Source organism: Perca flavescens, chromosome 4, assembly GCF_004354835.1.
Source record: "Perca flavescens isolate YP-PL-M2 chromosome 4, PFLA_1.0, whole genome shotgun sequence".
NCBI classification, from domain to species: Eukaryota; Metazoa; Chordata; class Actinopteri; order Perciformes; family Percidae; genus Perca; species Perca flavescens.
The window spans coordinates 26,147,622-26,249,475 of NC_041334.1; the positions used below are offsets into that span (position 1 = coordinate 26,147,622).

General features: G+C 39.1%; 8 protein-coding genes and 2 long non-coding RNA genes across 17 annotated transcripts in view; 3 read left to right on the forward strand and 7 right to left on the reverse strand.

Moving 5' to 3' along the window:
• fgd5b (FYVE, RhoGEF and PH domain containing 5b) overlaps positions 1–20,972 on the reverse strand; it is a 21,598-nt gene extending 626 nt beyond the window's left edge. The window contains exons 1-21 of one of the 5 annotated variants that reach the window (XM_028577076.1): positions 20,664–20,972; positions 17,391–19,938; positions 13,450–13,603; positions 12,862–12,920; positions 12,718–12,748; positions 11,956–12,107; positions 11,691–11,847; positions 8,601–8,691; positions 8,439–8,489; positions 7,962–8,020; positions 6,732–6,803; positions 6,450–6,518; positions 4,877–4,960; positions 4,537–4,616; positions 4,288–4,384; positions 4,014–4,151; positions 3,770–3,872; positions 1,704–1,840; positions 1,442–1,567; positions 1,113–1,267; positions 562–613 (exon numbers count right to left, since the gene is read on the reverse strand). In XM_028577076.1, coding sequence (XP_028432877.1) covers positions 577–613; positions 1,113–1,267; positions 1,442–1,567; positions 1,704–1,840; positions 3,770–3,872; positions 4,014–4,151; positions 4,288–4,384; positions 4,537–4,616; positions 4,877–4,960; positions 6,450–6,518; positions 6,732–6,803; positions 7,962–8,020; positions 8,439–8,489; positions 8,601–8,691; positions 11,691–11,847; positions 11,956–12,107; positions 12,718–12,748; positions 12,862–12,920; positions 13,450–13,603; positions 17,391–19,938; positions 20,664–20,673 — 4,410 coding nt within the window. In that variant the 5' untranslated portion in view covers positions 20,674–20,972 and the 3' untranslated portion in view covers positions 562–576. Of the gene's footprint in view, positions 614–1,112; positions 1,268–1,441; positions 1,568–1,703; positions 1,841–3,769; positions 3,873–4,013; positions 4,152–4,287; positions 4,385–4,536; positions 4,617–4,876; positions 4,961–5,822; positions 6,287–6,449; positions 6,519–6,731; positions 6,804–7,961; positions 8,021–8,438; positions 8,490–8,600; positions 8,692–11,690; positions 11,848–11,955; positions 12,108–12,717; positions 12,749–12,861; positions 12,921–13,449; positions 13,604–17,390; positions 19,939–20,663 lie in introns of those variants that run through there. The other 4 variants (XM_028577077.1, XM_028577078.1, XM_028577075.1 and 1 more) reach the window with 4 other exon arrangements.
• Positions 20,973–39,693: 18,721 nt separating this feature from the next.
• On the reverse strand, positions 39,694–44,413 carry ccdc174 (coiled-coil domain containing 174). Its single transcript, XM_028576260.1, has 11 exons — positions 44,280–44,413; positions 43,961–44,068; positions 43,754–43,854; positions 43,605–43,663; positions 43,371–43,524; positions 42,992–43,087; positions 42,748–42,884; positions 42,556–42,650; positions 41,791–41,938; positions 41,490–41,648; positions 39,694–40,487 (listed from the first exon to the last, which is right to left on the reverse strand). Exons 1-11 carry the CDS (start codon positions 44,319–44,321, stop codon positions 39,847–39,849), a joined length of 1,740 nt encoding a protein of 579 aa, XP_028432061.1. The 5' UTR covers positions 44,322–44,413; the 3' UTR covers positions 39,694–39,846.
• A 1,598-nt stretch (positions 44,414–46,011) lies between these two features.
• Positions 46,012–47,306, forward strand: ghrl (ghrelin/obestatin prepropeptide). The gene is made up of 4 exons (XM_028574855.1): positions 46,012–46,125; positions 46,834–46,911; positions 46,995–47,109; positions 47,231–47,306. The coding sequence occupies exons 1-4, from the start codon at positions 46,012–46,014 to the stop codon at positions 47,248–47,250; spliced, it is 327 nt and encodes a 108-aa protein (XP_028430656.1). The 3' UTR covers positions 47,251–47,306.
• A 739-nt stretch (positions 47,307–48,045) lies between these two features.
• tatdn2 (TatD DNase domain containing 2) lies at positions 48,046–57,804 on the reverse strand. 2 transcript variants are annotated; one of them, XM_028574851.1, is made up of 7 exons: positions 57,531–57,804; positions 53,624–53,934; positions 52,858–53,283; positions 51,589–52,581; positions 51,312–51,439; positions 50,848–50,954; positions 48,046–48,606 (listed from the first exon to the last, which is right to left on the reverse strand). In XM_028574851.1, the coding sequence occupies exons 2-7, from the start codon at positions 53,921–53,923 to the stop codon at positions 48,446–48,448; spliced, it is 2,115 nt and encodes a 704-aa protein (XP_028430652.1). In that variant the 5' UTR covers positions 53,924–53,934; positions 57,531–57,804; the 3' UTR covers positions 48,046–48,445. The 2 variants fall into 2 exon arrangements, with proteins under 2 accessions (XP_028430652.1, XP_028430651.1); XM_028574850.1 differs by having other exon boundaries at positions 50,848–51,031.
• On the forward strand, positions 56,989–62,178 carry LOC114553608 (uncharacterized). 3 transcript variants are annotated; one of them, XR_003692351.1, is made up of 4 exons: positions 56,989–57,224; positions 59,046–59,114; positions 59,697–61,497; positions 61,605–62,178. It is a non-coding gene; the product is annotated as an uncharacterized LOC114553608 (long non-coding RNA). The 3 variants fall into 3 exon arrangements; XR_003692352.1 differs by having other exon boundaries at positions 59,046–59,320; positions 59,697–62,178; XR_003692350.1 differs by having other exon boundaries at positions 59,697–62,178.
• vhl (von Hippel-Lindau tumor suppressor) lies at positions 60,537–63,716 on the reverse strand. Its single transcript, XM_028574854.1, has 3 exons — positions 63,233–63,716; positions 62,355–62,468; positions 60,537–61,853 (listed from the first exon to the last, which is right to left on the reverse strand). The coding sequence occupies exons 1-3, from the start codon at positions 63,417–63,419 to the stop codon at positions 61,660–61,662; spliced, it is 495 nt and encodes a 164-aa protein (XP_028430655.1). The 5' UTR covers positions 63,420–63,716; the 3' UTR covers positions 60,537–61,659.
• An 876-nt stretch (positions 63,717–64,592) lies between these two features.
• LOC114553604 (oxytocin receptor) lies at positions 64,593–66,248 on the forward strand. Its single transcript, XM_028574852.1, has 3 exons — positions 64,593–64,674; positions 64,927–65,807; positions 66,034–66,248. The coding sequence occupies exons 2-3, from the start codon at positions 64,964–64,966 to the stop codon at positions 66,246–66,248; spliced, it is 1,059 nt and encodes a 352-aa protein (XP_028430653.1). The 5' UTR covers positions 64,593–64,674; positions 64,927–64,963.
• A 2,787-nt stretch (positions 66,249–69,035) lies between these two features.
• crbn (cereblon) lies at positions 69,036–83,892 on the reverse strand. The gene is made up of 11 exons (XM_028575778.1): positions 83,511–83,892; positions 83,109–83,221; positions 82,736–82,938; positions 81,698–81,850; positions 78,663–78,825; positions 77,916–77,978; positions 77,722–77,806; positions 77,472–77,587; positions 76,094–76,158; positions 74,826–74,957; positions 69,036–71,708 (listed from the first exon to the last, which is right to left on the reverse strand). Exons 1-11 carry the CDS (start codon positions 83,581–83,583, stop codon positions 71,525–71,527), a joined length of 1,350 nt encoding a protein of 449 aa, XP_028431579.1. The 5' UTR covers positions 83,584–83,892; the 3' UTR covers positions 69,036–71,524.
• A 1,262-nt stretch (positions 83,893–85,154) lies between these two features.
• Positions 85,155–87,114, reverse strand: LOC114554218 (uncharacterized). Its single transcript, XR_003692398.1, has 4 exons — positions 87,054–87,114; positions 86,927–86,953; positions 86,443–86,465; positions 85,155–85,483 (listed from the first exon to the last, which is right to left on the reverse strand). It is a non-coding gene; the product is annotated as an uncharacterized LOC114554218 (long non-coding RNA).
• A 1,483-nt stretch (positions 87,115–88,597) lies between these two features.
• Positions 88,598–96,722, reverse strand: pa2g4a (proliferation-associated 2G4, a). Its single transcript, XM_028575485.1, has 13 exons — positions 96,488–96,722; positions 95,532–95,660; positions 95,234–95,339; positions 94,316–94,385; positions 94,106–94,198; positions 92,903–92,966; positions 92,653–92,731; positions 91,959–92,037; positions 91,706–91,839; positions 91,500–91,594; positions 90,294–90,421; positions 90,136–90,189; positions 88,598–90,030 (listed from the first exon to the last, which is right to left on the reverse strand). The coding sequence occupies exons 1-13, from the start codon at positions 96,567–96,569 to the stop codon at positions 89,968–89,970; spliced, it is 1,176 nt and encodes a 391-aa protein (XP_028431286.1). The 5' UTR covers positions 96,570–96,722; the 3' UTR covers positions 88,598–89,967.
• Positions 96,723–101,854: the final 5,132 nt, after the last annotated feature.

A 101,854-nucleotide genomic window follows, 5' to 3' on the forward strand; every position in this document is an offset into this window, starting at 1 on the left:
AGAACACCTGTTGAAATAAAGGCATAACTAATTCATTTTCACTGAAGATCAGGGCATTCCAGATTTGGGCATTTTTAAGGGAGGTTGAAATGTGTTACTATTTTTTTTAGCCTCTCTGGAAACGACAGTACAGTGACTGTGGCTAAAATGTATGTTTGTTCAGTTTATTCTTTGTTGTTTTTGAAATATTTGAAATGTTAAAAAAATAGTTAAAATCATAGAATATCTTTCTTTTCCAAAAATCTATAATGTTCCCCATGCTTTGGAGCCGGTGCAGGAAATTCAGGTCACATGCTCCAAACTGGCAGGTATCTGTGCCAACGCCTCTCGTGGCTCTCAGCATCACACCTGCTGTAACAGCAGGCAGGGGACACTGGAGGTTGACAAAGTAGGTAATTGTGTCCCCTTTCAAAGAACACTTCTTCTTTTATTCAGTCCAGCCATACAAGTTACAACTTGCAGACATAAAATAAAATATTGTTTTTAATCCCCATCTTCCCCTTTTGGTTTCACAGTCTGTAGCAGAAAAAAGGCAGCTGACTTCTATTTTAGGCAACTCACCCAGAGTAGCTCATCCTATAAAACTGTGGCTTCCTCCATGGCATTTACCCACCTGTATGCAGAGAGGATTTTACATTAGGAGAAAAACAGAAAGAACTGCAGTTGTGCTAAAAGAGTAGATTTAGTCTGCTTTGCCTAAGCACTACCAACTCTGTGCCTGTCAGCATGACATATAGCTCAACTATTAACTGAGCAATTTTATAGTTCCTGAATTTGAAAAATGATTGTATTTTGTCCCATAGGAGTAACTTTTCTGTTTTCGTAAACTCCACATGCTGTTCAGAGAAAACACTTAAACTCCAAATTTGGTGTTGCTTATGTTTCCACTTGAGACCAGTCAAGTCAAGGACTACTTGGTCGTCTGTGGGTCAAGGAAAACTATCCAATCTTGGACCAATAAAAACCCCTTGGGACCCAATGAGTCCCAATTTTCTGTTTTTTTTACCAGTTGGCAATTTATCAGTAACAACTCTGCGATTCATCAGACTAATATCTAAATTGTCAATCTCTAAACATTTTGAAATTAGCTATCAACGAGGTATGCTTCTCACCTCTGGGCTGTGTAGTTGTCCTCAGCTTTAAAGGAGTAATACAAAGTGTTTTTGTGGTAAAGCTGGAAGATGTTGGGCTCCTCCTCTCCCAGCTGCTTGTCAGGTAGCTTCACTGTGAAGCCCAGCAGAGGTAAACTCTCAGATGCTACTTTCTCCTGCAGACAGAAAATTAATCAGGGGAACAGAAATGGATTGTAAGATACAGTGGTGTAACTGTAGGCATTTCAGCACTTTTAGTTATGATGGCTATAGACCTCTCACAGTGTCAAGTATGTTCAAGTGTGAATATGTGCTGTTCAGGTTAAAGGGGAGTGCCTGTTTCCCCTCACCTCTTGGGCTCGGTAGGTGTAAAGCACCTTGTCTCTTAGAAGGAACCACAGTCTCTTCCAGTTCCTCTTGCTCTTCTTGCTGCGCTGTAGAGTGCCACTAATGGAGCCCTCCTCTGACACTGTCACCTGCACAAAACGGAGGAAGGAGGGAACTGATAACTACCAATGTTACTAACAAAACATGGCATAGCTGTCATCTGTATCAAGTATTCAGTATTCTGCACTGTGCAGTGAACATGGCCCTCTCATGTCGCAGGCGTACCTGGGTGAAAGAAGCAGTGCCTTTCCGATGTCTCCAGATGTTGGGAGGATGAATGTTTTGGAACACAGCAGAGAGAGGACGACTGGAGCGGTTTGGACGAGGGCTACTCTTACCTGACAGTGAAGACACATCTGCCCCTGCAGAAAAATAGAATTTATTTTTAACCACAGGACAAGGATGATACTATGACACCTACACAGACAAACTAAGTAACATGACTTTTTGGTTAACTGGGCAACCTTGGTGCCTGAACAATACTGCAGCAGAGCCAGAGGCTATATACAGTATATGTCGAATCATAGTGAGGATATGCATGAGTAAAAATAAGAACCAATGTGCTGACTTTTCTAAACAATAAGGGGAAAGGTTTCTTTTACAATTGAACCTTAAAGGGAAACTTCACTGATTAGCATTAAGCTTTGTATCAGTAGAAACCTGGTAGTATTTTTGAATGACGATGCTTCCCTCCCTCATGTCCCCCTGAGAGGGGAGATCTCTGTATTGTGGGTCTGGAAAAAAACCTCAGATGACGCAAAATGACGATTTTTGCGTCATCTGAGGCTTTTTTGCCCATAGGCAAAAGTATGTTAGGAGCCACTTCCGCATAGCCCAAAGGGGTTTGGACTGTCGGCTTTTTTTACGGAAATTGCCGAGGAAAAAACGAGTGTCAGCCATCTTGAATCCTCGCTTAGCTTCTCAGCAGGAGCAGAAACTGTTAATCCCGACGAAAATTTTAGAACAACAATTATGTTCATTCAAACTACCACACACGTGTACCACCGGGATACATTGGAACACATCGGAGAATATGCAGGACACTTTATTACGGACGCAATACTCGACACACTACGCAAGCTTTGCCTGCACGGAGACCAGCGGTGGTGCTCGATTCCTGTGGCCGGTAAAGTGACCTCATCAGTGGGGAGCGTTGAACGAGTGTGCCGGTGGAAAGCTAACGCTAGCCAGCCATCTGTTCACCAATCGTGCTTGCAAGTGTCCGCTCATTAAACAAACTGGACTACATCCAACTTCAACGAAAGTCCCAACGCAAGTTCAGAGACGGCTGTGCTGTGTTTTTGTTGTTGTGGAAATATTGCTGTGGACAATCCAGCCTGCTGTCACCGGGTAAGACGACTAGTGGAGGTGGGCTGTGTTACCCCGGACTGCCTGTTGCAGAAATGGGGTGATTTGTATCCAGCTAACTGCTAACTGCTGGTGGAGTTTGTGACTGTAAAATGCCGACAATTCTAGCTACATCCCACGCAAATGTACGGCTGTGTTTATACTCGATGTTTATACCACAGCCCACCAAGAGCTAATGCTAGTAGCTATGTGTTAGCCTTCTTTTATTACATGGCTTGGTTGAATTCTAATGTAGAATGCGGTCTGTTATTTCTTGACAACAGACCGCTGCTAAGGATAACACACCGTTGCCATGCATAGCAGAGTGTTGCCATGGATACAGTTCTGTTCACTCTGGAGCTATCAATCAATCCGCTGAAAGAAGTGCGGATAATGTATCAGCTGTGGCCAAAAAAAAGCATGTTTTAAATGTGTAACACCACTTGAGCCACGGTGAAAAGTTTTTTCGTGTATATGGTTGAAATGACAATAAAACACACTTGTTGAGTTGATCGTCTCACTGTCTGTCTGTAAAGGGCAGGCGTGGCTTGGGAGTGGCCTCATCAGGGCCTCATACAGCAGCAAAGCAAGTGCATTCTGGGATTTGGTGTCTTTCATCCATATGAGCCAAAAACACATTTTCTGGCTTATCTCGGCCTAGAAGGCACCAATTTCAATTTTCTTTTCACATTTCTACTACATTAGTGAAACAATTTAAAGATATATTCAGCTTTCCAGTGGTGAAATTTCCCTTTAACTTCAGCTTTGCAGTTTCCTGTATATTACATGTATAGCACACAAACTGGAGTGTAATCTCACAGTGAATTCAGTCTATTGTAGGTGGGGCAGAAGAATGGTGATATTAAATGTATGGGCTGATAGGCAGACTGTCTATTAAAGTGATTGATGAATCCTAAAAATGTATTCAAGTAGAGATTCCCCACCTCTCTTCTTTAGCTCGTTGTAACAGTGATCACACACTTTGGCCATGCGGTCTTTCATGTATTTCAGTGGATATCTGTTCCTGGAGCAGCTCCGACAAACAATCTGTGTCAAACAACATACATTTACAACAGGCAGGCACACATTCAGCACACTCAACGCTCTGGTCAAAGACACAAGTTGTTGCATCCCCTAACATATATTAAAGTACTATAGAGCACTGCGTTTTATTTGTTTGTGACTTACTCTTCCGCAGCCATGGCAGTGGTGTCTGCGGAGAGTGAGGCTGAAATCTGAGGTGCAGTTCATGCACATCATCACTTGTGAGACTGGAACAAGTGTAGGGGCTTTCTCTCCTAGAGTCAGCCGCAGACGATCTCTGGCCTGGAACAAACACACAGAATCAGAAAAACATACTAAAACACTGTGGAGATTAATGACGATGACTTATAACATTAATCTCGTTCGGGTTGGGTGAGGATAAGCATGACTGAGGAAAATGTCATTAGAATTTGCTCACCTCTCCTGAGCAGCTGTTGAATGCTACAGATCCCCTGGCATGTTCAGTCACAGTGCGGCTTAGAGTGTAAAACCAGTCCTCTCTTTCAATAAAGGAACTGCAAATAATACACACAAAATCACAAAACTATTAAATAAATACAAAACAAATACTAAACACACTATTTTTACTAGTAAGTTTTAATCTTTTCATTATTGCCATTATTAGATATTAGCTATTATTCAAGCAGGACACCGTACAGTGACCCACCTTGCAGACAAAGTGATGGAGATGTCTGTTCCTTCAATCCTCAGTGCATTTTGGACATCTTCCATGATGGGTTTACTGACCTGGGAAATCAGTAACATCATAAATTAAACTGAAAGTTTAGGAACAACATATTTTTTTCCATTCTCACATTGTCTGTTAACTGCCAACAGGTAAATCATTTAATAAAAAAATACATAAATATACATTTTTTAATACTTTCATGGCTGTAGTTTTTACATGTGTACTTCCAGCTTTTATTGCACATCAACTCCTATGGGATTCTAAAGGGAAAACATGGTTAAAAATCAAAGAGATTTTGGCGACTTAATGAAAGACTGACCTTCAAGCCAGTGAGTGGCAGAGTATTCTTCAGTCTGTATTTCCCATCCTGCTGAGGGTAGGTGTACAGCAGCACGTCATTCATCTAACAACAGACAGAGATAACGCTCATAATTCACAGTAAATCTGCAGAACAGAGGACATGTTAAAAGGATCAAATAAAACAAGGTAGTATAGTCCAAATAGTCCGCACAGACTTTATCATTCATGTATATGCATCAATTCTCCACCAGATGGCACTCTACTACAAAACTTGACTTCACAGTTGATTCACATGATGGATAAAAATTCACAGCAAACTGTGTATTTTTTTTCTTATTTCTGATAAGATGGCATACAGTTACACCATTGTCCACTGCACAAAGCATAAATTTAAAGTCCATTCCATAAAAAAAAAAAAAAAAAACGGCTTATTGTTACTTCACGTGGATGTTTCCAAGCTTCACTGTGCAGAACAATATATATGCAAAGTTCGACACTAGAAGGCTGTTTTCACATTCATACACGGAAGGGGGTAAGTTTCTCTGTGGGGGGGATCTACAGTATAAATTTAAAACCCCTACCTTGAATTTCTATGATCATACATGAATGAGATACCTCCGTAAATAAAAACTAAGTAGTTGAAATCAAACTGGATTGTTAACCACTGTATCATTTGTCCAGTGTGTGTTTGAATACCTATGAGCTGGGCAGCTCCTGCAGACTTATTTTATTATGCTCTCTCCCACATTAATAATATAATAATAGCTGATAACATGTGATCAGCGTCTGGGTGGATAAACTGGCAGGATAAAAGTTATGCAGCGATGATTACCAACATTCCTCCAGAAGATACATTTACGAGCTTTTTTAGTGTCGAGCCCAGACCACAAATTTCAAAAACGCCACAGGAGGGAATAGCAATGATGATGCTCTATGGATAATTTGCGAAGGCGTTTAATTTTCTAATCTCTCTTGATTATAACATTTCAGGGCGACCTTAATCTAATGATTTTTACAAACTGAATGCCTGGTGCAGTGTTTCCTCTGCATCTTTGACTCTCTCTTTTTCAGCTGTCTATTTCTTGAAATAAATGACATTGTTAACCTGGCTGTGACATGTGGTGAAAAAGGACACAAATAACATTGTGACTTAGTTTATACATACAGCTTTATTGATTAGATCCTTCTCGCCTCTCTCTACATCCCTGTTTGCTTTAGCATGATCTTAGTCAGCTGAAAGCTACGTCTATATAAGGTGCTAAAGACACATAAAACTAATATTTAACTGACAGATTTAAAGTCATAGAAATTCCCAGGTGCACACGGATAGGGAGCTGGTGTTGACCTTCCCTGTGCTGTCAGTAAAAAACTGGTACAGGAAGTCAGCATTCAGAAACATCCTGCCAGGAAACCCTGTTCGTATAGTAGTCTGGACATAGAAACACAGCAGACAGAAAATGCATGACTCTACATTTTAACTTACTGTGGTTACGTGATGAAGCAAATATAACGATTATAAAACTTAACATAGTATGACTAACAGGCACATGTGTCTGCTAACTTAAAAACTACAAATAGGAAGCAGCGTTTACCAAAAACAGATGGCGGGGCTGTTGACTCTTCCTGCTGACCTTCATCAGGGTGCCCTCCTTCACAAAGACCTGATTAAAAAAAGCATTTACACCAGACCAAAGTGAATACTTCACAAGTCATCTGATCTTGACACCCAGAGGGCATCTGCGATAATTAATGTTGTTTTAAAACTGGGCCGGCTGGGGATTCCCAGCTGAATGATTGTGTAAAGGGCAACACAGGGCGGTGCAGGGCAGACAGGGTGGACTGGCAAAGAAACAATGCTGTTATCAGAGTCATACCCTGCCAGGCTGCAGCAGGTCCCGCTGGCCACGAACACTGTACTCTATGTTGACCAGACGCAACAAGTTCTCCTGAGACACAAAAGAGAGTCCATTACAAGTCATTTTCCGGTAAAACCCCAAACTATTATCTTCTGCTTGGCTAATTTCATGACTCCCTTTGTTTTAGACATAGTTATCACCTGGATCAGGCAGGCGTGTTTTTTTTAGAATGAGCCAAATTATTTAGATAATTTGGCATGCGGCTCTAGCTAGAACTACTGTACCCATAAAAAAGAGCCTCTATTTAAGTCTGTACAGCATTGCTTTGAGCTAAATGCTACGTCAGCATGCTAACAAGCTCACAATGACAATGCTAACATGCTGATGTATAGTCATCATCATCTCATGAATGTGTTAGCATGCTAACTAGCACTTGCTAGTTAGCACTAAGAACAAAGCAGAGCTGTGGCCAATGGGAATAATGTTATTGGTTTTTGGTCATAAATCAAAGTATTGAACAAATTAAGGTAATCCATCTATAGTTGTGGAGACATTTCACTCCAAACCACAAATGGGAACTTTGTGGTGACGCTCAAGCGTATACTGTAACAAAAGTCATTAGGATTCATTCTCTGGGGACCATGAATGTCTGTAGCACATTTCATGGCAATCCATCCAATAGTTGTTGAGATAGAAAGGTTGGGAACCACTGCTCAATGCCTTAGTAGTGTGAAACAATAAGAATGAAACATGTTTATAGGTGTCTTGACTTTTTGTGTGCCAGAGCTCAGTCTCCTGAAAGCAGATTCAACCTTAAGTAAAGATTATGATTTATATTTATATTCTTATATTAGAAACAGGAGAAAAGGTTTTAGTAATATCAATTTGATAACTTGTTGGAGTGAAAATGCTCTCATATTTCTCCCTCTGTATACATATAGTCAAACTTGTTCTGTGAAAAGTGACACTTCATTTACTCATGAAGCAGTTAACTCTCCTTCTTAAATTATCTGTTTAGGACCTAAACTTTAGGTAAATGACTGGGCAGAGATGATCTTAAAGTTATAAAGGGTCCAGTTTTTATCCTTTTACAGAAATAGAGACACAGAAACAAACCATATTGTGTGTTTTAATGTCTGTGTGTTCAGCCCTGACCAAGGTTTATGTTGAAAATAAGATATGTAATTCTGGATGCAAATCCGTGTTTGTTGGGATCAAGAGTTACATAAACCTCCACATGACACTTACCCCATGTTTTATGCTGTCATTTGCTTGATCTGCGATGTCAGATATGACAGCCACAGCAGCTGTAAAAGAAACAGATGTAAAAAAGTGAACAATGAATATTCATAACTGATTAGATGTACCTTTGTTATCTTCTCTACTTAGAGAGTCACCAAACTTAAAACCTGAAATGAGAGCCTGGATGTGTCTACAAGTCTGGACTGGAGTGGCTCCCTTATTGGAGATAAAAAATAGTGTTGCTGAAACTGGCATTCTCATGAATTACACATTACAGTCTTCACACAGAAGAGCGCTGAAATCACTGTTTGTGGTTTCCACTACAAACAAAGAAAATCTAAATTGGCTCTCTCATGGCCGTCTCTCCATGCCAAATGAAAGCAAATAAATTCCCTGTAAACACAGTCACAAACACAGGCCACTAAGTCTCTCCTCTGAGTAACTGCCTCTGTCCACTCTGGGTGTGCTGTTTGTTTACAGTACCTTGGGTGTCTTCATATTCCTTGGAATCGGGGGAGAGGTTGTTCAGGTAATCTGTAAGGAGTGAGGAAAAATGAATGCCCCCTCAGAGTCGAGAATGCAAACACTATGGGTGAAATATATATTTTTTAATCAGAAAAATCTTGTCCTTTACACAAGACCCACCAGTGAGGAGCATGCGGTACTGAGCCACACGCACAATGACCTGCAGGAGCTGATGTTTCAGAGACACTTTTTCTCCAGCTAGATTCTGCTGCTGAGACAAATAAAACAAATACAAATTCAACATTTTCACTGTATCACTGCTGCAAATTGGGGCCATATTTACTGTAAAAATCCACATGAACAACATGTCAGACTAATTAAAACGGTCAAGGGATCTCACAGAGTGTGTAAAAAAGAAAAGTTGCACTGAGAAGAATATTATACAACATCACTGGAGCTTTGAGCAGAACCACCTGTCATATTTTAAGTTTGAACAAGGGCCAATAACACAGACTGCTGGTCAGCAAGGTGCCTCGCAGGAAGTGTTTGTTTGTATGTATGTGTGCATGTGAAAAGACATCAATCCTGCATGTCTCTATGTATTAACACCCTCTTTTTCAATAATCACTTTTAAAGCTATAGTGCGTAGTTTCTGTCGCCCCCCATGAGGAATTCTAAGTAATGACAACAAAACTTGTCGGCCCCCACCCCTCCTCCACGCAGTTGCTATTAACCAAGGAGGACACGGAGGATTAAACATGATGGACTCTTCAGAAGAGGTAATTATCGTCACTCGAGCTTCTGTGCAGGAAAGTTACCGGACGACACAATCTTCTCAACATAGCCATACTGAGAAATACAGAGAGAGTTTTGTGGAGCCGATAGTCTTAATTAGCTTTGTATCAACTAATTTGGCAATGGCTTGAATGTAACGGACGTTCATTAATATCAAAAAGTTAGGCATAAAGCTTTAATTAGTAATATCTTTCTCTTTCTCTGTAAACATAGGTGCTTTTAAATCAGATAGTGAAAACTGCCAAGCTCTGCAAAGACTTTCTGCCAAGTCTTCTCCTCTGTGGACTATAAAATGGAGGGAAAATATTGAAAACTCCTTTGTCCTCCATGGCTTGGTAATATTTGATTGTAAATTAAACAGTGGATAGTGAAGAGATGCTGCAATCTCCTTGTTGAACTGTCATACTATCGTATATCCTATTTTCTTTTTCATATTTTAAACTTAAAAACTAACTTAATAGCTTCTCTGGCTGACTGGTTTTAAAAACACTGTCTTGTGTGTGTTCATTTAATTGAGGCTAATTATAACTCTTCACTAAAATGATGTTTGAATATGTTGGGAAATGCAACCTACATGAATTTTATAATCCCCTGCTTTATAAAGAGACATTCAGTGGTTAATTGTTGAGTGACTCGTACCAAACTTATTAGTACTTAACATCTAAACATGCGGCCTATATTTTTCCTTTGGGTGTTTCTTTTAACAGGCAAGAACATTATTAAAAAATTATTACCTTTATTCACTTAGCTGTCTGCCTTTGGCTTGAACCTTTAAAGGGTTTACATCCTTTGCTTTTAGTCAAAACTGCTCTCTTCTCTTTCACACACGCACACACAGACCAGCACCACACACCACACACTTAGCCATCCCCATTTCTGCTACCACAAAACCGGCACTTCATCTTTGTCATTGCGCACAAACACACACTGAACTCTGCTGATAAGGGCTAAGTAAGGCTCTTGATAACTATCAAATATATGAGCTTATTTTTAATCAAAACCTCTGTAGTCTATATCAACGACGTTCCACTTCCAGGATTGTTCAGGTGCTGCCGGAAATTCCGCAGGATGTCCCTCTTTTTAGGCCAGATGTCCCACACCTTCCACTTTCTTTGTGTTGGCAGGGCTCAATGATAACTATTTTAAGTGGTTGCCAAGGCATCAGCTATTGTTTGCCGAAATTGACAATATGGTTGCCATGTTTTAAACTGCCTATATTGACTTCTTATGTAACTTTACCAAACAATTTAATAATGAAACAATGAGATAATGGCTTGCAATATAATTTCCCATCCCTCTCAAAGTCCCGGGCACCGGTGCCATATTAGCACCGGATTTTAACATACGCCGTTAACATGAACAGAAAATTGCTTTGCCTGTAGCCATTTTTTTTTTTACGCCAAACCTGCATGTGTGGAAAGCGGTCTCACAACAGCTGAAATGTGCGCACTAACGTAGTGTTTAAACTTTACGTACAAATAAAATATTGACTTCTTTTGAAATAATAATAATATTTTTCCAGTTTTCTAAGTTTTGATTTGTTTTTATATGTTAAGAAAAACACAAATATTGAACAGGTGGTTGCCAAATAGGGCAACCAGAGGCCACACAATGGTTGCCAATTGATTCAATCTGGTTACCAAGGGCAACCGTTACTGTCAAGCCCTGGTTGGCATTGGACTATGGTTAACTTTTTCTCAGATCTCTCCAGGGTAAATCCAGACTAGCTAGACTATCTGTCCAATCTGAGTTTTCTGTTGCACGACTACGTACACATGTTCCACCAAAACAAGTTCTTTCCTGAGGCTATTTTGCAGAAGCACTGTCATTGTGTCCGGAGCTTAGCGCCTCCCAAGACGATTGTGAGGGGTTTAAAGAAATGCCAATAAACCAGAGAACGTTTTTCTCCCATCCCAGAATGCTGTGTGGATTAGCCAGAGGGCTGTGGAGTCACCGCCTTGACTAGTAGTCCTGTTTTTATTTAGTTTTTTTTTTACACTTTTAAGCAGTCAGCGCAACCTTCTACATCAGATGTTTAAAAAATACAAATTTGTCTTCTGCTCAATGCAGGCTAGAATTCCAAATTGACACAGTGGAAAGAGGTAGAGCAGGAGAATAGGTGAGGAAGAGGAGGATGAAAAGCATTTAGGGCCAGACTTCCCTTGCTGAAGAGCCAGAGAGACAGAATACAATGTATGTACCCAACTGTGTTTTATTGTATTTAATTACATGACAAAAATCAATAAAATAGGACGTTCATACGTAAGTATGAACTTGTGGTAAGTAAAGATACTCATCATAGTTATGTGCTTTCCCATGAGCACATCAGAGGGCATTTTTATTCTCAGAGAGACCTATTTGTATCAAGGTATGTATAACTTTGAGAAGGTATGGTTTTGAATGTTGATTTTCGTTGATTGTAATATGTGTTGCATTATGTGTTTTGTGTTTAGAGTCAAGCACTGTCGTTCTGACCTCAAACTGGTGAACAATTGCTGCAAAGGCAGGTGAAGATCGGCAGCTGTCCTCCAGCAGGCTCATACTTCGATCATAGTGGCCGATATAAGTGGTGAAAACCAAAAATTCTGCTTTTCTAGACAGGTAGATGTCTGCAATCCTCTGGCTCTCCTCCCTGAATGATGGAGAAACAGAGGTGAGAGTGTGGATGGTAATTCCTTCTTAGTTATCGCATATGTGTGCATGTCAGTATTAACAGTGTTGGACAGTGTACGTGTCTCACCAGTGTCGGATTCGATTCTCCAGCTCGGTGAGGATTCGGCGGTGCAGGGTATAAACATCAGGCAGCTCATTGAGAATCTCTCGAAGCCTCTCTTCGTCTAACACAGGTTCCCCCTCGTCCCCGACTGCTGCCCCCACTGCTTCCCGAAAGTCCTGGCTCACGGCGAGTGTGAAGGAATGGTTACTTTTCATGGTTTATGTTTAAAATCTCACTATACTGACAATTTCACTAAAGTCTGCATTTCTCTCCTGTTTTTCCTTCCTTTTATTGCAATAGTGTAACAAGATAATATCTGACAGCAGGGAGTACATGAGTTATTGTATCAAGAAATCTCATCATCGATAAGAAAACTGAAGCAGTAGTGGTCTGGGTCACAAGCTGAATCCCCACACCAGAGGGATATATCTAGGAAAGGGAAGCGACAAGAAAGCATTTGTTCCTCCCTCTATTATCACTGCTGAGGTGCCCTTGAGCAAAGCACAAAAGCCCTAACTGCTCCATTGGCGCTGCTCAGAGGCCAAAAGATCAGACTGTGTTTGTAGTGTACAGCTTTCAGGTGTGAATGAGCATTTGTGCTCAGTGAATCAACTCACACACAATCATTTAATACTAATAATCAGTTAATTCACACAGTGCTCAGACAGCCTACTGTAGCCTTCTGTATAAACTACTGTAATTCCTTCCCATAGAGAATATCTAAATACATAGATGAGAATTATGTTGCAATAGTAAATCTAAACAGAATATAGATGCATCACTTACTTCCTGGAGGAGCTTGAGGGCTTTCACATGTCTGTGGACAGAGAAATAAAAACACAGTCAAACAGGGAAAGGAAGGGAACCTGATTAGTTTTGACCGATTAGCAAAAATGTTTGATAATGGAAATTAGTTAACATGTAACTTACAATCTCTCAGTATCCACCAGCTCTTTCGCGATGTAAAAGGCTCTGGATCGGCCATCATGCTGTAACCATTCATATCATTTACTTGTAATAAGCCCAGGGTTAGGAAGAGCTGAAGCATTTTGGCACCTATTCAATAAATATAGCTAGCCCCCCTCTCCACATCGTCTCCAAGCAGCAATCACATTCTAAATAATGAGGACAGCCTTGTAGTAGCCCATTAACCTCCATTAACCCGCATTAAAATCCTGGCTTGTGAGGGCAATTTTGCAATTGCCCAAGGTAAAAAACTGTTCACTTTGTTTTATTTTGTTCTGTTTTATTTTTATTCAAATATGTCATTATTTCTACCTACCATTTGAAACTGTACACATAACAAACTAATTAAATCACTTTTTAAAAGATAGTGGCTAACAGTCCTTGAAAACAGTAAACTGAAAAACATTATTAATTAATTAACAAACGATAAAGTTAAACATTTTTAGAATTCCATACAGGATATTTAAACGTTCACAACAGGAATAATCTACATGTTGTATGAATATTCATTTCCACTTCTACACAATTCAACAAACATTTGTCAGAACTAACCTGTCTCTCATAAATACTGTCTGCACCTCCCTCTTCCTCCTCAGAGGTGCGTCCTTGGTCTTCCTCACCCACCATCTCTCCCCCGACATCACCCACAGAGACAGTCTGTGGAGAGACAGCCACCGAACACACGTTGTAGGCTTCTGTATAGGCACTGGTGAGAAAGAAGGGGTGCTATGGTGAAATACAGCATGCATACAATAAGTTCATAAAGTAAGTAAACATTATTGCTGTCAAGCAGTAAACAATTCAGTTGCGTAGGCTGAAGACTAAATGCATCTTTTGGAATAATTCAACACTGACTCTGATTCAAATACCTGCATTACATTACATACAGGTCTAGTCCGATGGTTCCCAACCTTTTAAGCTTTTGACCCCCTAAAATGAAGGATTGTCTACTCATGCCCTCCAATGACAAGTTATGGCCTTGGTGTGGACATGATCGGTGAGCGGTTAAGCCACAGTGTGATTTTTCTTCTAATATTCTTTCATGTTAAAGTAACATTTTGGAAAATGTTCCCACTTTCCTACGAAGAGTTAGATGAGAAGATTGGCGCCACTTTCATGTCTGTACAGTAAATATGAAGCCTGTTAGCCTAGCTTAGCCTGGAAACGGAGGGGAAACAGCTAGCCTGGCTCTGTCCTAAGGTAACTAAATCTGTGTATTAGCAACTCTAAAGCTCAAGTTATATCCCGTTATGTCTCGTATTTCTCAAGACAAAAGAAATGTCAGATAAAAACTAACTTTGTATGAGAGAAATACATGTTCTTTCTTTTCCTTTAATCATCTTGTGACCCTTTGGTGGGGTGCTGACCCCAAGGTTGGGAGCTACAAGTAAACTGTATGGCTCAGTGGTTTTATATGAACTGTGTTCTGTCCCCAAACCTTCAATAATGTGAGAATAAATCAGATGAATTTCATTTAACCATCTAAGCCATCTTTATGGTCCGTTATGGTTGTCTAAATTGAAATATCACTATAATAAACATATTCAGCGTTTAGCAGCAAATGTGAATCGATAAAACATTGCCGGTCAAAAGAAACCAATAAACTGATCCTGAAATGCCTGCGGTGACAACTGTACCCAACCAGGGACGTATGTCGGTATTTTATGCTACGAGATTCTCTTCTGCAGGGAGCCTAAATGAATATGCTAATGTCTGCGGCTCAGTGGGGAGTGTAAGCTATGCAAATAAAAATACGTCCTAAGTTACAATAGTGATGTAGTGGTCCTCTATATGAATGAATCGCCTTGCCAATGTTCCTGCCATGTTTCTCTGCAAGCACCGGTGGATTTAACCCCACTGAGATGCAAATTAGCTACTATGAACAGCATATGTGAGCAGTTCAGATCTCTGCATCACACACATTAGAGCTGCATGGCCCATTACTGCTCACTGGATCAAACTTTGGATGAGATACCAGAGGGTGTTTGAACCACAAACACATGCACGGTTTCTATATTAGACTTTTATATCACCCACACAGAAACTGCCTCTGTCACTTCTCATAGTCCTGCAATGTTGTATGAAAGCTCAAGGCGAAATCTATGGAGATAAATTACAGAAGAAGATAAAAAAAATAAAATATGTTCTTTTTGCCTGAGGTTCATCGGTGAACCTATTTGTTCTGGTGATAGAAGTGATTGGGCAAATAATCTCCAAACTATGATCTGCTAATACTGCCCCTTCAGGGTACTGCAAAACTAAGAGCCTCAACCACCGACTCTGTCCATCCGGATATTGCTTTACTGTGATTACAGGCACTGTTTTCACTGGAAACTCAAAGTGTGAGAAATAATAATCATACCAATGTATTTTTTTTCTATTTCCATAGACAGCTTAGGTTGTTACACAGAGGCAACTTTTGCAGTTGTCTATATTGTGGCAGAAAAGCAATTATAAAAAATAGACTGGGTGCTAAATGGTGCTAAATGAGGCGTCCAATATTGAACTTTAATGACTTACCTGCCCTAATTTACGTTAACAGTGTGAGGAAAAATGTATCTTTCGATTTACGTATATTCAGATTTGATTTAGTCAAGACCATGGTTGCATGGTATGGACTACAAACAAAGTGTGCACTACAATAATGGCAAAATATGGCACCCAGGAGGAATTAGGTGCAAGATAACTTAGAGAGTAAGATAAGCAAAACATTCTTCACGATGGCACCTAATTTACATACAGTAACTTTTGTCTTATCCGAATGTTATAACAAAATTATTTTAAGCAGACATTAATAATTCAGCAGAGGGGACCTGGCAGTGAGTCCACAGTTAGGGCCACAACTAAAGGATGACTGATTAATCTTTCCATTATTTTCTTGATTAATTAATTAATTATTGGGTCTATAAAATGTCTGAAAACAGTGAATTTCCTTAAGCCCAACAATACAAACTGAAATTGCTTAATTTGATGTAAAACACAGAAAACAATTAATCCTCACAATTGTGAAGATGGAAATGCATGATTGGAACCAAAAACTAGTTACACTTATCATAATTTTTGCCAATATAATATTGTCTAATTTAATGCTTTCAAGGCACAACCACAGTCAAAACTTCAATTGCTTATTGTGAACCCAGTAAGTCTACACAGGCTCATATTTACCTATCCATATTCAAAACAACATGTGTACACTGTATTGTAGTATCACTTAAGTATCATTTTACACTAAGTAAGCTCAATGAAAACAATCACTCACTTTTCAAATAGTGGAATAGTATAAGATTTAAATGAATGTGTACAAATAAAAAACAAATCACATGTTAAAACACTTTTAAAACCTTAAAAGAGAGGATGAAATATGTAGTATTTATTTATTTATTACTTTGATTTAGTTTTAATATCAAACTAAATGTCTGTCCTTCCAGCATTTTCGAGCCTTTGTTGTGGAGTTTTTCTTGCACACAAAACTACAATGGTAAACAGGATGAGAGGGAAGCACTGCAGTGAACAACTGCTGACTACAGAACAACAGGCTGAGATTGTATCTCAGTATGTTGTTCCTGACTGGCTAGAGAAGAGCAATGACTCCAAAATGCTCTGACTATTAATCATCCTGAGCGAGCTGTATGATATGGGCACAGCCAACAGGAATGCAGGGGGGTTGGGGTAATGTCAGCACAGCATGGGTGATCATACTAACAAATAACACCGCAGCAGGGAGGCGAGAGGCTTTACCTACAGCATCAATACGGGGCCTGTTTTTACGCCCGAAAAGATGATTTATGGACGACACCCGCCTGTTTTTACTAAGATCTGAAGAGACCACCCCCACCTCCAGCGTTTCCTTCTCTATCACCCAACATGCCCCAACAACACACAGACACATCACAGCTGAGGTTAGTACATCTCCGTGCATACCATGAGGGAAGCTACTGCACTGTCCTCCCTGCCACTGATCACTTCCATGTCTGCTGTGATCGCAGGGTCAGGGGACTCAACATGAAGTTATAAATCATCCTCCCCAGGGGCATTGTTAAACCCACACAGTGGCCGAGCAGTAATAAAAAGCTTGTGGTCGGTGTAAAAGATGGCAAGGATCACTAATATTATCCAGCTGCATCAATCATGGCTCTATGGATGGCAATGCCAGCCGGCCGGTTGGCCCATCACTACTTTTGGATGGACTGCCATGAAATTTTGTACAGATGTTCAGGTGCCCCAGACGATGAATCCCAATGACTTTGGTGATAATTAGACTTTTTCTTTGGCACCGTCATCAGATCAAAATTTCAATTTATCCACTCCTTTGGTTTATGACCAAATACCTGCAAATGTTAGCATGCTAACAAACTAAACTAAGATGTATTTATGATAAACATTAAAACTGCTAAACATCACCAAGTTAGCATTGTCATTGTGAGCATGTTAGCATTTAGCTCAAGTACAACCTCACAGAGCAGCCATGCGGCTGTAGACTCTTGTTTACATACCTTTCTGTTTCCTGTTCAGGTGACTGAGTTTTACCCTTGAACCCAGGGAGGCTGCTCATGTCCACGTAACCGTCGGTGTCATTGGAAGGGGACAGCGCCCGACTGGGACGGTCAAAGTAGTCTGTGAATGGTACCTGTCGGATGGGCCTCCGCTGTGGGACCTGAAGGTTCTCATAATCCGAGCTGATGGCAGGTACATTCTCGTAGTCTGAGGTATCTGCGTTGGGGAAAGAGATGGAGCGAGGCTTGGTCAGGGGCAGAGGTGTGAAAGGCACACGGGAGCGGTCTTCAAAGGACTCCACCCGGACAACGCTGCGATTGAGAAAGGCCACAGAGCTCCCTTTTCTTTTGCTTTCCTGGTAGAGCAAGAAGGTGGAGGCCGGCTCGGATGAAACATGAGGTTTATTAACAGAGTGTGAATTGAGCTGTGGAGAGCTACTGATACTGCGTCTATCTAGATCCAGCAGTCTGCTGGGCGTGTGGTGGTTGGACTCTGCTGAGGACTTAAACAAGGACGGGTTGACATCCCCCACAGGCTTGCTCTCTGTTTTCCGCCTAAATTTAAGCATCAGGAAACGCTTAATGGAGGATTTCTTTTTCCTGTTTTTCTCTGACGAATCTCCTTCGATGAGAAGCGAGGGAGAACTCTTTGTGATGGGCCTCTTGGTAATGTAGGCCAGCTCAAACGGAGGTGGGATATCCACTACAGATGTCGGAGTGGACAGGCCACTGGACAATAAAGGTGAGCACCGTGAGAAGCTTCCAGATGAACAAATGGCACCTCCCTGTCTTGGGGATCCATCCATGTAGCTGTAGACACCCAGAGGCATGTCGTGTCCCTCCATGGAGAGGGAGCGGGGGTACAAGGACAAATAGTGGGGTTTGCCATAGCTCTTGTGCCGCATTGAGCTCAACATTGGGCTGCTGCTCAGTGCAGGTTGTCCAAATCCACTCATGTAGGGCCTCTGAATGAACTGCTCTCCTATCTCAGCCACGCTATTATTAATGCGATGTGACTGTGAGCTGGAACGCAGCTCTGTTGTCCTCTTAAGAAAAGGAAAAACATTTTCACCCTCAGAGCTGTGCCCTGGCTCCTCATAGACATGCTCATCACTGATGTCCTGCTCCGTGTCAGTAGTGTCATCCAGAAACGGCACTATGTGACCATCCAGGTCTTCCTCAAAGACATCTGAGTCACTCGGGGAAAGCAGCTGGCATTCTGAGAGAGAAGATGTCAACGAGGTGTCAGTGTCCGTCGGCACTGAGATGGATACCAGCCTGAACCTCGGCTGGCAGTCCACATGATCGAGCAAGGCCTCCGCTGTCTGAGCTTCGGGTTCTTCAGTCTTTTTCTGATAGGTTCTTACCTTGTGTTCATAACTGTTGTAGCTGCTGTACTCAAGACCGTTGCCAACATCCACGTAATCCTCAGAGGACACACACTCCGTTTGTCCATTTTCTGCCGTTTCATCATATTTCCCAGCTGCTACTCCACTGATTTTTAGAGACAAAAGTGGACTCTGTGGTTGTCCATGAGCTGTGTTATTTATTGGCATCATCTCTCTGTTAATAATGTCCTCTGAAGAGACGTAATAAGCCTCATGAGTTGGATCATCCACTACGGCAATGTGTCTCTCAATCTGTTTCTGGTCTTCAGGGATAAAGTCATAAAAACTAATGTTCTGTAGGTTTTCCCCCTTTTCCTTCACGTTATGGCCACATCTAAACTTCAGGATGTTACAAGTGATGCCACAATCAGGAGCAGATTCCTCTTCTTTCTCCTCCCCATCTGTTAGAAAAACTTGTTTCTGATCAATGTCCTTCATGTTTTCATTGCTGAGGAGGCCAGGTTCGTCTGTGAGGGACTCAGTTAAATCATCTGCCGTACAGTCACCTGTTTCATCCTCCTTGATCTGGAGCTTTTCCTGCCTCTGCCTAATGTATCGATTTTCAGCAGAATAGCAGCCTGCCTCTTCATCAATGCTATTAACAGAAATGTCTCCCACTGAGAGGCCATCTGTGTCGGCAAGGGCCTCGCCTGCGTCACAACCTTCGCCGTCCATGTCCACCGTCACGTCCGTGTCAACCATCTCCACCACGTCCTCGGAGTCAGCTGTGAGCCCAGCATCACTGACCCAAAGTGTTTCCAGGGAGTCCACCTCCTCTGTTAGAGCACTGTCAGTTAACCTCCAGTCATCGTCCATCTTCTGAATCATGTCTTCTTCCTCTTCCTTTTCTTCCTCCGTCACCTCTTCATCCTCTGTCCCGTGAACATCTTTTTGTGGTGATTTGAGGATGTAGGCATTACATTGTTTATCTTTCTTTAGACCATTCTCTGCCTCATGCTCTTCATCGACCTCACCATCTGAATTTAGTAAGCTGCCATTGATGCATCCTCCCTGGTTGCCATTAAGCTCTGGTGTGACTTTAGGTTTTGGGGCGATTGAAGGTTTGGGACCCCTGGCTGCAGACATGAGAGAGGAGGGAAGCTTCAGGCTGGCGTGACAAACAAACCTCGGCTTTGGAGCAACAGAAGGCTTGGTGCAGTCTGAAAGAACAACAGGAAAAGGAAACTGTAAGATTACAAACTTTAAAATAGCTTACAGGTCATTTGTATTGTGTCCCTGTGACCTAAAACTGCTTAAAGATTCTAACTTCACACGATAAAATTGTAATAGTGTTTGTGTAATAGTCACATTTAGATGTCATGGGTCGCAGTTTGACCTTTTTATTTTACACAAAAATCACAATAATTAAAAAGAACTAATCTGGCAACCTATTAAATGTAGGTCATACTTTCCAGTAGGAGCTACCTAAACAAAAACAAATGTTATAAAAAGACATAATGAGGGACTTAAATGAGTAATGTTGGCTTTTACATCCTTGGAGAATGAATAAAAAAAAGTAAGGGATTTCCCTGACTCACTTCCTGTGATTTAAGCGAGAACATCTCAGGCTGCCTTTACGCTTTGAGAAAAATACTTTATATATGCTACAGTGACCAAAAAAAGCAACACATGTATATTTTATATATTTAACTCCCACGACATATGATAACTTTCAGAGGACCGGAATGTTCTAATAAGTAAAATTAGATTCACCATCTATTTACAGGAATGTAGCAAAAACTCAAATAAGATATGATAAAAACTAAAACTCTATGTCCAGCTTAATGCTTAATACTCACATGCTCAAAATATACAAATTGTCGAGCACACAGTGAAATATATTTGGTTCAAAACCACCCTTTTTCTTTTCAAATGAATATCTCACCTGTGTTCATTTTTGCAAAGCGACCATCTCCAACATCTCGTCCACGAAAGCAGCTTCGGAACACAAAAAGCTAAATACCGTGGAAAAAACTCAGTTGAACTGTGCAAACAAAGAGTGAGTGAGTCTGACTGAACAACAGCTCTGTCTAATCTTCCACTGAGAGGGAAAACGCTGCTCAGCTGATCGTGTGTGCGTCCTACAGCGCGCGGGACGCGACTGGAAACCAAATGGAGAAGAAGAAAAAAAAAGCTCGATCTGCTCAACACAGACCAGGATCCCTGTTACAGCAACAGCAGGTCCGGTCAAGTGTTGAAAACGTCAATATCAGCCTGTCTGATAAAAGGCTGATTGTTTTAATAATACAGCAAAAGGGTAAATCGTAATGTAATGTGGATGTCTTGACGGTGGTAAAAGTGAGTAAAAGCTCTGTATACATACATATTTCAGACATTACATTTATAATACAATCTGTCAATAAGAACTTGATCACACATTAAACTGCATGTACAAACAGCAACTTTTGTGATAGAAAACAACACGTTCTAATAGGGTTTATACTTTACTTTATTGCTTTATTACTGTTGGTTTACTGATGCTTTATAGATTGGCCATAATCCTTTAATAAGAACAACCTTTGGGTTGCCAGATAGTGAGTGTTTGACTACCAACATTTGTAACTGCAGATTTGATGGATTAAAAATAATTTAATAATGACTTAACCTTAAATGTTTGCACATGCAATGGCTCATTATGAATGTAAGGAGAATATGTTAATGAATTACTGTATTACTGCATTTTAGCAAATAGAAAGCATAAACACCAGCTTAAGGGATTTAACAACCTTGCAACCCAAAAGTGGTTGTTATTAATGGCTTATAACTGATCTGTAAAGCTTTAGTAAATTATTTACTAGCCATGAACAAAGCCATTTGTTACAACTTATAAACAATAAATAATTGGTGCCTTATAAAAGATGAGAACAATACATTCTCAGACCCCAGTTGTTTCTGGATATAATCATAAAGCCATATGAATCTGTATTATTGACACTGTCTCGTTAAAAAAGTTGTGATCTTAAATCAGCTCTCCTTCATTGATAAACCAGCCATGTTTTCCTGTCTGATTGGTGAACAACAGGCTCTTTTCTACATAACAGGAAACTGCTCTCCCTGCTTCCTGCACAACCCAACTTCACATCCCTCAGCTTATGGACATCATGCTCACATTTAACCCCTCGTTGAATTTGCTTTGACTCACTGGAGGCAAAGTTAGGGAAGCTATTTTTACTCTTGAATTGTGGGCAGCTGGTGGAGACTTATTACACTAAAAACATATCTGTGCCGTGTGTCACAGATTCAGTAGCAACAAACAGGTGCATCAACATGGGGAGTGAGTGGCTTTGAGGGGGGATCAGGACAGCAGTAAGAAGAGAAAAAAAGGCATTTGGGTCCTGGCTGTTTTGACTCTAACCCCAACACACCAGCAACACATGAATCCATTTTCTATTTGCTACCATTTGCATTGGTAAATGGACTGACCTCACAACGAAAATACCCATTTTCAGGCCATGAAACATGATTAGATCGAATCCCAGTGTGACATACAGTATATTGCAAATTGCTCTAAGAGAAGCTAATCCTGGCCAAACAGCAACAATTAGAGTCTTCCTGGTAAACTGAGGCTTACAAGGCAGAATGCAGAGACTTTCTATGCTGATAAGTCTGTAACACAATGATGAATAGTCTCTCCTTATATTCTTGTGTATCACACTTTAAGGTCGAACATCCATCCACAACTACATGAGGAAATCTAGGCACATCAGTCCACAGCTCCTGGCATATGATTGTAAATACTTTGACTGTTCATAGTGTCTCTGTCTGTTCTACATGACCTGATGCAAAACCTGAAATAAAAAAAACAACACACTATCTTCCTAATTAGTTTAAACAGTCAGGTTGCTGCTTTTAGTGTGCTGCTTTTGAGACTATAAACAGTATTGTCACTAACAGAGTGTTTTGGCTCATTAAAAAACATTATGCGACTGCACCTTTGACCACCTTTTTGTCGGTGCAATAATTGTGTTTTCATAGAGTCAATAAAGGGGAGGAACTTGGCTTTGCAGCTTGCAGCATGAGGAAATAATGACAGATCCTCTGACAAACATGGCCGGTATGAAAAAATGTTTGGGATTGAGGGGATGTCCCCACACACACACACACACACACACACACACACACACACACACACACAAATTGTTAAAGCTAAGGCTGGCAATACATCATATTTTCAAGAAATCCCACATAAAAGACCATAACAAAGAATGCATTTATTTCTCCCTCGATACTGTACTACTTCCGCAGCATGTTTGTGGCTCTCATCCCGAAGCCCTCCGAAGTTCTTACTGAAGACGTTCATCTTTAAAAATGGATCACAAACCTTCAATTTGAAAAAAAGAAAAATAAATTTCCTAAAACAGCAGGCGCTGATGTACTCAAACAGGAGTACATTGTGCATTTGTTGGGGACTTTTTTTATGTTGCAAATTAATACACAATTGTGCTCTAGTGAGTATTTACAGCAGCAGGATGGTGTTTGTGGGATTGACTCAAAATAAACTACAGTGTCCATGTTCATCGTAATGAAGGATCTGTGTTTTTAATAGTTTTTGCTTTTGGACAACAATGGAGCTCTATGGGACATAGGAATAAACTAAATATTAATAAGCTGAATATAAAATATTACATTAAGAAAAAGAAATTTAAATTTTATAAGCTGAATGTAATTCTTGCAACAACAGGTCATAAGTGTGTGCTGATTCTTTCAACCTGCTGCACTACAACGCCCCTCTTCAAACAAAGATGAATGAATATATTTATAGATTAGGAGTTCAACACCTAATCAATAAATTGTCATTTATCTACGTGGATCTCTCTCGAGAGTTGGGATAGAGGAGCTCCAGGTCAGACACACATACAGCCATGATATGTTAGATCTGTACAGTAACAGTATTGAACAATGTCAGTATGTATTTGGTTGGTTAACAGATTAGATAAACATTTCAAGCCATGTGCAGTCTGAACCCTGAGGTCCATCTCCATCTGTGTGTCTCTTGTCAGGCATGGAAAGAGTGTGTCTCTTCCGCTCTCCTGCTCTGAGGTGAAACAATAAGACTGGGGCTTAAAAAAGGAACTCCATCTTGACATACTCCTTCCTGTGACTGTTTTCAAGTCTTTCAGCAAAACTACAGCACGGAGGGCGTAGTCACCAAACTTAAAGGATAATTACAGTTATTTTCCACCTTGGCCCCATTGTCCTACTTTTTGACATCATCGTGGGTTTATAAAGTTTTTAAAAGATAATGGCACTTTGACATTTTCGGACTCATTCTTGGCCTCCTTTTAATTACTTTATTTCTAAACGTATTATATCAGAAGAATTGGGGTTCATAAACACGAGAAGTTCTATTTAATCTTAATCTTAATAAATAACGTGAATTATTTCAAATTAGCTGCAAATTAAAAAGAAGTTTGTAAAGTTTTCTGTAATGTGGTTTAAAACTGTATAATTAATCAGTATACTATCAGTAGTGCATATTCAAATTACTTTTTCATCCCATTAGAGATATTTTGGTTTTAATTAGGACAAAGTGAAATAAGAAAGGGACTAAGTGGTTATTACTGTCCACACCTATTCCTTTCACAGAATACATAGGCAGTATTTGTGTATCCTTGGAAAGTATTGTTGACTTGTGTTGTCTTTGGCAATACTGAATCCTGTAAACTGTCAAGTATTTGAACCAATAGGATGCAGGAACCAACTCTTGTGTCACAGCCGTCTAATTTTAGTTTGCCGTCACATCATGACAAGGAAGAAAACACAGCTGGGGGGTTGTTGTTTTTGTTCTTCTGTGAGAATTTTCTGACAAATGCACAATGGGATAAGTTCTGACAATAGATTTAAAAAAAAGAAAAAAAAAAGGTTACATCAATCTATCATTTTTCCTTGCACAAATGTTATTATGACAGCTATTTACCTTGATATGAACTAATGACAGCATAGAGCTTTATTTGAACAATAAACATTGAAAGGATCAAAATCAATGAGGTAGAACCCGACCATGCAGTTACTTTTTTATTCCACAGTCTTCGTCCTTGTCAAAACCTAGCACCTACATTAACCACAATGCAACTCGCCTGCTGACAGGTCGGTCAGCAATTTGGGTGTGTTATGTGGCTAATGTAGCCTCGAGCCACAAGCAGAGATGAGGAGGAATTGACTAAATATGTAAATATCATAAACCATCAAGTAAGGGAAATGTTGGAGGGTTTTACTTGATGTGTCTAAGGGAATTCAGCACAGCTTTGACTCTCTACAATAAACAAAGGACAATATGATTAAGCCATCTGTGCTGTAAGAAAATATTTTAACTAAATGTGAAGCAAAAGTGTTATTGATGATTAGCAATGCCTCATATTCTCTTCAACATATTGTCAACATACCTGTACATTCAGTATTAGTACACTGGCTTTAACATTTTTTATGCTGAAGGAATTCAACAGCATAATGCACATTAAAACACTGACTAAGATTTATTCATTGGCTTTGACTTTCAGCTAATTAATCACTGTTGATTTAAGTGACAGCTATTAATGGAAACTGAACAATACATCCATCAGGTTGATGTCATGGGAAGCAATATGTCTAATGACCATATTAATTTTGTTTCGTTTTATTTCACAGGTCATCATTGTATCATTAAACACAATTTCAGAAGGTACAATGATCATATGTAGGCCGCGTGAAATGGGGAACCCCAAATAAGCGACTAAAAGATTTTCGGAGGGGGCTCGATAACAATAAACATACAACAGATAATATACACACACTAAAAACTCAATTTACCATAGACGCAACATATTACCATAGACGCAACATATTACCATAGACGCAACATATTACCATACACGCAACATATTACCATACACGCAACATATTACCATACACGCAACATATTAATATGATCACAGATCACACAGATCTTCGTAAAACCACACTGGATCAGTCATCATGTGTGCCATGTGTGTGTATTGGTGCAGTGGACAATTTTTCAAGCAATGGAAGTGAATTTAACACAAGAATGCTAAATTACAACAGCTCATTAAAAACCTCAGGATTCATACATCCATCAAATCTGCCACAAAAATTCAACTAAATCAGCTATTTCATTGACACTTTATTATATTACTATGATGAAGTGAGTTTTATGTCCCTTCTCAAGAATACGTCAACAAATTATTTAGGCTAAGATTAGGAAGTCACTTGTTTTCTATCTATAACAACACATTTGTTTATGCACATTAATTTATCTGACCTTATCACTAACTGTAAAACAATTACTAAGAGTTTGGTGCAAAGAGTTATACAGTACAGTACCACTCTCATGTCTGTACAGTAAATACAAAGCTACATCTTGCAGCTGGTTAGCTTTACTTAGCATAAAGACAAAAACAGTTTGTAACAAAATCCGCCTAACAGCACCTTTAAAGTTCCCTCATTAAAACACGTCACATCTTGTTTGTTTAATTTTTGTTTAAAATTGTTTTAATTTAACAGCAAATATTCATTTTTAAACAGATGTAACGGACGAGATATAACGTGTTAACTAGTGAGCTTGATCTGCTGGTAGTTGGACTTCAATTTCAGTCTTTGTGCTAAGCTAAGGTAAGCTAAGGTAAGCTAACTATCTGCTGTAGCTTCATATTTACCAAACAGACATGAGCGCATTAGTTGTCTCATCTAACTCTTCAATAAGTTAAAATGTCAAAATGCAAAAATTTCTTTAATGATTACACTTACACCTACACATTCATTTTGATTACATAAATATAATTACTACTATCACTTGTTGTGCTTGTTTTTGTTAATGTTGGAGCTGCTGTGTGTTTAAAATCAGATGATTGCTTTGGTTTGGTAACTGCCATTTAAGTTTCATTAACAATGAAGAGAAATGCAGGGGTAGAGTCTGTTTTTTTAGAGGCAAAATTAATCTTCTACTGCAGGCCACATTAAGATGCAAGTAGCACCTTAACAGCCCTCGGGATCTAAGAATCAATAGTGGCCATGTGACACCGGAGTGAGCAAGAGTGACATCGGTGCTATCAAGAAACATCGCCTCCTCCCTTTCAAGCATCTAATCTAGGCAAAGTAACTGAGAGTCACATTTCACCATCAAACTTTCAGGCTTTTAGCACCTAATAATGTGCTGAAAATGCTGTAAAATCTTCCCTTAACCTGATTGAAAAATTTAAAAAAAAACATCATCAAGTTTGTTGTCAGGAAACAACAGTCAACAAACACCCGGGTGTGCCAGCTGATCAATTAGGCTGATAATGTCACAAGCCTCGCAGTGAGAACAACACACATCAACACCTAAAGCTCTCAAAACACTTTTGAAGGAAGGTTTACATCTGCTGATGGAAAGTAGAATGTAGAATGTTCCAGTATTTCATATATTTATGTAATGGTGTTAAACATCTTACTGATATTAAGAAACTGATTTGACTCCTCAAACAAAGCTGGAGACAACTCATGAAAAAGACTGAACAGAAGACAAAAATAACTGATTAAAGTAAATGTTGGTACATTAAATAGTCATAACTAAATAAGAAACTATCAAATTTAAAGTTAGGAAACAAACATAGTTATTATTTAAAGAATATAAAGGAGCGGTGTGTAGTATGTAGAATATGTTCATAATTATGATTTGTGTATAATCACCTAAAACTAAAATTTGTTGTGTTTTCTTTAGCTTAGAATGAGCCCTTCATATCTACATAGGGAGCTGGTCCTCTCCCACGGAGATGCCATGTTGCACTGCTGTGTTTCTACATTAGCCCAGACCAGACAAACCAAACACTGGCTCTAGAAAGGGCCTTTCACATTTTTATGTTACCTGAAGTCTCGCTTTGCCAGAACTTCCTTCACAGGAGGGTCTGGCTAGCAGCATTCCGGGATGGGAGAAAAACATGCTGTGGTTTATTGGCATTTCTTTAAACCAATGGAGCAATCCCGGAAGTGGAATGTCGTGGATAGAGACTACCTGAAGGCCAACGTAGGTGGTAGGTGCTAGAATGTAGTCACCGGAAGTCAGCACGGGGCATACTGTGCAAGAGTCACAATTGGGCTTCAGGGTTATTTAAAACCCTGTTACAACGCAACATTGTAGATAGATAGATAGACTTTATTCATCCCAAAGGAAATTTTAGGCATCCAGTAGCTTAGACAACCATAACACAACAAACACATATACACACATATAACACACATACATAAAAATTAAAATTAAAAATCCTTCACAGAAATTCAATGACCATGATAAGGTGCTATGGTAGAGTGTATGCAATGGTGGTAGTGCAAAATTGAACAGTGCAGGGATTGAACAGTGCAATAGATTATTATTAAATATTAACTATGACTATGAAATATTAACTGGCTATGAATAAGAACAATATATAACAGGGAATAAGTTATAAGATGTAGATGTTATGACCACAGTCCAGATTGTGTAGGAGGGCTAATATTGCCTATAAGACAGTTCTACAGCAGACAAAGTGTAACCAGTTTTGTTTGGTGAACCTATTCTAGAGGGGGTGGGGGGCAGAGGGTGACACTGTCAAATGATTTATGATGAATGATTGGGATAACATCTCTCCTTGTCCTTAAAATTTCCATACAATTACATTTCCATAATTTATTTATCACTGTGACATTAAACAGCGAAATACATTTTATTCAAAGAATTTTAAACACTAGGTGAGTAAAACCTTCAGTCGTTTTTGGAATCTGTGCATCAAAAAGGAGTTACTTTACTAAATATACGGTAAATAATGGTACCACTATGTAGGACTATTTTCTGCATCTGTTAACTGCAGGTAGGGTGCATGCTGGATGGTTTAAAGCAGGAAGAGGGTGAGAGTGGACTGCCAATGAGTCCACAGTCCCTTTACTTCTTTTTTCTCTCCCTTTCTCCCTTTCACACAAGCAAAATTTATGAGGCCATTACGAGTGTGCATGCAGTGTCAACAGTGCCCAGCTAATATCTTTATCCAGCACCATGAGCAGCATGGAGCTTGTCAGACAACACATACACCGCCCAGGAGACAAACTGCTCTCCCAGCTCACAGTTCAGCTGAACACACATAAACACTTACTATATTTAACATGCCTCAGCATTTGAAACACATTAGCTGGCTTCTTTAAATAATGAATTCAGCCCAAGCCTCCACTTATTATGAACAAATCCGTACATTAAAAGGTTTTTAAAACTAAAACCTGGTCAGATGCCCAGAGGATTAAAATCAAGTGCACCTGCAGGTTCAGGTGTCAGGTTCTTCTAACACACATATAAATACATCCAGGTCCAGTATATGCTAACTAATGCTGAGTGTTTTTTTGTACTAACCAAAATGTGTCTGTAGCATGGAGTATTGAAAACTGTCAAGTACTGAAAGATGGCATCAAATGTCTGGACATATTAATCATTTGTTTAATTGGTTTTTGTTTTTCAAATAATTGTTGCCAATATCTGCGTTACTCCGTCACTCGTACATTCTGACTTCCCTTCCCTGTCTGTGGCTATTAGCTCCAAGTTCCTCTGAAGCAGGTCACACATATGTAGTTTTATTATTTAATAAAAGCCTAATAATTTCATACTGTAATAGAGCTGGGAACTGTGGTTTTTAGGAAACATTATCTCAGACAGGAGTAAATATAGTGTGTTTGTCGGGGGACTATTTTCAGATGCGGATTTATACGTTTGGTGCTCTAGTGAGTTTTAACAGCAGCAGGGATAAAATAAACCACAGTGTCCATGTTCATTGTAATGAAGAAACACGTCAGCTAGCAGGTGGAAAGTAACTAAGGGCATTTACTCAAGTACTATACTTAGGTACAATTTTGAGGTACTTGTACTTTACTAAATATTTCCATTTTATGCAACTTTATACTTTTTACAACATTTATCTGACAGCTACAGTTTCAGATTAACATTTTACATTAAAAAGTCTAAATAAACTCATAAAAAAGTATACAATGTATACAAATTAGTAAATTGTTGTAACTCAAAGGTATATTGTCCAATCTGCCCCAAACGTCACATGCTTGACAAGAGTCCTGGCCTGAGGACATCTTCATGCATATATTGACTGATAGTCATAGCGCCACCTAGTGGCAACAGGAAGTCAGCATTATGTGACAAACATCCGATTTACATGAAAGTTCCATTGTGTTGTCTAAACTTGATAGAGAGCAACATAATGCAAGTGATTCAAAATTGCAATACACCATCTCCAGCGCCCGGCACTCTACACACTGTCGCGGAAATGCACGGCAACGTCAATGGCGTCCCGCCAGTAGCCTAGTTCTGACGTCCAGGGTGGTGCGAGTGGCCCATTCATCGCTTTATTTCTTCTATTGTACACGATTAATTATTTCACGACCTCTCAGATGTATCTTGTGTCCCTCAAGAGAGTGCCTGACCCTTAGGTTAGGAACTGGATTAAACTACTCAACCGTATGAAAAGTAGTTAAAAGAAAAGCTTAACCTCGCTCACCTACAACAGTGAAATGATACTTATACATCAGTATTAACAGTCTAATTATCAGTCCCTCCAGAAAAACGCGTTTATGCGACCGCATAATTCAATGCATAATCAGCCAAAGTCCGACGCTGAACTTGGCTCCACATTCGCTCCGGTTCTCTTTAAGTTTCGATTCCACCTTTAAAAAAATGCCTGTTTCAGCCATTGGGTGGCAGTGTTTATCTCAAAATTGTATATATAGCCTACATAACAACAGATGCTGACTTTGCACTGCCCCCTAACTGCCAAATATGCTTGTCCGTTGAATTTCTCACCTGATTCATATACTATCGATCATAATGTTTCCAATGATGTCCCATATGTCCATATTTACTGTAGAATTATGGAGAAAATCGAGTTCAAAAATACATATTTTGACATTGCTATTGCTACAGATGCTGACTTTGCACTGCCCCTAACTGCCAAATATGCTTGTCCATTGAATGTCTCACCTGATTCATATACTATCGATCATAATGTTTCCAATGATGCCCCATATGTCCATATTTACAGTGGAATTATGGAGAAAATCGAGTTCAAAAATACATATTTAGACATATTTTGACGTTGATATTGCAACAGATGCTGACTTTGCACTGCCCCCTAACGGCCAAATATGCTTGTCCGTTGAATTTCTCACCTGATTCATATACTATAGATTATAATGTTTCCATACCATCCCTCATCCCTGTTGCAATAGCAATGTCAAAATATGTATTTTTGAACTCGATTTTCTCCATAATTCTACAGTAAATATGGACATATGGGGCATCATTGGAAACATTATAATCTATAGTATAACTTTTTTTTCTATTTTTCATCAAAACTGTTTTTGCAAGTTCCCGCAATTTTATCGCATAAAATTGCATAAATATCCCGCATATTCCATTGCATTTTTTAAGAAAACGTGCCGCATAATCAAGGATTCTTGCCCGCAACAATCACAAAAAAATTCTTCTGCAAGGACTGAATAATGTCAGATTTATCAGTCACAGAGGCCATTTTTCTATGTAATAAGTACTTTGAATTTTGACACTTATTTTACTGATAATACTTCTGTACTTTTAATTAAGTGGGCTCTTGAATGCAGGACTTACTTGTAATGGAATATTTTTAAATTAATGTGTTGGTACTTTCAGTTAAAGGTCCCATGACATGGTGGTCTTTGGATGCTTTTATATAGACCTTAGTGGTCCCCTAATACTGTATCTGAAGTCTCTTTTATATAGGCCTTAGTGGTCCCCTAATACTGTATCTGAAGTCTCTTTTATATAGACCTTAGTGGTCCTCTAATACTGTATCTGAAGTCTCTTTTATATAGACCTTAGTGGTCCCCTAATACTGTATCTGAAGTCTCTTTTATATAGACCTTAGTAGTCTCCTAACACTGTATCTGAAGTCTCTTTTATATAGACCTTAGTTGTTACTTAATACTTTATCTGAAATCTCTTTTATATAGACCTTAGTGGTCCCCTAATTTCCCGAAATTCAGCCTTGGTGCAGAATTACAGCCACTAGAGCCAGTCCCACAATGAGCTTTCCTTAGGATGTGCCATTTCTGTGTCTGTAGCTATTGAAGAGGAGAGAGTGGGGGGCAAGGTGGAGGGTGGGGGTGTGACCTTGACCAACTGCCACTTTGCTCGTTTGAAAGCCATGATGTCTCTCTCTCATGGGTGGGCCAAATTCTCTGGGCGGGCAAAGCAGAGAAAGGGGAGGTAATCTTGCTCCTTATGACCTCATAAGGAGAAGATTCCAGATCGGCCCATCTGAGCTTTCATTTTCTCAAAGGCAGGCTGGGGGAACGCATATTAATGTTAAAACACCTCATAAAGTGAAATTTTCATGCCATGGGAGCTTTAAGTAAAGGATCTGAGTACTTCTTCCCCTATTGTCACTCAGTGTAACAGTGTGGCTCAATTATGTGTTTTTAATCGATTTTGTGCAACAATGACATCTATGGCAGAGAGCAATAACGTTTATTAGACTTTGGCTACAAAACTTGAAACAATCATCTAATTGTTGCTTTTGGTCTTTTCATGGGATTTATTGACACATTTGACAAATTGCCAATCATATCCTTTAATATTTAAGACTGTTGGCTTATTTTTTATAAATGTAGAAAGCATGTTTATATTTCTCAAAGTAATGTAATGGTATCAGGACTAACCTCAGGTGTTATATCAGCACCAAACTGAAATTTTGTAAAGCGCCCATATTATGCTCATTTTCAGGTTCATAATTGTATTAAGAGGTTATATCAGAATAGGTTTACATGGTTTAATTTTCAAAAAACACCATATTTTTGTTGTACTGCACATTGCTACAGCTCCTCTTTTCACCCTGTGTGTTCAGGTCTCTGTTTTAGCTACAGAGTGAGACATCTCACATCTGTACCATCTTTGTTAGCAGTCGCACATGCGCAGTAGCTAGGTAAGGATCACATCAGCTAGTCAGGTCAGTTACAAGGCAGGATTAGCCGGGAGACTTCTTCTAAACGAGGGCGCACTTCCAACTTTGCGTGGAATACCTGCAGAACAAGGACATGTAAGTAGTTCTATACAATTTATTTTGTAGATTATGGTGAACTTGTGTGTGTTGTAGCAGTGTTTTGCCATTGAGAATGAGGTAGCATGCTAGCGGTTAGCCACCTCATCTCGGCTACTGACGTAGAAAGCCCTGCAGATTTTGACCAGCTCACCCGGAGACTGAAGGCAGGAATCATTCGGAAACCTGTATCTCACTCAAAACAGCATGGATGTTTTTTTTTCCAAGTTTGTATGTGTGTGGAAGCACCAGAGACACAAAATAGCACCCCAAATCCCAGAAAAAGTGATTTTTTCATAATATGGACACTTTAAAAGATAAACAGCCACAATGTTAACAATATGTGGTCAACTGAGAGCATAGGTGTTATTTACAACATATATTCCGATCACCCATGTTGTGAGTTGAACTGCAGCCAAATACTGTCATTAGAGACTCCACGGGGCCATTGTCCCTCTTTCTGTGATCCATCTGCTGCTGGGAAGACACTGCAGCAAGAATGCCATCAAGCTCTTTGGCACCAGTCTGTTTTGCATGTGGCTGTTTGACACAACACAGCAGGAGTGGCATTATGGCCTGGTGGCAAGAGCGGCTCAATAGCTGTGGCAGCATTAGCTCTCATTACGCACACACCAACTCATTACAGCTCACCATGGGGTGATGCTGACAGAGGGACCCAGGCCTCCATGTGAAGAACATCTTCTCACAGTGTGGAGGTTGCGATACTCGCCAGTGGAAGAACTGATGGACCATTAAAGAAGCCCACAGCAGCAAAACAGTGCTCTTGTTGAGCAGTGTGGGATGTTGAGGCAATGTGTTTTAATTGTCAGCCCTATGGATGCTGCTCTGATTTGAAACCATGTGGTTAGATAAGTCTTACTTTTTTGTCTTGTTTTGCCTCTTTCTATTATATGCAGATTTTGTCCTCTAAATTATGAAAAATGTATTTCCAAGGACCAATTTTTAACATGGGTATAGGGTGACATTAATCCCTTTTATTAAGTTGTAGTGGTAGGAGCATTACATTACTTTTACTAGCAATCCTTTTTTTGTGATAACTGTAATAATTGGAGCAGAAGCAGTAATAGTAGTAAACAAAAGGATGAAACTCTTCCCTTGTATCTTCATATGTCAGTTTCCCACTGCTTTTCATTTAGGTTATAGGTTTAGGTTTCAGTTTCATGTGGCATTTATGAGTACTCAGACAACAGATAACAAGTTAAACTCCTGCAGCGCTCCACAGCTGAGATAAGCACACAGAAGAACTTGCATCCCAAAGCAAGAATCACGTCATGTGAAAAGGAAATGAAACCAACCAGGTGTCCCTCTCAGGTGGTACAGAACAGAAGGTGAAATTAATTTAGATGAATAAACCTGCTTACGTATCAGAAATTAAATGTAATAAGCTCTAATGAATGTCCAGTTTTCCACTTGTCTTTCTTTCAGTCTTGCCAGACCTCACAAAAAGCCCCCCTATTGTTTTATGACTCCACTGAAAAACTAATCTCAAAGTTACTTTAATACTTGTCTAGCAGTTTTCTATCAATGTTCTGTTATACGAGTGTGTGTGTGTGTGTGTGTGTGTGTGTGTGTGAGTGTGTTTGTCTTTCTCTCACCTAACTTTTGCATGTTTTTAAGAAGTTTCTATTATGTATAAGTCAAAATCTCCTGTTTAACATGTCCAAAAAAGTTATTTCCTCACTATCTGTCCTGAACAAATTCTTTGTACACTTGCAGTAGTGTCACAGTTATGTTTGGGTTTTTGGAATATCCCAGTTATGTGTTGTGCATGTTAACATCACATCTTGGATTTGAGAACCCTTCCTGCTGGAGTAAATACAAAACTAACACTTTTGCATTTCTGATCATGGCTCATAAATATTTTTCAACAACTTAGAGTGTGAAAAAACCTGACCAGAAAACAGCAGTCGACCTTTAAAGACTGTATTATTTGTTCTTTTTTTTTTATAAACCTCTCATTATCCTACTATCTTATAGTAGTTTTCTAAATTTGTTTGTTGGTTCAATATGCTTGATTTTACTGATAGAGCCTTAATGGCCTATTATCCTTAATGGAGCCAGTGGTATTCCCTTTATTCCCTTCACTTGTTTTATGTTAATGTCAGTAATTTAAAGAAGAATCCTTTGGTCTATTTTTGTCTCTTTTGTTGCATTGTAAAATTGCACTGCTCTTCTGTTGAGTAACCCTTCCCATATCAAATATTCATCCAGCTCAGTGAACTAGTTGCAGGATCAGCCCTGGGATTGACAATTTATGAGTTTGATTCCCTTTCTATGTTTGTAAATCCAATCCTCAGTTGGGTCATAAAAACTCTGCATCATAAAACTGCCCCAAGAATTTAAAACCTCTTATAGACGAGTGTCTTATCTGAGCTCGTGCTGCATCTTTTTAGTTTTAACAAATGGGTGTACGTTACCCCAAAAAAGTTTTCATGTTTTTGTTTTCATAATGCTGCTCATGTGCCTTTTACTTAAATGTGTTTCAGATTACAGATGTGGATCAATACAGACATGCCTCTGCACTACTCTAGTGTATTTGAATATATCTTCATATATATCAGGTCTGTAAAGGGATGAATTTGATCTTACCCTGTCTGAAGTTCCATTTTGCTTGTAGAGGGGGTAAACATTGACACTTATTGACCTGGTCATTCCTTAGTTGCCTTTTTAATCCCAGTAAAGCTGCAATAATAAGGAGCCAGATCTGCTCCTCTCTCCCTCTCTGGATCAAGGACCTGCAGTGTCATAAAGACAACATTGATTGCCTGTTCAGGAGATGAGACAGGATTACTGTAAGTGTCAGACCTCATAACCTTCTTATAAAGACTCCATTAGCTTTATATCTGCACTGAAAGGAATATCAACTGTGAACTGACACCTAGGTACATTGTGTGTATGTGTGTGTGTGTGTGTGTGTGTGTGTTTGTGTGTGTGTGTGTGTGTGAGACACATTAGGTCTGAAGAGGTTTTCAAAATGCTGAAGGCCATTTCATTTCTATTATGAAAACAGCAGGTTGCCATTTTCTTCAGCCACAGCAGGATTAAACTGCCACAACTAAATGCAGGGATCATTTGTCAGTGCAGCTGGTCCCTGAGAGGAGGGCGTATCTGTCAATGAGACACTCCTTCCTGTCCCTAATAAGTGATTCAACTCATCAAATTGGCGAGTCAGCAAGGCAAATTAAACGGAGAAGAGGCACATTTTTTAAAAGTCTGTTAGTTATTAGTGCAGTGGTAATTGATCTACCCAGAAGAGGTGTCTTGCTCTTCTCAGTGCAGGGTGGACGGTCAGCATAGGGGCTGAAAATAATAGGAGCTGCTCTGAGCGCTACAGCCACTGTTTGTTCTATAGGTCCAGGAAAGGTTCCTGTATATTATACAGAAAGAGTCTACAGCCAACTCTGCAGTGTTTTGAGCTAAATGCTAACGTCATATTACTAACATGCTCGCAATGGCATGTATAATGTCTATCATGTTAACGGACTTAGTTTAGCAATAGCATTTAGCATTGCACATTTGGATTCTTGACACAGACATGAACGTGTGTACCAAAGTTTATGGCGATCTAGGCCTATTTAATAGTTGTTGAGACATCAAACTCAAAATCGGAAATCGTCAACCTCACGGTGGCGTGACAGAAAAAGTCAGAAGATTACCAAAGTCATATAAGAAGTCATCCTCTGGGAACCTTGAACATCTGTACAAAAATTGCATGGCAATTCATCCAATAGATGTTGAGATATTTCAGTCTGGGCCAAAGTGGTGGATCGTCCAAGTGACAGACTGACATTGCCATGGTTAAAAAAAGGCCTAAGTGCCTGTGTGTGCTCTTATTAAACGTTTTAATAAGGGGCTTTTTTTATTGTTATGAGTATTGTGGGCTGTACTGCATTAGGTTTGCATGTAAGAGCATATTTAAATCCCTGTAGGCCTATGACTAGGACTCTGAATAGGCCTACACTTACCAGAGGGACAGTGCCGAAGCGGTCTGATTTCCCACTCTGTTTTGACTGGTCTAACTTGAGGCTGCAGGAACAAATAGGGGTGAAAAACAAGTGGGTCACTGCAGTTTGTTTGTCTAATAGACTGATGTGACAAAAAAAATTTCAATTTGGTCCAGTATTGAGCGAGATCGCAATGACGGGCCAGTGCAAACCGAGCTACAATGTTTTTGTCCGAAGACAGCGGTGTGGAGAGTGAAACGTGAGATGAGAAAAAGCGTTCAGGAAGTCTGTTGTTACGGAATAGGCTACAGAAATTATAGTCTCCTGTTATCTAAAAGATTTTCAAATTAATGAGCCATTACATTGAAATCATTTAAATATTGAGCCATTACTAATGGCTCAATATTTAAATGTTTCGACAGTGTGGACGAGGTCGTTTAGTTAAATGATCACATGTAGGCTATTCATTTGAGCCAGAGTACAACGTTACGGATGAAGAGAATGAGAGAGAGCGAGAGCGCGAGAGGCAGCGGGCAGAGGAGGGTGAAGCAGCAGCTGAAGGGCTGCGAGGCTCATGACATTGGTATTGGTCCCATGGGTGCTGTGCCCCTATATGCCCAAAGAATACGTTGTCAGGAGTGGGACCTGTTGCTGCCAGATATCTGTGGTCTCAGACCAGTGGTCTGGATGGGTCCAGTGATATACCTCGGACACAACTTACGCTGTGGTTACCATGTCAGGATTCCCCCCTCTAATCAACAGGGCTGTGAGACAGGATCAAATACGAACCATTATTTTTATTGAAAATCTTTTAGATAACACAAAACCATGGATGTATTAAAGCCTACTGACCGCACGAAACACTGAGCAGCTGCAGCCTCTCTCTCCTCGCCCGCTCTTCATCTGTAAACTTCATCCATTGACATTAGCCTACTCTGGCTCAAATGAATCATTTAAATATTGAGCCATTACATTGAAAATCTTTTAGATAACAGGAGCCTTTCATTTCTGTAACTTCCCTACCTGAACGCTTTTTCTCATATCTCACGTTTCACTCTCCACACTGCTGCCTTTGGACAAAAAGTCACGTCCTGAGATCGATAATGTTGTCAGACACTTTTAGTAACAATCTGAGTCTGTGAGTAGCAAAAAAAAAAAATCACTTCTATGGACAAAAAGCAAGGCTCCACAATTGCCCCATTGAATTACATTGTAGCTCGGTTCACACCGGCCCGTCATTGCGATTTCGCTCAATACTGGACCAAATTCAATCAACACAAATCAATTTTTGGTCACATCAGTCTATTAGCCACAAATGCATGGAGGAATGGGACCCAGGTTAAAAAAAACGGTAGCTACCCTTTAAGTGTTTAAGGTCACAATGGGGTCAACAATCCACCACACATTCTTATTTTTTTGTGTACTTCATCCTGCTATCATACATATTACTCAGATGCTCTGCCATTAGGAGGCTACTGTTACAGTAACATTAATTAAAACCTGTGATATTCAGAATCGCATCATATAGTTAAAGGTCAGCCTAATTGCTGTGATGTGCAATGATGAAACATTGGTCAAAGTACACAAGACTGAGAAGTTATTAAATCATCTTCTTCTGTGATAAATTCCCTCTGCTCATTACACAGTGCTCTTTCAAAAGATATTCACCAGCCATGTGGTAATATATCACCTCGCGAGACCTTTGAGTTTGTGGTATGTAGCTGAGGATAATTGTGTTCCTCTCTAGCATTAATCATCCCATTTACAATTATTTGGATGCCACTCTGAGGAGTGTGTAAGAAGGATCTGAAATAGTTCAAGTTGTATTAAAATTATCTCTACTGGACTTAGTAAGAACTGAAATTATGTTGGAGACTCACCAGCTCATGTATACACAGGGACTGGAACATGCACAGATATGTTGCAGGCAGAGGGAGGAGGTTACGCAGAACACCAGGATGTGTCCGGTGGGGCTTCGGGGATCAATGAAGTGGTTCAGTTCAGGTTATGTATGACTTACATTCCAAAAGTACAGTAAAATCCTCTGGCACTCATTTCACAGAAAGACATTTCTGAAACTAAATGCACTCACTCCCACCTTCACCTGCTGCCTTTTCCCACATGCCATGACTTAACAGTTTGAGAAATGAGAGGCAAGAGAGATTATTTTTTACGATTGTAAAACAATTATTTAGAGCTAAAACGATTCCTCAGTTGACAATAAATAAATAAATCAGCACCTTCTTAAGTCAGTTCTTGAGCAGAAATTTCTTCACCAGTTGTGAAAATCTGCTGCTTTACTTTCTCTTATGTGTGATGATAATAATTAACTGAATATCTTTGGGTTTTGGATTGTTGGAAGGACAAATTAAGACAGCTGAAGAAATCAACTTATGAAAATAATTGCAGCTCTAGAATAATGTCCTTTAACAGTGCAGATAGATCACCACAGCACACAACCAGTCTGATCACTTGCACAGATTTTCCTCTACATGAAGGTGTACAATACCATCTGGTGGATATTTTCATACTGCAGCTCAATGTCCAAACAGGAGTAACCGCTTCATTTCATGCGCATTTGCCATTACACAAATAGTAAAACTTTTAAACCTTGTGTTGTTCAGACCAGTTTAAAATTTTTGTTTTATATCAGTAAAATATGGGACGTAGAAATAAGCAATGAAAATGTGTAGAAGAAAATTTAACAATTTAAAACGTTGGAAAAAGCAAAAACAAACTGAAAAAAAAAAACGCATCAAAAACGTCAAAATAAAGTGTTTTTTTCAAGGTTGATGGGAAGACAACACAAGGGTTAAAAACTAAAATTTTATAATTGTTTATCACAAAAAAAAAAAAAAAAAAAAAAAGTCAGAACAATGTCCAGTTAAACTCCTGATATTTATTAAATGCTTAAACTCCAAAGAGCTGAGAAGTTGTGTTCTGATTTTGCTATGATTTCCTAAAAAGAAAAAAGGATACAGGAATATTTAAACTCTCAATATGAACCAACTACAAAGCATACATGATATTTTAGAGATCAGGTAGTGTTCCTGTAGAAGGACAGCATGTCGTCTAGACTCTGTGCAGGCTGCCGGGCCTGGCTGAGGTCTACAGGCTGGGGGGGCTGCTGAGGCGGAGCCTGGCTCTGCAGCTGAGGTGGATATTGAGCGGGATACAGGGGGTGATACTGGGGGTGATACTGGGGGTGATACTGGTTCGGGTACTGTGGGGGAAACGGAGGAAGTAGGTGAGGTGGTCCAGCAAACTGAGGCAGGGGTGGAGGATAAAATGAAGGAGGGGGATAGTGGGGATGAAAAGGAGTAGACACAGGAGCTGAATCCGCTGGGTGATTTGAAGGGGATGACTGCGATGAGTTCTGTGGATGTGAAGGAGGTGGAGGATTTTGCGAGGAGTTCTGTGGATGTGAAGGAGGTGGAGGATTTTGTTGAGGTTGAGGAGGTGAAAGAGCAGTTTTAGGCTGAAACTGTGGGTCCTCTTTGCTCTCAGAGGTTCCTCCTGGGCTTTTGGTCCACTTGAAGGACATCTTGGATTTATTCTGCTGAGTTTTATTCCTCCCTGGTCTCTCTCTCTTCCCCTCATTAAAGTACGCAGAGGGAGGTGCAAATTCTGACTCTCGCTCTTCGCGGCGCCGAGTTGTCCACTCACTAAACATAAACTCTGGAAGAAACCGTAAAAAGGCCATGTGTTAAAGACGTCTAGTAATTGACAACGTACAGAAAGAGTAACTTTAATCTTGAAACCCCATAACCACAGGCACAAGCATAATTATCTATCGCATACATAATTCAGTTTGAATTCTTGTGTCGTCTATGGCATTTCTTCATTATAGCAGATATCTAAACACAACTTTGTAACAAAGGACCACAAAAAAGGGCAGAGAGATTAAGATCTATACCTCTAACTATATCACTCATAACTTTGTATTCCACCTGCAGATTTATTGGATGTTAACTTACAGAGGGTGAAGAGGAAGCACCTGAATTTACTGTCGAAATGATGCATGACACCTAAACAATACTACAGCCTGAAGTAGAGAGGGATCGGAATCAGATGGAAAAACAAATGATCTTGTGTGTAACCTTAAGCAGGTTTCTACTGAAGTAATGCAATTCATACTACAGTTAAAATCATTCATTATTGACTACAAATGTCAGCTTTCCAAAAGGCAATGGTGCAAGTATTTGAAGTGCTTGACTTCATTTTTGCAATACATCTTTTTCACAGCGTACATGTGTGTGACTTGTCATAATAGGAAAAGAACAGGTGTCAAAAAGGCGCGCACCACTTGGACTCGTCCACCCACTTAAGACTCAGTCAGCTCATCTCTTTATTTTAACAGGTGTTACTTATAACATTAACAATGGCTCTGTCCTATTCATTTGTCCCAGGAAGCCATGACAGTGACAGCGAGCCAGCATGCACAACACCAGGACCCTGAAACTGAAGTCGCTAAATGGAATGGAATTCAGCCATCATTATTACTTTTTTATTTTCTGTTGTCTACTTTACTCAAGTAGACTTTATCACCACTGATTTTCCATCCTAGAAAAATATATGCCCTACTTGTGCTGGACACTCACTTATTTTTTTTCCCCTCACCATACTTTCAATGTAGTCATGATACATTTGTAAAATGGAACTTCATATAATAAGGCTTACCTTTGCCTCGGTCCCATTCTCTGACATGAGGAACTCCTGGTTTGGTGTCCTTTCTTTCCTGGATCTCCACTTCCACCTTCTTCAGTGTGCTAACCTTCAAGGAGTCCTCTGGTGGAGGCAAGGGTCCTATTAATTCACCTTTGTCCTCACCATCTAGGACTAACCAATTCACAACAATCCCTCATTAACATTCATGTGATCATTGAACTGCAGCATGCAAACAGATGCAAACAGCTCCAATTCTAGAATATCAAATAGAGGTCATGGCTGCATTTGATGTGAGGTGGTTGTGGATTCTTACCTTCATTGTCCTCCACTCTTTGCTCATCCTCAGTGCCATCCAGCTTGGCCTTCTTCATCTTCCTCTGCCTCACCTTGGCCAGTCGGGCCTGCAGGATGACCTGCCTCTTGTCCTTCAGTTGTTCCCTCTTAGTGCGCTGGTCTGTTGTCTGAAGGACAGGGCAGATGTAAGATATATCTTTGAGAAACAAAGACTGAGCAAACACTGAAAGGGGCATCGATTATCTGTTTAGAATCAAAATAGATCTTATTAATCAAATATATCAAGGACTTGAAATGTGTAGCAGCCTTGCCAAAGCTGGGAACAGTAATGATGTACTAATCAAAATCCAGTAAACAACAAAGACATAACAAGGATGCATATGGACAACGTATTTCTGTCATAACATGTGTGTGTGTGTGTGTGTGTGTGTGTGTGTGTGTGTGTGTGTGTGTGTGTGTGTGTGTATATATATATATATATATATATATATATATATATATATATATATATATATATATATATAAAAAAAGAACCTTTAAAATGCATTTTTTCAACAAAAAAAAAGCATAGAGTTAGCTCAGTTGGTAGAACAGGCGCACATATAGAGGTTTATTCCTCGTAGCAGAAGTTCCAGGGTTCGAGACCGACCTGTGACGATTTTCCTGCCTGTCTTCCCCCTCTCTCTCTCCCCTTTCATATCTAACTGTCCTATACATTAAAGGCGGAAAGGCCAAAAAAGTATCTTTTAAAAAAAAAACATCTGTCCAGAGATGGCCAACTCACCTGGTCTCTGAGCATGTCCAGCGTTTCTCTCTGCTTTCTGCGCCGCTCTTCATCCTGAGCAAACGCAAAGTAACCCACACCGAGATCCCGAGCCTCTGAGATGAACAGACACACAAAATGCTTTCTACAGCACAAGACTTACAAAGCCGATGCCTTAATTTCTAATATGTGCAGAAATGTTTTAGCAGTAACCTTGTCCTCTGATGTCCTCGTAGTGGATCGGTCCAATAGGCCTCTTCATAGCCTCCTCTTCCTCCCTCTCCCATTCCTGCCTCTGCAGCTCTCGACGCATGTCCTCCGAGAGCAAGGTCTTCTCAGCTGAGGCTTTTCTACATGAAATAGTCATATCCAAAAGAGTTGCAGTTCCCAGCATGACACCAACATCCAGAAACCATCACCTGCGTCTTTAAAGAGATGTTATTTGTAGAATATTTACCCTCTTCCTTGAAGGTCTTGGTCCATTTTCTTAAAACCTGGCAGGTCTTTCTTCATGCATCTTCGGGATCGGCCCAAAGCGTCCACATAATCCACCCTACAGTCAAACAATGCAGCAGGAAAAGAGTTTGCTAAATGGGTTTTAAAAACATCATCATAATTATGTAATGTAAATTTTTTTTATTTGAACTGTCATTATAAGCAGCATTTTTTAAAGTTAGTAGTGGTGGTGGTTGTGGTACCAGTTTGAAATTAAAATACTGGGATTGGTCAGTGTTTTTAATGTATATAGTTCACTAATGTACTTTTAAAAACAACATACTAACTGAACTACATATTTCCTAAATCAAACCCTTGAAAATGAATGAATCAGACATTACCATTCCTCATCTGGGTTTTGAGGAGGAGGGACAGGAGACGAGTTTTCTCTTTCCTCATTCTCTCTTTCGGTTTCCTTCTGTGCAAGTGTTTCTCTCTTTTTGTCAATAATCTTCTGCGTGAAATCCACCAGGAACAATCCCTCTGTCTCTTCATCTATTGTAAAGTGATTACAGAATAAATACATTTTGGTGTACAACTAAATATCAGGGAGATATCATTTATACTCAACCAACCTGGAAAGTCTCCTTTAGTCATTTGCTCGTACAGTTTGGCCTTCTCCTCCAACTTGCGTCTGTTATAAGAAGTTAAATGAGGAGTCAAAGATGTTGGTACCCGCTGTATTATGACAGTAAGTCTCCTCTGTATAATGTGTTGAACTCACTTTGATGTATCCAGGCTGCACTGCTCCTCGGTCAGCTGCTCTGCATCTTTTTCAGCTCTTGCTGAAACGCCAGCGTTTTGTTTGCTCCAGACATTAGGTTTCTTAACATGAGCATGAAGAAAAGACATCCTGGTTAGTGATCTCCACTTGTCATTCATTTTACAAGCAGGTAAAACTATGTCCCAAAATAACACATACTGTAACTACCTTGAGTTTGGAGTTGGATGTGAATCCAGCACCAGTATTTTCATGGCCGAGTTTTTCTTGTTTGAATTGTTCCTGCTTTCTGTACAGTTCAGCTTTAAGGTCCACCAGCTGTAAGAAACAAGGCAATACGCGAAATACAGGTCAAGAATAAACTGAAAATGCTTACATTCTGGTTAAGTTACTAAAACAACTTAACTGTAACTTTGCTAGGCCTGACAGTTAGCTAACGTTAGCTGTTACTATAAATTTAAATAAACATCACACAGCCACACAGGGTATATATACAATGTTTGTAAATATGCTTCTCAATGCTACTCACCGATGAAGCAGTCACATCGAATGGTTTCTTCTTTTTATCCATGTTTACTACTTCTTTTCTACACCATAATGTCCATAATGTCCGAGCCACTGCTAACTGTGCCTGAAGCCTGATTTCTTCGTTGGTGGTTCTCTCTCGCTAGTAAAATCTCGCGTTAACGCCAACTAGTGGCGTTTTTTTATGTTAAACCATAGACTGTATATTATTAATATTAACAGTCTATGTGTTAAACGCAATATCTATCAAACCATCTTCTCTATATAATGCCTTTTTCTCTCCCAATTCCTATTCAGTTCTTCATGACCTGGTTCATTTCTGTCTCTTTTGCATATGTGTCTTTAAAAGTAACTGTTAACCATAGAAATAAATTAAATCATACATTTTATTTCTATGTTCATTCAAAAGACAGATTGTAAGGTAGTAAAAAGGTTGTGCAATATGTCCACAGTTTCAAATTGTTTTGTGATCATCTTCCTCCTGGAAGAAAAATGCATACGAATCCAAGCTCCCAGGCAGTGCAAGAAGGACCAAATGTGTGCAAAATATTTTGGAGGTTTGATTGTAACCTTTCCATGGTGGATCAGCCTCCTCAGAGCTTCTTCTTCTTTCTCCCTCTTCCACCCCTGCCTCTGTACCTCTCAATACATGATGTTATATTATTATTATTATTATTATTATTATTAATGTCCTCTCAGCTGCTACACAGAAATAATTATATCCTGCAGAGGTGCAGCTCCCAGCATGGGGTTACGGCTAATATTATGCCAGGTTCAGATCTTCTGACCTAAACCTCTGCGCAGCATTTAGGAAATTATATATTTTTTTTTTTTTTTTTTTTTTTGCATCTTCTGTATTATAAACCTAGGGCATTAATGCATTGGGTGAAGTTCTAATTGTGAGTACCGGTAATGTGTCTTATTCATAAAAAACACAATATGTTATTAAAGATTATTTTCTAATGGCTCCTATCTGCGTTCAAGCAATTTGATCACTCCGCAGCGTTGTTCAGCTAGAGTTACTCTCATATGCCTGTATTTTAATTGTGCTAGGCACAATCAATACCGATTGGAAAATTAAAAAGTCCCATTTGATAAAGTTGTATTATGAAACCTCAACAATTTACGATTTACCTAGGGGCTTTTATGATCATTCAGAATGTTTAACTGAGCATCAAAGATCAAAGCTATCTTTTGAAAATTGGTGGCATGACCGTTAAAAAGGTTTACCACATAATCTTATCAAATATACATTGATGGGCTCAGAATTTGACAAATAAAGTTGGTTCTCTCCCTGAGTAAACACTATTTGTAATAATTTCCATGAGTATTGCACTTGGCATGTTTCTGTAGGCTTGCATAATAGGCTGAATCAGCCCCATATTTCTGTAGCTCTATGACAGCGATACTATTACCTCCATCACCCCACTGAATAGATTTGATCAGCAGGCCTATCAGGTAACAACAGACAAATGCCCACTTTGTTATCAATTTAAACATTTGAACAGTCAAATGCTACCAAGATATGAGAGCACAAATAGCTGTTTCTATTATATTGAATGCATTTTTAAACCAAAATGAAAGAGGATGAAAAGGTATATATAAAAGGTATGAAGCCAGACGCTCCCAAACAAAGTAGGCCATTTTGAGCGTAAGAGAACTAAGATCGCAGTCAGATTCAGATTAGCAGATTTACACTGTAGGTTACTTTATCATATTGATATTTTTAATTCAACATGTTTTTGAAAAGAAACACCTGTTTGCTGGTCTTTCTGCTGTGTTCTCTTACCTTGTGGTGCAAGTCAACCAGCGCAGGTTCCAGCTTTCTCAGCCCTTCACAAAGACCTCTGGTAAGATGCTTTCTGTCTGGCAATTTGGATCAATTGGATTCATTTTTATGAAAATATAAAAATTGAATGATGCATGTATATGTTTTGCAGCTTACTCAATATATATTTAATAAAGCAGTTTACTTTACATCCTGCTGTACTGAATGTAACGCTATTATCACTTGTAACATAAAACAACTCAATCTTCCATAACAATGACTTGGTTGTGTTTACTTTTTGTATATACAGTATATTTTTTTTAATTCTTGTAATTCTTTCACATGTATAAATATTTTATACTTAATGTTTCTTTGTCTTCATCCTTACATGATAACTCGCTTATTTGTCTCCTGTCATCCCACTGAGCCACACCTTCAGTACCTAAATTTAAGCAATTTTGTTATGCTGCTAGTTGTGCTGACGGTCTTGTGACTGAAACTTGATACATTTTTTAACATTTTACACTAGTTATCTTTTAGATACTGTATGTGATAATTTGATTATTTGGCATTATTAGGTGGCATTTTCCCCATCATGTCATGAACATTTCTAAATTTAACACGAGATGAATGAATGGCTGTATGGACAGTGCACTTATAGTTTGAACTGCAATGATATAAACTATACTTTATCCAAGACCTGAGAAGTATGTAATCTCCTTGACTGCATTTGAACTTCTAATGGATCATGTATCAATTACAAGCTTTCTCTGGTCTGGGTCAACCACAGAACAAGGGGAAGTCTTCCAGAGTTGGCCGCCAAGTCATGGACGAGCCTAGTCAACCCACCAAGGACAACCACATCACAGTGAGTGGCAATCACACTCACGACTACACTACACAACCCAGCATCACCCCTATAACTTCATGGTCTTCCTCTCCTCTGGGTAGATAAGTGCCCCCTTTGAAATTGGCTTCACTATGAGAGAGGAGGACTTTGAGGAGTATGGTGTAGTGCTGCAGGAGATCATTCATCGTCTGCTGGGAAACACAGAGACTGCAGCAGGTTTGCCCAATTCCTCTGTTTAATACATTAAAACGTGTGTTCTTTTCTGCCAATATATATAGTAAAATAATGAAACTTTGTTTTTAAATGTAATTTTTTAACACGTTTCATCCTGTTTCAGAGAGACCATCAAAACTTTGAGGATCAAACAAGAATTTTAACATCTTCAGAGAACCACGTGCCTGTAAAAATAAAGCATCAAATAATCCTTTGTCTCTCTCCGTCTCATTTTTAGTTTCAGTAAAGCTTCTGGGTGAAGTGGAGGAATTAGGAAGGGATGGGGAAGGGCAGGGGGAAGTGTTTTTCCCCTTAGGTGATACAACTGAAACTAGTTTTAAAGCTTTAACATTGTGATATACAGTATGTCTGTATTCTGCTTGCTTTTGAAGAAAAGGAAAAAAAACGGGACAGGACCGTTTATTCTCCTCCTAAATGAATTGCACCTTAGTGTAAACCTGGACGGAATAAGAATAACTCTGTCCTAAGTGCTGGTTTGACAGCATTTTGAGGGCTTTAGGGTATTTACCTTTATAACTGCAATCACAGGCTTAATGGCTGTTGTTTTATTAAAGCTTTGGTAGGCAATTTAAATTTTTGGCATCGTTGGGCGGAAAAATTCATAATAATCTTTCAGTATATTGTAATTCAAGTGGTCTGCGAGAAAACTAGACTTCTAGACAAGAGACACAATCTTGTCCTCAGATGGAAAACTCTAACCACAGGAAAATATCACCAATAGGCCAGGCTAATGATTCTCAAAATAAAAAGCACTCCAATAAAGAATCAGCTTTGCTCACAGCAAAGATCACGCACATCGCCGTATTACAGACCGCTGTATTTACTCTCTTCCATTTTGCATCCTCGTGCGCTCTTCAGTCAGCACATAATATGCATTAATTGACGAGAACTTTAACAAACCATACATATAGAATTGAAAAAGCAGGATTAAAGGCTTTTAATATGTGTCCATTGCTTCAAACTGAACTACACAGTGGCCAGACAAGACAAACATCCAAACTAATTAGAACAAACAAGGGATGTCACATTATGTAAACACAGCAAAAACTAGACTCCAAAAAAGCTTAGGAATTAATTTCTGTGTTGAACAATGGAATAAAATATAATCAGATAAACAATAATATACAGTATCCTTCCAGTCATTGTTTTGCTTTTTACTCGTTTCAAGACTTAGTTTCAAATGAGACTACTCCTCCATATTCCTCCATCTCTACATGAAGGCTTGATAAATCTAAAACAAAAAGCCACATAAAATGTTTGTGTCACAAACCATATCCAAAAACGTTGATTCTGACTTCTCCTTCTTGCTTGGATTTTTTTATCCACCATCTCTGAAGATCATACGCCATAAAGTTGAACGGTGTTGCTTCGGATGGTGGCGAGGACCGTAGCCATGTCTTCCCCCTTCAGCAGGCTCAGCTCCTGCAGCGTATGGATGCCCATTCCAGGATGTGAAAACTTGCAGACATCTTTCCTCACCTGATAAAAGTGAGACACACTTATAACTAGTAATGGGTATTATTTGGATTTTAACGATACAACTGCTCATTCTTTTTAAAATTATTTTTTTTGGCATTTTGGGCCTTTATTAGATAGGACAGCTTTAGACACCAAATAGGAGAGAGAGGGGGAACGACATGCGGCAAAGGGCCACAGATCGGAATCAGTATATGGGCGCACGCTCTACCAGGTGAGCTACACAGGCCCCTGATACTACTACTCTTATCGATTCCTTTTCAATTGCTTTAAAAAATATATATTATTTAAAAAAAAAAGAAAAAAGAATGAAATCTGAACAGGATTAAAATATATATTTTAAATATAAAATAAATAAAAGTAATGTTTACAACAGCAAAGTCATTATTTAAAATCAATAATATCTTACTGGAAACAAATCTCAAATGTCAATAAAATAAATAATATTCCTGACATCACAATACAGAGTTAAAGGTGCAATATGTAATACTGACAGCTAGTGTTTAAAATAGTTACTGCAGTACAAATTCAAAATACTCAAGATAGTCATCCCCCCCGCCCCCTCCTCCCCAGACTCGAAGTTCATGGAGGTTGCCAAGCTGAGACCGCAGCATCCACAACAATGTTGCTAGACGATTGTTTCACATAGCCAGACATTACTTCACAGCACGGCAGAGAAGCTAACGTTAGATGCTGGTTATATTGTCATAAAAGCACGTGCTCACGCAGAGCTCTGTACCCAACTGACAGACATTTTTTCGGCTTTAAATTATGATAGGAACCGCTAAAAACACATCAACCTTGCCGTCCTCTCCACCCGACGGACAGACACACTTTATTGGCTTAGAATTACGGCAACAATCGCTAAACACACTGCAAACTCACGGTCCTCCCGATTTACAGCCCCCCTCTTGTGGCTTAAAATGACTCACTGTTGTCGGCTACGGCCACTGAACAGGCTACATGTTGTAAACAGCCATGGGCTGCTTGCCTGGTCCTCCGGTAACGTTAACAGTTAGCAGGGTTAGCATGGCAGTGTTAGCCAGGACCAGTCGGGATCACTTTACTGGCTGTGTCTCAGTTTGTTTTTGCAAGTAAAAAACTTGGGTGCTCTAGCTATATAATTCAATGTGAGTACACAAATGTTGAAATGCCTGTCCCTAGTAGCTGTGATAAATTAGCCTGGAGCTAATGCTTACCTGTTCAGGAGGAAATAAGCCAACTCTGCGTCCTTTTGGGCTCTAAGCTGTCTCTATCTTTCAAATAAATCTCCAATATTTACCAGGGGGTTGGAACGTCTCTGGTTAGAAACATGCCGTTTTAGGTCGGGTAGAATCTATCTCCGTTGATCCCGTTCGTTTGTTTGCTGCTTTCATGGCTGTGCTAACGTTACAGCTGTAGCGCGCGGGGTTACGTTTTTACAGGTAACATTATATGTGGCAACCCAGCCTGGGCAGTTGATGACAACACACAGGCCCAAACACAAACAGAAATTCTGTCATGGAACGGAAATTTCAAAAGGAGAAAATACTGGCATTAGCATCATTGTCAAAAAAGATAGTATTTCAACTTAGCATGTTTCCTTAATATCCAATGATGCATTGGGGTCATTTTTGGATTTATTACAGTAAATATATTACATATTGGACCTTTACAGTCAGTATCAGTCATTCCTCCGGGCCTCTGCCCTCCTCCCTCTGCTGCTGGTGGGATTCACTGCTGCAGCAGAGCAGATTGAAATATCGCTTTCAAAAGTAATGACTAATTTAGTTAACTTTGGCTATCAACAATAACAGCACCTGACATTTACTTGAGGAGCCTCTCTCTGCCATTATAAATGTCTCATGCTGTAATGAGCCTGAGTCAGTGCGAGTGTGTGTTTGAGAGCACAACCCCGCCCCTCGAGCAAAGACCGGCACCGAGAGAGAAATAGAGAGGTTTGCAACGCTGCCATTAATTTTTCAATAACCTTATTGTCCGCAATGGCAATCTTACTCCCTAATTTCAAGTACCGATAGCAGATCTGATAACTCCAATTAAGAACCAGTTCTCCTTTAGAACCCGGTTTTGAGGGGCATCCCTACTTTTCATATGTATGCACCAGCTGTAATTACAACACACATTTAGCTGGTTAAATGTGTAATTTGTAAGAAGTTGTAATTATTAACAATATTAAGAACTGGGAGAAAGACCATCAACCATTAATGATATTAGGGCAGTGTTTTGGTTCAATTTAAAACATACCTGTCTTGGCAGGAAATATGGTGCATCTGTCTCCAACACAATTCGGTTCAGAGGGATCTGGCGGACAGCATCTCGGGCCTCGGTAGCCTTGTAGTAGGTAATCAGGGCTGTGAAACCCACATAGAGATTGGGGAACTCTGTCAGGAAGGGCTCAATCACTGGATAACTGTTTGTGAAACAGTGCCTGGAAATAATCAGGAAGTAATCAAGAATGAAAATTCACAGATTAAATGCAGTTAACACTTTGAAGGCCTTTTGTCACCCTCAACATTTTAAGCTTTGTTGATTTGGCAAAATGAGCAAAAATACTCTTAATATCGAAAGATATCTTAAGGATTTTACCTTTAAACCAATACATTTGACTGTTCATGTTGATAAAAAAGGCAGGCAAAAAATATATATATATATTTTTTTAAAGTGGTGTAAAATGAGTAATTGATCAGAAGATTTTCCTCCACACGCACCTGTGAATTTTGTATTCCCTCGGGACCCATTTCTTCATGATTGCCAGCAGGTCATCATCTGCGTCCCGACAGTGGATCACCAGAGGCTTCTGCATGGCCACAGCCAAACGCAGCTGACGCTCAAACACCTTCACAAAGAAGCAGAGACACAAAACACGGACCACAACATTCATTTTTATTTATTTTACAATAGTATCATTCAATTCCACATAATACATAAGCAGTTACTGGACTACAAAGTTTTATTCGACGCAGACCACATCAACCTAGATTATACCTCTTTTTGCCTGGTGGAGTCAGTGGAGTTTTTATGGGAGTAGTCCAGGCCTATCTCACCAAATGCCACAGCTTTTGGATGCCGCATGGCCATCAGTATGTCGCGTTCCTGGACACTTGAGTAGTCTTTGGCAAAGTGGGGGTGGCACCCAAACGCCCCCCATACCATGTCTTCAGCCAGCAAACCTTCCCACAGGGCCTCCTTCACCATGAGCCTTGGGTTGCAGAAGTTGGCAATACAGCCTCTGAACTGTGGAGGAAAGCTGCTTTGGTACTGCCTTTGAAAGCTGTTGAATGTCCCACAAAAGCCAAGCTTTCCATAGAGCATGTCTATATGGCAGTGTGTGTCTATGAAACCAACCTGATTGTTCAGGTTGGGGTAACTGTTCCACATAGGTTCTGCCCCCAAGGAAAATCTTCTTTTAGGGTTGCCACCCTGTGTAAAGGAGTAGGGAGGGTGACGCATGGAAGAGCCAGCATCTGACTGCCTGCATGTTGTTGTAGACTTCAATTGAGGGTTCAATGCTCCTCTATTTGAGTGTAGTGGCAGAGCAAAGGGATCCGATAAATAGGCCATAATGCTGGAGGAGCGGAAACTCTCTGTCTCAACTCTGAATGTCTTTGGTGGGGCCATGTTTGTTAGGTGAGGCTGCTTGACGGAGACAAAAACTTTCCTGCGCGACAGTGAGAAAGGCATCTCAATGTCCTCATCAGCTGCCTGGACAGCCTCAGTGGTTTCATTAGTGGATGAAAAAGTTAGAGAGGAAGTAGCATCTCCCTGGGTTGTCACAGAAGGACTTTCCCACTGTTGGCTGTCAAAAGAGCAACAAGTCAAAGAATCTGGGATATACTCCAGGACAGGGAGGGACGAGTCACATTCCTCGGCTTCTGGTCCAGTTTCTGCAGCAAATAACTTGTCTTGAGAGGTTGTTTCTACAAACACAGAGTCCTGAGCAAATCTCTCAGGTGAATCTTCTCTTTTTAGCACAACACTCTGAAAAAGTAAACAAATGGTGAAAATACAATCTCCATTATCTTTTAAGCCTCAATGGCTTGATGATTATTTTATGGTCAATATTTTAATGGATTTCAATTTCCTGCATTCTGTACCAACATTATGTGCGCTTTGGATTTTTCTTTTTAAATTTGAAAACATAACCACAGACAAGAAAGACAAATTATACTGTTACATCATTTATAAGTTATAAGCAAACAAAACCACAAGAAAAGATACATTTCTAAATACATTTCTAAATGTTAGTTAACTTACTCTTCCGTCTGTTTTTAGCTCTGAGCTGTCACCTTGGGCTCCAATGTCCTCAAACACCTGAAGAGGGGACCACTGTTCTTCCTGGACAGTGCCGTTGTCTTCAAATTCATTTTCAGGTTTGATCGAGGAACACTTTATATCTATGACCGTTCCGTCAAGTGATGCTGGACTGGCCGCTTCAGTCTTCACTGGTGAAAACACAAACGGCAAAGACGGGCTGTTAGTGCAAGTCCTGGGGATCTTTGTAGAGCTGCCTCCGGTGCTTGTGTTGCCAATGGCTGCAATCAATGCCATCCTGTAGATAGCCTTTGATCCCTCTTCGGGTGTCCTCTCTTTCTTTTTCAAGACGAAAGAGTGAGGTGGAGGGGATACTTGCTGGCTCTCTGTGGATTCCAGCTGCCTGGATAAGTTGTCCATAGGTTTCTCCTGATAGTTATGGTGCAAACGAAAAAATAAATCAGTATTTCTTACTAAACATAATGCATGAATTAGCGCATTTGAGACTTTAACTTTGATCAAAAACACTTTAGATTATATTTATTATTAAGACCATTAAGAAAAATATAAAAACTTTATTCGTCACATACACACAACACAATGTAGTAAAACTTAATTACTGCATTTAACCCATCCCACGCAAGTGTTATGAACAGTGGTCAGCTATACATACATATGCACCTTAGGGTTCAGTGTCTTGCTCAGGGACACTGTGACATGTGGCCGGAGGAGCCGGAGATCGAACCTCCAATCTTGGGGTTTTATTTACCTCTGAAGTGGTGAATTTTTCCAAATTTATCCTGGAAAGCTTCCTCAGCTTAAGCTTGCCAAAAGAGGGCGTGCTTTCACCGAGCACCCCTGCTTTTCTCTTGGGAGTGTCCAGACTCAGTGCTCCGAGGCCATCAGGTCCTGGAGAGTCTCTGAGGGGCAAAGTATTTGACTCTTCATTCGGCGACATATTCCAGCGAGAGGGCGTGCCTAAGCCAGCATCTCTCTGCTGAGGATGTGTGGGTGAGGTGATTGTAGTTCGTCGCCACTTAAATGTCAACTTCTTTCTGCTGCTGTCCATGTCTGAGATTTCTAATCCAATACACAGTTAGAAAAGGAATGAATAGATCTGTATGACCATCCAGTACATCATGCAAGCAACAAGGTAAAAACATGAAAGCCTCACTGTTCAAGTACTCTTGAAAAAAAATGCAGTATTCTTTTTTTCTACAATAATCATCTCAATCATCAAGAGCTAACCATGCACTCATTAACTATATAGCATGCTGTGTATGCTAAATACCTTTTTGCCTATAGGGTATTCCTTTAGTCTTACTCCATCAGCTAAAACACACACCTTTTTAAACTGCCTTTTAACTGACTTGGATTATTTAAATTATATTATTTAGGCCTGTCTGGTTATACAGTATACTTTTATTATTGTCTTGCATGTCCCTTATTAAAGCATTTTGTAACTATGTATTTGAAAAAGTGCTATTCAGATGAAGTTATTATTATATTTATAGTCTTGCATTGCCAGACCTATATCCACAGCGCTGTGGAGGAAGGTCTGGCTCCACCACATACATTCTGGGATACAAGAAAAAAACGCAGGTTGTTTGCCTTTCTTTAAACCAATCACAATCGTCTTGGGCAACCGTAGTTCTTGACACAGAGGCGGTGGCTCTGCAAAATGGTCTCGGGAAGGAACTTGTTTTTTGTTTTGGTGGAACATTTGCAGCCCACAAAAGAAAAAAACATAATTAAATGATTGATGATATAATATTAAATGAAGTAAACTGTTCACACAATACATTAACATAAGCTATTTAAATTAGCTAGATACATGGTTAAACGTAATTTGCTCTTACCACCGAACACCGTGTGTATTTGTCCATAGAAATCCTGCTCATCGGTCCAAAAACGTCTCAGTAAATGCTGTGAACATATTCTTTGTAAAATCTCACAATCATTCACTGAAAGAACCAAGCAGGCCTGATTTATTGCATGATCCAAATTTTCTTCAAAACCCGTAGCAAAGGGAACGCCAACATAACGGCAACACACAGAAAGCGGAAGGTGAGGGACAAAGCCCGATACGACGCAACAGATGTGAGTCTTTATCCTGGAAATGTACTTCCGTAGATCCAAACTATTATATTCATAAAGGTGTATCAGTTTTTTTATGATGTTGGCAGAGGTGGTCTTTGTTTCAGGTGAGGTGGCGCCAAGGCTGGGTTACCAACTGGGTAGTCTATATCCACAACATGGATTGCTCCGTTGCCGCCGGATTTCACTCTTTTCGGCCGGATGTCCGGTACCTTCCACTCTCTTTGTGTTGGCAGAGCTCGACATTAACATTCTTTGGATAAGTACATTTACGTTTCACTTGTCCATGCACAAAAGTCACTTGTCCGGGTAAAGATTTATCATTTTATATATTTTTTTTTTTGTGTGTTTTGCTAATGCAGAATTCGAACGAATCGTTGAAAGCATCCAAACACTATCAACATTAATACAATTCAGTTGAAACAGTAGAAACAAATGTGTCCCAACAATAGATTTCCCCTTCAACAAGAAAAAAGGATCTACAGACTCCATAATACAAAGTAATACGTTGCACGCCGCTGTGCAGTGTATCACCAGAGGTAGTGGTTACTTGAACTTATACTATATCTAAAATAATTTTGTAGACATAACAGAAGGATTTTGCCACTAAATGTTGTTGTTAACTTTTTTTTTTTTCTTTCTACAATTTCACTTTCTACCCAGCAGAGGCTGATTCACCAAGGGATCCTTTAAAAGGTGTAGCTACTTTATAGATGATTATTAGCCGATATTTAATCTGGCAAGGTTTTAAAAGCTGAGGTTTTACAACAACTGACAAACAAACGAGCAGCAGAGTAGTAACGCTACGAGACAGAGAGCCGGCCGCTGAATGAGTCAGATTAACTTCATGCTTCATCCACACAAACAGAAATGCCAATAAACCAAAGCACGTTTTTCTTCCATCCCAGAATGCTGTGTAGACTAGCCAGACCCACCGCAGCGCTGTGGAGGAAGGTCTGGCAATGCAAGACTAAAGCCTCTGTAATGTTTCACCACCTTGACTAGTAGACCTGTTTTCTCGTTGGCAAAGCAAGACTACCAACTGGGCAAAGCAGGTGACTGCCCCAGGGCCCAACTTTGTATGGGAATATGCAACACTAAAGCACCATATCAACTGCCATTATCTTGCTTTATTACCTTATAAGAGGGACAGTGAGTCAAAATATAGTTTTCAGATATTATATAGCTTATTTTGTTTACGTTAAGGTCAACATTCCTTAAGAAATTACACCACAGAAAACCTGGGGCCAGGTATTATCCAAAGAATAATGGACCCCAGGAAGAGCCTCAATAACTTACTGGTGCTGAGTAGCCATGAAATACCAATACTTTAACTGGTCAAATTTATACTTTAATAATCTAATTATCTGAGTTCAAAACATTTTGTTGTTGCTGTACATAGCACTTTGTTAGCACTGTGTCTATTGTATAGGTTTTTAATTGCTGTGAAATTACAAAAGAAATATATTGTAATATTTGAATTGAAATATGATGGGCACCAAGAAATGCCAATGTGGTTATGTCGGAAACAGCTGGTGGCCAATTACTGGGTCAACCAAGTCCAATGGGTCTTTGGTGATTTGTGCCAGAAGGCTGAAAAAGTTGAGCATGTCCTTGTGTCATTCAGAAAATTTACACAGGGTTAGTAGTAGAGTAGAGGACAATGGTAAAAGTATATTAGAGTGTGGAGACAGTGGCCAAGGAAACAAAATGTTATTTTTTTTTTTTAAGAGTGACTGGACTAGAAAGATGGCTTTAAGATGAATGGACACTGAAGGAGAGTAAAACCTGCAGGAGGCAGTAACGCAACACTGTGGATGCCAACTGCCGATACAGCTACGGTATTTAGCTGAGAGAAAGTGGATACGACAGTTAGTTAGGTTTAGGCACCATAACGACTAACGTTAGTGGGAAAAAATATCATGGTTTGAATCAAAACACTCCCGATGAACGAACACGCGTTTCCTGGGTTTGAAATACTAAAATTATATTGTTATATTGGATTAGATTTTGCGTAACTTCCGGACGTAGCTGTATCCCTTCTAGCCACAATCAGAAGATCATGGCCACCAAGTTTTTTTTGCAGCATAGCTAACTTAGCTAGCTACACCTGAAGATGTGTCAATTAATTTCAGGTGTTAAGGTTTTTGCAGAAATGTGCCACCATCAGCAGTTAACGTTAAAATAAGTTAGTGTTTTGGGGATTTTGAGCAGCTGTAAATAATCAGTCAGACCTGGCCTCAGGAGAAAAGACGCTGAAACTTCAGTCATTGGTGAGATTTTGGTAACGTTAATAAAAGAGGCAGTTAGCTAGCACCAACTTTAGCCAACTAGCTAGCTAGCGTTAACGTTAGCTAACTAATTATTTTCACTTGCTGATTCAAACTGCGACATTTAAAAAGTAGCTAGCTCAATGTTCTGGCTACGAAACTTATTAATTAAATATTATTATTAATTAAAAGTCATTTTTATTGTGACTTTACACTTTGTCACACATATAGTCAGTTAGTTAGCCAGATGGCACCCAATTTATTTAACGAGTTAGCTAGCTAGCTAACGTTTAAGAGTTGTCAAATTACCTTCTCAAGCTTGGCGCAGTAAAAATGGCAGGTTGGGAAGCGTGGGAAGATGTCACTTTATCAGCGTTGGTTCAGTCAGCCACTCGGTAACTGAGCTTACACAATTTCTTGCTAACAACGTTTCAAAACAAAATCAAAATATGACGATTTTCACTGACATGTTCAATATTGGATTGAATTACAAGTTTGAGTTTAATTAACCGCTAGATGGTGTTAAAGTTCGGGTTTGGTTTGGACCCTTTGAACCCATGGTCTACGTCTCGCGAGATCAACCAACGAGATGTGACTAATGAGCGACAACCATAGGAAAAAAAAAAACTATTAGTCAATGGCGAAAACAAGATGGGGTGCCTTTGCTGGCATGATTATGAAGTTTGGTCATTTGGTGCTCATAACTATAGTCTAAAGACAAAGCCTTTGCATATATTTAAACTATAAAAGGAAAACAAGCTTTTAAATAGTAAATACAATAAAATGTATACCCTATACAAGTTTAGAGGGAATCCTGATTATGAAAAATGAAAATAAAGACATAAGACAAGATAGCAACAAAACGATAAACACACAATTTAGAAGGCAGCAGGTAATCTACAATTTCAAGCCTGTTTTTAAAGGTGGTCAGAGGTGAGACAGGCAGTATTTAATGCTGAACAGTGATACTATACAAAAGATGTGTACTCAATACATCTCAATTTCATTTCTAGATATCTACAAATTAACTTAAAACAGTGGTCATCATGCCCTATGCCAAAAGCTGCACTTAAAAAAAGAACATTTCCTTCTTGCTTAGAGTGGAGGGTCAGATAATGCATTTAACAACTCCCTTTGAGATGTTACCTTAGTAAATTAAGGTATGTTAAACATTATCCTAAGCACATTATTGCAGTCACACAAAATTCCCAAGTTTAATACTTCAAATACAGCAACATAATTTCCACTAAAAAGCAAATCACTCGTCAGGTAGTGGAAATGGTGTCTTAACAGTTTTTCAAGTGTAGACATAATCTGGTAAGGTGATAGATGATTAATTACAGTATACCCTCTGAGTAAAATCATATGGTTTTAAGTGTTTTTAAAAATATATGAAGGTTACAAAAATTAAAGTAACACATTTTGTTAGACCTTTGGTAATCCCAAAAATGTCTTGTAGGCACCAAAGCTGTATCCTTTACCTGAAAGGAAGGAACGAAGATACATCAGTCCTCTGACCTGTGTAAATCAATCATAATGTAAAGTGATATTAGTTATTCTACTAAAATACAAATACAAGACGCATAGTTAACCCTCAGACACATTTTAACACAAGTGTTTTGTTTACATTCTCAAAAAGCTACTTGGTCGTCTTTGAATAAGCTTCAAAACTGTAATAGTGGAGTACACAGTGGGAAGTCTGAACAGCAGGATCAGTAATGATGAAAAAGATTTAGGGTATGCATGTGAATTTCACACTAAGCTGATACTTCTTGTGTAGGTGACATTCAGATTGATGCTTACATGGTGAGCCCTTCTTTTCAGCAACCCAGTAACAGAAGCCCCTCCTGGCACGGTCATTGAACTCATTCCTGAACTGGGGCTTGTTTTGAGGTGAGGTATTTGGTGTATTTTCATTCACACCTAAAGAAAGAAATATATAGTGAAACATCAGGGGAGCAACTAATAAAAAAAAAAGTAAGATATTTTAACAGCTCTTGTTAATGTGGGACCAACCGTATGCTTGCACCGTGGAGGGAACCGGATCATTAACTGCAGTTTCATCCAGAATCAATAGAGGCAACAGGCTGCTGCTGGGGGTATGGTTTGGAGCACCTTCATGTGATTCATACACTAGGGCATACAGTATAATAAAGCCAAAATAAAAACGGTTTTCTATGTAACATATGTACAGAACTACTACTACTCTCTGCCCTCTCTGTACTGTGGACAGTGCTCTCCTGGTCACCTCCCAGTTGTATATTATCTGTGAAATTGGGTTATTTTCACAAACCTCTGTCCTTCAACAAGGCAGCTGGAACTGATGCAAAATAAACTGGAACCTAGGTGGAAATAACTGCATAGTATCACAAGAATAAAAAGTAGTTGTATGTTTTTGTGTCGTAAGTTTATATATCATTCTGTAATTGGATTTTTGTTTAATTTGTTCTTACCATTGTTTTCATTTTGCTCCAGTGGTCTGTCTGGAGATGGGGAAACATGACAGGGTGACTCCTTGGCCAAAATGTCATGCTGGTGAAGAAAATCGAAGGATCGTGAATATTAGCTACCGTGTATTCCTCCAGTCCAACAAAGTGACACCGTGCACAACACGGCTGCAAAACAAATACTTAACATGTGTGAGAGAGAAACCTCTCGACAGTGACCAAGTACTTACTTCTCTCCCCTAAAACGACTTGAGTTCCATGTTTTTTTCTTTTCCCCTGTCTGCATGTTCATGATATTACTGCAGCCAGCTCACCTCGACTCACACACACAAAGATGTGTTGTGTTACTTTGTCGCTTAGCAACCAGTTTGACAACAGTACCCCTGCTGTGTTAAACTAGAGCAGGTTATAATTTGATATTGTGACTTAAAAGGGACATCCTTGTGTCTGTCTGTGACTTTAAACAGTCGGCTTTATACTGTGTGAAGTTATTTAGCTTGTACCAACCTTAATTACAATAATTACAATCAAATTGCTTTAAGATTTTAAAATGCTAATCCGCTGTATGTTGTTAAAATCAGTTAACTTTGTTGCACCGGAAAGCCCTGGATATTCCTAAATCATAAATCAGCAGTGACAAAACGAAACATTTCATCACACTTACAAAATAAACAGTAGTAATGTTGTAGTTCTCCACCAACATAATAGCTTCTCAATAATCATCGCTATACGCTCTGAGCAATAAGGTCTCACTTTTATGATTTTTGTTTTGTGACTAGTCAGAATTTACTTGTTCATAATCAATCGCTGTACTTACAAGTGGCTGAGCAAATAAATAAAATAGAAAGTCATCACAGCTTTCAACCAATTAAGAAATATATCTTTTATTTATGTATTACACAAACAATTAAGGTATTTGAGATACACCAGCAATGTATACATTTAAAACATGGTGACAGAAGCACAAAATAGGCAGAATTAAAAAGTAGGCAAAAAAAAAGCATAAACTCCTTAGTCAGTGTTTTTTTACAGCCTAGTCTTAAAAAATGCAAAGACAATGTTAATTGTTTTGTTTTTTTACCATAGGAAATCAGCTGCAAGACAAAATGTTAGAAGAGACTCGGTCCATTTATGGTGGTAGGTATATTCTGACAAAAAGTCTACATTCACCAGAATAGGACAACTTGGAAACACCCATAATCACTCCATCTTTTTCAGATTTAAAGTGCCAAAGCAAAAGCTTTATGATGATTGCTGAACAGTTCAGTCTTTAAACTGCTAGAATAACAAAGTAAGATGTTTTTTGAGGGGAGAGGTGCAGTAAACTGAATTGGTTAAGATCACCTTATCTCAGGCATTCCCAATAAGAATATTAACAACACATATCTCTCTGAAATTCCTATCTAATGTGACTATATACTTTTTATTTAGTCTCCTTTATAACGTGATATTTAGGACAGAAGAGCAGTTATAACACTGCATGCATGACAAAAACATAGTTGTACTGTAAGATCTGTCTTGTGCATATGATCGAATAGTATTTTAGGCCAGAACCTGGCGATATGGCAAAATAAAGTAGAGAGTAACATAATCAGATAGGCATCAATAACTAAAATTTCTCTAATTGCCTTTTAGGAATAAACCTTCTTTAAACAAATCCTTAAATACCATTTTAGAGGTTAAACAATACTATTTAACTGAAGATGAACTGAACACTCCTTGTCCTAAAAGGTAAATGCTACATACAGTTTTTTTCTGCAGGGGAAGACATTTGCCAAAGCCAATGAGTGAATATAACAGGCAGCAGATCAAACTCCTTTGCAGCAAATGTAAGACCTCTAGAGAAGTCTTTGCAACAGCTGCTCACTCACCCAAGAAGTAATTCCAACGTTGTATCTTATATTTCATTAATTCTGGCTTCTGTGCTTTCTAATAGTGTGGAATATAATATTGCTGTCTATACGAGACCATTATCCATCCAGTTTCATGCCTCATTCCTCCTGGCAATGGATCCTCTCCAGCAGATGCTGCTCTACCCGCTGGTTCATGCGGTGGAGATCTTTCAATACACTGGGCAGATCTTCCAGCTCCTCGTGGAGACACCGTGCTATTTCCAACCTCCTGTAGTCTTCTGCTCGTACCAGTCGCCGAATAACCTGAAGAGCACGATCCTTGAGGCTGTAAACTGTGTAAACCAAACGAGAGAAATTGTTGAAAAAATGTTAAGCAAAGACGTTTCTGTAAAAGATTTCTGAAGTTTTTTTTTTTTAATTTTGTGACACTTTCAACACTGTAAGCAAAATGTAATTCACCAATTTTTATGCAGTGTGGTAGAATTATCAGTACAAGAGATCTCAAATTCCTGTCAAATAAAGCCAAGACTACCTGCATGACCTGATAAAGGCAAGTGGAAAACTATTAGTACTATTTTAGTAATTTGTCCTTTTAAACTATCAGACTGGAAATTGTTCGCAGCACCGTAATCAACAATAGTTCGACAGGCTTTTAAAATACACAAGATTTATTCTGGAGTTTACTAGCTAGCTAAGCGTGCTCAGATGCAGTCTACAGTGACATAGGCTTATTACACAGTGCATAATAAATGTACTCTTGTTGGTTGTTTGTGAGTAGCAATGAATTAAAAACATGATAATGGCTAATATTTAGTTAATGTGGCTAATCTTACCTGGTAAAGTGATAATAGCATTTCTACCCTCTGCTGGTTTAGGAAGATACAGTTCTTTGCAGTTCACTCTCAGTGGCTCATCAGTCTCTGCATCTCTGAACATCCATGGGTGACCTGGGAAAAACCATTCATATAACTATATAAATGGCACAGCCCACAAGTGATACCGTTGCACTGGCAACTCACAAACTAAACTGTAAAAGCAAGCCTTGAACTACATGTCATCAGTTCACACTTTTTGGCAGTCCACTGACACTAATTGGTGACCAACTTTGTAGCTCGTAGTGTTTTTTTTGTCTGAAATGCAACATTCAATTAAGGTTTTCAGCTGTCTCAGATAAATCACAGTGGCAGCTGTCAGCATCCTGGGATGGAAGTATGGGCAGAACCTCTTCTGCTGTTTATCTTAGTGAAAGACATTTCCACAAATTAGAAGAGCTGTTAGATATTATAGAAATAACATGAAAGGCTTCTGTTAAAATCTGGGCTGCTTTTGTTTTTTATGAAATAACCAACAGCATGCTGCCCCTGGATGACTTATCATTATGGGAAACGTGCAGTGGCGAACATGTCCACTCAAGCATTGTACAAATACTGTAAATTATGGTGTATTATTTAAGTATGCATGATTCTGAAAAGGAACATTCTGCATAATGAGAACTTTTACTTTTTGGTACTTTAAGTATTTATGCTAATACTATACTACAGTACTTTTATTTAAGTAAAATGTAAAATCCATGACTTACTTATTTTTACCCAGTGGTATTGCTACTTGAAGAATTGTAGTACTACTTCCACCACTGGAAACGTAGATCAAATCTGAGACAAAGTAGCAACCCCGTATGCATAAATAGCTTGCAATGTTGGGAAAGCCTTACCGATAAAGGTCGACATTTGTCGTCCCGTTCCTGGCTGTAAATCAACGTACGCCTGGGGTTCTCCTCGGTAATCTATCCATAGTGGTCGTACGACACGGGGACTGAGGTTACGAAACACAGCATTAATCGGTATTCGACTGTTCAGGGAGCGAACCAGGGGAAGAGACTGCTCTCCCTCTTGAGGCATTGGTGCTGGTCGCTTATTAACGCTTAGCTAATGGTTAGCGCAGTGAGATTAGCCGTTTAGCTAACGCTAGCTAGCAACAAGATGGCAAGAAATCCATCTATGTTGTCGACAAATGGAGATCGTTGAATCAAGCACTTAGTCTGTCTAACGTTAATTAGATTACATCGTTTATAAAAAAAAAAAAAAAAGTAATACAAGCAACGGTTTCAGTAACACTATGAGAGAACCGTCTACTGTACTTCTTTAGCTAAATCTCAACTACTTTGTTTACATTTACTCTTCCGGTTGAGTTGAGAGTCCTGGGACGTCAAACTATTCTGTGCTGTGATTGGTCGAGAAGCATGATGACGTTTCGGTCTCACAGAGGATGTGTTTCGTGCCTTGGACTTTTTTTCTGTCTGTTACAAACGAAGCAAAACAAGAAAAGTAATTACAATCTTAAAATAAATATTTAATCAAATAAATGTCAAGTGAGGCTACACTTTTAAGGTAGTTGTACTTTATGTGAGCATTTTCATTTTATACTACTTTACTCAAGCAGGCCATAGGCTACTGTGCTTTTACTTTATTTACAACTCTGCATACGAAGATTGTACATAAAAAACATGTGGTTGTCATATAGAATAAGATAAAATGTTAAGATAAATCTGCCCAACAGTAGGGCCTACACGAAGTGGTCAAAATGATCTCCACCTTTATAAACTTACACGTTTAGTCAGTAATATTAATCCAATATAATAAAGTAATAATAAAATGTACTTTTGATTATTTTGCTGATAATACCTCTGTATTTATTTTCACCACTGTTAACCAACATATTAAACGCGATTAAACACAAAATATTCTTATTATATCCTATGTTTGTATTAAGCAACCTTGGCTATAATTAAGGGTATGATAAAAGTCTTACCAAAACCTGATAAAACTACTGATAAACAGTCATCAAAACGTGTATTTATTAGCTGTTCTGAAGTTTATATCACCTGTATAAGAATTCAATTATGTGCACAAACACAATGAGCACATAGCCTACAGGCTTCATTTTTTAGTACCTGTAAAGAATAACAGGACTCGGGTAAGATACTTAATGTATGTGAGCTCCACCCAGTTTCATCCTCACATGAAACACAAGGGCACACCTGGAAGACCACTCGCCTCCCTATGGATGATTTCCAACCTGAGCTCGACCACAAACTATCAATTCACCTCCGGCACTATTTGAAAGAAAAAAAAAAAAAAAAAAAGATCTATAAAGGTAGGTAGAAAAACTTTTTATTAAATGCCTTGCTGAAAAGATTCAAGATGTCACTGGTTACAAGTGCAAACGTGCTTATGCTGGGATACGATGGTTAGGCTTCTGTTTTAATTGAATAGGTAATGAAAGTGTTAAAATATTTAGCTTACATGACATAGCCTACTCGGTCCTAATTAGGCAAACATTTTCAGATTAATTGTGTTCTGAAAACATTACGAGTCTTAGACTGTGCGTCCTTTTACCCACCACCAGTCTGTTTGTCGGCGAGTTGGAGAGACGACCAAACACAATGTGTCCTCTGAATGACAGTAACTTTGTGGATACGGAGGACGCGGCGAGAGATGAAAGTCTGGCCACGCTGGAGATCTCGCTTCTCAGTGTCATCTTCATTAGCGCCGCCATCCTCAACACCTCCCTGCTGATCGTCCTCTGGAGAAAGCGCAAACAGATGTCCAGGATGCGCGTCTTCGTCTTCCACCTGTGCCTGGCGGATCTGGTGGTCGCTTTCTTCCAGGTGTGCCCACAGCTCGTGTGGGATATCACCGACAGGTTCGTCGGACCAGACCTGGTGTGCCGCCTGGTGAAGTACCTTCAAGTTGTCGGGATGTTTTCATCCACTTATATGATCGTGGTGATGACAGTTGACAGATACCAGGCTGTCTGCAACCCGATGGTGAAGTTCCAGCGGACAAGCACGAGACTTAACATCCTTGTGTGCATGGCGTGGGGGATTTCTCTGCTTTGCAGCTTGCCACAGGTTTTCATTTTCTCACAGGTCGAGGTTTCACCTGGTGTGTTTGACTGCTGGGCCACATTCGTCCAGCCGTGGGGGCTGCAGACTTACATAACCTGGACCACCCTGGTTATTTTTATTTTACCTGTTATTACAGTTGTTGTTTGCCAAGTGCGCATCTGCCGAGCCATCCAGATCAACTTGTACCAAAAGACTCAACAGCAGGGCAACGTGGGTCTCCCTCTGCCATCCAGAGCCAGTGGTGTGGCCAGAATGTCCAAGGCCAGGGTGAAGACGCTGAAGATGACAGTGGTCATCGTGCTGGTTTATATTGTCTGCTGGGCTCCCTTCTTCACCGTCCAGCTTTGGTCCGCCTGGGACACAAATGCGCCGAAAGAAAGTAAGTCAGAAAGTATTCCTTGCTTGTGGTCAGTTTGATGAGGTTAATTTTTTTTGTAATCATTTTAGTGTATTGTATAGTGTAGTATATTTCATTTTGGTTTACTTTCTAAATACGTGCAAGCTATCCGAGAAGTGCGCATTTACGCACAGAAGCCATATTCGGAAGTGGCAAAGGACACTTCTTTGAAAACACATGACGCTTTCCACTATTCCTATCATTCCAGCTGCGACTTTCACAATCCTGATGTTGCTGGCCAGTCTGAACAGCTGCGCGAATCCCTGCATATACCTTCTGTTCAGCGGTCAGTTTCCCAAGAGGCTGCCGCTGGTGACACTCCTGTGCCAGCGGCGAAACGAAGGTAATGATTCAATCAATGAAGAGAAGACGCTGGTCAGTACGTTGTACATTAGCTTCAAAAATGTCTCTGAGTCCAAATGAGGGCAATACGTTATAATTTGGAAACGGAAAAGCCTTTCGGTACGCCTCGCGGATCTGCCTGAGGGAGATAAGTATGTGGGTTTCTATGTGGTAGATGTCATGGAAGCATTCGCCAAAAGCAAAGTTATTGATTCAGTGATTGAATTTCAGATAATGCTGTTAAGGATAAAGAAGAACATAATACTCATGTATTGTTATTTTGTGGAAACACTGGTATTTGATGGAATTTTGACCAAAATGTCTGTCATTATACTCGATATCGCAATACACCACAGTCCTTTGAGTTAAACTCAGATACCTTAAGGGATTACCTATAGCCTACTCTATATATAACTTTATTTACCAAAAAGAAGCTATTACAAAGACAGAAAGCAAGAGCAACTGTTTTCATGAAGAAGAAATACAAACACATTGTTTAAATCATGAAATGCAATATGTGCCTGCCTTCAAAAAGGCTGTATTTAGAGACTGTGAGATACATTTGTCACTTAAATGTTCTTTGTGGTGAATAACTGTTTTAAAATCACACACTGAGTGACTGTGTTTGTGAAATATTGTTCAGGCTATAACCAACAGAAAGCAAGTGTGGAATCAAGTTATAGTCTCACAACTGCTTTGTCTTTTTACTTGTGTATAAGTACATATTTTCAATCCACTAATTACAAAGTAAGAACCTAATTATGATCATAATATTCAAGAATTTGTTTTTCCATTTATGAAAGTATGTAATGAACAGATATTAGCCAGTTGTATGTCAAACATGGTATGTGCATGATCTGCTGGTCAGGGATTTTCACATTTAAGGAGCAGCATACCAAAAGACACAGCCTAAAAAAATGTCACACATGCACATGATACACAGACAGGGAATGTGGTCCATTTATTTTTCACATACAGTCATATAAGTACAAGGCCGTCATTTCTTTTCAGCCATTATTTTTGGACAATTAGGAAACAAATGCTCTATCATTAGACCAGGCTGATAGCAGTTCATTAGCGTCTGTTGCCTGTGTGATATTGGGAATGTGCAACAGTGGAAGGTTGAGGTAAAAACATGTTGGATATGAACCACACAGGAGGTATGTAAATGAGCCTGCAAAAAAATGTACGCATGTTTCAGCAATAAGGTCATAGTTAAAGGTGGTGTTGTACCAGACCTCATATATTGTCCTCCCTATTAACATACATGAGGGGTTCAGGATATAAGGAACCCCTCTGTGCAGCAGTACAACCAAGGGGGTAAGCTTTGCTTCAGAACTCAAACCTCCTATGGCGCCATTTTGATGCTACAACAATATCAATTCTCGTTAGCATCCCATTGACTGCCATTCATTTTGACGTCACTTTGACAGTGAATAATCTTATAACTACATCTGAAGCGTATGAAGACTCTATTTGTCCATTGTTTAGTTCTTAAGAAACACGACAATGTCTAAAAGGCTCCATTACCTTGTATCTGACGTTATGGCTCCGTAGCAGACGTTTTTGTAAAAATAGGCTAACGATTGTCTCATAACCACGAGACTTACTGTCGCATAGTAGAGGAATTACCGTATAGTACAGGAGAAGCTCGCAGGCAGTTTCGACTTACATTAGCTGTTTAAGTTTAATTACTAATGTTAACTAGCATGTTAGTTAGCAATAATTAGCCTGTGTCCACGTTATCTCCTTATATATACATACGCTCTCCGTCTCTGCAAGATTCAGAATGATTGAGATTTCTCTTGGCACAGCTACCAGAAGACTTACAACTTTCAGACAGGTTGCTCACCTCACAATTACGTCGTCTCTTTCAGTTGGAGGCTGTGCAGTAACGCTCAGCACTCACCGGAAAAATGCTTCTAATATCCTTCACTGGTCTCCATCCAGAGCAACGGGATCTGTTGGTCCATTCTTATATACTGTCTATGAGTACAACACCCTCACTCATATAGGCATCAGCATCACCAACATATATTAACATTATAGGCATATAAAAGTAAATGTTATGGCAGAGCAGTTGCATTGGACTGCATTACACTGTACAAGTGTGCCTAAAAAAGTGGCACAACTGAGTGTCAGTGAGTTAGTTTCTCCCCCTAATTGACTTAAAAGTAAGAAATAACAAAATAAAATGTTGAGTTGCTTCTAAACTGCTGATTTGAAGTTCTGCGTTGTCCACTGCCATTATTCACTCTTGTCTCGACCAAACAGAGAGAGGCCATAAACACAGCCAGTTGTGCTTCTTTTAAACCATTTCCTCATCAAACCCTTGAGGTCACATCACCTTTAAGTCTTTCCTGTGTACTTTGATATGCCGATGAACATAATAATCTATAAAACAAGCATCTTCAATCTACCTTTATCAATCTAAATGGATTAACAGCCATTTAATTTGTACTGTATCTGTATGACAACTCCTAATGAGATGTGTGTGAGCAGTGAGCAGACAGGTCAACTACTAATGCAAAGAATTCTTTTTCGCTCATCTCACCTTGTTCTGTGTCCTATGTCGATTCCCAGAGGAAAACTTGATCAAACAAGTGCAGGATCCAAAGTGTTACTTATTGTATTTCAGAAGGTAAATTGTTACATTAGTATATCAAGTTACATTGTATTTGTACTCATGTTGTTATTTCAAGGTTTAAATGCCCAATAAATGTAAGCATACAAAAACCAATCCTTTTGATAACTGACTCATTGTGAATGTTATTTATTTTATCAAGCAAAAGTTTTTTTTTTGACACACACACACACACACACACACACACACACACCTTTCTGAGACATGTAAGTTAGGAAACAATCACAAGATAACTGCATGTTTATTTTACTTTGTGGTACACTGAATATCATTGAAAAAAAAACAAGAAAAAGCTGTTTTTAGAACAATGCCATTGATTTCTTCAGTGAAGTAGGCTATCCATTTTATTGTTGGGGGTGAATGAAAGTCTGACAGCCTGCAAACACTGAATCAGCAACATGACAGAATTTAAAGAGGCGTAACATGGGATTTAAGATTTTTACCTGGTATTTTCAGGGTGAAAACCTTCCTTTTATGAAATAAAATGATATGATAAGAAGTATAAGTTTTAAAATGTGAATGTAATCAAAATAAATGCGGGCACATTTCTGAGGAAGTTTACATTTTCTGATTCTTAAAGGGGAACTCCACCGATTTGACACATTAAAGTCTATTTCCAGGTCTTGGGGAATATGACTGGATATGTGAAAAAAGCCTTTTGTGGCTGTAGAGGGGAGCTGAGTAAAGTCTGCTAAATTGCCTCAAGTGATATGTCACACAACTCAGAACTGTACACCCATGACATGGTGCTTATATATATAGACCGTAAGACTAACATGTAATCATTTTCAAATGAAAAACCATCACCCTTTAAATAACAGTTATGACCATATTTCTACTCTCATAGCTGCACGGTAAATAGGCTATCAAGCTACAGTCAGCAGCTGGTTAGTTTAGCTTAGCATAATGACTGGAAACACAGGGAGGCAGCTAGCCTGGCGGTGTTTAAAAAAGCCTCATTTGTTTAATCTAAAAGAAAAAAAACAAAAGTGAAAACTGGGAATAGGAATCTCCACATCCAGGAAATTGCCAATAACCTCTGAAAAATCACAAATTATCTTTCTTACACTTTTTGTTTAACTCACGGCTTTTCCATGAGTTAAACAAACAAGATATGTGATTAATAAAATGTAATGGTGCTTGTAGGTAAATTGTGTTACCTTTAGACAGAGCCAGGCTAGCGGTTTATCGGTTTCCAGTCAGTGTTCTATGCTAAGCTAACCAGCTGCTGGTGGTAGCTAAATATTTATCCTACAGACATGAGAGAGTAGTATACATCGTCTTCCTTTAAGAAAATATCCAAAAATTGAATTCGACAAAACCTCTTCACAATCTAGATGATTTATTGCGATTAATGACTTACTAATGAAAAGATTATTTTGAAACAATTCCCTGTGACATGAAGATATATGCGAGATAAGAGTCAGCCTTACAAACAGTAGAACATTTATATTGCACAAAAAATGCTATAACTGCCTCTTACTTACAGCTACATTTATACAAACAAGAGCCAGCACCTTGCAACAAAATCGCAAGAAGTAAAATCCAGAAAACTGTGAAAGTACAAACCACAAAAAAAAAAACCCTGTTAAAAAAAAAAAACCCTGTTGAATTATGTAAATCTTATCTCTTCATCACTTACAACCTTTTTATTGACATCCGTGGTTCACGAATTCATCAAACTCATCAAAAGACACGAGCTGTGGTGTAGGCACACCATTTTAACATGTCACACATGAACAAACTAAATGAAGATGTGTAAAAGATTCTCTCGCTCTCTGTGTTAATTAGCTTGAACCTTTATAGAAAAAAAAAAACATTAGACACCAGGACATCTCTAATTTCCACTTGTTTCCTGAAGCACATCATCTGACAGGACAATGAACCTTCGTTGAATACAAAACAGACACCAGTTATATCACATATCAATATACACCAGTATATTATACATTGTGGTTATTGTCACCTCAGTTTTTGTTTATTTCATAAAAAAACTGATGTGATAATAAAAAGCACACATGGATGAATATGTTAAATTACTTTCCAATCTTTTTGCATACAAAAATACATCCAATTTAATTCCAAGATTCAAAATATCCCCTATAGTGACAGATCTACACACAAGTGCCCTTTCATTCCCTCCACTTACCTTACGGCAGCTTAAATGAGAAAAACATATCTGAGAAACCCACAAAAGGATCTGAATGCTAAGATAATTCATATTAACTGGTTGGTTTTTTACAACAGATTCAAGTATGTGACCAACAATATCGCTATCTCAGCTGCATGCAATAAGACTCTCCATCATACAGAGGAAAGGAGTTGAAGGGAAATTATGCATTAAGCATAGCTTTTGTGTTTGTGTGTCTTGCAGCTACCGAGGGTGCAGGAAACAATCTGTTCAATCGGTTATTCTCTATTTCTTCATCACTTTCTCACAATGCACTTAGTTGTCTCACTGCTGCTTTTACATCTCAAGAACCTTTAAGAACAATCACTACCTCTATCCTGTTCTAATTTGCTCTAGGAGCGCCATTTAAAAGGCCTACTGACCTTTCCGCTAATATGATGGATTTACTGCTAAGGGTGACAGGCGCTGTGTGATGCATTGATTACTAGAGATAATCGCAGCCAGAGAGTGCATGAAGATCCAGGCTTGGGGGGTTAGCAGTTTTTTTGTTGTTGTTTTTTTACGATAAATGATAGTTCAACTTCACAGGCAGAAGAGGCGGGAGCCCTGTCTCCCCTCCTCCCCCTTGTCCTGGGGGATACGAGGGAGCATAGCTGAACGGGTCAGACCCCAGAAACGAGCTGGAGTCAAGTCCTTCTTGGTGGCTGTAAACTTCCAACCCATATGAGACCCACAGGTTCGGCACTGAGCAATTGTCCAGGCGTACCTAAAGGCAAAGGAAGAGGACAACATCATGTTTTAAGATATAAAATAAATAGAATCTGCTTGGAATAAAGATGCAGTTTTTCCACATTTAAAAATAATCTTAAAATAACACCTACTGCTTTAGTTGCAAAATCCAGAATCTATGAATATGCAAATATTCTTAACTTCAAAAGTTGTACTACTGGACACAAAATGTCTCCTACTTCCCTGAAAAGCCAATTCTTAGTGTATGTGCTCTGGAGGGTTTCAAGTTTCCTAGTCACACTTGTGTAAATTGCATGTTGGATTACGAATGGGATGTCACATATCCACGTCTTCCACTCAGATTTAAAGGAACACGCAGACTTATTGGGAATTTAGCTTATTCACCATAACCCCCAGAGTAAGACAAGTCCATATATACCCTTCTCATCTCCATGCGTGCTGTAACGCTGTCTGACGGCTCCAGCATTAGCTTAGCCTAGCACAGATCCTGCAAGTTACTGGTTCCAACTAGCCTACTGCTCCAAATTGTGACAAAAGTGACAAAATAACGCCAACATGTTCCTATTTACATGTTGTGATTTGTAGAGTCACAGCGTGTACAAAAAACAACGTAACATGAGATACAGCCATCTTCTAACAGTAAACAAACTGGGAACTATATTCTCAGACAGGCTTGCTGCGAGCATATCACTCCGCCCAAGTACTATATTCTTCCGCCTGAGAATATAGTTCCCTGTTTATTTACAGTTAGTCCGGGGGTTACGGTGAATAAGCTAAATTCCCAATAAGTCAGCGTGTTCCTTTAAGGTGAGCACAGAGAAACCGATGGAAATGGAAACAGCCTTCTAGTGTCTAACTCTGCATTACATCATTCTGCACAGTGAAGCTCATTAACATTAGACAACATTAGAGAAGCAGTTATAAAAACACATTTTTCAGTGGAGTGGGATTTTAAAATGAAATGTTTAAGTCTTTAAATGGATTAAACACTATGAAATCTATCTTTTGCATATCAAATACTCTAGGATCAAAATCACCTTAAAAAAAACGCGGACGATGGCAACTGTATTCAGCTTGGATTCACAGCAATTACAGGGAACTCCAATGGCAAGCCTCATTATCAAGCATCAAGATGTTCATAGAAACTTCTCAGTGTGACATGGAAATAGTGTTTGGGACATAGTGAACACACAGGTCTGGTCAGTGGAGTAGTAGATTATGCTGCAGGAGTGGCTTGAGAAGTTTCTAGAGGATATTTTAATGCAGTTTGAGTATTCAAACCTATAGTTCATTTGCCATGGTCCAAATCAGTGGACGAGTTGGTAAACTTGTTGTGGTTGTTCAACCCCAAACCAACCAAGAATTTGTGACAGGACAGAGACCAGAGAGATTTTGATCCAGCTCAGTGTAATCTTTGTTTGGGTAGTGTGTTTAGATGAACGGTGTGTGTTTAGCTTTCTTCCGTGGAGCTCACGGAGCTTGGAGCAGCTGAAATCATCCGGCCGATGTCTGCAGACTTCCGCTGCTCTGCTCAGCTGGGAGCTCCGTGCGCTGTGGCCACACACCGTTCATCTGCCCACACGGCCATGACACAGAGCTGGATTTAAATCAGCAAAATATCTCTTTAATACTCAAAACATAGATTTTCAGTGGAATATTCCTTTAAAGCAAGTATTTTATTGTTTTCATTATTACTGATCAAGAACTAAGTACAATATAAATGTTTGCGGAAATAATTAGTTATATATATACACAGTACAGGCCAAAAGTTTGGACACACTTTCTCATTCAATGAGTTTCCTTTTTATTTTCATGACTATTTACATTGTAGATTCTCACTGAAGGCATCAAAACTATGAATGAACACATATGGAATTATGAACTTAACAAAAAAGTGTGAAATAACTGAAAACATGTCTTATATTTTAGATTCTTCAAAGTAGCCACCCTTTGCTTTTTTGATAGCGCTGCAAACCCTTGGTGTTCTCTCAATGAGCTTCATGAGGTAGTCACCTGAAATGGTTTTCACTTCACAGGTGTGCTTTGTCGGTTAATTAGTGGAATTTTTTCCCTTATTAATAAAAAAAGCAAAGAGTGGCTACTTTGAGGAATCTAAAATATAAGACATGTGGAATTATGTACTTAACAAAAAAGTGTGAAATAACTGAAAACATGTCTTATATTTTAGATTCCTCAAAGTAGCCACTCTTTGCTTTTTTATTAATAAGGGAAAAAATTCCACTAATTAACCGACAAAGCACACCTGTGAAGTGAAAACCATTTCAGGTGACTACCTCATGAAGCTCATTGAGAGAACACCAAGGGTTTGCAGCGCTATCAAAAAAGCAAAGGGTGGCTACTTTGAAGAATCTAAAATATAAGACATGTTTTCAGTTATTTCACACTTTTTTGTTAAGTTCATAATTCCATATGTGTTCATTCATAGTTTTAATGCCTTCAGTGAGAATCTACAATGTAAATAGTCATGAAAATAAAGAAAATGCATATATATATATATATATATATATATATATACACACACACACACACACACACACACACACACACACACAGTGGGATGTTATGATATCAGTCTAGTGTCTTTAGAGAAATGGGTGTGTGTGTGATGCTGATTTAACCCGGGCCAAACAGCAGAGAGGAGATTCATTCAATCCAATATTTCACAGCCTCTCAAAGCTCACAAATTAAAGAACTAAAAATCCGTAGCCGACACTCCCTGAGGTCTCTGCTTGTTAAAAGAAAGTTTTTCCTTGCCACTGTCGCACCAAATGCTCGCTCATTAGATCACTAACAAGAGATGGCCCATTGATAAAACAAAATTGAAATTACTGATTATGATGCCACTCAGAAAGGCCAATGGCTTCTAATTTAGGGCACTTGACAGCACCACAAGACAGTTAGAGCAAATATGGTATAAAAGCATGTTTAAGACCCCTGGTGCAATGGTTCAGAGCAGCAGTATGTCTCACATTTATAAAAATGAATTTATGAAAACACTGAAAGGCACACTGAGAACTCTGAGTGTGTGTGTGTGTGTGTGTTATGCGTTGCATCATTTACTAGTCCGAGGGAGGAGTACGATATAAATGCCATGAATACATAGCAAAGTTACCCTGGAAACCAGCTGTGCAGTGTGGATGGCCTGCCGACCAGGTTGAGGTTGCTTGCTTTGTAGACAGTCAGGGTTTCATGGACGTAACCGTGAGGGTTGACGTATGCAGCCATGGGGCCGTACAGAGACAAGCTGCAGGAAGAGGCAGGTGGGATATGTCATCAGCAGTGATTATGACTTGGGTTAAAACAGTTAAGCCAAAAACAAAAGATCAGAGTGGTCCGTTTTAAAGAAAGAACAAAACAGCCAGAAACTGATGAGTGATTCCATAAATGGTATAAAAGGGAGCCAAAATGCCTAAATATCACAAGCAGGGTTTCCAAAGACACCACAAACTGTGTGTCAAGGTGGATTCTGTGCATAAAATGTGTATAATGTAAACTAAGTGTAAAGTGCAAATACAAAACAGAAACTACAGCTACAACTAAGCTGAGACTTGGGATGGATAATGTTGTTCTCAACTTTTGAGTCAGTTTCTCAAGTAGTAATTTACTGTACTCCAGTTCTGGTTTGGGTCACTAGTTGAAAATGCATTAGCTACGTACATGTCTAACCTCAGAAATCCTATTAAACCCATAAAAATTAATTCACTGAGATTACCTGAAGTCCTCAGATAAAACAGTTAATGCACTTTTCTCGTAAACTAAACATGGAGTAAGGGTCTGGACAGTTGCATTGGTGTTTGGGTTCTGTGTGTGACTCTTGGATAAGCACATTAACAATCTCACACCACAGACGGTCATAAATTATGTTATTACATAACAGTGCTTGAGTGTGTGTATGTGTGCATTCAAACTGTGAGCGTGCAGATGCAGTGCAGGGCCACTTGTGTTCATGCTCAGACTTTATGCAACTGTCACACTTGTTAATAATTAAAGTGATTATTGTGATGAAGGTAAATTAAAAATAAAAAGTAGGGGAGGATTAATATTTTCTTTAAAAAAAATGTAACAAGCAGCCCAAAATGTAACATGTGACGTGCAGCTTATTAATAGCATTAAAGATAAAAGTAGGATTAACAAGCACTTTAAGTGTTTAAAAATGTTAAAGCTCCATTAAATGATATTTTTTACTACTGAATCAAATGACCTCCTCAGATGTTGCAAGTACTGCTCATTAGACTGTATGCAGCTTTTTAAACATTTTCAGCTCCTTGTTTGGGTTACCTGCCAGGCAGGTGAAGAAAGTGCAACATAAGGTGCAATACTCATAGTGATTAATTATCGCTCTCAAACAAATGCAACATGCAAAAGTAGTGATGTTCTCACCTGAAGATCTCAATTTTTGTGGTGATTTCTGTGTCCTGGCACTGCTTACAGCACAGTGACGTGCACTGAGAAGGGGAGATAATAAAGTGTTAAAAGGATGTATACGTCAGATATTCTCAATGCAAAGTGTTCTTGTTGTTGAGGCGGTCACATTAAAGAAGCACTTAACACATCCAGTGACAGCTTTAAGGTTTCTGGTGATGCAGCAGTAACACTACAGACTAAGAGCGTGTGTGTGTGCGCGTGCGTTTTGTTTTCAGCTTAATGTCTGTGATAAGTTTAGAGTGACATGGGCCTTCCTCACCCAGGAATATCTGTAATTTCTGTCGCTACAACATCCAAATGTAAATGTTACTAAAGGCACATTTTACATAAGTTGATTAAAGTGGGTGTTCACAATCCAGTGTTTAGATGGTTGATACATTTAGATGAAACCCCTAATAACTAATATGGTTGAAGATTTTGACCTTCTAGCTGAGTTAAAGGAACAGTGGCGGTGTCTACTTGTCTGGCCATTTCATTTCTGTCAATATTATCTTCAGAAAATTATTATTCCCCAAACATTTTGACCTGATGAAGATCTAAGTCGGAGTCAACAGTTTTGTTGTGATGATTATGATGATGGGAGTGGTGTGCAAAAATAAAATGGCTTTTGTCAGAATATCACACCCAATGACGTGAGATATGTATAGTTCACCTATTGAAATTATATGATGGTAGGAAAACATTGAGTGTCTTGGCAAGAAGCAATGAAGTAAGCCAGTAGTCAGAGGCCAAACTGATTAGCTCTCTTTTTAGTCAAAAAGTGAATTTTAGTGGAGAGGCAAGGCAGCCAAAATAAAGTGAGAACTGCTTCAACAAGTCTAGTCTGGGTCCAACCTCCCCTCAGATCAAATATATCGTTTCAGACAACTCATAAAGATCATGACTGAGTGTAGTATGGACATTGGGGTCATTCTGCTGAAGAAATCTGCAGTTTGAATGAAAGAGGTTTTGTTAGTAAATATCCATACATAAACATCAGCACGTCTTTACGTGACAAACAGCTAATGAATACTACAGGTTTACTACAGAGCTGTTAAAATCCATTGTTATTAAGAGATACAATTAAACTATCTTTGCTTACACTAAATTATTTCTGAACAGTTTTGACTACAAAGGCCAACTCTGGACTAAAATATCACAGCAGTAACACATTTGTCAGCCCCTGAAGGCATGATTAAATACCAAAGAACATCAGAGGAAAGAATAGACAGCCTGTGCACAATGACACAAGTAGGAACACCAGATCTTATCACACCATGATGGCTGCAGGGGCAGAGGAGAAATGCTGAGATGGTTGGGATGGAATGAAGGGTTAGTGGTGGCCTTTCCTTACCCGGTCCATGATGTCCAGTTCACAGCGAAGTCTCTGAATGGCACTGCCGATCTTCAGCAGCTGGAGCCGCAGAGCGTCATCTATGGGCAGACAGGCTGCCACTCTGTAGGAGAAGTCTGACAGAAACCAGACAGAAGGGAAAAACAGGGATGAAAGGAAGGAGGGAAAGAAAGCACAAAGAACACAAACAAAGAGACGCATGTGTGTATGCGTCTGCTATCTATCTGTAACACACTGAACAGAGGCTGACCTACGGCGTTCGTCGGGAGAGAGTCATCCTTCAGATTCTCGTCCCATTCATGGAGCTGTTTCTTCACTCTGTTCATTAGCGACTCCTGTGAGGGGAGACACAGGAAGCAGAGAAAATGTGGTTTATATTCACTCCTATGTGATTTTTATCTATGGAGGAAATTCCAAATAGTGCACACGGGCTGCGGTACTCACAGAGTCGTAGAGAGCGTAGACCCAGGGTGGCCATGGCGTCAGACTGGCACAGTGAAACTTCCTCTGTGATGAACAACAGAGGCACCTTTAATCTTTATACAATGATAACCAAAGTGCACCGTTTCTCTTCCCTTCCCACATTGCTATTACGGACAGGCACATCATGGCCAAATGTATGTGGACACCCAAACATCATACTCATACTGTATATGACAATGACCCTGGGAACAAATGTATATGTTGAAATCCCCATGGTGCCACAAGGTTGAAAGCACAATATGGTCTAAAATAATATATAATATATTATTATTATTATTATTATTATTATTATTATTATTATTATTATTATTATTATATGTTGTAGCATTAAGATAAGAAAAACAGCACCAGAACAAAAGTACACAAATGATAGATGGTTCCAGCTTTTTCTGTCCTTGTCTTGCATTATAGTAAATTGAATATCTTTGGGTTTTAGACTTTTAGTCTGACAAAAACAGACATTTGAATAACTCAACTTGGATATTTGTCACTATTTTCTGATGTTTTATAGACCAATCAATCGATTGAGAAAATCAATAAATGGAATTAATTGTTGTAGTTTCAGTCTTATTTCTTACTCTGTGAGCCACCTCAAATTTCCTTTTGAAGGACAATAAAGTGATTTTAAAGTATTTTAATAGCAGCATATGTTGTGTGTTATTGCTGCACATGTGTATTACATTGCCTGTTAGGGTATGAGTGTCTGACCTGTTGGTAGTTATTCCACCAGTGCTGAACCTGTTTGCAGCTCTGAGTTGGGGGTTTGGAGGAGGGGTGCATGTGGAGCCTGGAGAGGGTTGTTAGCTGCACGGCAGAGAGAGGATCTGGAAGGATTCGTTCTGGAAGGATCTGTACTTTGGCTTGTCTGATCCTGTGGAGTCAAACAAGGGGAGACAATAACATACTGGAGGTTGTGGGAAAAAAAAGACAGGCAAGAAGGGAAATGTGAAAGAGAGCAGCAGAAGGAGAGTGAAGCCGAGCAGACGAATAACAGATTAAACAAATGGTGTGCTGGCTGAATGCTATCAGGTGTATGACAGGATGTTTGTAAATCTGACATGATCATAAAAAGGTGCCGTCTGTACATTTTCTCTGTCAGCAATAAGAAATAGTCCTCCAACTCTTCAGGCAAGAGATACATTCAATGAACTCCCTGGAGCTCAGACAAACTAATATTTACTTAGCAACACCAGATGAGCAATAAAAAAACACCTTCAGGTGTAACCATGAACCAGAACACGCACCTAAAATGGCATTCGGTTCAATGCTGTCAAAAGACAACATGTGGTGTTTAATTTCTATCTATTTAAAGCTGAGGAAGGTACTTTATTGTTGGTGTTGTTAGGCAAAGATTCAATAATAATAATAATCTTTCAACATATTGTAATTCAAGTGGTCTCACAGAAAACTAGACTGCTGCAGCTCCTCTTGGCTCTGTATTCAGGCTTTAGAAAAATCTAGCATGCAAGGGAGACTTTGGTCAATCACAGGTCATTTCAGAGAGCGATTCAGTCCCTTGCAGTACAAGAAAAGGTCGTCAGCATTATGGTAACCAATTCATGTGCATTACACAACAGCAACTAAAGAAAGAGGGAAATATGTCTGTATGAAGACCCGGTCTTATGGACAGTAAACTTCCATGATTTCCTGAACAGTGGAGGATATAAGTACACATGATCTATAATACGACCACAACAGTTAAATAGGCAGCTTGTCTCCATAAACGCTTCCGTTGTTTACTGTGACAGCTTTAAGGTTTCTGGCGATGCAGCAGTAACACTACAGGCTAAGAGCGTGTGCGCGCTGTACGGGTGCGTGCGCGTGCGTGTGTGTGTGTGTGTGTGTGTTGTTTTCAGCTTAATGCCTGTGATAAGGTTAGAGTGACATGGGCCTTCCTCACCCAGGAATATCTGTAATTTCTGTCGCTACAACATCCAAATGAAAATGTTACTAAAGGCACATTTTACATGATAAGTTGATTAAAGTGGGTGTTCACAATCCAGTGTTTAGATGGTTGATAAATTTAGATGAAACCCCTAATAACTAATATGGTTGAAGATTTTGACCTTCTAGCTGAGTTAAATGAACAGTGCCGGTCTCTACTTGTCTGGCCATTTCATCTCTGTCAATATTATCTTGAGAGTAAATATCTGCAGAAAATTATTATTCCCCAAAATATTTCCATTTTTCAAACATTTTGACCTGATGAAGATCTAAGTCGGACTGAAACGTTGTAATTATAGTTTGTAGCTTGGACTAAGTGTGGAGGCGCTACCTTTTCTTCATTGATGCTGTTTTCTGATAGTCTTGCACCTATGTGATGAGCGTAAAACTTTCCGCCAACTACCCAAAATCTTGTCACATTACACAATTACTTCAGGTGTAACCATGAACCAGAACACGCACCTAAAATGGCATTTGGTTCCATCCTGTCAAACAACAACATGTGGTGTTTAATTTCTATCTATTTAAAGCTGTGGAAGGCACTTTATTGTTGGTGTTGTTAGGCAAACATTCAATAATAATAATAATAATAATAATAATAATAATCTTTCAGCATATCGTAATTCAAGTGGTCTCAGAGAAAACTAGACTGCTGCAGTTCCTCTTGGCTCTGTATTCAGGCTTTAGAAAAATCTAGCATGCAAGGGATACTTTGGTCAATCACAGGTCATTTCAGAGAGCGATTCAGTCCCTTGCAGTACAAGAAAAGGTCGACAGCATTATGGTAACCAGTTCATGTGCATTACACAACAGCAACTAAAGAAAGAGGGAAATATGTCTGTATGAAGATCCGATTTTATGTCCAGTAAACTTCCATGATTTCCTGAACAGTGGAGGATATAAGTACACATGATCTATAATACGACCACAACAGTTAAATAGGCAGCTTGTCTCCATAAACGCTTCCGTTGTTTACTGCACCCTCCAACAAGTGGAGGCACAAAGGACTTTGCATTTTCTCGTCACCCACACAGATGATTAAAAATAAAATAAAATCTATGTAGCAGAAAACTATAACACAACCACAATGAGCTTGTCTTTAAAGAAATCTTGTACAGCAACCTATATGTGTATATTTACAGTAGAAACTCCAATATACAATACAATATACAAGCTGACTATGATGTTCTCGGTTTACTTTATAAAGATGACTGTGAATAGTTAGTCTGCCCTCTAGCTGTGAACTATAAAAGCACCACTTGAGTCATTTAAAAAAAATAAAGTCCTGACCGTACTATAATATAGGCTGCAAGAAACAGCTGTTCAAAAATATATCTAATGTAATGTCATCTTCTTTGAAGAACTGACAGCAAATCAAATAGTTTGATTTCCTTGTTTATATGGGATAAGAACATCTGGAGGAAATTGTTTTTTTCAATTTGTTGTGCTTGCACTCAAAATGAACGCAAATACAAATTAACATGGAGGCTGTTTAGAGTACACACAAGTGTACTCTAAACAGTGTACTAATCTGCGGTCCTAGTCCAGAGTGCTGCTGGTATTTTTATCAGGTGGTCAATAACAGATAATTACATTCAGCTTCTTGTTTGAATCAACCCCTGCCTAGATGATTATGATGACAACCTGATCTGCTCTGATTCCTGCAGACAACCACGGGCTCACAGGACCACGACACAATGTTTATGTCTTTATTCATAGAGTGCAGCTTTTATTCAAATGTACACATGCATTTAGCCCTAACCTTTGGTTTAATGGTTTATGAAGCAATTAAAACTTACCCGTCTGCCTGAGTTCTTATCTCATGGACCTTGAATCTCTGCCTCCCCACAGCTTTCACTTTGACAGTTTCAATGCCATATTCCTGCTCTTCTCGGTAAGCATAGATTTCCGCTGTTGTCCCAAACTCTGCATCCGGCTCACCTGTGTCATTGCTGAAACAGATTCCAGTTAAAACCAATTCAATTAAACGCCAAAAATAATTATAAGGGTATTCCAGTGATTTAGTGTTGTACTTCTATAAGGCTGGTGGACTTACAACTAGAGATGGCCCGATACCATTTTTTACTTCCCCATACGGATTCCGATAACTGAACTTGCATATCGGCCGATATCGAGTACCGATCCGATACCAGTGTGTCATGTATTTTATTATGTTTTAACAACTGTATACTACTCTCCCTGTATGGGTGTGATGTGATTTCTATTTATGTTGTCGGTCTGGCTCAGGTTAGACTCTTTGTGAAACATGAACAAATACAAACAATGAATGCAACAGAACTCTCTTTTATTATCCAGTTTGACAGTCCGATACCAGCATTTTAGGCAGTATCGGAGCCGATACCGATACCGATACCGGTATCGGACCATCTCTACTTACAACAGACATACAAAAACAATGGTCAAAATCGAAGCGGCAGAGACATATCCTCACTTTACTCCTTGATTTGTGTCAAGCTCCAAACATTTCCCATCATGCATAGAATTTAATAGAACCTCCAACCAAGCCTGGTGAAGGCCCAGATTTCAAATTCCATGCACCCTTTTCATAACACAGGCTTTCTGTTATAAATTTGAAGTCTCCAAGCTCAAGGCAGGACTACCCTCATGATATCATCATGATTATTTTCTCAGACTTAAAAAAGCTCTTCAAATGTCATAAAACATTATACAACAGTTATCCTAGTCTAAATCGTACTCCTCATGACTAGTAAACCTTTTAACTGATACACCAAACACATAACTACTCTCTATTTATCAGATCTGTCCAGTCTGTGACGATTGCGACTGGCTACATAGTTATTTGCATTGCTTCTTACCTGTGTGCGAGAACAGCAAAGGTGCGGTCTCTCTGAATGATGCTCCGCATCATACTGACCTCCTGCGGCCTGAAGAGCTGCAGAGGCAGCGTCTGGCCTGGCACCAGCATCACAGCTGTGTGTGGCAGCACAGGGATGGTCTGACAGCTGTCTTCATCGTGGACTGTACGGCCGTGAAACTCCTCCATGTCTGAACCCAGGTACTGCCACCACAGGGGTCAGAGTCAACACAACACAACCACAGCAGCTGTCAAAAACTAACCATACAGCTCTCTTACAGATTAGAAAAATAAAATGACACATGTAACAATATGGCAGTAAACATGTAAAGAGCCATTATCTATAGAAAGAAAGCATCAGTGGCATCACTCACAGCATGTGATGTGGGAAGACTGGGGTCAAAGGTGATGAGGGTGGGCTTCTCTGCTACCTCACTGTCTCGGTCTTCAGTCTCCATGTTATCTTCCTCCTCCTCTTCCTCGTTGTCTGCCATGGCACAGCAAGCAAAGAGGCTCACAGTGAGGCTAATTAGCTGTTAGTGTCTCCTAACCAAACTACAGCTGCAACTTTATCATCTTAATGAGTCAATCTGATGGAAAAAAATTATTATAGAAAGTAAAAGATGTTCATAAAATGTGTCAGTCAGGATGTGATGTCTGACAGTGGCCTGTTGTGAAGAAATGTTAGCTAGCTGTTAGCAGGGGGAAAGGAATAAACGCACTTCTGGTGAATCACCGAGCAGACCGACCAGTCATTCTGTGAGTTTAACTGTTACCTGGTAAAAGCTGTAACTGGTTCCCCATGTTGTCGTTAATGTTGTCTTCACCTCCAGCCCTCTCGTCAGCCATATCCTTGTGTTTACTATACTAACTCTTCTTCTACAGCGTCTTCAGTGTGCAGCGTCAAGACAGACCCCAAGCGCCCCCTGGCGATGTGTCACAAGACTCAAAATTGGAAATTAAAATAATCCACCGAGATTGTGTGTCTCTTCTCTGGTTCCCAATTTTTTTCTTTTCTGTCATGCTCCCCTTTGAACACCCCAAATAGACCTTTTTCACGGCAGACATGTGGACATGTCATAGTAGGAAAAGCACAAGTGTGTTCAAAACCATTATTGATGGTTTCATAGGAGAGATCCTGGTATTGTGCATGCTGACTCACCGAGATATCTCACTGGGACACTTGATGGAATTGAGCCATCGTTAAGGTGATCAGTTTCAGCTGTGCTTTTCCTACTATGACAAGTCAACATGTCTGCTGTGAAAAAAGGTCAATTTAACAATAAATAAATTGAATGTAATTTTTGTTGCATTCCATGTATTCCCTTCCTGCAGTGACCCTTCAACCCTCCTAGTTTGGAAACCACTGGATTATGCAAATGTTTTAATACATGGAAAATAATCACTTTATTTAAAAAACAATATATAAAAAAACATATTCACCTGTGCAGGCGCTAAAACAATACAATTCATGCTTATTTACTCAAATTAAGATAAAGAAGGATCCCGTTTCAATTTGAATACTTTTCCTCTCAGATTTTGTATCTCTGATGGACGATGAAGTTATGTATAATAAGAGCTTGAGGTTAACAGGTTTGTTACAATCTTGACTTTTTCCACAAGACATGAGGTTGTGCTGCTATCAGTGCTTAAATTAGTTTAAACATCTTCATGCATGTGCATATAAGGGAATGTTGAGGTTGTGTGACCTGCAACAGTGTCACGTGTCATGCCCAGTAGAGCAACATGTTACTGATGTAACTGCGGTGTTTAAGGGCGCATCAGAGCAAATCAACCTGACACCTGAAGAGTGAGGAACTTCATGTGGATGGTACTTAGATGAGGAAATCACATTTTAAGTTGACTGTTTAGTCCTATGCAGTACATGGGCAATATTGTACATTATATTTTGAATTCCTGACTTTGAGCTGCAAAGTGTTTGGACTTAAAAAAAAAAAAAAAAAAAAGAATAACCTGCCCTTTATAATCAAGTCCCTTATTGTTAAAGGCCAAAGGTCACTGGAATAATAATTTATACCGTTTATTGATCCCAGTGGGGAAATTGGGGGTACAGTGCCTTGCTCAAGAGCACCTGGCAGTGCCCAGGAGGTGAATGGGCAACTCTCCAATCCATCTCTCCCCTAATAAATATTTTAATTCTAAATCATTTACAGTCAATGGCCATCTATGGTCCAAATACTAAGTGTTGGTTAAAGGTATTTTACATATCCTGATACAGCTCCATTTAGATCATATTTTCTTCATACATGAAATTCCTGAAACAAGTGACATGTCAGAAAACCAGAACTTGGTACAAGTCTGATAGACACCACTTCATGCTGTGCAATACATGCAAGTAAATGTAAAGAAAACCTAGACTAATCCTGTTGCATCAGTAAAATAGAGGCTAAAACTTCGGGTACATTTTAAACGAGTGTTCCATTTATTGTTCAATACACCACCACATGACAGTTGTTAAAACAAAGTATTATGGTCCGTGAACAAGGCAGCTGTAGTTCAGATGTTGAGAGATTGTCCAGTGTCTTTGCCTCTTCCAGTCAGACGTTCACAGCAGGCTCCATGAGACGCACAGTCATCTGAAATCAGGACTTGGGCTTTGTTCCGCTGACGGAGGCTCCACTTCAGCCACATGCGTCAGTCATGTGGAGAGGCTCAGACAGGATCTCAGCTGGCAGGGATGAGGGCTTACTTTGACCTCTGCCTCATCTTTCGCCTTTTACGCTTCAGCCTGTTGAAAACAAAATGCAGCCCTTTAACAGTGCACAAATCTGGACTGATCAAACCATTCAGTTTAATGGCCAGTTCCATAAAACTGGAACCAGTGACATGAGGTTGAGTTGAAGGTAAGGGTGGGAGAGAAAATTGCATGCATCGTGATTTTATCAACAATTTTTAATTTTCCTAGAATTGAAATTTTACCAATGCTGCACCCAAAATATTTGTTTAACAGTACCATGCAACTAAATATCCATTTCCAGGAAAATGGACTAATCAGAAATTACATGTTATGTACTTCTTAGCAAATGAGATGTCCAACATGTGAGGTACATCTACAGGCACCCATGTATTGCGAAAGAACAGAATCGGGACTAATTTGTATTGTCCCAGAGGAAATGTATCAGTATCCGCAAAGATACTTGCCCTTGATAAAGCACTGTGCAGAATCCCTAAACATTAGGACAGATTCTTCTCAAATTGATGAATGGTTTGAATTTCAAAGCCATGGAAGAAACATGGCTAGGGAATAAAGCCATTTTAAAAAATAAGAGTGTAACCAAGCCATTATTTCACCCATTACATGGTAAGTGATGTTGAATATTTACAGTCCATACATGTCTTAACTGACATTTTACAGCAGATATTTTGAATTTTCAAAGTGGTATCAAAAGTTGTGAGCACCACTGACTGCACAGACTATTTAAGTGTACTCTGCCAATAATGGCTATAACCAATATGACAATGTTGGATGAGAAATTGTCCTCATAGTCATTGGCATATAAAATGCCAAATGGCATTTGATGACTGACTTTGATCAGTGGGTTGATTATATTATTTTTAAATGTGATTACATACATGGAGATAGAAACAACCCAAGGTAGTCCTGTTACTTTAATTTTCTGTTACACTCTACAGAAAAATTCTTAATCTACAATGGATCTGTACAAACAAACGTTTATTAGTGCTTACCTGCGCATACGCTTCTTCCTCCACTAGAAGACAAGAGGACATTTATTAACGTACGTAATACTTAGGTGTGCCCTCCTACTTATTGACTTAGAGAGCATGCTTGTCATGATGCAGAGAAACTGCTAGGACTCCGCACCGCAGGCTACAGCGGTGATGTTAGTGAACCAAACCGTAATGTTAGCCATAAACACAACCGATAGCGTTACTTCTGCTCAGAAGGTTTACCATTGTTAACATTAACGTAATGCACCAACGCGGGACATTCTCTAACAGCATTTACGCTACTTTCCACGCATCTTCTATTAAGAGAATAAGTTACTGGTTATTAACATTGTTAGAATGACTGAGAAGAAATACATGGAGAAACATTTTTAAACAATAGACAAGATAAAGCAGCTAGCTGCGCAGGGGGTGCCATTTAGCTAGCAGCATTGACTGGAACAGGAAGAGGATATAAAAAGCGAAAATAGACTGGCCAACTTACCTTGGCTCTCATCGTGTGGAGAAGGTTCTGTGAAAACAATACAAATACAACTTTTAGTGACTGCGGATGATTTATAAAACTTAGTGATTAGATTGGATTCAGTTCGCAGCGAACCAAGTTCCCATACCTCAAAGCGAGAAGAGCAACGGAAAGAGGATGTGACGAAGAAAGAGGGCGCATTTTATACAGGCGTTGACGTCATGTTCAAGCGCCAACTGTTGCACGGGACCATCATTGACCATTGACCTCATTGACAGGACCATCAGGGGACCATATGTCAATGCACGGGACAGCTGTGTCCCATGCATAGGAAAACATATATGAAAACTTCTAGGAAAACATTTTATACATAAATGTAGATACTTTAAGACCAAACCCTCACTGATCCATTAGAAGAATGAGCTCAATCTTTGGTGCAAGTCACTGAAACGGGTTAAGGATAAAAAAGTTAATTTAATTTGAGATAGCCCTTTCTATTTATTTTCTCTTATATTATTCTTGATGTTGATTTGTAAGGTATAAGCTCCTAGGTTTTGTTTATATGCTCGACCCGAGGAAAAAGCTCTGTTTTTTGAGGTGGCTTTGTGATTGTGCCTTGTTTGTTTGTATATTTGTATTCTGAAAGAATGAACAATAAAAAAATAAAAAGCTGTGTCCTGTGTCCCGTTCTCTTAATACATCCATGCTGTGTCCCAACAATAGAATACATCCATGGTCCAAATTCCTGCCAAATTCAGAGGCTGTGCCTAAATGATCAGGGCTGTGTCTTTCCTGTTCAAAAGTAATTTAATTGGGACAGGCGCCTTATTTTAATGAAATATCTGCTTTTTCAAGGTGATATATTAAAACTGAGCACAGTTTTTAGGACCCTTTAACAAAACAAGACTAGTTTTTGATGTTTTTTTAAAAGCTATTTATAATTAGCCTACAAACCGCACTGCACTGGTCATCTTGGTAGAATTTTATTTTAATTCCAAATAATAACATTGGAATGAGATCTTCTTGCAACTACCATCTCAATGTCCACTAAGTAATGTATCCAGAGCTTTTAATTACAGTCCTCGTTAGCAAATGCAGTCCTTGATACACTTAGATTCATGGAAAGACAATTGAGAAACCTTAATTAGCTGATGAGGACTGTGTGATATGGTCAAAAGTTATTAAATTGACTTTGAAATTAGATTTTTTTTATTTGTCAGAAATCTTTCAAATTGATCATAGAATAAACTTCTCTAACCTAGACATGATTAATGCACAAAACCATCCTGATGCTCAGGAGAGGGCGATGTAGATACAATCCTCTTATATGTAATTTAATATTTTTGTTATCAATATCTATCATGATACGGTCAATGCATTGGAAAAAATAACCATTCAGGAATGTGTTATTGTTAAATCAGACAAAAAGAATCTAATGTTGGTGCCATAAATAAGTTATGGTCATAGATTTCCAGCATTTCCCAAAACGGCCTAAAACATACAGAGATATTTAAGGGCTAGCAAAATCTCAAATGTATAGGTATACATCATATTGGCCTGACGGTGGATCTCATTCTCTTTCAACACCACCACAATTTCTAAACCTTACTGTTCGAAAGTACACAGGGAGTCATACTTCATTGCAGACATTTCCAATTCTGAACTGACAAACCCTTCAGAGAAAAACAGAAATGTATGACATTTTTTTATTAATTAGATGTAAAGTTCCATTGCCCACAGATGAGCTACAAAGCAGGATTTTACGCTCATCAACATATTCAACTGTTGACAAATGTGACCCAGACCTTAAAAATGAAACTCAGTCCTTAAATGATCTCTTACTTGTCCAATTTCACTGAAGACACCCCAAAAACCTTTTTTTTAAAGCTTGGCCAGCTTTAGTTTTCAGGCCTCACATGACTATTGTCCTAGTAAAGCCAGTAACATGTGTCACTAATAGAAAAGTTTTTCAAAAGTGGAACGTATAGATTTCTATCTTTTCATAAAATTCAAGGGGAATGGCAGTAAATGTAGCAGTTTTGTTCCCTAAAGTCAAGCTGATTACAGCTGGGTTTTGTTTGCTTGTATACTTGAAAAAATTCTTTTGCTCAGGTTTATGCTTTAAGAATCTAGCGGTTAAAACATTGTAGTTTCAGCCAAAGATGTGGTCAGGCCTTGATGGAAATGAAAAACACAAATCCTCACTATGTTAGCTCTGATGCAAAAAACATCTTTTATATTACAGTCCTTGTAGTTACCATCATTTATTATCCATTTTGTTTTGTCTATTCAAATTTATAATGTAACCCTTTACTGCATAGTGTAGCTAAAAGGTAATTTTTTTTTTCATAATGCACTGGATGACTGAACTCATCACTTGATTCTCACACTTAAGAGGTGACAAAGTGCTAATAAACCTTTCAATAAAATAACTAAATATTAATTTTACTATAAATCTTTGTTTAAATATAAACAAGTTTAGATAACTTGTAACTTTGTTGCCAAAGGGAAACAACCCGTGACAATTCAGTCAAACCATCTCATTCAAACAGGAGAATCCATGATGGCCTCAGATACATGATGCCTTAGAGAAAGGAATACCGAGTCTACCAAAGTGATCCACGTTTCGGTTGGTATCATCCAATAATCCTTCATCCGCAGTTGGATGTCAAAAACACAGAGCCATTCACTCCCAATAATCCCCACTTTAAGCTTCAGTTTTACTTGAAAGGAAATGTTCAGCTGCAAATAATACAAATATGAAGGACCAAAAGAGTTAAAAAAACACAGACATTAGTCGCGCAAGTACCATTTGGCAACAAGTGTTTTTAAAGATAAAACTATTTGTGATTATTATTCTACTCCCAAGTTAGGGAAGAAAAAGCAACATGGTACTTTCAATAAATGCAGTAAAGTGATAAGCATCCATGTAGGATCTAAAATTCATCAGTTTTATTAATGAAATCACCATTAGGTGTATTATGGGCAGAGTTTGGGGCAATTTGTCATGTTTTCTCTTGCTTCTCTTTGGGGTCTTGCATGTGTGAAAAGGCAGTATTTATTTATTCTGCGTGCTCTGTGACCTCGGTTGGCTGTCCGGTTGCAGTTTCTGCTGTCTTTGAGGCCTGTAGGATGTGAAAAAGGGATGTACAGATCAGTGAGGGGACACAAATCACAAGGAGGTGAATTGTAGGACAGCACGAGGGTTCATTGTTAGAAGAAAAATGTACCTTCTTTTTCTTTTTCTTCTGTGTTTTACGGCTTGCAGAGCTCTGTAGTAAAGTCTGGGGAAAAAGAGAGACATAAAAAGGGAATATGATCTTAACTGCAGCCAGTTTCTGTGTGATGAAGTAGCTTGATGTAAAGAAAAGTGAATTTAAGGTCTTACCCTTAGCTCTGCATCCTGAACTTCATGCTCTGACTTGTAGAGCTCTGGGTCGAAGGGTCCGCTGGTGATTCTGTGAGGCCCGTTTGCCATCAGCAGCACTGTGAACTTAAACTGAGCTACACACTCTCCTGAGAACAAAGACACAGAAGGAAGGGGCGGTGAATAATAAGGATAGGGCTGCCCCAAACGATTATTTTTTCGATTAGTTGACTAGTCTAACAATTCATTTTTCAATTGCCGATAATTTTCCCATTGCTCAACAATTTACACAAAACAAATTTCAATGCAGTTCAAATCCCTATTTATTAAAATTGTTTAACACTGCACTGTTCAAGTAAAATAATTTTTTTGTGCAACCTGAAGCCAGATGTAGGCTATCAATCCAACCACAAAATAAAGTCACTTTCAGGAGAAATACAAAAATAAAAACAAAGTAAACAGAGAAAGTGCAAAAAGAGTAGTGTATGAAAGATTAACTTGTATTTGCTTTTTTTAACAGTAGGTAAAATAATGAATAAGCTGTTGTTTAACATCCAAGCTCTTTTCCCTTTAATTTAACTTTAATTATTAGTATCTAAAGGCTGGTTAAGCACTGTAGGGAGTAGAAGTTGGTCAGTTTTTTTGTGTCGTTCCAGTGATTGGCACATCTGGGTGATGGCGTCGGACATGCGTTAGCGTGTTGGATGTATTTCCACTCACATACCCAACAACTGCTGAACAACGCCGACACACAGTCCTCGTCTTATCCACCACTCTGTCGCCTGTAGCCTACTACTGGAACTGACCCGAAGACCGAAGTTTTCGAGGCGGAGACGGTATTAGATAAGAGCACACGACACTGGAGGCTCCAGGAACTCTTGTGGGTCGCCACCACTCGCCATACTCGTCCTGCTCTCTCTGACTCACTCACTGGACCGTCGACCTAACAAAAAACTGCATGTAGGCGGAGGAGCTCGGCTAGCTTCAGAGCTAAGGCGGGGCTACAGTTTAGGTGTCCCTAGAACCCGCGTATCTAACAGTAGTTCCACATTACATTAATTAATTTGCATGCAAGTTTTATTTATTTATTTAGTGACGTGTCGACGCAAATTATCCGTGTCGACGCATTTACATAATCGATGACGTCGACTACATCGACGAATCGTCCCAGCCCTAAATAAGGGAAAGCTGTTGAAAAGTAAAAACATGACAGAAGTATACACTTACCCTCCTTCTCCTGTAGCACACTGAAGGGCTGTAACAATTCATGTTTGGCACACTCTACCACACCCAGACGGGCTTTGGCCTCATCCTCAAACGCCCTGACGGAAATAGGATGGTGGTATTGAGTAAGAGCTTGAGCCACAAGCCACAAAAATTCAGCAGGTGGACTATGCATATTAGTAGTCACACACAAAGTGTGGTATTCATACCGGAGAGTAAAGGGCATGGCATCAAAGCGTCGTTCTACTTCGCTGAAGAACGTACGGGAAGTTTTCATCTTCAAGCCGTACTGCTTACTGGGGTCCCTCTTATAAATCGTGGTCCTCAGACCTCCATCTCTGGCCTAAATGTAAATGACAGAGGGTTAAAACAATAAGTGTCTGTTCTTTACACAAAAGTGTTTATTAGCTACACTTTCGGCAGCTATAAGTTATGACTAAAGTAAGACAAGAACACACTGACCTTCCCTTCTCCGCTGCTAATCAAGACGTCCACAGCATAGACTTCATGTACCTCAAACTCTGCCTTCTCATGGTCCTTCCTGAAAATGAATGTAAAATCTGAATCTGCAACGTTCTCTGACAGGTAAATGTAGTACAATTTTTTCTTTGAATTAGAAGTACACAGCAAGTCAGTAGCAGACTGTACAGTGTGGTTGCATATTAAGTGCCTTGGGGTCCTTCTGTAAGTAATTTTGGGGTACAATGGTTCTGGAGAAAGCTTTAAGCAGCAATACCACGGCCCGTTCCAAACTAACATTTTCAACGGGCACTGTACTAGTAAATATAAAATATGCATTTTTGTGATTTGGGTTACAGGTAACGTTATTCTAGACATCACAGGTCAAATGCCTAAAAGAATTCTTACATTTATGGTGAATTCAACGAAAATTACAGGGAAATATAAATAAAACAAACTAGTGCGTCTACACAGACCGAAAACCGTTGTGCAACATTTGGAATACAATATTGATTGACAGGACTGGATCCCACTCAATACCTTAAAGCATTATCCATTATGTACTCTGTGTTTCTATATGGACACAAAACCTGAGAAACTGTTTCTTAGATGTTTACTACAATTCAAAACACCCACAGAATGCCTCTGATTACTCTCCCTTCCTCCTACGGTATGTGCAAAAAGTGAATAAATGTACCTTTGCTGGTCTGACGGGTTCTGAATGATGGTCTTCTCTCCATCTATGACATGTTGCTTTAGCTGATGAGACAGCATACCTTTAAAACACAGAGCCAGGCAGAAAAATATTAAAACGGAAAAATTGAGCCATTTGTACGAAACCGTTCACTTGCATGTTATGAATCATTGTCTTCACATTGTGGGTTTCCTGAATGCCTTTTTTCATGACATGGCACACTGAGAGGCACAAACGTTGAGTACACACTCACCCTCAATTGGTGAGCATTTGAACGACTGAGCGATCTTGTTCCAGGCTTCCGTCACTTGATTGTTCTGAAAGACAGAGCAATGCAAAACTTTCAAATACTAAATACAGTTTTGAACTGACTGACCAATTAAAACGAGGAAGAGCAGCAAAGCAAAACTATCGAAGGAGGATCTGCAGTGAATGTTTAGGAGAAGATGAATTTCACATACAGACGCAAGTCAGAATTTTAACTCTTTTTTTACTTTGATGGCTCATCTAAATGTTTTAATAAGCCAGAGCCAGCGACTGTAGAGAAGTTAACTCATCATTATGGCTGACATGGATAAGACTGGATCCATGTATGTCTACATATACATATATATATATATATACATATATATATATATATATATATATATATATATATATATATATATATATATATATATATATATATATATATATATATATATATATATATATATATATATATATATATATATACATACATATATATATATATATATATATATATATATATACATATATATACATACATACATACATATATATATATATATATATATATATATATATACATACATATATATATATATATATATATATATATATATATATATATATATATATATATATATATATATATATATATATACATATACATATATATATATATACATATATATATATATATATATATATATATATATATACATACATACATACATACATACATACATATATATATATATATATATACACATACATATACATACATACATACATACATATATATATATATATATATACACATACATATCTACACACATACATATCTACACACATATACATATATACACATATACATATACACACATATACACACATACATATATACATATACACACATACATATATATACATATATATTTTTTTTTTTTTTATATGGTTTTTCAATGTGGTAACCAATTTCTTAGATTGCACTCACTTCCCCTTAGATTCCATACACTTTAAAAAATATATATCCAAACCTGGCATTATATCAGTTTTAGGGACATGTGAGAAGTTATAAAAAGGTTTTTCTCCCCATTTAAATTGTTTTTGTTATGCAATATAATATATAAGATATTCAAAATACATGAAAAATAGTCCCTCTGGTCGTGTAGATTGTTTGGTATATAACCTTCTAGGTTTGGACATGTACCTGGTTACCAGGCTTAACAAGGCGAAGAGCTGCTTCTGCACACAGATGGGCCGCTTTGATTACATCAGCTTTCCGGCCTGTGATGGGGTTCTCCTGCAGAAATAATACACAGTGAGAAAAGGACTTAAAGAAGTGATATGACAAGTGGAAACAAAAACGGGACTTAAGCAGCATTTAATAAAAATAACAAAAAAATAAAAAAGCCCTCACCTTACTGGCTCCTACCACAAAGCTGTGAGCAACATTGGCAATGAAGCCATCGACATGAACCCCAAGATCTCTACACAAAATAAGAGGAAGAGATGAGAGTATGAAATAATAATAATCCAAATTAAATCGATCATGTGTCAAATTCATTGAAAATGTAACTGCCACCCAGCTGTTAAGATTACTAATTTTGATACAGGAACCAATGAAATCAATTTACGCAGGACAAAATATCAACAATCCTCCTCCACTTAGGAAAATAATACTAATAAAGACTAAACAATAAAATAAGGTCATACAATAATACATCACTTTAATTTGTTATGGCCATTAAACGGAGAATTTCTCTTAGGCTGTACATCAGCTGGAATACAGTGAAGGACTTGTGAATTCAAGGGAGCAGCATTACAGACTATAATGAATTGAACAGACAGAAGGTTAGGCTATGAGTGTGTAAAAGGTAAGAAACATACAAACCTATTGTGTAACCACATCACCACAAGCAACAAACCTCTTTAAAACATTGCAGCGCCACACACAGCACAAAGACGATACAAGGACAAAAACACATGTGGCAATACAACAACTAAGATGAGCTGACTCCTTTTTCAAAGCACAACACTGCATTAAAAAAAATTGTGAATCGGACTGAGCAGATGGATGGCCTTCAATGTTAAAATCCAACATATCACTTCGAAAACTGCAAAAGAAAAAAAGAAAAAACGTTCTAAAAATGTCCAACCTTACTTGTCGTTTGCCACACAGGACAGACAGGAAGACAAGACCTTACTGATGAAGCAGACAGTCAACAGCCAAGAGAAACACCTCACATACAAGTCAAGAGGTCACATAGAAAGAGGGGAGGACAACACACTGGGAGACTCAAGACACACAAAGAACATTGCAGAGCGAGGTGCCTACATTTTGACCAGATCCCCATCTTTAAGTGCGTAGTCAGGGTCACTCTTCAGGGGAGAGAAGTGGCAAACACAGTTATTGACTGAGACGCTGGTGGGAAAGGCAATGCCTGGAAGAGGGAAGAGAACCACCAAGTCTTCATTTGGAAATCATCCACACATTTAAGTGAGAAAAGTACACAAGGATGGAGGGAGTGACACTTTGATCAACAATTTGCAAGACTGCATCTAGACTCTTCTTAATGGGTCCACCTCAGTTCACCCGATTAACAACAGACTCACAAGTATCATCTTTGGCTCACCTTTCTTCATTTCCTTTTCCTTCTTAAAGACCTTTCCAGTCTCAGCCATGATGTAGGCATCCCCCTTTTCACAGAGGCTGAGCACCGACACCCCGGGCTTGGCTGTTTCCACAACCAGACGAAGAGCCTCTGGGTGACACAAACAGCAAATGATTAAGAGGTGCAGAAGAGGAACCAAGCAGAGCATGTAGATACATCATTGTAGTATTGATATGTTGCCAGATATCATATTAGGTATTGTTCTAAAGCAATGACAATCGGTCTAACATATGTCAATATTGCCGATCTCTAGGTGATAGTGTGCAATGTGATTGTCTGCAAATGCACAGAGACAACGATTTTATTTATTTAACCTTAATTTATACAGGTAACACAGGGTCTCATGCTCAAACGATATTGTCATCTGAATAACGTTAGAGTAAGACTTCACATTATTCCTCTAGCAGACCAATCAGCTTGTCAGTTATGTGAATTAGACAGATAACCTAGCTAACCATCAAAAGTTAAGAATAAACTAACGCAAAGAGTTCCGCCTGGTGATGTAAGGAGGAGAGCATGTAACGTTGTAAAAGTGGCTGCCTGCTTGTCTTTTAACGTTTCATGTTTAACGTTAGCGGACTGTAACGTTACTGGTAACATGCTGGTCTGGCTGGTTAGCTAACGTTAGTTAGCATCCCACGATATCTGCACAGACAGACAGCTACCTCCAATAACGGTAAAGCCTAACGTTATAACATCAACGTTAATCAGCAGTACCTGAGGAGCTAGCATTAGCTAACACTGAACCAGCTGTAGCTGCTAGCTAGCTAGCTACCCAGTTAGGATAGCATAGTGTGCCTCGCATGTAAAACACATGGCTGCTGCTGCTGCTGTGTGGGGAAACTAACGTTAGCTGGTTGCACGACAGGCCAAATAGAGCAGGTCATCTCACCTAGTCACCGTTTAACTGTACTTACGGTTGGCGATGTCACCACCCATCTTGTACTTGGTTACCACCAGATCCTCAGCTATGGTCTGCTCTTGCTCCTCGTCGGACATCTTGGCAGTGAGTGAAGTTTCAGTCGCTAGTCGGCCCTGAAAAGCAACGGACAGTTCCCCGCAGCTCGGTTCTGACGTGCTGCTAAGCTAACACCCCGGCCTCCCGCTGGCAAATTTGCGTTTCCTAGGATGGCGAAGGCATGACCCGCCCTACTATGACTCTGATTGGCTAGTACTCGTTGCTTTCTGATTAGGTTAAGGCATGAGGAGTGACATTGGTTAGGTTAGGGTAAGCGTACCAGGGTAAGCCAATCAAAGGCAGAGTAGGGCGGGCCATGCCTTCGCCATCCACATGGATGCTCCCGCTGCCCTCCAAGCCCCTCCCAATTCACCGTGACGCTAACGACGTCACAGAGACCCCGACCCGCCAAAGAAATTCCATTGATGCCACTGACTCTTAAATTAATATTAACAGTCTATGATTGATGCTCTCTCAAATATAATTTGTCACTGGCCACAGTAAGATATCTATCAAGTCGTTGTTAATCAATTTTAAATTGTTGTATTTAAGGATAAATTCACAATTTTTGTCTTAACCCTTGTGTCGTCTTCGGGTCAAATTTGACCCGTTTTCAAAGTTTCTTTATCAGAAATATGGGTTTCTTTCAACCAAATTAACCAAAAATAGCATGGGTGGTTCCCAATTAAGTTCTTCGCAAGTAAAATTAATGATCACTGCTTTCATAGAATTTTGGGTGTTTTATTTAATTTTATTGCATTTGTGTTCTTCCCGGGTCAATTTTGATCCGGTGGTGCAATGGGGCACTTTTGCGCTCAACAGCAGATGAACACACACGTACATGAATGCACATGCGGAGACACACAAACACCCCCACACACATGCACACACATACACCCCCCACCCCCCCAAACGCACACATTCATACAAACAGCAGCTGAGAACTACCTCATGTAATTGATCACATTATTGTGCTTTCCAGCACATGGAAATGCACCCAAACACACACACACACACACACACATGGACATCAAACATGCTCATGTACATGTGTGTATTCGCACATGCATTCACACACACACTCACAAACACAACATACTAAAATTGGGCAATGGATCATTATGATTTTCAGGAGATGAACACACACACAAACGCGTGCACATGCTTGCGTGCACACACACACACACACACACACACACACACACACACACACACACACACAGTACACACACACACACACACACACACACACACTAGCTGAGACCTGCAAAAGATTATACTATTGTGCTTTTCAGCACATGAACGCACGCACACAAACACACACACGCATGCATACACACACACACACACACACACACACACACACACACACACACACACACACACACACACACACACACACACACACACACACACACACACACACACACGCACAAAACACACACACACACAAATACAAACATACAGACACAACTTCAAACTACAGTTTTGTAAACTTGTTGTTATAACACCTTTGATGTGTCTTTTCCTAAAAGGGGCCAAGTAAACTTTCCGTAAATTATTTTTTTCCTTTTTGGTAGCTCTCCTTTGTTTGTGAATACAATTGCATTCGTTAATTTTAACCTGGGAATATAATAATTGTCACATACCAGCCATTAATCCAAACACAACTTTCTCAATATCTTAGATCTCAACTGATTTTAAGGTAGGTATAATTTTATGTAAATGAGGTCTGTTGACCATAAATAGAACATAATAAGTGTAAAACTATTTGAAATGAATTGGAATGAAGTTGAAAAGAAGTTGTAACACAGATTTGAGTAATTAATTATAATTGCCTATGCTTTATAAACACGCAAAGCAGATCAGGTCACTTTTTGCCCAGGAAGACACCAGGTGTGATTATCGGCCGCCATTCAAAATAATAAAATGGTTTCAAAACCATATCCTGACTAGTCACTACCATATACCAGTCAGTGATTATCCACAAACATAGGTTCATCTGATCTTAACTATAATGAAAATAATTCATAATTTATGCTTATTTTACCCCTAAAATTAGGTATTATTTCATGTAAATGCAGTTTATTCACCATAAATTCCAAAAATAAGTGTAAAACTAGTGGTAATGAGTTGGAATGAAGTTGTTAAGAAGGTGTAAAATAGAATTGGGTGATAATTCATACTTTATGCTTTATTAATAGCCAAAACAGACCGGGTCAATTTTGACCCGGGAGGACAACAAGTGGGATTATTGGCTGCCATTAAAAAAATTGAAATAGTTTCAAAACAGTATTTTCACTAAACTTTGACTTATACCAGTCCGTGATAACCCATCAACATATGTTCCCATTGATCTCAACTGTTAGTCAAAATAATTCATAAATTCAGCTTTTTTAAACTCAGAAATTAGGTATAATTTGATATAAATGCGTTTTTTTGACCATATATAAAAAAAAAAAATGTAAAATTAGTGGTAATATGTTGTAAAGAAGTTGTTAAGAAGATGTAACACAGAATTGATTGATAATTTCTACTTTATGCTTTATAAACTGGCAAAACAGACCGGGTCAATTTTGACCCGGGAGGAAAACACAAGGGTTAAAACATTAGGTGCCCATATGAACATTTAAATAGGAATCATTCCTCTGCCTACACTGGCCAATAAAAATCTCCTCCTAGTGGAAATGTGGAACATGTTTTAAATTAATTTGAATTTGAATGATGGGCTGGACATTGTTGGTGGAATGTAGCACCAGTAGTTGGCTGTAGTGCAACACATTGGATACAAACTGCTGTTAAAAAACACAGGAGAACCTCAGAAGGGGGACAAAATCCACAAAAATGCACAATATGCATTCAAAGGTTTAGTGTTGATAGTAGTCAAGAAGGATCGTTGTTGTCATTACTCGCTGAATGGAAGAAAATACAATGGCTAGTAATAAGAAGATACTGGCGTTGTCAGCTCCAGTTTTCTCGTGCACTGATTCGCTAGTCAAGGGCTAGCACTTGTTAGAATATATTTGTGAGAGTAAGAGTAACAGGTTTGTAGAGTTTATGATGCTGACCTTGTTGCCTTGTTTCCCAGGGTTATGAGAGGCCATCTGGTTTTACTGAGAAAAAAAGGTCTTCTCTGATCAGGGGGGGAACGAGGCAACAATGGTCAGTATTTTGCAAGCGCGTGATTTGTGACACAGAGTATGAAAATGACCTGGCTCTCAGGAAACTCCTTAGTTTGTAGGAGATTAAAAACATACAGGTGTTCGGACCCAACAATAGCAACTTGTCTCTGTTGAGCTGAGAATGAGAGAAGTCAGGGTCATGTTTTCATACAGTGTGTTACATATCGTTAGCCGGCTGCAGCCAGAAGATCGGGACTACGTCCAACTTATACCAGCGCCGCGGATGAAGCAGAGAGAATGGATAAAAAGTAAGGGTTCTGGGTTAGCCGGCATCAGATGCTGGGGGAAACTCTGTCTGTTTGCTAGGTTTTAGTGATAGGCTATTTTGTCTTGAAGTAATCTGATCCTTGTGCACAAGTTTATCGTATTTTGCAATATCATTCATTAAAGCTTGTTATTAACTTTAACTGGACGAATCTGGAGTCTTATTTTGAATCTTGAGTCTATTTCTCTGATCTACCAGTAAACGAACACTATTCAGTGACCATAGAATTGGAGTCAGATTAAGTCTGGCCTTTTAGGGCCAGACCGGTCATTGGTCACATTTTAGAATAAAATCCTACACACTCCACCAATCAGATTGGTCATTGGGTCCGACTGCCCACTGGCCGATTCCAGAGCCATAGATCACTCTGGCCGATTCAACAAGTCAAATCGATCAAAATGAATGCTGACGGCTACTCCGACGGCACGGAACACACCGAACAGACTCGAGTCACCGACCTCGCCAGACGATAATCGGGTTAGTGTGTCAGCGCCTTAAGGTTACATAACCTTCAATAACCGCCCCGTTTACCATAAACCTTTAAAGCATGACAGTAATGATAACCTGGAGAAATCTTACAGGAAACTACCTAATTTACAGAAAATGTGTTGCATTATTTAGGGATACTACCAGTGAAAAAGCAAACAGTATTCACTTGAAACCCCCATGAGATGCAAAAAGGTATAGGCTATGTTATGGCTGTATTACCAACAAGGCAAAGTCTTTAAATCCCTGGGGCTCCATGAAGTTTGAGGTGCCCAAAAGCCACAGATTCCCTGTATACCAGTTGGTTAATTTGACTAAGTGCACATTTGTTTGGGAATATGCACTACTAAATCACAATATCCTTATTACATTTACAAGGTACACATTCCCACTTACATTTGTGCTTAAATAAATAAACACAAGTTACTGTAATATGAGAGACTACAGGTGGTGTTCTAGCATACTGGTTTCTGGTGCTAGATAAAATATAATGAAGCCTAGTGACCAGTTAAATACAGTTCATAGAGAGCAGGAGGAATATATTGGGTCACTGGGGGGGCCACAGCTCATTTCTGCCCCAGGCTCCATGGTGTTTAATCTGGCCCTGTTATACATATACACTATTTGGAAAAATATGTGTTAAGGTTTGCTTATCCCTATAATGGCAACAATAGAAGAGAACAGAATTGAACCGCCTCTTTTTATTTTTTATCACAATATTGTAGCAAAATTTTAGACCTTACATTTTCTCATCACAATTAATTTACTAGCTTTTTCAAGAGCTTTCAACTCTATCTCACAGTCTACCTAAGGTGATGGAGTGCTGAGAAAACTCTCTATGACAACGGAACAAACTCAATTCTCTGATGAAGGCTGTGATATGTGGCTGAGATCTCCGGAAAAAGATGTATTGAGCTCAAGAGGGGACAATTACAGAAATTGCAATATGACCAGCACAGGAATTGAACCCATAGCCCAGGGTGGAGAGTTAACCACTTCACTAAATGTCTATTACATTTACCAAACATTTAGATTGTTGAAAAGGTCCAGAATTAACTTTTTCATTCGGAACATAACCTACATTGTACACATGATTATGTTATATTGCTAAGATAAAATAATAGTTGGTGCCTCAAAATAGCTTTTTCAAAATATTTTTAATGAATAGAAAATGTATTTCATGTATCATTATTAAAAGAGGTCTCAAAACATAAAAGTCCAAACTCCAAAGAAAAGCTTTGTTCATTTTCAGAATGTAAACAGAAAAAAATATAGCTTGTAATCTGTTCATTTCTGTTAGTGTTTTCAACACTCAGTGCTATTATTTCTGGAAATGCCCTAAAATCATAGGCCTAAATACAAGACATAACGTCAGCCTGTAAGAGTAAACAAA

What these genes read in the sequence shown, in the direction of transcription:
- ccdc174 (XM_028576260.1), bottom strand. Translation starts at nt 44,321, where the DNA reads ATGGATAAAAAGAAGAAACCATTCGATGTGACTGCTTCATCG. An exon ending in GACTAAAGGAGACTTTCCAG is followed by an intron (nt 43,525 to 43,604) that starts GTTGGTTGAGTA and finishes ACTTTACAATAG; the next exon opens with ATGAAGAGACAGAGGGATTG. An exon ending in AGAATGGGACCGAGGCAAAG is followed by an intron (nt 40,488 to 41,489) that starts GTAAGCCTTATT and finishes GGTTTCTTCCAG; the next exon opens with AGTTTATGTTTAGTGAGTGG.
- ghrl (XM_028574855.1), top strand. Translation starts at nt 46,012, where the DNA reads ATGTTTTTGAAAAGAAACACCTGTTTGCTGGTCTTTCTGCTGTGTTCT. An exon ending in GCCCTTCACAAAGACCTCTG is followed by an intron (nt 46,126 to 46,833) that starts GTAAGATGCTTT and finishes GGTCAACCACAG; the next exon opens with AACAAGGGGAAGTCTTCCAG. An exon ending in CCAAGGACAACCACATCACA is followed by an intron (nt 46,912 to 46,994) that starts GTGAGTGGCAAT and finishes TCCTCTGGGTAG; the next exon opens with ATAAGTGCCCCCTTTGAAAT.
- tatdn2 (XM_028574850.1), bottom strand. Translation starts at nt 53,923, where the DNA reads ATGGACAGCAGCAGAAAGAAGTTGACATTTAAGTGGCGACGAACTACA. An exon ending in AGGGAATACAAAATTCACAG is followed by an intron (nt 51,032 to 51,311) that starts GTGCGTGTGGAG and finishes GATTATTTCCAG; the next exon opens with GCACTGTTTCACAAACAGTT. An exon ending in CATATTTCCTGCCAAGACAG is followed by an intron (nt 48,607 to 50,847) that starts GTATGTTTTAAA and finishes CACTTTTATCAG; the next exon opens with GTGAGGAAAGATGTCTGCAA.
- vhl (XM_028574854.1), bottom strand. Translation starts at nt 63,419, where the DNA reads ATGCCTCAAGAGGGAGAGCAGTCTCTTCCCCTGGTTCGCTCCCTGAAC. An exon ending in ACAAATGTCGACCTTTATCG is followed by an intron (nt 62,469 to 63,232) that starts GTAAGGCTTTCC and finishes GGTTTTTCCCAG; the next exon opens with GTCACCCATGGATGTTCAGA. An exon ending in TGCTATTATCACTTTACCAG is followed by an intron (nt 61,854 to 62,354) that starts GTAAGATTAGCC and finishes TGGTTTACACAG; the next exon opens with TTTACAGCCTCAAGGATCGT.
- LOC114553604 (XM_028574852.1), top strand. Translation starts at nt 64,964, where the DNA reads ATGTGTCCTCTGAATGACAGTAACTTTGTGGATACGGAGGACGCGGCG. An exon ending in CACAAATGCGCCGAAAGAAA is followed by an intron (nt 65,808 to 66,033) that starts GTAAGTCAGAAA and finishes CTATCATTCCAG; the next exon opens with CTGCGACTTTCACAATCCTG.
- crbn (XM_028575778.1), bottom strand. Translation starts at nt 83,583, where the DNA reads ATGGCTGACGAGAGGGCTGGAGGTGAAGACAACATTAACGACAACATG. An exon ending in CCAGTTACAGCTTTTACCAG is followed by an intron (nt 83,222 to 83,510) that starts GTAACAGTTAAA and finishes GTGCCATGGCAG; the next exon opens with ACAACGAGGAAGAGGAGGAG. An exon ending in TCTCCCGACGAACGCCGTAG is followed by an intron (nt 77,588 to 77,721) that starts GTCAGCCTCTGT and finishes GGTTTCTGTCAG; the next exon opens with ACTTCTCCTACAGAGTGGCA.
- pa2g4a (XM_028575485.1), bottom strand. Translation starts at nt 96,569, where the DNA reads ATGTCCGACGAGGAGCAAGAGCAGACCATAGCTGAGGATCTGGTGGTA. An exon ending in GGAAAAGGAAATGAAGAAAG is followed by an intron (nt 95,340 to 95,531) that starts GTGAGCCAAAGA and finishes TCCCTCTTCCAG; the next exon opens with GCATTGCCTTTCCCACCAGC. An exon ending in TTGTGGTAGGAGCCAGTAAG is followed by an intron (nt 94,199 to 94,315) that starts GTGAGGGCTTTT and finishes TTATTTCTGCAG; the next exon opens with GAGAACCCCATCACAGGCCG.